Here is a 144,179-nt window from a genome sequence, read left to right as displayed (position 1 = left end):
AATTCCCAGTTAAATCATCCCAGCCAGGGCTTTGTCAAGCCTGACCTTAAAAACCTCTAAGGAAGGAGATTCTACCACCTCCCTAGGTAACGCATTCCAGTGTTTCACCACCCTCTTAGTGAAAAAGTTTTTCCTAATATCCAATCTAAACCTCCCCCACTGCAACTTGAGACCATTACTCCTCGTTCTGTCATCTGCTACCATTGAGAACAGTCTAGAGCCATCCTCTTTGGAACCCCCTTTCAGGTAGTTGAAAGCAGCTATCAAATCCCCCCTCATTCTTCTCTTCTGCAGGCTAAACAATCCCAGCTCCCTCAGCCTCTCCTCATAACTCATGTGTTCCAGTCCCCTAATCATTTTTGTTGCCCTTCGCTGGACTCTCTCAAATTTATTCACATCCTTCTTGAAGTGTGGGGCCCAAAACTGGACACAGTACTCCAGATGAGGCCTCACCAATGTCGAATAGAGGGGAACGATCACGTCCCTCGATCTGCTCGCTATGCCCCTACTTATACATCCCAAAATGCCATTGGCCTTCTTGGCAACAAGGGCACACTGCTGACTCATATCCAGCTTCTCGTCCACTGTCACCCCTAGGTCCTTTTCCGCAGAACTGCTGCCTAGCCATTCGGTCCCTAGTCTGTAGCTGTGCATTGGGTTCTTCCGTCCTAAGTGCAGGACCCTGCACTTATCCTTATTGAACCTCATCAGATTTCTTTTGGCCCAATCCTCTAATTTGTTTAGGGCCCTCTGTATCCTATCCCTCCCCTCCAGCGTATCTACCACTCCTCCCAGTTTAGTATCATCCGCAAATTTGCTGAGAAGATTCAGTCCCAGGCGGACAACAATTTTTTTATCCATAACACTATCATGGCTTTTACGGCTGATATCTCAGGGCCCACAGGGCTAAAGAGAGGAACCATTGGGAAGGAAGATCCTCAGAATCCCAGTGAAAGACACAGCACTCACCAATAGCCATAAAAGGTATTGGGCTTTAAAGCCATGATATTTTTATATATAGAAAAGCTATGTTAGGTCATTCTTGCAGGTGTCTTACATTCATTATTTTTAATTTCTCTCCCACGGAGGCCTTCACAGTTGGGATTCATAGTAAACTAAGACACCTATGAAGGGAGACAACAAATCGTCCCAATAAATGTTACTGAAACTGTGTAACACATTGTTAAAATAGGGTTGTTGGTTTTTTTAACTCCCTCCTGGAACACATATAGCATGTGAAGAATAGATAACATTGTTAGCCAGTGCAAATGGGTTATATTCATAAACACTCCACATTAATAGGGATTTGGACATGGTAGTGTATGTATGTGTGTGTTGGATAATCTTGTTAAATTGTACTATGCTAATTGTTGCTCACTTATGCTAAGTCATATATCCCACAATGCCCTGGGACAAGTATAACTCAGCACTTGGCTTAAGAAAACAAACACTGTCAAAAGCTAGACAGTCAGGTATTATGAAATAAAGATGCAATGTGGCACAAGGAAATGATGTGAGACGTATAAATGCCTTGTATGAGGGACCATCTTCGTGCCCCGCCCCTTAATGTTTTGAATTTACTATTCAAATGAAAGATGAAAAAGTACAAGGTGGCAACCAAGACAAAGCTGCCACAAGTTGGCTAGTTAAACTTCAATTTTAAGTGACATGAACTGTTCTGTAATTTGTGAACAGCCAGTTTAAGGGGTCATTTAAGACAGTTTAAGGGGGCATCTTCTGTATTAGGTGAACTGAATATGCTGCAAGACTTTGCTTCTGGGAAGGATTGATGATGCATTAACTCTTTTCTGTACTATATTGCTGTGTCTTTAGGCAAGAAATTTGGCAGAACTTGGTTATTTGGTTTCTTGAACATTCTTAATATCATGTCATAGTCAATTAATTGATTATATCTTTTAGTCAATAGTGGGGTATAAAGTTTTTAGCTGCTTTTATCTGAAATCACCTCTACGATTCAATCCAAAAGTCAATCACAAATAATGCAACCATTCCCAACTACCTGCAGTCTTTATACCACCCCACCACACATTCCCTATGTACATTATATATTAATTTAAATTTACACATACAATATCTGTATCAATTTCCACATTATATTATACTCTATAGCTATAATATATATTTCTTTCCCATACAAAAAAGTTGGGTTCTTCATGAGAGGTAGAGCCAGTGATCGCTTCATTTACATGCAGACAGGTGATGGACTCAATCCCAGTTAAGACTGGCATTAAACCTCAGGACTTCATCCAGCATTTTCAATATAAGTCAAAATGACCCATTTTCCAAATGTCATTATATAGCAATCCACAGAGAAATATACTGCAGTGCTCTGCTGAGGAAACGTCCTGTAAATATTGGAAGGTTCATATAACTGGTTTGTTGTATAAATCCCTCAGACCAAATTACCCCAAGGGACTTTGCTTAGTCACATGTAATCTGAGACAGGGTACCCAACTTAAAATTACAGTGTACAGTTGGCATTGTAGCTTCGCCAAAGAGACTGGTATTTTCGGTATAAGACAGGAATCAAATCAATACTTCTATTCAGGGCGTAACTTTTCTTCTGATTCTGCTACCCCCATTTGTTGTTGGTTCTTCCAATTTTTTTCCCCCCAGTTTAACACCATTCTTATTACAATTTTTTGGCAATACTTTCTTTACAGCAAGTGCCAAATCTAATCTCTCTCTTTTTTTCTTCATTTTACGAACTTTAATCAAAACATATTCTTTTGATAGTAATGTAAATATATCATGTAATCTGGCACTAATTAATGTCACTTCTCTAAAATGTGAGCAAAACTTAATGCACAAGTGGAAATCACAATTGCAGGGTTTTTGTTTTTAGCTATATGGATCACACTGTTTTCTATTGACTGTGTAGAAAATGCAGATTAAATATGGTTTCCTAACCAGAGGAGGATTTTTGAAGCAATTTTGGGATCAAAAACTGAATCAGTGATTTTACTATTAACTGGATCTGCAGTAAACACACATTCCAAAACTCTCTTTAGGTCGCTACATCTGACATTTGCCAGAAGGCTTTGAACATTCTTCTGTGTGAGTTTCATTGCACTTCCTTATCTGAATCCTTCCAGTGTCTCTACATTTTTCGACAGACCAAATACAATGGGTGCTCTGCGATTGGAACACTTACAGAATCTCCCCATAGCTCCTAGGAGTCTTTTCCAAAGTGTACTTTCATTTGAAGTTCGCTTATCACTGAAAATAACTAAATCTACCAGTGACTGTAGATCCTGATGTAGCTGGGAAGACTTCTGTGTTTGTACAGTGCCTAGCAAAATGGGGCCTCAATCTTAGTTGGGGCTTCTCTAGCTGCTACTGTAATACAAAGAACAGGGTTTTTAAGATCAGGAATTTACCAGACTAGTTTTTATAAGATGAGCACCAGCTCTTCATGGATTTTACTGGGAATGAGAAAGGATTCTTTTGGGATTCTCCCTGTTCATTTCTCATCAATTTCCCCCCTCAATGACCTCTTGTTGAGCAATCCACTTGGGCAAGCCTCACTGGATTGAGATATTTGCTGCCCTAATCAAACCAATATGTACACCCTCCACACACTAACATTTGCTAAATATTTTCCTGGCCTCAGCAACTGCCTGCTCTGCCTGTAGGATAGAACCAGCCCTAGCAGCACACTGCTCCTTTCAGCTCCTGTCAGCCCTGATCCCAAATGAACCAGAAGATATCTTTCAACAGCATTGCAAGGGCCTCTCTCTCCAGAAATTGAATAAATTGGTAAGCCCATCTCCTGCTGAAAACAGAAACTTGGCCTTGAACCTAGAGCCTTTCCAGGGAAAAAGAATCAAAATCAGACTGCTGGTCTAGCCTCAGTGGCGTGGAATTTCAAAGTAGCCTAAGGATTATAGGCCCCCAATGAAATGAAGAAAGATTTGGGTGCCTAACTCCCTCGGGGTCCTTTGAAAAATTCCCGCCTATATTTCTGAACTAGCATGAGCAGCAAAATCCTCGCCATGCGATCTGACTTGACTCACTAATCCTCATGCAATAAAACCGACTGCTTATTTGCATTTTTGTGAAATAGAGCAGGCTCAGTAAGTCTGATTATTCAATATGAAAGTTGGTTAACTTCAAGCATACCTATATTAACCAAGGAGCCCTTGAACAAATGAATTTTTATCATTATGACAAGATAGCAATAAGACATTTCCATTTCTGTAATTCCTCTTAAGCTACTTTTTCTGTCCCTATAAATTAAAAATAAAAGTGAGAACAAATTTTCATACTTAAACTTTCTTTGAAATGACAGTATCTTCAGAAACATGCCAGAATCAACACCTCTTTGAGCTCTGCTAACATCATCTTTAAATAAGAAAGGCTGGGGTTGGAGCTGGCCCATTTGTTTTGCTAGTAATTCATTTAATAGTTAACTAGCCCCATTCACTAGTCCCTGAACATCACATACATTTACACTCCCATTTTGTGCTGCAGTACATCAGTCTGACACTTTCTCTCCAGGGGAATGGTCTATATGCACTCCAAATGGCTTTTTAGATGAAAAATAAGTGCAATAGCCTTTCATCTCAGGAGACTTGGGTTCAGATCCTTGATTAGGTCACAAGTTACGATTAGTTTGGTGGTCTTGTCCTTCTCCGTATGTGTGCACACCACACAACTGCTGCACACTCAGGCTTTGTCAGCTGTGATTGGCAGTCTGTGCTCAAAGGGACCTAGAACTCGAATGAAAAGGGGTATTGCAGGTCAGCCTTCAGGCAGGAAAGTGGGGGAAGCTTGCATTGCTTTTGCTTTCACTAAGTCTGTCTCTATCCAGTTGTGTTTGCAGTGTTATTATTTCCTCCCTACATTTTTTCCGCATATGAAATTAAAAAAAACCCACACACAATGCATATGGAACTTTGGCTGTATTTCTCACGCACAGCAGGTATTTCCTATAAGGAAAGAACTTTCTTTGAAATCTTATTTGGCCCTATCTAGCTATGGACAAAACACATGGGTTGCTTCTTGTTACTGAATAGTCCCAGAAACAAAACAATGGAGGAAACCTGTACTTTTAAACCCTCTCTTGCTCAATCAAGGACAACCTCATTTCAGATATGTATTGTACCCCGTGACATTCTTAACCACTTGACAAATAACTGCCACTTGTCAGAACAAACAAACAAAAAAACAACTGATGACTTGGTAGGAGAATTAGAGTTTTTATAATGGAAACTGGGCTTGGATTATTTACCTTGGGCTCACCTTGATTTTCAGCTTTCAGGATACTCAATCAGCTAGAAGCATGAGCGATCTAGATTCTTGTTATTCCTGTCTGGAATTGTCAATTGACTTCTAACAATGAAAGGCTTCCCATTACTTCATAGAACATAGCAGTAAATCAGTGTCATCTGCATTATAAAGGTCTTCCTGAAGTACCTTATTGCATTATACCACAATATTAATAGGAAATTGTCCAAAATTCTGCTGTGTGGCTAAGCGTGTGCGCTAGTTTTTAGTATATCCTGTTGTTCTGTTGCATGGAAATTTTCCTAGTAGCAAGTACATGTAACCCTTCTGACAGGTGGTTCTGACAACAACAAGAGCCGGGTTCAATACCTAAGGGTTTCTCTTATCATTAAAAAAAAAAAAAAAAGAACCAATTTGACCACCCAAAATCTGGGAAAACCAACCAGCATCCCAGGTGCCTCTAAGAAGCAATACTTCCTCACATGCAAGCACTGAGTGCGTATAACAAAAAAAAAAACTTTTATTGAAAGGAAAAGGGAATTCAGCATTAAGTTGGGAAAACACCATAACAAGGATTTGTTAAGTATGCAAACCCTAAGTAAACACATGCCACACAGAACCTTTGGCAGTAGTCCTTTGCCTCAGTTTCGCACCTTGTGGTTTGAAAGTCTGACAGATGAATGTTGCTTAAATACACCACTCCCCTTTTCCTCCACTGCACCCCATTTACAGTTGGTTGTCCAAAGTCAGCAAAGTCCCAGAACTTACGGTTTGCCTCCCATCCCTGGAGGGGAGGGGGGAGGTTGAGCAATGTCTCTGTTGCTGACCCCTTTTCTTACTGCAGTTTCTGCCACCACTTTCTGCTCGCTGTGGCTCGCCACCGCTGCTGCCTCTAGCTGTGATGCTGTGTTCTGAGGTTCCAAAACACAGCCCAGTTTTAGGTGATTTCACTGGGTAGCAGGGAACCTCAGTGCTACTGCATCATCCTCTGCATTGTCTTTCACTGCACCACTGTCCCCACATCCTTTTGAAGACAGGTAACTGGGGACAGTGACTAAGCAACTTGTCCAAAGTCTCAGAAGTCCGGCAGAGCAGAATTTGAACCCACATCTTCCAAATCTGAGGCTAATGCCCTAACCACTGAACCATCCTTCCTTTCTCATAGCCATTACTGAACTAAACTCCTCTATACAAAACCGTATGTAAAGACAGCATTTTTCCAACTGCTACACAGTGAGAAACAAATACTGAATCACATGGTGCATTTCAACCTCTAAATCAAAAGCCACCCAAAATTCATCTACTGATGAACAGAAGAAAAACAATAATTGCTGCAGAGTTCCAAATCCTTGTGCCTTTATTGGGCATGGTTTTTCCCACTTACACTAGTGGTTGGAAAAGGAAGATGCTAGTTCTTTTTTAAAAAAACAACTGTGTGAATTAGATTTATTCCCAGAACTGCCATGTTCCTCTCGTCATGCATGCATAATATTTCACTTCTTCCTCCTGTAATTAATTGTCTCCATTTCACAGATGAACAATGAAAAGAAATTCCTCTTGCATTTGAGTAATACCATTCCATTCAACTTGTTAAATCTTTATCCTTAGCAATCTGAAAATTATAGCCAATGTGAGATATGCAGCTTAAGACATAAAGAACAGGGCTGAGACAACACTGATTGCAACTGTAGAATTTAAGGACATCAGGATATTTTCAACAAATATTTGCTCTTCAGGAGGATGTAATCGCTCAGTGTTGGCAGTCTGCTGTTCCACTGTATTCGTGCACAATCATATTTATAGCTATGCTTGATGATGTAAGTGCCTTAGGACTGCTCATTAGTTTACTACAGCCAAATGTATACATCTAGGAACAATGAATGTAGGCCATACTTACAGAATGGAGGACTCTATCCTGGGAAGCAGTAACTCTGGAAAAAATTTGGGGCTCATGATGGACAATCAGCTGAACATGAACCCTCAGTGTGGCACTTGGCCCAAAGAGTTAATGTGACCCTGGCATGCGTAGACAGGGGAATCTTCAGTTGGAGTAGAGAGGTAATGTTATTTCTGTATTTGGCATTCATGTGACTGCTGCTGCAATACTGGCTCTAGTTTTGGTGTCCACAGTTTAAGAAACATATTGATTAATTGGAGAGGGTTCAGAGAAGAGTCATGAGAATGATTAGAAAACCTGATTTACAGTGATTGATTCCAGGAGCTCAATCAATCAGTTTAGCTTAACAAAGAGAAGGGTTGATCACAGTCTATCAGCACCTATATGGGGAACAAATAATTGGCTCTTCAATATAGCAGAGAAAGGTATGATATGATTCAATAGCTGGCAGCTGATGCTAGACAAATTCAAACTGGAAATAAAGTGTAAATTGTTGACAGTGAGGGTGTTATACAGGAGGTCAGACTAGATGATCACAATAATCCCTTCTGGCCTTGGAATCTATGAAAAATTACTTAGCCTCTCTGCTACTCAGGTCCCTATCTGTATGGGGATAATAGCACTTCCCTACCTCACAGGAGTGATGCAAGGATAAATACATTACAGATTGTGAAGCACTTTCAGATCTACTGATGAAAAGTGCTATATAAGAGCTAGGTATTATTAATTATTATTTAACTTTTGAAATCACACTTTCAACATAGTTCCTGGCCTGATCTGTGGAAATAACGTGTACTGCTCGCCTAACAGTGTGTTTATCATCCATTTATTCATTATTACCGTTAGCCAATCCCAATAAATCAAGGGATGATTGTGCAATTTACAACACATAAGTGATTAGTCCCATTCACTTCAAGATAGGGCCCGAAGTTTTAAAGGACTGAAAGCCTAGCTCATTTACACTAAGGACCCTTTTGATTGCACTGCCTTAAAGTTAAATATAATTTATGCCCATCTTAAAACCCTATTATATGACCAGAACTGTGTAGAGAGGCCTCAGAGTAAATTGAGAATCAAGCCCTGAACCAGCATTTATCACACCCACTAAACAAGAGGTTCTGTACCTATTGCTTATATGTCACTTATTTGATATCACCTAAAATATAAACAGGCATTTCACAAGTTAATTGATATCTAACTAATTTGATACAGCTACTGTATCTCGCTAACTAATGACTACATGCCTAAATACTCAGTGAGTTTGCAGCATCCCACTAGCAAATTTATTTATTTGAATATGTAATCTGCAGTTAATTACACCAACCTTTTATGCTAATTAAACTTCAATAGGTGCTGCTTTTACAATCCATGGATAGTCAACATACAACAAATGCTTTATTAAATATAAAGTAGGTACTTTGTTCAAGATTCTCGTTAAGATGCTTCAAGCATGTTGTCTATTGTTTGCAGCTTACAACAGAAGCAATGTCCTGTTTTAGTCTTGTGTGGGCCCTGGGCTGTGCTACATGGTCTATTGTCACTTTAACGAAGGACGCTTATATGGACCTGTGATGTGTCCTGTATATCAAGCCTGCCTGTTAATTATAGTGAGCTTGGCATTAAAAACAAAACAACAGGTGGGTGCACTTCAATAGATTAACAGGTTTATGCAGCAACTAATTAAAATTACTGTGTCTCATAGCAAGAGATGTGGCAAATTGCTTCCTGACGGCAGAAGTTTAGGAAACCAACCCAAGGTTTTAAGGCTACCCAACAAGAAATGAGGGCATCATGTCAACAGTCACAGGCAAAAGAAAAATAAGATCAGATTATATTTTTATATTTTCAACCAAATGTTGAAATGATTCCACTTTAACACCACAGAGTCACCCATTTTGACAAACTTATCTTTATAGAATACGTGTAGGGCCAGCTTTTCAAAGCTATTTAGGTGCCTAAACACAAAGACAGGCCCTTAGTGAGATTTTCAAAAGCACCTAATCAGTTTAGGCACCTAAATCCCATTGAAATTAACGGGAGTCAGGCAATTAACATGCTTAGGCACCTTTAAAACTCATCCCAGGTGCCTATCTGTATCTTTAGGAGGCTAAATAGCTTTTAAAATCTGGTCTGTTATTCTCACCGTTCATAGATTTTCCCCTCAGGTGCTCTATTTGCTAACAGACAAGTTGAAAAAAGAAGCTCCATTTAAGGAACACTTGCAGATTTCTCTTCAAGAGTATTTTGTGAAAAATCTATGAATGGAAGAGGTAGAATGGCAATTTTTGCTAGCACAGATTTGGAGGATTTTTAACATAGTAAAAGTCAGTTTGGATCAGCGAACAGTGCAGCATAGATAGCTCTGTGCCAAACCCTGGTTGGGTTACTCAGTAAGACTTTGTGCATGAGTATAGCAAGCTGTGTTTGATCCACAATTAACAGGATTTTGCAAAATGTTGCCAAAATATGCAATACCTGGTGTAGCTGAATGAATGTCCTTTTGTTTATACAGACACACAAAGCACAGAATCAAGATAATTCATCCATTTCTACATGCAGCAGCTAAATATGAGAAACAGCTGATTTATCTATCTGAGTCTTGAACTTTTTTGGACTTTTCCTCTGAGAGTGAGTCAAAAGACCCAATCCAAAGCCCATTGAAGTCACTGGGCATTGGATCAGGTCTTAATGCTGTAATAACAAGGAACATAACTGTGACTACAGCAAAAACTTTTTTTTTTAAAAGGTTACTGGTTTACAGGGTTCTTCAACAAATGAAATACATTTGCCATGAAAAAAATCAAAATTTCAAAGTTGCTAATATTTTACAGGATTTGAAACAGATCATTTTTAATAGAAATTTTTGTTGCAATTTTTATGAAGATGTTATCAAAAATTTTATTTGCCAAAAGTTTTTTAGTAAGCATAAAAATTTCCATAATGACTTCAAAATGTCCACAATGATTTCAATAATGTTTTTCATTAAGTTTGCAACCAAAAATATCCCAATAGTCTCATGAAAAAATGAAATATCTTGAGAAAATCAACAGGTTTTCATGAAAAATTGCTTTAAAAAAAAAGGCAATTTTTCAAATATAAAGTCCTTTACATTTGAAACATTTTGTCCAGCTGTCTTTGTTATTATTGGATGTTTTGTGACTTGGATGAGAATTATTCATTTTTCTAATAGGCATTAATTTGAAAAGGCAACACAAAATCTTAAGCTGCCTTTGTAGATAGATGCAATGCAGTTGATCTCATGCAGTGATCAGGCACACGTTTCACTGTTTCACAGTTTATGTTTATATGAAACAAACAGCATGGTCCATGGATAAGAAGTTATATATTGTAAAATAATAATTCTAATAGGTGGGGCTGAAGATGATTACCGGCTTAGTGCTTGTAGAATAAATGTACTATGCGAAGGCTGGAAGCTAGGAAAGATGCATAGAATATATCAAATTTAATCAGGCAAATGTATCCCTCCAGGCTACTTTTGCCTGACCTAAGCTTTCCACTGGGAAACTGGAGTTCAAAATAGTATTTCTGCAATGTAATTTCAGGTGCAATGAAGTCACATTATAGAAGAGGCATGGAAGCTATTTCTCATGCTGTGATTTGCATGGCTAGAGAAGCAAAGGCTATGCAAGTTTTCCTTCCTGAATCTATAGTGAAATAAAATATTTCAGAATGCTCAAAGGCCTTCAATTCCAGTTGCCCACAGCTATACATTACACTCCCCAAGCCATCTTTAATTGAGCCATATCTCTGACAGAGATGGGAAGAATCAGTTTGAAAAATTGTATTTCCAAGGTTTCCAGTGAAATGTAGGTTTCATCTTTAGTTACCCACGAGTTTAGCTAAGCTACCGATTTTTGCTGGTCCATTACACAAGTTTTTGCACATCCTAAACTATTGGGGATTTTTTGTGTGGGTATGCTTGTTTTTGTTTGTTGTTTTTTAAAAGCTAAATATATGGGACCAGTTTCTCAGCTAGTATAAATCATCATAGTTGAGTTGAAGTCAATAGAGCTAAGCTGATCTACACCAGTTGAGAATCTGTCCCATAACGTGCCCAAATGTGAATAATATGAGATTGACAGAGCCAGAAGAGTACCCAGAAGTTACCTACTACAGGACAGGCCCAAAAAAGAAAATAACAGAACACCACTAGCCATCACCTTCAGCCCCCAACTAAAACCTCTCCAGCATATCATCAAGGATCTACAACCTATCCTGAAGGATGACCCATCATTCTCACAGATCTTGGGAGACAGGCCAGTCCTTGCTTACAGACAGCCCCCCAACCTGAAGCAAATACTCACCAGCAACAAAAACAAACAAAAAACAAAACAAAAACAAAACAAAAACACTAACCCAGGAGCCTATCCTTGCAACAAAGCCTGTTGCCAACTGTGTACACATATCTATTCAGGGGACACCATCATAGGGCCTAATCACATCAGCCACACTATCAGAGGCTCGTTCACCTGCGCATCTACCAATGTGATATATGCCATCATGTGCGAGCAATGCCCCTCTGCCATGTACATTGGCCAAACTGGACAGTCTCTACGTAAAAGAATAAATGGACACAAAACAGACGTCAAGAATTATAACATTCAAAAACCAGTCGGAGAACACTTCAATCTCTTTGGTCATTCGATTACAGATCTAAAAGTGGCAATTCTTCAACAACAAAAACTTCAAAGAGAGACTGCTGAATTGGAATTAATTTGCAAACTGGACACAATTCACTTAGGCTTGAATAAAGACAGGGAGTGGATGTGTCATTACACAAAGTAAAACTATTTCCCCTTGTTTATTTCCCCCCCTACTGTTCCTCACACATTCTTGTCAACTGCTGGATATGGCCCACCTTGATTATCACTACAAAAGGTTCCCCGCCCGCTTCCCCCCACCCCGCTCTCCTGCTGGTAATAGCTCAGCTTTCCTGATCACTCTTGTTACAGTCTGTATGGTAACACCCATTGTTTCATGTTCTCTGTGTATATAAAATCTCCCCACTGTATTTTACACTGTATGCATCCGATGAAGTGAGCTGTAGCTCACGAAAGCTTATGCTCAAATAAATTTGTTAGTCTCTAAGGTACCACAAGTACTCCTTTTCTTTTTGTGGATACAGACTAACACGGCTGCTACTCTGAAACCTGTTAATATGAGTAAGTGACCCATCACTGAACCCTTATGATTTACTTTTTCAGCCACTAATGTAATGCACACCAGTGGTTGCCTAGCAAGGAAGGAAACATCCATAACCCAATGTCCCATTCCTCTGCCCTCCCCTCAAACATATAACCATAATTCTGAACTCAGATTTCTTTAAGTAATAATAAAACACTCTAGACTTTTGTAGTGCAAAAATGTCTGTTCATAAGAATATCATTAGCTCACTGAGGTCAGAGTTAAGGTTATAAATCTGTGATTTAGAGGAGCAGGTGCATGTATTGGGGCAGCTGTATGTTAAAAATGACAGGAAGTTTGTTGTAGAGGTGAGGAATATTTAATAATGTTGGAGTACAATGGGCTAGACTATAACCTTACAAGGCTATTCTAAGAGTCCCAGTTCAGTCTTTCTTGCCCCATGTATTTTATATCAAGTTCACCAGCCCTTTTTCTAGCACAGCTTGCCTCCCCTCCATGCCAGCTCAGCTGTGCTGGCCAGTGCATTAGCACTGAGGGAGAGGGAGAGACAAAGCCAAGGCTCCTCCAACCTGTACATGAGAGAAATTAACAGCCCAATGGCAACTACTTTCCCCCTTCCCCATGCAGAGTAGCAGAAAATATGAGGATCCTTGTATCACCATCCTCCTCACCTGCATGGGTGCTAAGTCCAGACATACTTTTGAAACAAGGGCCAAAAAATGACTTTTTCTGCATGCTAATCTTACCTTAACTGGTGATTTCCTTGATTTTTAGAGAATGTATTGACAGGAAAGGTATTTAAGCATCCTTAGCTCTCAGTTAAAGATTTTTGTGGGGGACTTGATTGAAAAGTTGGCTTTAGCATGGCTGTGGGTTTATAAATGCACCTGAAACCTGCTGCATGGAATGTAAAGAGTAAATCAACCCACGAACTACTTAACAAAAAGTGAAATCACACATCAAGATGCATTTGTGTTCCCTTTTTTCAGTATTTTGTCTGAAGTAACAATGTGCCTTTTTGTACGTAAACCCAGAAAGGTCTGTCACAGTTTCTTAATGTCTGTATTTACATTTACAGTAATCAAGTCAGTCTACACCACCAACTCCCCTAGCAATCTGTGCTTGGCAAACAGCACACATTAACATTTAATACAGGCCATATTATGTTTCCTTTTCTTTTTTTAATTTGCCATTTTACATCTCCGCTTAAGTAGTATCTCAGAGATTATTTACAATGGACAGGGCTAAGGAATCCTAATCTGAACAATTGGGTATTTTTTAGTTTTCGGCCATAAATGAGTTTCAAGTTTGCAGCTGGTTTTAGGAAAGTTGACCACCTTGTTCTTGCAGCCTCACATTCAGCTCCTTGGCATAAATACTTTATCTGCAAGCTGCCTTGGCTGGCTACATTTATATAACTGAAAGCCATCACACATGGTTTATTGTGGAGGGGAGTTTTGGGAGTGGAATGGGGAGGGCAGGAGCCAAGTGGATTCAGCTTGCAGAGTGATCCCCAAGAACCCAACCTTCACAGGTGTTCCTTTAAGAGTCTCTCTATGGAATGATGAGCATCTCCTGAGCCACGCTCAGCAATCACAACCTCCCATGCCGTCAGTGGAAGTTCTGAGCACCTGCTAGGGGGTGCACCGCATCTTGCAGGATTGCACCTTTAATAGGGCTTTTGCCATCAAAGATCTTTTCATTACCCAGAGGATCAGAACTTAAGAGCTTCTTGAAGATGAGTTCAATGTTCTGTGTTTGGACATAAGTTAGCACTCACATCAACATTAACTTCATGCAGCGTGGCACCATTTCCACCGTAATGACATTCTGTTGCATTCCACAGATGTACTATACATTTTAGGCACTTTTGTAGCAACTGAGCCAGAATAGTTTGACAGACTAATTAGTCTTTCATCTACAAAACCCTTATTCTATAGAACAGGGCTGCATGTTTACATTTTAAATGCAATTTTTGCATAGTACTGAAGGCTTCTTTTTTTGTTGTTTAGCATTTACTAATGCTCCTGTACCAGTCACTGGTAACATTGCTCTTTTTAACTTGCTTATATCTATTATTTGGTTTCATTTATAGTGAAGTTTCTATAAAAGTGCCCTCTTCACTGAGTTCTCATTCACTTTGAGGTGGGGGAATGGGCAAAGAGGATAGGGGCAAGGATTATGAGTAGCCATCAACAACCAGCATGGATGATCAAATATATAAAAGAAAAACCAACCAAGAGCTTTGCCAATAGGGTTTTCTTCATTGCTCTCTCCGAAGCAGTGTAAATAATAAGCCAGGCAAAAAACATGGGACTTCAAAGAGCTGCCAACAAGATTTTTGAAAGGGTGCTGTGAACCATGTTCAATCTGAATTTCAAGAGAACCGTGCCCTGGAAGGCAGAGGGTTAGATCAGAGCTGCCAGGCTAAACTACATTCCACTGCGAACAATATGGGGGAGCGACTGTGTCTCTAAGACAGACAAAAGCCTCCAATAATTCAGCACAGAGCAAGGCTAACCCATGGGCTGAATGGATTTGACAAATTTAGATTCCTCCAGACTTAGGGTGCCTTGCCTACCCATCCAACCCAGGGTATAATGAGCAGGGGTGGCTCTGGGTCAGGTGAGGCAGCCTGCCAATGTCTAAACAGTGGTCTTTGCAGCCACTTCAAGATGGTGACAGTAATGCACACTTTACTGTTCTAATGAAGGGGCTTTGGGATTTGCAGAGGAGGTATAGCCTTCTATTTAAAACAGTGGGCTGAAATGGGTGAGGTCTGGGTTCACTTGCTAGATCTGCCAGAGACTTCTTGTCTCATAATATCCCTGTGCTTCAGTTCCCCAACTACAAACAGGGGTAATGATACTTCCCCATCTCACAGGGGTGTTAAAATGATAAATTTGGTGCTATTCATGAGGCACCCAAGTATTGTAATACCTTACACATGCCTAAGCATGGCTCTGACAGCAACGGTTTTGCAATGATGGGTGGTGCTCCCAAGATTCAGAAATTAATTTCATTTAGATTCAGATGCCCATCTGAACCGCTTTCATCTGAGAATCAGCCTCGAAATTTCTGAAGTGTCCCTACAGCCAAATATGTCAAAAATAACACCAAAAAATAGTGGGAGCATAGTGGTATAGGGCAGAGGGAGTGTTTGGTTTTTGATATTTTCACTACTTGTCCTGGCTGAAACCTGGAAGTGTACAGGCAGACAAGCATTTAAAACAAACAACATTTACAAGATTCAGATTTTAATGCATATTTGGGGTGAATAATTAATTTTGCCCTGATATTGTACCATCGATTTGACCAATCCCTAATATTTCATTAACAACCCCTCACCCGCATGTCAAGAAGTGTGAACCTAAAAGAATTTGTCTCTACTGAAGACTGCTATTTCTCTCAGAAAGGAGAGTCTCTCTGAGATGAGTTCTCTCTGACTTTTCAGCACTGCTGCTGGGTAGCCGTTTTTAGCCAAGGATGAGTCAACATATGTTGGCTAATTTCATACCCACTCAAATATAGCAGGTTCTGAAGTCCAACTCTAACATTATTTGCTTTGTGCTCAAATAATGAGAAAATGCAGAAACATTAAAAAGGAATGGAGCAGACAGTAGGCCCAGGAGAGGAGAAAACAATGCAATAATGTAATAATGTTTATGCTGATAGAAGCATGCTCAGTGTGTTTGGATGAAGATTCCACATTCTAGGCCCAGGTCTGCTCTCCTTTACCAGGGTGTAATTCCCACTGACTTCAACAGAAATTAGAGCAGTTTCACTGAGGGCAAAATATAGCTAATGCAATTACAACAGAGTTGTCTTCTTCAAAACATCACTAAATAACATGAACCCTGAACCGCCATGTACACAAATCCTAGCTCATGTTAGCCCAGCCCCCGTTATTACCGATTCTTACAGCAATCCATGGTACCCACATTGATTGACTATTTAAAAACCCATCCAATTTGAACCCAGGAGTAATTTTCTAATTTTAGAAATGGAATTACTGTACATAATATTTCTACAGCTAGAGATGGTAGCTAAGAGAACCCAATAGGAACAGTTTATTGAAAGCCATTTTGGTTGATTTAACGGTCTGTTAGGTTTGGCTTTATAGAGGATGGGGCAGACTCAAGCAGTTTATTAACTGTGCAAATAAACCCAAACAGACATTAAGGGACAGATGTTCTAAAGTGCTCAGCATCCACAAATGGGGCCTGTTTTTCAAGACAGCGTTGTTCCTATTTAAGCCCTCTATGAAGTGGCTAGATTTTCAAAAGATCTCAGTGATTAGTAGCCTCTATTTAGAACAATATCACTACCTTTAAACAACACTCTGACTCTAATCCAGTGACCAATGATGAGCCACAGATTATACCTTCCAATGTCAAAAGCTACCATAGGGCTAAAATAAGGCAGAAAAACCCATGCTTTTCAGGAGGAATCAAATTTGTTCTCTAATCAAATTTGTTCTCACAGGCAGGTTGCAGAAATCTGCAGCTGTTTAGCGATAGTCCAAAGGCTACAGAATATCCCATTTGTTGGGATAGCAGCTGCCACCACTCCACATTCTCTGTAGACCAGGTAACTGAAGCAAAACCTGCTTAATTCTGCTGAAATCCAAGTGTAAACCTTATATGCTAGAAAAATTGGGGGAACTGGAGGTGTCCCTATCCATTTTTCTTCCTTTATACGTTACCTTCCCTGTATCAAGCATCTTTAATTCTTTTTATCCAGACTTCTTCTTTTATAGATTTAATGCTTTTTTATGTCCAATCCGCTTCTAATTGGGAAGAAAGGACTGCCATCCAATATCCAATGGTCTCAGGAAATGGCCTCCGCAGGAACACATGACTGCATTTACATCTAATACAGTTTATTAATATGTAGCTGCTACATCTGGTGTATCTGTGGCTAATGTTATGCAGCCATAGCATGTATGATCCAGTTTGTTTGGCCTTTTCCATCTCTAATTCATGGCTGTCTGGACTGTTAGACTTTTTTGTTCTATAAAATTGTGAAAGATTAAAATACAATTCCTGGATCAAGTCCATTAATATGTTCCTAATTTTAGGGTTTGACAAAGCAGGTCAGTTGGATTGTGATACTACAGGCTCAAAGGGAAGCTTACACGACTCTTCACTTTTATCTTAAAGTAAGTTCTGTTGTCAGGTCTTTCTTCCTATAGATACCAAGGCTAATAGGGGCCATTGTGATCATCTAGTCTGACCTCCTGTAAAATGCAGACCAGAGATCTTCCCAAAAATAATTGCTAGAGCAAATCTTTTACCAAAATATCTAATCTTGATTTAAACACTGTCAGTGGTGGAGAATCCACCACAACCCTTGGTAAATTGTTTAACTACCCTCACTGTCAAAAATTTCCCCCTTATTTCCAAGTCTGAATTTCTCTAGCTTCAACTTCCAGCCATTGGATCATCTCAGACTTTTCTCTGCTAGACGGAGCAGCCCATTATTAAATATTTGTTCCCCATATAGATACTTATGGACTGTGATCAAATCACCCCTGAACCTTCTGTTTGTTAAGCTAAATTAATTGAGCTCCTTGAGTCTATTGCTATAAGGCAGATTTTCTAACCCTTTAATCATTCTCATGGCTCTTCTATGACCCCTTTCCAATTAATCAACATCCCTCTTGTATTGTGGACACGAGACTGGACACAGTATTCCAGCAGTGGTCACACTGGTGCCAAATCCAGAGGTAAAATAATCTCTCTAAACCTGCTTGAGATTCCCCTGTTTATGCACCCAAGGATCGCATTAACTCTTTTGACCACAGCTTCACACTGGGAGCTCACGTTCAGCTGATTCTCTACCATCACCCCCCCAAATCTTTTTTCAGAGTCACTGCTTCCCAGGGTAGAGTCTCCTATTCTGTAAGTATGGCCTTGGTTCATAGATGAATACATACAGTTAGCCATTTTAAGTATTATATCTGCATGCAGTTTGGTTATTCCCAGTTCATTAGCCTGGTCATCCCACCCTTGGAATCTTTGCATTGGTTTCCAATAGCTTTCTGTATTGACTTCAGGATCTTGCTTTTGGCTTTAACCCCATCTTAAGATTTTGTACTGCCGATGTATTTAATGGTTGCCTCAAAACTCCATTTAAATCACAGCATAATGTAAGCATGTGCCTGGTAAAATAAGTCAAGCATTTCATAGGCTAGGTCCATCATACATATATTTTGTAGTTAATTATTCTATATAATCTATTATGTCAAATATGATCTTCCAAGCAAGAGATGTTATCACTTCCCTCACTAAGCTAAAATTCCTTTGGGGATACAGATTCCTCTTTCTGCTATTCCTCATTTGTTGCTCTTTGGTAGCTGAAATTCTGAAATGGTTTCTGTTACTAAGGCTGAATTAAAGACCTCAGGCCTGATTACACAAAGTGCAAAGCAATAGAGAGTCAGTTACACTTGTGAAAAGTGAGCTGCAGACTCCACATAAAACCTTACCATAGTTGTTGGGTAGCATTTGATAGTGACCTAGCACAGGAGCAAGGCAGTTGTGAATCAGGCACGTACACCTCAATTCAGTTGACATCAATGAGCACCACGTCTGTGTAACTGAGGGCAGAATTGGTGGAACTGGGCTCTGGGATTTGGATTTGGATCCTCCCCGGACAAAGTTCAGTGGTGTCTGGAGCCACGGTTTATTAGTTCATCTCTACTGTTGAATCTAGTATTTAGTCAATGTGTCTTAGTTTGTCCTCTATTTGTTTTATTGGAAAAAGACATGGGACACTTATATGTGAATGGCTCTATATATCGTACACACATTTGCACTGAACTGTAATAGTGTTTGGGTTGGTTGGTTAGGTGTTTTCAAGAGATGTATGCCACAGGATTTGTTTATTTCTGCAAAGAGAAACTTTCTATTTGAGCAGCTGACAGTCATCTTTGTTGCAGTTCCAAATGGAAAGCGAATATATTGGTTGGACAAACTACAGTTACATTCCATTTTCCTCCACCAAAGCACTGGATTTAGGGAGAGAAGAGAACACATATATTAAGCTCAGTGCTGAACTGCCATACAAATAAGATGCATCCCCTTGAAACTGCCATTTACTGTAATTGTGTGCCTTGGCACATGAGCAGAAAGCTGGGCAAGGATAAAACTAGAGTTGTGTGGGAGCCTGAAGTCAAGACACTATTGTCTTAGGAAAGACAGAAACAATCATTTTTACAAGCTTCTCTAGCTTCTTATATAGCCCCTGTCACTAGAGTATCCCAGCACCTCACAACCCCCCTTGGAAGCTAGGGAGGCATTATCATCTCCATTTTACAGACAGTGAACTAAGGCACAGAGAGATATGTGCCCCTGATTCAGCAAAGCACTTGTTTATCTTTAAGCAAATGCACTTGTCACAGTGACAACAATGACAGTTAGGCATCTGCTTAAGTACTTTGCTGAACCGAAGCCAAAGCAGCTTGCCCAGGTCACACAGGAAGTCTATGGCATAGCCTGGAATTGGACCTAGATCACTTAAGTCCCAATCTAGTGCCTCAACCACAAGACCATCCTTCGTCACAATGCTTCAGAGCTCCCTTCATTCTCACCTATGCTTTTTTCTCCTGGTTTGTAACACAACTTTAAAAGGACATGTATACCTTGGTGGGTAGTAAAATTTGTTTGTATTGATAAAAACTGAAATCAAGGCTTATGTCTGTTTTACTTGCATGTTAGAAAATATGCTTCAAAAATAAGAGGGAGGAGTTGGACATGCAGAGCCTGAGTCTGAAATGTCCTCAACACTTGCAACACTCAGTTACTTCCAAGGGAGATGCAGACAGACGTACACCACCACTTAGGATCAGATGCAAAGTGAGAGAGTCTGACTTTGGCTGTGTTCCACACTCATATTTCCAGCATCTGTGACCTAATTGTGCCATTGATCATTTCCCTATGGTCAGGAGATGTGAATTAAAACCGGCAAGTTCACACCTTGGCATCAAAAGGAAAAAACCTGTGCCTTGATTGGTGGGAGGAAGTAAAATCCCTTCACATTCTCAAGACATTTCACACTTAACCTTCTAGTCATCAGAAGTGTCAGGTTAGATCAGAAAAACTGTATTAGAACAGACTGGCAGGACTTTTCTTGATGGGGCTTTTTAGCAACGACAACACTTGAAGAAGAGAGAAAAGAAGAACAAGCAACCTAGGCTCCAACCCTTCCATGCCTTATTCATTGTAAAGTCTTTATGCACAAGCCCAGTTATTTGGCTTCAAAGGGGCTAAGGGCTAATCCTATGAGTAAAGAGTTTGCCTAACTCCCACAGTGCCCATTTTCCAGATAGGGAAACTGAAGCATCAAACAGGCATAATGACTAGCTCAAGGTCACACAGCAAGTCTTCAGGAAAGCCAGGAATAGAACCTGCCTATCCATAGTGCTAGTCCAACGCCCTATTCACGGGACTCCATTGCCTCCCCCCACATGGGAGAATATCAAGTGAGATGCCTCAGTTCTCTCCACAGCAGCTGGAGCCATAAGCTTTGCCAGGAAGTAATGAGTGTGTGGCCTAATATGGGCTGTGACAAGGTAGCCTCACTTCCCCATTGATAAAGTGGGGATGATGATAATTCCTTTTTCCTGTCCTTTTCCGGGTGTATCTATTTAGATTTTAAACTCTTTGACTTTAACACCAAGAGTAAAAATTTCAAATGCACCAATTTTTCAAAAGTGATTTAGACCATTGGTACCTATGTCACTTTTGAAAATGAGATTGAAGCACATTTGAAAATTTCATTCCAGGTCTGAACTGGGCAAAGTGGGTCTAATTAAGAGATGAAGATGCAAGAAGGGTGTAAATGTTCATGCATGAAAGCTAAGTAGGAGTCAGTGATCCAGAATATGCAAAACCAAATAGGTGTAAATCCCAGGCACAGAGATGAGGGCTGAACCAGTAACCTCAAAGTTTTGCATATGGGGAGGCAGGGAGTGACAGCTGCATCTATCCTAGCTTTGAATAGCAGCTATGCAGGGATATAATGCAGCCTCAGAGTCTGCTTGTGTGTTGCAGGATGGAGTCCTTCCCCCATACCCCACAGAATTCCATGCACAAAGCCTGATTACTTCTGCCGTGTACAGAGAAATATGAATTTCTCCCTGTACATGTAATAGTCATGGGCTTGCTTTCCTGCCTCCTTAAACTTCCAAGAGTGCTTTGATACAAACTTCTGCTTATTTTTCCCCTCTTTTGCTAAATTAGAGCTTAGTGGAATTTTTGAAAGCTAGAATCAGGAGTTGAAGTCAAGGTAACATTTTAAAAGCTTATACAGCTGTAGCTATGAGATCACATAGTAAACTAGCAGGAACTGAAGTCATGCAGTGGGGAAATGTCAACCCTAGCAGAAAATTTATTTAAAAGAATAATGATCATAAAGAAGAAAGAAAAAAGGAAAAGAAAGTGTAAAATGTATTTTGGCATTTTCATAAATGTTGATGTTTTAAAGCCAGCATCTTGAAAGGCTCAGATGAGATGCTGCCACTCTAAACACATTACTAGTTTCTTCAAAGGGAAAATACATCTTGCCTTTGCTTTCATTCTTCCTCCCCTTTTATGTCAAAAGGGCCTGATCTGATTGACAATTAGCCACAATTTTAACAGCAGCTGACAGTGTATAATCTGTGTGGATGAACCGCTCACTGAAATCAAATTGGATGTAGGACAGAACCTGGGGAGAAAATGATTGGTTCTGCAGAGTTCCATTAAGAAACATTTTCATGTTTTCCGTTATTTTGTGAAATGGTGTTACAATATATACTTCAGTCATCTGGAGCACTCAATCAATTGTCAGTGACAAAGGGCTCTACCGTCCCCCGTCTATGCCGGCAGACATGGCTGGAATTCATCAGATCCCAAATTCAGGGCAGTGAAAGGAAATGGTGGCGTTTCCATAGCATTGTTCGCCTTTACTCTAAACCACTGGCTTTCAACCTTTTCCATACCATGACTCCATGCTACGTCCAAAAAAGGCAAGACTCCCCTCCCATCTAGCCATAAAGAGAGGCACAGTGGTCATGACCCCCAACCTAAGACCCAGGCTCTACACCCATGGAAGCTCCTCCATAAGCATTTTGCATATGAATCATTCATCTAACTTCAGTAATAGTCTTACAAGTAAGGAATAGATCATATCAGCCACCATGCATAGGTGGTCGTTCTCAATGTGAATTATACAGAATGTCTGATACAGATTGTGTGTGTGTGTGTGTGTGTATCTCTCTGTCTATATGGGGCTTAAATTTTCCTCAAACACAAAATTGTAATGCTCAGATATTTTAGTAGTTGAAGTGCTTCCTTTAACAAGAACATGTGGTGCCAGAAGCTCTGCTATAAATAGCCAATTACAGCTTCACTCATTCAAATTAGTGATTCTGCTTGCCCCAAGTACACTAACTATTTGGCATTATACCAGATTGGGTTTAATTAACAGCTTTACTGTAGTAAACACTATGAAATATATTTATTTTTTTAAAATAAAAGTTTATTAGTAGATTAAAACATTGAGTAAACAAAGGTTTATATTTTACATAAAAATATTTGACATTAAAACACTGATGCAAGAACAGACCGTTAAAAAAAAACTCAACAGACATCCAATTTTTTTTAAATGATGTGTTTTTCAATCTTACTTGATAAAATTAACCATATCGGAAAATGAAGACATCACCAACTGGCTGTAAATGGGAAGTCTGTCCTCTTACGAGTTTCAATATTATTATTTGCCATCGAGGGAATACATATTGTCCCCTCAGTACAATTACATAGGTTTCTACCAACTCACAGTTTTACTCTCTTCCTAGTCTATGAGGTCATGATTTATGGCTTTTTAGAAAGCCCTTTGTTTTTTTATTGCCTGTTTCTCTTCAACGGGTTCATGCTTACCTAAACTCCTAATAGGGAGAAAGTTATTATAAAAATACCAGAATCCTCTGCTTGCCCAAGCAAGTGAACCTGATATAAATTCCTATTACTAATTATTTGTATTGAGGTAGCACCCTATCATAGACCAGGACCTAATCATGGTAGGCACTGTACAAACCCATAACAAAAAGACAGTCCCTGCCCAAAGAGTTTGCAATCTAGGACACATGACAGTAGACAGATACAATAAACAAATGGAGGAGCACAATGAAACAATGCCAGTCAGAGTGAAAAGCGGAAGTGCCATCACATCATCTGCCCAATCTTGTTGAGTTTGTCATGAGCATCACAGAAAAGGAGAGAGTCTTAAGGAGGGATTTGAAGGAGGACAAAGAGGTAGCTTTGCCGATGTTTACAGGAATGTAGCATTGAAAAGCATTCAGTCTGCACTAGAACATGGAGAAAGAATGTGGCAGAATGGACAAGAAAGTTGATTCTGCCAACATACATGCTTTCCTGTGAAGTTGCTAGAAATTCTGCTGTTGCAATAATGGTTATTAGCTAGCTTTGCAAAGGAGTTCTCTGCAGCAGTGATGCAAGTAAGGACAAGGAAACATTCAGCTCAGTTAAAAGAGGGTAGGCGTTTATTATATTGATCCTGAAGCTAAACAGGAACTTCTCCCCATACAGCTCCAGTCAAATGGTGCATCAGATGCAATAAGAAGACAGACTGAGAGATGTCCCTATTTCATCATTGTTTGGGGATCTCTTGTTCCTTTGCCCAACCTTCTTCTAACCTGATTCTGATAATGAAATATGTGGTCCTGGGTGGGAAAGGAATAGAAGAAACACTTCCTGGGATCTGCTGTCAACATATGTCCTTCACGTCTTCCTCCTTTACAGCACTTGGCTGACTGTAGTTAAGGTGTATTTAGGAGGGAGATTTTTTTTATCAGTGCCTCCTCCCATGAATGCCTGTAAAGAGAAACCACAGAGAACACGCCTGAGCTCCCTCTGGGCTTTGGAATTGGGAGTAGCTGAACTGACCATTTTCGCACACAGGAAACTAGTAGCAAATGAAGTGCCACCTCGCTTGTGGGGAGGGGGTAAGTTACTTCTCCTGTTCCATGGAGTAGCTTGTATCCCCATGTGTGCCGAGGAAGCTACTCTAGCCAGCCAGTGAGGGGAGGTGATCCAGGGTTCCTCCTTCCCGCCATGCCTCTCCTGCCTACTTCCACACATGGGAGAATGTCAGGTGGGTAACAAGCTTTGCTGGGCTGTGAAGGGTGTGGCCCAATATGGGCTGTGACAACATAGCCCTCTGAGCTTGCCTTCCCAATCAGTAAAATGGGGAATAACAGTACTTTCTCCAATCCTGTATATGTCACTGCTATTTCGATTTGCACTCGTGGGGGCAGGGACTCTGACTGTGTGTGTATAGGGCATAGCAGGATAGGGATCCGATCTCAATTGGGATCTCTAGGCACTGTCATAATGCAAATAAATAATAATGATTGGGCTAAGTATGATGCTTCTACAACATGCTGTTAAGCTCCAAGCAGTGCCCTTTGCACTGTGCTAACCTACTCTGAGCTTTCTCTTCACTTTCTCTCTTGTCCAGGCCTGACAGTAAGGGTTATCTGCCCAGAACATCAAGAAATTTAAAAGGGATGAAGCAGCCATGTGGTACCATACATACACAGCAAAAAAACCCTCCAAAGTGGAGCTGCACCCACACTGCTGAGCAAACGGAAAGTTCAAGCCTGGATTGTCAAACTCAAAGTATAACAAGGTCAGAAAAGATTCAGCATCTGTGGCTCTTAGAGAAAAATGCAAATTAAATTTAAACCAAAGGTGGTCTTGCTGGAAGCAGCCTCAAAACCCTAGACTATAAGTTCTGCCCAGCATCAGTGGAATGTTACAAAGGGATGGATACTGCTTTGCTTACAACTGTCTTTTAATTCATTTTCAGAACAGCTACTAAACAGAAGAGTGTAGGTATAAAAGTTACAGTTCTTACTTCTCTGGGTGCTAACAAGACTGTATTGGTGAAGAGACATTTTCCAAAGATCACTGTATGCACTACCAACAGGGAAAAACAACACAGGCATATGAAAACCCATTACATTTCCTCAGAATATTGCTAACCTATAGCACATTACACTGTGTGCGTGTGAGCATGTGCGTGAAGTGGTGGGGAGGGAAGGAATAGCTCATATTTCACTGCCAGTTTTTCACAGGCAGCATTTCTTCACCCATACGAAACTGTGACGCAACTGATTCCATTCTGCAAGGGAAACCATCACAAACCTTGGAGGAAAAATGGACTAATACCTGCCCTACCTTGTAAACCCCCATCTACCCACCCATCTCCTCTTCTGGCCCATGCTACCAATATGATTCACTTTTCCCTGCTGCTGGTTCCCAGCCCCACCTCTGGAGTGGGAACCAGCAGAGGGGGAGGCAGAGAACCTGAGAAATGTCAGTGCTGGGGAGGGAAGGAACCAGAATGGAAGCTGGCAATGGACAAAGAACAGAGAGGTAGGCCAACAACAGGGAGAGCTCAGACAGAGCATGTGAGGCTGTATGAAAAAAGGAAAACTTCTGGTGGCTGGAATATGAAGTGAAAGGCCCTTCATAGATTCATCGATATTAAGGTCAGAAGGGACCATTATGATCATCTAGTCTGACTTCCTGCACAACGCAAGCCACAGAATTTCACCCACCCACTCCTGCAATAAACCTCTCACCTATGTCTGAGCTACTGAAGTCCTCAAATCGTGGTTTAAAGACTTCAAGGAGCAGAGAATCCTCCAGCAAGTGACCCATGCCCCGTGCTACAGAGGAAGGCGAAAAACCTCCAGGGCCTCTTCCCATCTGCCCTGGAGGAAAATTCCTTACCGACCCCAAATATGGCGATAAACCCTGAGCATATGGGCAAGATTCACCAGCCAGATACTACAGAAAATTCTTTCCTGGGTAACTCAGATCCCACCCTATCTAACATCCCATCACAGGCCATTAGGCCTATTTACCATGAATATTTAATTACCAAAACCATGTTATCCCATCATACCATCTCCTCCATAAACTTATCGAGTTTAATCTTAAAGCCAGATAGATCTTTTGCCCCCACTGCTTCCCTTGGAAGGCTATTCCAAAACTTCACTCCTCTGATGGTTAGAAACCTTCATCTAATTTCAAGTTTAAACTTCCTGGTGGCCAGTTTATATCCATTTGTTCTTGTGTCCACATTGGTACTGAGTGTAAATAATTCCTCTCCCTCTCCGGTATTTATCCCTCTGATATATTTATAGAGAGCAATCATATCTCCCCTCAATCTTCTTTTAGTTAGGCTAAACAAGCCAAGCTCCTCCAGTCTCCTTTCATAAGACACGTTTTCCATTCCCCGGATCATCCTAGTAGCCCTTCTCTGTACCTGTTCCAGTTTGAATTCATCCTTCTTAAGCATGGGAGACTAGAACTGAACAGTATTCCAGGTGAGGTCTCACCAGTGCCTTGTATAACGATACTAAAACCTCCTTATCCCTACTGGAAATACCTCTCCTGATGTATCCCAAGACCGCATTAGCTTTTTTCACGGCCATATCACATTGGCGGCTCATAGTCATCCTATGATCAACCAATATTCCAAGGTCCTTCTCCTCCTCCGTTACTTCTAATTGATGCGTCCCCAGCTTATAACTAAAATTCTTGTTATTAATCCCTAAATGCATGACCTTACACTTCTCACTATTAAATTTCATTCTATTACTATTACTCCAGTTTACAAGGTCATCCAGATCCTCCTGTATGATATCCCTGTCCTTCTCTAAATTGGCAATACCTCCCATCTTTGTATCATCCGCAAACTTTATTAGCACACTCCCACTTTTTGTGCTGAGGCCAGTAATAAAAAGATTAAATAAGATTGGTCCCCAAACCGATCCTTGAGGAACTCCACTGGTAACCTCCCTCCAGCCTGACAGTTCACCTTTCAGTAGGACCTGTTGTAGTCTCCCCTTTAACCAATTCCTTATCCACCTTTCAATTTTCATATTGATCCCCATCTTTTCCAATTTAACTAATAATTCCCTATGTGGCACAGTATCAAACGCCTTACTGAAATCTAGGTAAATTAGATCCACTGCGTTTCCTTTGTCTAAAAAAACTGTTACTTTCTCAAAGAAGGAGATTAGGTTGGTTTGGCACGATCTACCTGTTGTACAACCATGTTGTATTTTGTCCCATTTACCATTGACTTCAATGTCCTTAACTACTTTCTCCTTCAAAATTTTTTCCAAGACCTTGCATACTACAGATGTCAAACTAACAGGCCTATAGTTACCCGGATCACCTTTTTTTCCCTTTCTTAAAAATAGGAACTATGTTAGCAATTCTCCATTCATGTTCAGGGGCTGGAGCAAGGGGAAGCAGGGGTGGGGAAGGAAGAGAAGCTGGAGACAAGTTGACTTGTTTAAGAGTTCAAAGGGCATTTCCTGACCTTTTAGGTGAGAGCCTCAGCTCTGCAATGGGGGTGGTCTTGCACCCTTTGACCTTTTATTTATGCCACACACAAACACAGTCACTGTCACCACTTTAGTTTCGGTCCATTCTCTCTCTTATCCTCTCCCACCATCCTCTTCTGTCTTTGTTCTCTATTTTCTTGCTACCCATGTTTCCCCAGGCACACAACCACCACAGAGGCACTTCGAACCATGTATTTTCTCTCTCCTTTCCCTCCCCCTTGATGTTTTAGTCATAGAGATTTTTTTATCTATTACTGGCTCCCCACCCTATTTTCCCACTCACCAGATAAAGCAGTGCTGCTCAGAGTGCAGGGCTGTAAAATTATTGAGATTCACCAGACAGCGCTATTACAACAGTCTTAACCAGCAGAACTGGTCAAAAAATGGGAGGATATTTTCACAAAAATTTCTGTCAAAAATTCTAACCCTTGTTTTTGGTCAAAAATCCAACAAAAATGTCATTGAAGAGGGATTTGAAAATTTTTAATCAACTCTTTGCATGAATACTGTTTATCTGAATGTGAAGACAGTAAGGTCATAGGAGATATTCTGGAGAGTTAATTGTGGTGCAGTTCTTTTGAAACTAATAAAAGATGTTAACATTTACAGTTCATGCTTCAGCACAGTTAACTTCCTGACTCAGTATCTCTGACTGAGCCACTTCAAGGGCAGAGCTTCTGCCTGCATGTTACAGAAACATTACAGGGGACCTTTCAAAGAGCCTCATTGCCATAGGACATTGCTGAGGCCAAGAATTTAGCAAGAATGAGGATAACAAGAATATCCACTCATAATTAATTATTGCAAAACTTTTGGGAGAGATATTAAACCTCATGTTTCAGGGTGCAAGATCTCCAGCTATTAGAGATCAAGTTAGAATCTAATTCCTGGGTCAAATTATCCCTCACCTGCCTACTGCAGGGTTCTTACACCTTCCTCTGAAGCATCTGGCACTAGCCATTGTCAGAGACAAGGTCCTGGACTCGATAGACCTGGGTCAGATCTACTATGGCAATTTCCTGTGTTCCCTCCGACCTCTTTACTCACAGCCATGGCAGCCCATTTGCAATGGAGGCAGTCTATATACACCCCTCTCTTCCAGCCAATTGGGAGGAGCTCTCTGGAGGAGAGCACTATTTATAGACTGCCTTCTTTCTCTGAACCGAGGAGACAAGAAGGAAGCCAGAAGGCTAAACTCCCAGGAGAGACAGCTATGAAAGGTAATGCTGCGCAAAGCAGGCTATGACAGAGGAAGAGCTCCTTGTAGATGGTACGTGTGAACTTTTGGATTGCAGTGATGGACTTTATTGCTGGGACTGTTTGAGGCCATTGACACAGCCTTAAGCGGAGGGCGAAAGGACTTATAAGAAAGGCTGGGCTGGGGGGAGGGAACTGTAAGGGGCCCTGAGGAGGGAGACTTCTGCAAAAGGGACTCCTCAATAAACGGCAGTCCTGCTACATACTGCCAACACACCCCAAAATTCCTTCAAAATATCCTTCTCTGTAGCAATCTCCCTGCTGCACATTAATTCTTTCCAGTACACAAACCTTGCACATAGGCTCATGTTGCTAAGCATGGGCCCAGTGTCATAGGTCACAACTCCACTGAAGACTACAGAATTACACCTGCTAACACGAAGAGTGAATATGGCCCTGACTCTCCACCAGACGGCAGCTTTGAAATCCTGCATATTTGATCAAGGAAAATTCTATTTCCTTCATTCTACAAGACGATAGAAGTTGCAGGTATTCTCCACCCACTCTGCCTATGTTTATTTAAGCAGTTTCCCATCACACGTGGGATTTTCAGGGCTTAGTTTATCAGGTGCTTCCATTAGGTATTTGTTTAAATAAGCTTTATGGTGCCTGATCTGGTCTTATACGGCTAGAGAAGTAAGTGTCTAGGTTTACTGTGGCCCTAAAGGTGCCTCAGGGTGACTCTACCCACACCACTGGTAAACTGTTTGACCAGACTTGGTTGTTGCTCTGCAAGATTGATTTCCTTAATGTGAAAATAATAGTAAGTGTGAACAATGGTTTTCTTATCTCACTTCCTGTACCATGGAGAAATGATTATGATAGTCATACCCTCTGAACTTATCAGGAAGAGTTCACATTCAGGTGTATGCCTAACAGTGGTCTGTAGCGCATTTTATTATTTGGAATTGTTTCTTGCTCCTGACGAGAAATCTCCCTTACAAATAGCATAATATTATTTACCAGTGTAATAATTAACATTTTAATCAAATGCCAAATCTGTATTTTATTCACGACTTTCTTATTTTGTACTTTTCTCCAATAGGCAAGGTAACTGGCAGTAGAAATTTACAGCTAGCAAAGGATCTTATCAAAAATTAGGTTACTTTAAAAGTAATCTTACATTACACCATGTGACAATTCAGTCATCGTGACTTGGTATTTCACTGCAAAATTTATTCCACGCAACATCATTTCCAGCACATGACAGGGTTTCCAGTTAGGATCAGTACTGAATGTTCTAGACAATTAGAAAATGTTTGCGTAAACAGGTCAGGGGAGACATTGCATAAGACATTGACTTCAAGGGGACACAGAAGGACTATTCATAAGAGTAAGGGTTGAAGCCTTTATGCTGAAAGTGTATAGGCCAGCAGCCCCTGGTGCAGACACAATTTGCACATGCAAAATGGGCAGTTGACACAATCTGGAACATTAATGCCCACAATCAGGAGATTAAAGTTATGCAGAACATGAATGGATCAGTGGCCCCAAATAGTCAACTCCACATGGAAATCTCTTCAAAGTCAGTTCAGCTTTCAGATTATTGGTCTCAGACATGCCCTGCATAATGCCCCACTCAGCAAATGGCACATAGAGGTCAATTCCCAGCCATCAGATGGTAGGAACATTCAGTCACTACTGGCCTAGGTTGGATTGCCAATATTTTAACCTCTGAATGCAAAGGAAAAAAATCACATTACTCCTTGGATCATCAGCAAGGTTATTGTTTGCATTCATATATAATGAGATCTAGCTGTCCTAGTACATATTTTAAAAAACCTGTACAAATAATTAGTCATATGTTTTGTAGCTGTTAAACCCTGACTAAGCAATGAAGTGAAAGAACTTGAGTTCAAGTTCAACAGCACTACATGCAAACATATGAGCACCCATAACTGATTCCCCTCAAGTGCCTGTCTCTTGCGGAATAAACATTCCCTAATCACCTGCAACACAGCCGCTGCTGCTTCAGGATATGGAGTGGGAACGTAGTGACTCAGAGGCCTGAATTCCCAATAAGTTCCTCTGCAAGGGGAAAAAACAGCTACTCAAAAGCAGGAATTCATTCGAGTTCTTTCACAGGCCACTTCAAAACCAGAGGCCTTTGTGTGATTTGCCTCTTTAAAAAAAATTTATGTTCTGTTAAGATGTAAGTTGATATTTAGTAGAAGCAAAAATTGAAAATGTGCAAATTCCCAAGCCAATTTTCACATGTGCAAGCCATAAACTCCAACTGCAAGCAGAGGCCTGCAGACTGGTGAACTTTATTTGTTTTATTCCATGGAGAGGTGCTTGGGATAGATTTATCTTTATTTGAAACTTTACATAGATAATGCAAATTTCTCACTTACAGCAAATACTAACCCAACAGAGCCTGCCAAAAGCATGATTGGATTTTCAGGTTAGGTTATATTTGTTTTACATCACTGGGAGTTTTCAAAGATGTCTCATTAAACAAAGACTTTCTCATGTTAAATTATGGCCTAATTTGTGACTAAAATATTGCAGTACAAATATGCTCCAGCCTCTACCTAAACAGATTGGTTTACATTTGGTAGGAGAAAAAAAAAAGGTTTCGGAAATCATGAAAACAAGTTCTCAGCCTCAGACAGCCCCCTTGGGGCTGGCTGGATTCCTCAAGATCACATTATTCAACAATGCACTTTGGTTTAAATTTCTTTCTGTCCATCAAGAACTGTATGTGCTCACTCTTTCATTGTCTACACTACGAGTGAAGGCGTGATTGTAGCATGCTAGGCAAACACTACTAGCTTTAATCTAGCAAGCACAGGTAACAATACAACTCATGTAGACGTGGTGCCATGGGCTTCGGCAGACTAGTAACCACAGAACAAGCCAGCCGGGAGCCTGGGTATGTACTCCGGTTGCTAGCCTGTGCCACCTTTTACCGGTGCTAGCTAAATTAAAAAGCTTTGCATGGGTATGCTTACCCTTGCTAAAATGGCACCTTTCCTTGCAGTGTAGAAATATCCTTGGTCTAGTCACTTCTGCCAGGGCCTTTTTTCTACCTGATACCTATCTCCACTTACTCAAAGGGAGGAGACGATCATCTCCCCTCCATTGTGCTGGGTTGCCAGGTTATGAGCATTTAACTTAACTCGGCTCATTCTGCTTGGTCTCATCTCAGATGGGGCCAAGCAAGCTGTGTCTTAATCACCTACTCAATAGAGGCTCTGACTGGGAGGGAGGTGTCTCTGTGCAGTGTGACTGGGCAGCACCTGCTCAGGAAGAGGAGAAGACCAAGAAGTGTACTGCGATGACAGCTGCAATAGAAAGAAGGTCTGGTTATTTTTCCTGCCTGTTGTGCTTATTTCTCCTCCTTCCTGCCACCACTGGCAACTTCATCTACTACTTGTAGCACTGGCTATGAATAGACTATTGCCTCTGAGTTTAAACTCAGTATCTCTTTTGAGGACAAGGATCATGGGCAAGATGAGTCTCCAAATATATGATTAGCTAACAGCCCCTGAATCTATCACTAACAGGTTCCCTTGCACATAAGAGCAGAAGTTATTTTAAATCAAATTTGCTCAGGGGCAAGTAATTTTTATTTTTTCTTTAAAACAGGCAAGTAAAACACATTAAACAGCATCATCATCATCATGGCCATGGTAAAAGCAGGTCTATTTTTTTGCCAAGTCTGGTAAATTTCTATGACGGGATCCAAAACTATTGTAAATAAAAGATAATTACCAAAAAATGAAAACCCCACCTGAGACCCAGTTCTGAGATGTAGCCATGCATTTGCAGTCATTTGCTCCCAAAAACATCCATGTGAGTTGCACATGCATGGAACCCCTGTGGCGGGAATCAGACCAGTGCATCTCTTGTCCAAAGGCCAGACCATGCTACTTAACAGAAATCATGTGTAGCAGCCGTCACAGCAGGTTCTCCTTTCCATTGCTAAGGAGGAGTCCCAGGAAGCTATGGGGAAAAGGTCTCTAAAGTTACAATGGCCAACCACAGTATTAACATGCCAGGGAGAAAGCTGAGGATGTCATCTATTTCCCTATTCGCCCTAACACTGAAGCCCACTTCCATTTAGCATGGAACATGGAGCTGGGATTTTTAGACACATTACAGCAGCAGATGCAAGTGAAAGTTTAGCAGCAATATAGAATTCTAAACTTCTTAACCATTAATGCACAGTCCAGAAGAAATTTATTGAAGAGGTCGGATGAAGAAGCAAAACTGATACCTTTTTATTCCCTCCAAGTACAGCCTGGTGGAAAAGATGAAATTTCTCTGATTGCCCTAGTGCACCCTCTACTTACACAGTAAGAGAGAAACATGTAGAAATAGGTCGCGGGTACTCTTGATGGGGTAGTGCAAATGTTAGGAAGTGGACCCACAGCATGGGGGTATTTATTACTAGGGGTTGGCAGTGACTACCTCCCTCTTCAACAAACAGACTTCAGGCGTGTCTGTTGGTCAATAGGGCAGTTCATTTCATTAGCAGTGATTTTAAAAAGGCTGAAATACAAACCACTTATATTTTAGTGCTGAACACATTGTTCCTAGGCAAACTTTAAAAAAAAAAAAAAAAAAGCAGGTTCACTTATCTTTACATACTCTCTTTAAACAACATTGTCAGTCGTAGTGTGAAAAAAAAATCTTGGTAAAGTTTGCCCTTGTATCAAGAAGAAAAAAAGTAGATAAAAAGAAAACCATTCGTTTCTGTCCCTGAAGTTTGGTTCATCAGAAATTCTGTCTTTTCCCTTATTTCCTATGGAAGCCATGTCAGGGGTCCCTGGAGAGATGTAAAGAGAGCTTCTTGAACAAAAATGTTGGTTAAATCACTAAACATATGACACCATTTACATTTTCTATTATCTCATGATGTGAGTGCTCACAGACCCTCGACCTGGGTGTCCTGGAACTAACCACAGTATTTAATAACCGTAATGATAGTTATTACAGAGGCCAATAAACTAGCTTCTGTATAGAATGATCCGCCTGGGGAATGTCTGATTTATAGACAAGACTTCAAGTTCACTGGTACTTCAGAGGGTTAATTAAAGCCAGTAATTTGAAGCTTTGTCTTATTCAGTTTAAAGGCTTTTGAGAACTTCTTTAGAGGGACTCATAGACCAGCATTATTCTGTCTCAGAGAGAAGTTCAGAGATGAGTCTAAGTTAATGTATCTTGCACCTTTTTCAAGCCTCAAAGTGTTTTCAGCTACATAAACAGTCTCCCTTAGCCCCATCTACTGACATGTAATTTACACATCACCTCTGAATAGATCCCTCTGAATCTACGTTCACTGATCTCCTGGAGAGCTCAGCTGCAGGCAGGATGTTTCTAAGCACCATAAGACCAGGGCTATTTATGATGCACAGTTTAATTTAATTTATATTTTTCTGATTGGAATTTAAATTTTATACGAAACTCCTTTAAAAGTTCCCGGTTAGGGTCCTGGTGAGAGCTAATGCTTTACAGTGAACACGTGCATTCATAGTCTGCAAGCATTTATCAAGTAAAACAAATTTACAAGTCGACGAGTTTATCTTCTTACAGAGTATTTACAATTTGAAAGCTGTAACAGAAATAAAATTTCTAGATTGTAAAGCCAAACATCTTAGTCTTGGTTCTTACATTTGCCTTTTGGTAATCATGTTAGAATTATAGTCAAGGTGATTTCCTCTGAAGGGTATTCTGTATGAGGTAGCATAGACCCCTGTTAGGAGCTTCAGTGGATATTTGCTGGCTGCATTATTGCTTTTCTGGATCAACAGGTTGGCCTAGTGCTGCGTCATCATCTTTTGTTAGTTTTCAGGAAAGATTTTCCCTTTTGTTAATCATTCAGATTCTGTGTCCTTATATTCCTTATTATTTTTGACTCTTCTGATCAAAAGCACTCATACAGCTTGTGCAGTCATCTTCACTGCAGCCTTTCCATACGTGTTGGTAACCTCTCTGGTGTGTCTTAGGTGCAGATGGCTGATAGAAGCAGAAGTGCCCCTTGTTTCCTCTGCTAAGAACAGAAAAGAGGGCTGCAACAAGGGTTTAGAGTAGAACAGACCTACAGGACAGAGGCCTCCATAAAGAATAAACAAGACACCAACAGCAGCCCATTCCTGAAGAGGAATTAGGAGATAAGGCCATCTGACAACCCCCTAAAAACGCAGTGAGAATGGGTGATCAGCAGCAAGGATCAGACTTGGGAACTTGGAATCTATAAGTGTGAGCCTTTACTGCCTGATCTAGAAGAACCACTTCTATTAGCCAAGGCTTTAGCAAACTCATGCACCTCTCCAGGTGGCTCAGCCACAATGAGAGCAGGGCCAAGCCCCCACACTGAGTGGATGTGGGTTCCAGAGACTGCAGCTACACAAGCATAGCAGGCTGTCAGGTCTTAAACCCAAGAAGACCAATGAGTCAAGAAAGAGCTGGGTTCCAGTAAGCAGTAAAGATGTATGGAGAGAGAGGAGAGAAGGTAACGTAGTTGGAGACTAGAGAGCAGGACTCCAAAAAGTTTGAATAAGCGTCCCAACCTTTGAACACTTATCCAAGATAAGCCCTAACCTGGAAACCTTCTGAAGTCTGCCGCTTCCTAATTTTGAGGTACTTTCTCTAGTTACTGACCTGTGACAGCTTTTCCAGTATGAAATTCATTGTATTGATTTTTGAAGTCTGACCTCTCATGAATTTCTGCAATCTCAGCATGAGTTTTCCATCTGGGTGACTTTTTAAATGGCCCAGTCAATAGAAAATTTGTTTTTTTAAAGTTATATTTAAAGACTTCTTTGCTGCTTGATGCTTCCAGATGGCTTTGTCCAGCCCCAGATGTCACTCAGAAAATCCACTTCGGAGTAAAATATATATATATATATATATATATATATATATATATATATATATATATGGAAATAACCCTTCAATCCAGACTATTTCATTCCCTGGGGGCACGTCTACACTGCACACTCCTTACTGCAGCGTGTAGAGTATATACACTGAACACTCCCCTGGCAGGGAAATAAATAGCAGTGTAGATGGGGGGCACTGCCACAGGAAAAGGGTATAAAGACAAGCCACAACCTTAGGGTATATACCCTACATGGCTCTATACACACCTAAGCAGTGCTTCATATGTCTACACTGCTATTTTTAGCAGTGTAGTGTCCCACTGCCTTACCCTTGCCCTGCCACAGGGAAAGGCTCCAGCAGCAGGGAAAGACTCTGGCCGGGGGTAGGCCGTGGAGAAAGGCTCCAGCAGCTCCTGGCTACACACTACAGTGTGGACCCAGCCTGCTTTTCATCATGGTGCGTAGCTACACAAACCTTACATGCTGCCACCAGGAGTATGCAGTGTAGACAGCCTGAGACACATTGTGAAACTAACCACATGTGTGACACAAATCAGAAATATCTTCATTTTATGTCACTACTTTGCATCATTCGTTACAGAAAAGAAACAAACAGTCTGCCTCTAGTTTGTGGTTACCTTGTCTTTTCTTTTATACTGTAGCACCCTGAGCAAGTACTCCGAGACCTCTGTATAAAGTGTGATCACTTGCTCAGTTTACTACTACCTGGTCCTTCCTTTCATCACCATCTCTGCCTTTTGGTCTCATTCACCTGAGCCTGAACTGTGAGCTCTAGGGAACATGGGCTGTCTTTTTCCTGTCTGCCGGTCCTTGACTAGTGCCCCTGCATACTCCTACAGCCAGTGTGGAGAAGAAATAACACTCTCCCTGCTCCTGTGGCCTGTTCCTTCATTGTTCTGTCCCAAACAACAAAAAGTAAAGCTAGCTTGGCAATATTTTAGATTCAATCAAAAGAAACAAGACATACATGTGGCACTAAAGTGCTAGAACCCAGACCTGCAAATATTTCAACGTGTGAGTAACTTTACTCCTGCGTAGTCCCATTTTACAGCGATGAGAGTCAACTCAATCCTGCGCTGAAATGCTTGTGGATTGGGCCCCTAGAAGTCTTATTTCTCTGCTTTCACTTTCGTTATAAATGGCATTATATATACACATAAGCTTAGCATGGCCGTTACTGGAAAGCTTTTATTTGCCTCACAGTGACGTACCAAACATGCATACAAATATTCATTAAAAGGCATTTGCTTACTGTGCGGCAACTTAACAACATATTTTTAATCACCGTCACTGTTAATATATACACACTTCTTCCTCTTTTTTTTCAGATTTTTCTTTGTGCTCTGTGATTCTTGCAACCAACGTCAAGTCATGTTATGTCATGAATATTGATGGCATTTTTCACGGAGATTGAACTGTCAGTAACCCAGGATCAAATTCTTCTCTCGGTTTACATGCACTGAAGTAAACAGGGTAACTGAGGGCAGAGTGTAGACCTAAAACAAACTAATGGTCATAACTCAAGGCTGATCATGACATTGAAGCAATTTTGTCCTGTGATATTATGTTTAATAAACATTAGCATAACAAAAAGAAACAAATATAATCCATTGCAAGAGGACAAGAAAAAATAGGGAAATAAGAATTTCTGTTAACTCTGGATTGTTTTAGAATAGAAATTTGAGGGATAGAGGGGCTGTGAACATATGTTTGGGCAGAGAATATTTGACATGGAATCTTGAGCATGTGGAGACAACCCTAAAAAGTAATTATGTTTCAATAATGGACACGATTATTCTATTTGTTACTCCTGTGCTTAGACTTCAATGGAGCTAGCTATGCCACTTTACACCTGCTGTGGACCTAGCCTTATAGCTGTAGACATGATTATATGAGAGGTTCTGAATACAAGTATAAGTGCTTTAGTATACAAAAGCCAAGAAATAAAATAAACTAGATCAGGAACCTAAGAGTCAGATACTGGTCTTCACCTTGTGCAGTTACTTAACCAGTGCAAATGGAGTACACAGTGAATTTAAACACTACCCAGTCAGAATGGTTGTGGTTTTGTACCTACTTTGCTTAGGCGTAAATGACTAGGTGCAGGGCAATGGAAAATCAGGCTCAAAATCTCCAGGGATTGAGAATACCCTCTATTTTCCTCAATAGTAATTAAACACCCTGAAAAGCAAGGGGTGGGGACTTCTAATATGATCATAACAAGATGGCCTTTTCATCCTTGGAGATGTCATCCCTTTCTTGGTTTAAGTTTGTCCTGAAGACTTTTTTTTTTAAACCTACTTTACTCTGAAATGAAGATGAATGATATGCTATACTTTGGACCACATCCTGCCAGCAAACAATGGGGCAACTAACAGAAGAAGGAGCTACTCTATATAAGTTGGGGCTGACAGAATCTGGCCCTGAATAAATATGGAAGCACCCTCTCCTGCCAAAAACTGTAGTTGTTCAAGAAAACCTTTGGGCTTGTTTGTTTTTCCAATTTACATGCTGCCTAAAGCTCTTGTGTTGCAGTAGGTGGAGAGACTTCAGAGAAAAATGAGTTTTTCTTTATTGTTTGTGCCCTTCTAGCTAACCATTTGCTGCTGGATTTTAAACTAAAAGTAGTGCATTTCAGAAACCCTTTATAGGAAAAGTCTATGTGTTTTCTCCCTCTTTCATTTTGCTAAAGACAAAAAGAAAACTCCCTACATGCAGCTTGTGGCCACCTTTACCATTTTACTTCTGAAGCTGCACTAGGCAGAAATACAGTCAAGAAACCCTTTGAAGTTTAACTCTCTCTCACATTTAGGTTTTTAAGTTCAAATGCCAGTGAAATGCTATAAAAATCAAAAGTTTGGGTGTCTTTGATTCCAATGGACACCAAAGCATGACATCACTGAGCATAAACAATAACTAAAGTGTAAATTTAAACGAAGTCCAAAAAAATCAAAACCAGCTATAGGATCTTTGCATAGCACAGAGAAATAGAAAAAACAGATGTTACACCAGACAGCATATCCTGGTTTTAGGAAATGAGACACAGCAGGGATCACAACATTTTGAATCAGTCACTAGTTCTTTCCTAGTTATTCCTTTTAAATGATGTGCTCCAATATTTGCAGCCAGCCTCCCTCCCTCCTTCTCCCTGCTGTACACACATTTGTGTCATAATTTTCTCCTCTTAATTAGTTGTTCAAATGCATTTGTACAGGAGAATTACACTGGGATCCAACATCCCGCTTACTGGCACCAGAGAGCGCAAAGTAATCAGGAGAGCGCAGGAGCGGAGCCCAGACCTCGTTATTTATTCATTTTTGCTAGCAGGAGCCTAGCACCGGCAGTCACCTTGATTAAGGAGAAGTTGTTCTTGTTCACCTGAGGGGAAAAGAAAGAAAGAAAGCAAGCAAGCCAGATGGCGCGACTGGAACTATTCCGCAGTGTTCATGCCTATTTTACCATAGACCTCTCCGTTCAATCCTGTGCTGCAGCATTACAGCATTTCCCTCCACTTCTGACTTTGCACACAGCTGGCACCTCCTGTAATCAATTTAATAAGACATGACCTATGAGTTAATATTCCATAATGACAAGGCCACCTTCAGTCCATTAATGGAGATGTATCATCAGCCTCTTCTTCCAGAAGTAAAAGCACTAATGACTATGAAATCAGTACACAGAGGCTGAAAGCAACTGGTAGACCCTGGTGGAAAAGGAAGCTACAATCCACCTGCAGAATGAGAACCCAATTAGCAGAGGTAGTTTTGTCTGATTAAACTAAGGAGAGGCAATTTGGGATAAAAATAAATCTTACAAAGGTTACAGGGATATCTATGTATAAAAGAAACATTTAATTCTGGTGGCAGCAGAAAGTGTGGCCAATTACATTAAACCAAGAAGACAAAAGTTGTGCATATAACCTGTAACTCCTTTAAAGAACAATACATTATCTGTTTTGGAGGCTACTGGTCCTTCTACATATTTAGCAGTCAAGTATCTTTCCTGCCATCTAACTCAAGTAGCCCAAATAAATTGGATCCCTTCACTCTTAAAAAACAAAACAAAAAACCACTACACATTTTGTCTCCCCTTGTAATCTTTTAATCGAACACCGTCTGCACGCTGTTCTCTTTTGAGCATCTGGAACTCATCATGCAAAGTTCCGGATATTAAAATGTACAGAGAAGTTCTCTGCAGGCTTAATGAATTACAAGAGGAGGTCACACTGACCACTGCACAAATCTCATGTGAGTAGCTCCATGCAACTAAAAATGGGACACACACATCTATAAATATTTCTCCAAGTATAGCTTCTAAGTTTGACCATTTCTTTACCCTCCCTGTAGCTGAAATCACAGAAGGGCAATGTGGTGGGCTTCCCTTCTCTCTGAGCCTGCACTGCTATCCACTGTGAACCGTTAAGGATAGCTTATCTTATGAAACATTATTTTTTTAAAAAGGATATAATCTGAAGTGTAATTAAATGTGATCTGAGATATGTAATACTCTCTTTCTGAGCACATGGAAAGGGGCCAAACTGTTTCCAAGTTACATTCTTGTGACCTGAGGTTAAGAAAAGAGGATTTCATAAACCTGACTATAAACACTCCACTACTCTTGAAGTCTTTTTTCTTCTCTACTGCACATTAGAGAAAGTGGCAAAAGCAGCAGTGAAATGATGACCTTACCTCTTTACTCCAGGAAGAGGAAGAAAACATTACATTCAGATACCTATAGGGAACTTTTTACTTGTGGATACAAGCTAGCTTACGTCTATGGCAGAAAGACAAACTGAGTGGGTGTAGATTTGGGATCATTCCTGCCAAAACCATTTATAAATTGGTTTGTAGTGATAGGTTGGGCTACGAGGCCCAGATTCCAAGGATTGTTAGGTTTGGGGGGTTTTGTAATCCACACATACTTTATATGCTAAATCATTGCTTCTTCTGGATATTTTGCTACTTAGGTACATCTGGCTTTGTTTAATGTCAGCACTTTAACTGTGCCACATTTTCATTGCAATAATCTATGATACTCTAGTGAAAAGCATGAAGGAAAGAGGCTAAATTTATTTGATCAATTTCTGTCAGATGCATATTGCCACCACATTCAGTGATCGTTCAGACAATTAATATGGTCACTTATCTGCTTTCCTGGAAACTGAGAAGCCTGAAATGTGAAACAATAAAATAAAAATCTTACCTTTACAAACTCTACCCCTAGCTGTTTTGTAGCAAACGGATATATTTTAGGCATCTAAAGAATTCCTCTGCATTCTCAATTATAATATATTTTATTATTATGCATAACCTCTACTGGAAAACAGCCAACACAAATTGTTCTCAAACCCTCTTCTCCATCCCTGGACATATTCACAGTTTCAAGTCCTTGCTATAAACTCTTAATCCTCCTGCCACTACGAAGTGAACACTAGAGAGGAATCTGAAGCCATGACAACAAATTGCTTCCTGAAGATTGTGACCTAAGTCATTCTCAAGGCACCCCGCACACCCAGGTCAAACAGTTGTACATGTTCAGTAACTCAACTTCTTATTTCTACTGGGGACTGCTTAATTTGTTTTAATTTCAGGGCTTTTCTTTATGGAAGAGAAAGGTAACAACACTTTGTTTGGGGATGTGGTTAATGAGGGAACCTCCAAGTGGTTTGACGCTAAACACTCCGAAGTTCAAAGTATTCTTTGAACCTTGCCTTTGCTTCTGCAAAATTTGGATTTCCATGTGAGCAAGAAAAATCTCTTGAGATTTCTTGCATTTCCAATTTTTGATGGAAATACAATGAAAACAGCACATCTAAAAGGCATTTGGAGTGTTCTACTACCATCCCCACCTAGAACCCAGAAATAAGAAGATGTGGGAATAACAGAAAAAGTCATCTGAATGTTTCAGAACCTCGAAGGTTGCATTTGGTTTTGAGAATGGATAAAGATTATTAGTGGAATTAGGATGCTTATTTCATACCACCCATCTCTACAGGTGATTAAGGATGGTTAGACCACTTTATATTTAGATCCAGACACATACCCACCCCCCTTGTCCTTTCACCTCTTTTTGCCCGAAAAGATAAAGGGAAGTATCCATTGATTTCGGAAATATATATATAGCAGTTTGATGTATTCAGATTTCTGTGCTATTTTGATTTAGCATGGTCTCATTTTATAAACATTATTTCTTTTTAATGCACCAAATAATGGTAACTAAATAAGTCTTCACTAAGGACTAAAGTTCCTCCTTCTAAAGAAGAAATATTAAGAGCCCATTCCCCATATGCCTTATACACCCCAACTCCTAAGGTCAAAGTTTTAAGTGTGCGAAGAGTAAATTCATATGCAAGCCTACAAAGTACTTTATAGACATATAAAAATGTTTCCCATAAAACCCATGGAAGAAAAAAGAAAATTCACCAACAGGAAGAATATTAATTTAATGAAAACTTATTCCTCAAGAAACTTCTGAAAACCCTTCTATTCTGCCAAACTTTCCAGCTTAAGCAATTGTGCACCACTCAGTGTTCGCCTCCAGAATTAAGAGTGTTTGTATTGTATTATTCTTCTTATACGTTTAGGGCGAAATCCTGGCTCCACTGAAGTCAATAGCAAGACTCTCAATGACTTCAGTGGAGCCAGGATATCACCATTTATTTGTGAACTCCTCAGTCCAGAGATTCTATTCTTTGCACAGTAGTTTGACTGACTCAGGGCTGCTGCTGTAGCGCGTCTAATGAAGAAGCTCTCTGCTGACATGAGAACGCTCTCCTGTCGGCACAATAAAACCATCTCCCTGAGAGGCTGTAGGTATGCCATCAGCAGAAGCTCTCCCACTGACACAGTGTTGTCCATACTGTCACTTAGGTCGGTGGTAACTCATGTCGCTCACGGGGGTGCTTATTCATACTCCTGAGTGACATAAGTTATACTGACAACCTGTAGTGTAGACAAGCTAGACTCAGCTCTAAATAATGTAGTGATCAGAGTCTAATACCCTTAATCAAGTTGAGTCTGCTTAATTTAAGGATATCAAAATCTGAGCTAAGTGAAGAACAATAATGAGGATGGTTGTGAAAAAGTATTCTTGCTCTATGGCTACTTGAACTCCAGACAGTAAAAAATAAACACAATTGGGTTTTTTCGTGGAAACGTTTGAAATTTTTCTTGATAAAACTGAAATTTTGAATTTTCAAAAAATTTCTCCGCTCTGTAAACTGGTAACGAACATAGCAATAATTCATTTGCAAAACCAAACAAAAACAAAACAAAAAAACCCCTCATGTAATTGAAAATTCAACCAGCTCAAATTCTAAATATTCTTCAGTCAAAAATCTCATTGGACAATAGGAGCAATGATATCAGTATAGGAGAACTCAGAGACAAAAAAAGGACTGCAAAAAAGAAGAAATGGTTTTTGATGGCTGCGCACATACATAAAAACGTAACAGCCATACTGGGTCAGACCAATCATCCATCTATTCCAGTATCTTGTCTTCTGACAGTGGCCAATGCCAGATGCTTAAGAGGGAATGAACAGAACAGGGCAATCAAGCGATCCATCCCATTGTCCAATCTCATCTTCTGGCACTCAGAGGATTAGGAACACCCAGAGCATGTAGTTGCATCCCTGACCATCTTGGCTAACAGCCACTGATGTACCTATCCTCCATGAAATTATCTAATTCTTTTTTGTAGCTCATTTAGCTGAAAGCAATGGGTGACATAAAGATGAAATGCTAGAAGAGTAGCAAATACTCTCATATGTATGAAGGTTGAAGATGTCAAATGAAATTCTTCCAAGATGAATAAGACAACAGTCCCCTTATTAAGGAAAGTCTGTGATGCAGAAAGAGTCACCAGTTAAATACTTTTATTTATTCTTCCTCATAATAGAATAACAAAGAGAGACTGTTTCTTACTGTCTATGTACAGCACCAAGTACAATGGGTCCTGATTTCAGCTGAGGGCTCTAGGAACTACCATAATTCAAATAAATAGAAAGACACTTAATTACATTAAAAGGCTGCACATTTAAAATGGATACAAAAACTGTTTTAGACACAATGTATAAGCAACCTGTGGAATTTACTGCTGCATGGTATCATTAAGTCATAGGAGTATACGTACAGTTAAACCAGATGGGAAAAAATTTATAAAAAAGAGTGATCAATTTTTATGCTTCTAGGCATAAGTGCATCATGAACTAGGAGTTTTTTGTTTTTTTGGTTTTTTTTAAGAAAGGTCTCCTTTCAGTTCAAGAGTACAGCATTGCATATTATGACTTCCTCTCTGCCACTTCCCAGAATACTGGGCTAAATGGACTAAGGACTGTTTCAGTAGGGCAGTTTTTATGTTCTTAAAACAATAGAAGTCTGCAGAGTGACAGATTATTGAGCTTAAATTGCAAATATGGGGCCAGATTCTTATCTAAAGACAATGGAACTACACTGACGTACACTAGCTGAAGATTGGTCTCATGATGGAGGAAGATTGCTTAGTTGCACCAATCCACAGCATATATGCTGGACATTCCAGTTTAGATGGTCAGAAATTATTTTCATATTAGCTCAGGTAGTACGTCTTTAGTTGCACTGTCTCTGCATTTAATCACAGGACAGTGAGCAGAGTGCATGAAAGAACAGTTTTGCTGTCTTGACAGCACAGCTGCTGGTAGAACACCTCTGGGAAACAATTGGAAGTTCTTGCATGCATTTATTGTGTCAGGATTGCACAGTGAGCAAGACAATATAGAGAGACCCCAATTAGTTAACCAGAACACACCTTTCGACATTCATGAAAAAAACAAACATTCCCTCAGCTACGTGGGGTCTGGGAACTTTTTGGTTTCCAAGAGCGGATGATTCGCTATTTAAAATGAAAAGTGGAAGGGCAGTTCCCTTGGTCACAGCCTGCCTCTTGGCAGCATAGAAGTTAGGGGTGTACAGTCTGTTCTGCAAACTCCACCTGCTGATTGAATTGCTTATTCATGTGTGCAGCACTGAAACTAGTACGCAGGAAATAATGAATAAGGAGTTGATCAGGGAGAGTAAAATCAAGATATGTAAACAAACCAATGACCGGTGTAAACAGCAATAGTGCACACTGTTATGTGGAACATGTAGGTCATTTTGTACATTCAGCCATTTTTCCTCAAATCATCAGCCTCTTTCTCCTTCCAGATATTCCTTGCTCCTTATCACTAGGATCATATGAACCAATATGGATAAAGAAAACTCTCCTATAAAGGGAAATGGGAAAAAGTCTGTCACTGAAAAGTTATCAAAGTACTCTGCAAAATGTCTAATATTCAGTATATAGCAATCAGAATTGACACACTTTTAAGGACGGGAGGGCCTCATCCGTCTTGAAATTTAAAAGTTAACTGCCCTCCAAGGGAAGGTCCTCAATTGTTTGGACTTCCCGGAAAATCCAAGAAGATTGGAGGCGGGAAGAGCTTTTCCTGGCCAACCATGTAGCCATAGTACACACTGCTGTGTTAAGCCTGAAAGGATGTGTGGACTAGCAGCTGTACTTTAGACACAATGGACTTTAGTGCCTCTTGGTGTTCTTGAGGAAACCTGACCACACAGACTTGAAGCAGTTTGTTCTAATTCAAATAATCATAGATCCACAGTGTTTGGTAATTAACCGGGCTCATCTGAAGGCTGGCAGATGGGCAGACTTTACATCTGAACAGGTCTAGCCTCTTCAGGTCTTTCTCCCTAGGTGAAGATTTGGGAGGTCCCTGCTGCTTTGATCTTTTGGACTCCAAACCCCCGATACTGACTGGGAATAAAATACACAGATCCCTTGGAAGGGATTTGGTACTTCCTGACAGCATGAGCCACTGTTCTTTTGCAGTTTCCAAGAGTCCCTGATTTTAGGCATGGCGAGCCTGCTGGGCATGGAAAGATAGCAAAGTGTGCAGGAGTTTGTGAGGTTTCTCCTGCACCACTTCCAGAGGTACATCTAGAGTCCCTGCCATGTGCTTAATGAGGTCCTGGAGTGCCGTGAAGTCATTGACTGAATAGATTTACTGTGTCATTGGGAGAGGACAAGAAAATCACAGTGGCGACAAGCTGTACTTTTTGTACATGCTGTTCCTCATCACTTTCCTCCTGCTGCCTTGTCAGGATCTTAGGCTGTGTCTACAGTGCCACTTTCAGTGCTAAAACTTTAGTTATTCAGGGGTGTGAACCCCCCACCCTGAGCGACAAAACTTTTAGCGCTGAAAAGCGACAGTATAGATGGCGCTTTATCGCCGGGAGCGCTCTCCTCTGGCGATAAAGGATGATTACACTGCCCACGTCACAGCTCTGTTAAATTCAAAGTAAAGTTTTTCTCTCCACGTGCTCTCCACAGTCTTACTGGACTCACTTCTTAGGCCAGGACGCCTTCTTCCGATTAATGGATGCTTCCTTTGTTCCTTCTGGTGTAGTCAGACAATAGACAGAGAGAGCAAAGAGGAGGAAGTTCCTGGGGGTGTCTCTCTTCTCTTTTTATAGTCCTCTCCCTCCTTTGAGAAGCATCTCCAGTTGGAAGCATGGGGACAGGCAGACTGTGCGGACAGGAACCCCATACTGTTTCTTTGCTAAGATGTAGATTTATCTCTCAGGCCCATTTTTCTGCCGATGAATAGCCACTTAGCAGGTAATGGCCCATTGACCTTGTTTACACCTGGCTGAGGCATCAGCTTGCCCTGTGTCTCTGAGGAACTGGTTTTGCCACTCCCCAGATTTGGCGCATGTCTTAGTAACACCATACATTGCAATTGTATAACTTTACATATATTGTTGCCACACATTTTACCAGGACAATAATGACCAACAAATTATGAGTTTTCAAATGATACCTCACAAGGCATACTTTGTATAAAGACTGCAACAATAGTGTGGAAGGGGTGAATATAGGGGTATAGTTTGTTACTGGGCCATCTTGTCTGGAGTGACCTGACTCTACTGTGCTCTACCTAAATGGGTGAAGTCTAAACCCAAGATATCCCCTTTACCTGCCATACTGATGCCTTGTTAGCTGGTAGCTTAGTTATCACCGCCCTCAACGTCTCAAGGAGATAAGGAGACTCTGGTGCTAGGCCCACTTGGTACTTGGTAAAGCACTTGGTACTGTACATGCCCTAGACATGGACACATTAGGTACCAAAGGCACTGGGCACCAAAGAACATGGTTCTGAGGTTGCCGGTACGTAAGTGCTGAGAGCTAAGCTGCTGAAAACCGAGGCCCCACATGCCAACAGACTGGTACCAAGAGAGATTTGGTCTGCAGGCTTAGTGGCTCGCTTAATAGAGAGAATAACAGGAGGGCCCTTCTCAGGCCAAGCCCAGTGAGCCATACAGAAAGGGGTGTTCTGACTACAACAAGCAATTACTTTTCACCCACAGGCAACAAGACTAACCACTGAGTAAACTAGCATGTGGTGCAGAGAAGCAGGCAGACACTTCCGGTGTTCCATCTCACTGCCACATGCAGTCAAAGGGAACTGCGGGATAGCTAGGCCCACTCTGCCCTTGGCTTGGGAGAGTGGAGAATGAAGACTTCTAGTATGCAGGAGTGACCCCAACAAGTACTGTAGGCCAAAAGAATCCAATCTCACATACATGGGGCCCAGGCACACCAAGAGTGGAATCCATGTGGACAGTCTCTTGAAGCACCCTTTCGTTCTGACTGTATGCGGAATATAAACACGTTTGATAACGGGAAGATCATTTTCATGGATATATTTTTACTTCTCTCTCTCTTCTGGTAACTTGGCTGGTCAGTATGCAGTCTTCTGGTTAGGAATTTAGTAGGGTGTATTGGTTGGTGATTTAAAGGGTTTAATCATCTAAGTTCTGGATGCATCAGGCTTCCTCATGAAAAGAGCTGTGTCTGCATTTCTTCTTTTTATATGTGTAAAAATAAAACAAAAAACCCAAAAACTTGGCTGTGCTGTCAAATTCATGAAGCCCAAACTTATTTACATACACTTATTTACATTTGCTTCATAGAAGAGGGAGTTTATAATAGCTGAACGCAGGCAGCTCTGTGAAGCAAGCCTACCATTCCTGCTAGTCTTACATATAATCAATGAGCCTGCCGTGCATACACTGATGAATTGGACAATGTGACCGAGGGACTGAGTCACATTCAATCAACTCTATTTCCAGCAATGTGTCAGCAATGACGCCTGCCTTGTTTTGTAGTGCTATACACACATGACTATCTAGAAAAAGTATAATTGAACAGTCTTCTTTAAGAGCTTTTTTAAAATGTCTGGATATACGTTTGGCATTTTCTCAGTAATAACTATAGTATTAGCCAAGAGATTTTTCTGCCAGCATGAGACTTCCAAACATAGACCAAGCACATCCACAAAGCTGTAGTCACTCGGTCTGAAAGATAAAACATAACAAGGACTTGCTGGTAATGTTCATTTAGCCCTAGAGTGCAGCAGGGTGAGATCTTTAATCTGTCCAGTAGAATAGGAGGAGATGGTAAATCTAATAATTCACCGCAAAAAGGAGACATGCTCTTCAGTGACTGTCTGCAGCCATTATTCCACCTCAGGCTGTGAACTCAAGCAGGAAGGAGAGCCAGACCTTGGTACTATTCGATTATTCCATAGGTAGTTGCCCTCCAATGCCCCAACATGATATTAGGAAGCACTGTTAGCTGGATATGCTGTCTTTCAAATGACTGAACAAAAGGTACTAAGGTGGGAGATCAATTCAGGAACCATGGCTGATGGAAACAGAGAGGACTAGCACCCCCCTGCCCAGGGAAATATTATTGGGGGGGGTCCACCCTCATGTACAATGCACATGCCGGGGTGTGTGTGGGGGGAAGTGTGGAGATGAGAGTGGGAACCAGAGGGGCTGGAGCAGCCATGGCAGCACCAAGGATAGGGCCAGGGAGAGGGACTTGCAGGGGCTGGAGTAGGCAGGAACCCCCAGGACCCTCCTCTGAGCCTGAAGCCAGCAGCCCTCCCTCCCAACAAGTCTCAGTATTTCCCCTCACTCCCCCTCCTATCCCATGCGTGTACACACACACACACACACTTACTTCACAGTTTTACTTCAAGTTTTGCCACCCCTAAAATGACCTATTCACAATAGTCCATTTTTTAGTCCAGGTGTCCTAACCAAATTCCAATTTGGGCAGCTTCATTCTGTCTATCTAAATGCCCACTACAGTATCACTTGGAAAAGATATTGGTTTAATTAGTAGTAAGTGATGCAGGCAGAATAGCAAGAAAGAGCACTTTATTAAACATGGTGAGAAGTCAATGGTACATCCTGAGGCTGGCATTCCTAATGCTCTGGATGCTCAGAAAACCTGATCTTCTTTCTCCAGCTCTGCTTATCACATGACACGATTTGGGCCAGGGTCTAATTTCACACTGCTGCAGATCAGGATGAAGTCAAGAGTTACACTAGTTTTATGCCAAAATAAGTGAAAGGATATCATCTTTGCTTCCTGTCTTAAACATGTTGAATGTTGCTTTGTGAGGATCATAAACAGAGAACATATTCTACCTTAGATGTCCCTGTCTTTCAGTGATGGGTAAAATGAGTCCAGTATAAACTTTGCAATGCCTGTTGAGGTCTTCTGAGATGGGCTAAACAAATGCAGAAAGCAGGGAGAATGGTGATCACCAAATAGAAGAGCAAACCAAAGGCAAGTCATGTTCCTGTTTGAGGTTCCCTGTTCCTCAGGACACTCAGAGGGCAATAATTACAACAAAACAAATTGCTATTAACAATAAACAGGAAAGTTGTGACCAGACGAGGAATACTCTGTGTTAAAGCCATTGTCCCAACCTTCTCTCTGCTCTGAAGGTATCTCCAGCCTTCCTGCTATGCAGTCTGACTGATTATTTTGCAGTTTACAATCCTGCCTCATTCTCTTTCCCTAAGCAGCTGTGCAGGAAGAGGAAGAATCCCAGCTGGTAGGAAACTCTTGTTTGGAGGTTATAAGGTAGGAACAATGCACAGTACAGCAATATTCCACAGTGATAATCCAAGCCACCACAATAGCTATTGTGAGATGGATTCTTTCGGACTGTTGCTGCAGTATAGAAATAACCAAATGGTAGTAGCCTTGGACAAAAATGAGAGTTTCCTCACTAACTTCTACTAATGTTATGTAACCTCAAGTTAATTTGCAATCAATTACTTTGGAGATAACCTAGAGGAGACCACGCACTGGTAGTCTTTACCTTGATGTAGCTAGTCTAGGTAAACCCTAGCTTGGAGGTATAGGACAAGGTAGATGTACTTGTGCTTTGTGTCCATCAGTGTTAAAAGCATGCCTTTTCTGTTGCTGTGAATCAGCCATCAGGAAGTGTAACTGCAGCACATGTAGACATACCCCAGCTAGCTTCCACCTAGCGATCTCAAACAACAAGAGGATTGAAGCCACAGCAGCGCGAGCAGTGGCACAGACTAGCTGCCTGAGGACATATCTCAGGTCCCAAGTGAGCTTGTACATTATGTCTGCATGTGCTGCAGTCACCCCTCTGACTGCAGCGTAGACATACTCTAAGTCTGGGGAAACCCAGAAGCAATAACTCTCACAGGGGTGAACTATCCCAGTCACTGCAATGGAGTGTTAACAATAAAACCTAAAGATGGTCATTTCACTATCAATATCATTAGTCATTTCATGGCTGAGCACTGAAACACCCAGCTAATTAGCTTAACCACAGTCCCAAAATAAAATATTGGACTGACTTTACCATTCATTTTTATATTTAATTCAAGTTAAATCCTCAGGTTTTAATTTTTTTCTGAAACCAGCTCATATTTACTAGCATTTCCACCAGAGCATTTCCAAATCCAGATGCCATGTCACAGAGTTTAAAGTTCCATTTGCTAGAGAGTACATGAGGCAGTGATAGGACTTTTTATATGGGAACATAAGCATTTGGGCCCCATTGACTTCAGTGGGCCAGAATTTCACCAGTGGAATCAAGCCAATAGTAGTATATTGTATAAATATACTTCACATTTCTTTAACACCTTCTATTAGAAGTGATCTCAAATACAGCATATTATGTTTTCTTTCTGAGAAACCTACAAGGGAGCCCTTGAATGCACAAACAATTTTTGCTCCTTCCTTGGAGGGACAGTGCAACAATATAGTGTTGAATCCCACAGTGTTCTTGCCAGCAAGTTAAAGAAGTATGGGCTGGATGAATGGACTACAACGTGGATAGAAAGCTGGCTAGACTATCGGGCTCAACGGGTAGTGATCAATGGCTCCATGTCTAGTTGGCAGCCGGTACCAAGTGGAGTGCCCCAAGGGTTGGTCCTGGGGCCGGTTTTGTTCAATATCTTCATTAATGATCTGGAGGATGGTGTGGATTGCACCCTCAGCAAGTTTGCAGATGACACTAAACTGGGAGGAGAGGTAGATACGGTGGAGGGTAGGGATAGGACAGAGGGACCTAGACAAATTAGAGGATTGGGCCAAAAGATATCTGATGAGGTCCAACAAAGACCAGTGCAGAGTCCTGCACTTAGGATAGAAGAATCCCATGCACCACTACAGACTAGGGACCATTCGGCAAGGCAGCAGTTCTGCAGAAAAGGACCTAGGGGTTACAGTGGATGAGAAGCTGGATATGGGTCAACAGTGTGCCCATGTTGCCAAGAAGGCCAATGGCATTTTGGGATGTTTAAGTAGGGGCATTGCCAGCAGATCGAGGGACGTGATCGTTCCCCTCTATACGACATTGGTGAGGCCCCATCTGGAGTATTGTGTCCAGTTTTGGGCCCCACACTACAAGAAGGATGTGGAAAAATTGGAAAGCGTCCAGCGGAGGTCAACAAAATGATTAGGGGACTGGAACACGTGACTTATGAGGAGAGGCTGAGGGAACTGGGATTGTTTAGTCTGCGGAAGAGAAGAATGAGGGGGGATTTGATAGCTGCTTTCAACTGCCTGGGGCTGGGCGGGGTTCCAAAGAGGATGGATCTAGACTGTTCTCAGTGGTAGCTGATGACAGAACGAGGAGTAATGGTCTCAAGTTGCAGTGGGGGTGGTTTAGGTTGGATATTAGGAAAAACTTTTTCACTAGGAGGGTGGTGAAACACTGGAATGCATTACCTAGGGAGGTGGTGGAATCTCCTCCCTTTGAATTTTTTAAGGTCAGGCTTCGCAAAGCCCTGGCTGGGATGATTTAGTTGGGGATTGGTCCTACTTTGAGCAGGGAGTTGGACTAGATGACCTCCCGAGGTCCCTTCCAACCCTGATATTCTATGATAGTGAATTTCAACTTTCTGGGAGATGTCAGCTGGGTGTGGGAGAGAATGCATTGTATTCCTGATGTATCAAAGCGACTGTCCTTTGGTGGCTCCTGCTTCAATGAAATAAGTAGGTGGCTAACACATATTTCTGGTGGAGCCACACACAAAAAGGAGTTCACTGACCTGTCGTGTATAAAGGAGGAGACAAGGATTGTGTGTCTGGCTCTGTTTAGAAGTTACTTGATGCAATGAATAGAGTATCCATTTGAGCTTGAAAGGTTTATCTTCAAACAAAACTTTAGGAACAGGGCAATAAGCACAAGGATCGAGTGCTGAAATCTATTCGAAGGGCGTTTGAAATTGTCTGATGTTCACATTTCAATTGCAAGCAGCCCTTTGAAACTTTTGATCCTGCACTTTTATCTTTATCTGTTCTTCCTGGATGTTTTAAGAGCACTCATTTTGCCAGTATACATTTCCCTGCCTTTTTCTTTCTTTTTTTCACGGGACAGCTGACACTTGCCCTAAGATTGGATGATTTTCTATTATCATCTGAATGGGTTTTTTTTGCACAAAGCGCCAGTACGTGTTCATTGATATGCATATCGTAAGACTGTGGTGCAGCAGTTTGGATCCAGAGTGGCAGTTGTATGTATATTCTTTTCTGGTTCAGATTGTGTGAAGTGAACATTGCAAATTTGCTTCAAAATCATTAGCAAATGCATTAAGCCAAATTCATCCCTGGTGTAACTTCACAGAAGCTGATATACTAATCATTGAGAGTGTATATAACTAGTCCTGGCCCTCCAATGTTCAGAAATATGTGATAGTGTTTAGTCTTTTGTTAATCTACACCTCCAATTATACATTCTAGTAACTACGCCAATGGCTTGTTATAGAGTCACCATTTGCACTGCTAAAGTTAAAGATCTGCCAGCATTCCCATTACATTTAGATGGGATTTATAATTCCATTCTTTATACTCAGGTTTTTATAATTAGGTGATAGGAATTCACTGTGAGCGGAGTTTGGTTTATGAACTTTCAGTTCAGAGCCTTTTCTTTTTATTTCTAAAACTGCAGATTTTATATTTAGAAATATCAAAAAAACTACAACTGTCCAAATACTGTTTGAAAGTATTCAGAAGAATTCCAAAGTGCTGTTTGGTTTGTAGACCACATTATCTATAATGCACAAATTAGTGTTCATTCACTTATGTTTGGGGAAAGGCCATATTAGCATTAAATCAAGGTTATTTTCACACAAATGGGAGTATTTGTTGTTCAGAATTCTAGTTATTTTCTATTCATTCTACTCATTATTCTCTTCATCCAATCAAGGGGCAGAAAATTTACCATGTAATTTAAGTAACCAATCACATGCCAACAATAATGAATAGCAAGTAGTCAAAGTATACAGTTCATGTGCAACCTCATAGGCTGAAATGTGTTCGAATGGCTCAGCAAATACCAAATACAGACATCAGTTTTGATTTGTGAAGGATTCACAAACTGAAAGAGCCTAAATTTATCAGAGATCATAGTCACAAAATATAATTCAACCAGCTGTACATAAAAAAAAAAGATTGAAGCTACTGGCAATTCACGTTCAGTGCTTATCTCACACAATGAAATCTTTGACAGAAACATGACAGTTGTTGTTTAAAAAATGATTTTATATAAACAAAAATCGAAGACTGCTGTTTTAAATCTGGCTACTATGCAGTTGTGGAGTTATGCTGTAAAATAATTTCTTTATGTGGGGTAATATAACCTAACCAGGCAATTACAAATTTCTTTTTGACAAATATTGGCAAACTTATGCACTGAAAGGAGAACTCCCCAGAGCTGGCTCCCTCTTCCTCCCACTGCTGCTAACCTCACCCCATATGCCTCTCTACCCTGCTCTCCATCCGTACCAACCTGGGACCTCTTCTCTTCATGCTTCAGATATCGTTGGATAGGACCACTGGCAAGCCCTCTTGCCCCCCAGTGTGCTCTTTCATCAGGAGACCTAGGTGGCTCCCTTCTCTGCTTTCAATGTGTCTTTGGCGGCACCTCTTTTCATCAAGGTCTTTATGGGGCCTCTGCCTTCACAAGTCTTAAATTGTTTCTTTTGGCAAGGCATGAGCTGGAAAATCCCACCATTCCCTTTGCCAGCTATTTCTACTGCAACAAGGCTGAGAGAAGTCTCATATTCACTAGCAACGAACACTGGCAACAGAAGAGAGGCTAATAAACCCTAACATGCAATTGCTGCCCAGAAATGTCTTAGCTGCCCACACACACCAAAATATATTGACCTTGTCTCACTGAAAGCTCTGGAGAGGTTGGCAACAGTGGGAGAGGTCAGGCCTGCTACTTCTGTACAATTGGTGGCATATCCAACCGCTACCAGAAGGCCCTTTAAGAATTGTGGATGCAGTGGCCTATATATATTGCCGAAGCGAAGACCCTCTTTGGAAAGAGGAGGTCATACCATGGAAGTACTGGAGGAGCCCAGCACCCCAGATCCTGGAAGCTTAGGAAGTATATATCAGGAGAAAAGAAATGGGCTTTGCACTTATGCTAACCACCTATGGCCAAGCTTGTGAATTTCAGCAGACATGGGTTCAGTTTTAGAAATGAAGTTCTAAAAGTCTGTGTTTCAGGCTACGTCTACACTTCTGTGGTAAGTCAACCAAAATTACACAACTCCAGCTACATGAATAACGTAGTTGGAGTCGACGTAGCTTAGGTCAACTTACTGTGATGTCTATACCGTGCTGGGTTGACAGGAGACACTCTCCCACTGACTTACTTTACTCTTCTCATTCTGGGTGGAGTACCAGGGTCAACAGGAAAGTGCTCTGCCATTGATTTAGACCTGCTCAATCAACCCAGGTGCATCGATCACTGAAGCATCCATCTGGCGGTAGTGTAGACATAGCCTCGGTTTAAGTTTATGAGGTTAATGGGAATATCTGCAGAGTTCTAGCTTCTGAATCATAGAATATCAGGGTTCGAAGGGACCTCAGGAGGTCATCTAGTCCAACCCCCTGCTCAAAGCAGGACCAATCCCCAATTTTTGCCCCAGATCCCAAATGGCCCCCTCAAGGATTGAACTCACAACCCTGGGTTTAGCAGGCCAATGCTCAAACCACTGAGCTATCCCTCCCCCCACTTCTGCTTGAGAGCCTGCTCCACATTAATCTAATGACAAGACTCTACTAGGATGTTTCCCATAGTATGCATCACATCACTCCTAGCTATACAATATGAGCCACCTAGAAAATCAACCCTCCTGTGTCCCCTAGTGGAAGGGTAAAGCCTATACTATTTCATAAACACGAGACAAAATAAACAGCCTAAAATATGGTCTTCCCTTGAAGAATGGCCTCACTTTCTTTATTACACAGCAGCATCAGGGTCACTGTTGAATGCACTTTTATATCTTCTCCTGTTGAGAAGAATAAGTTCCTAAAAAGGTATGAAGGGAAAATGAACAGAAACTTGTGCAGATAAATCTCTGATGTCCAAAAGGCAGAAAATGAAACTCTTTGTTTCAGATGATGGGTAAGAAACCATCCTATTTGTCACTATAGGAAATGCAGCTAGCATTCCCTACAAGCAATGACGAGGTGGCTGTCGTGGTCCTGTGAAGACAGAGGTGAGGGTTTAATGGCACCTAGAAACTATGGAGATTGTCAGATTAGAAACTGATCGGCTAGTTAGATGATAGAGAGACAGATGACTTAACTACTCCATCTACTGGCAAATAACTAAGCAAACTGTGTGCAGATATCGGAGTGCTGTTTATGGCTAAAGAAAAATAAAGATGCTCTCAGAATGGTATCTTTCAACTCCAGTTTGAAAAAAATGCAATGTTTATTAGTTTTTCTTCCTCCCCTGCTCCCAAACACTGATGGTTCATGTTCTGACATGTGCCATTTAAGCTGCATAAATTAAGCTGAGTTGTGTATAAAAGATGGGTTGCGTTACCCAAGGGAATAGAATATTTTCCCAGTAACTTATATAAAAAGCTGACCTCTGTTTGACTTATTCTCCTAGCTACTTTACTTTTACTTCCACTTTGTCCCTTCAATTTTTACTTTGTTTGACTTCTTAGGGACCTTACATAAGGCCCATGATGGTGAGAGTTCCACCCACAATGTCCTCACCCTCCCCGGAGGCCTACAGGCTGCGAACACAGTTACCAAAGCAGGCAAGGATGTAGTCATGGTGATCATGCATAGTGCTGCTGCAGCACCACAGAGCTCCTACAATGTACCTACTAAAGATTAAAGTTGCCCTCTGGGATAGAAACGCCAAGGGAGGGTAAGTGGAAGTACCACTGACTGCTCTCGGTCTGATTAACATCCTCAGGGACATAAAGGGCCAAAAGATGCAGTGTGTACATTCCTGAGCCAGCAAGAGTTCCTATTGTGGCCTCTCTTTTTCCCTAGCTCCCTTTCCAGTCTCCTCAGTGTTCTTTCCATCTCTTGTAGTGAGCAAGACCTCCCAGGGTTTTCTCCCTGGAGGTCTAGTTCCCACCCCTTTTGTTAGTGATCGTGACAGGAACTTGTTCAACTTCTGAGTCTTTCCAGTGTCTCTCCTGGCTATTTCCAGAGTCCTCTTCTCAGCAGAAGGCCCCAAGACCTACTCTATGTCTGGGCTTCCTGCCTCAAGCAAACTCTTTGCCACCCTCCCAGGCTCTGCAAAGTTCTTTCCTGCTTTGCTACAGGAAGCCCAGTTCCTCCTAAGCCCTTGACCCTCAAGTCTTCTTCCCTGGACTCCTTATCTCAGGACTGCCTCAGGAGTCTATTTCATATCTGCTGTGCTTCTCCCTTCAGGACCAGGACCAGGGTACCAGTTCTCTCTGACAGCTCCTCCACTTAAATCAGCCTCGCAGCTCCTCTCCATCTGGGTGATACACTGAATTAAATCTGACATACCCTCCAGGTGCCATCAGGTGCCTCTCTAGCTCCCTTTAACTTTTACACTGCAAGTGTGGGGTGCATACACCCCAATGACAGACCCTTCAAAGCTGTTGTAATGGTAAGACCCTGCTATACAATTAGCGTCGGGGGGAAAAAAGATCCCCAAATCCTTAAAATATGAATGAAGCTTAAGATTTTTAGAGGGGTGCTCTGGAGAGAGAGGCAACTTTGAGTCAGTACATCAGATTATTCTAGCATTATGACCACCTATTTCTTCTTGAACAATTGTTTAGGACTACAGTAGTTTCCATTTGCACTACTTTTGTGTAACCATGCTGGTGGATTTAGTTTGCCAGTCTTCCCAAGTCCACAGTTTTAGCTTGAATCTGAAGTTTGTATGAATGAAGCACAGAAGCCAGTCTTCCTGATTGCACTGAAGTCAACGGCAAAACTCTCATTGGACTTTAATTGGGCCAGGATTTCATTCCACAACTCCACTGACATCAGTGGAACTGTGCCTTCTTATTCCAACAGTCAGTGACTTTCTTTGGATATGATATTGCTCCCACTGAAGTCAATGAGAGTCTTGCCATTGGGTCTGTTCCCTTAGAAGTCAATCCTCTGAATAGATTGGGTACAAATGGGACTTCGGTACCTAGGTTGCTCTATCACGTCTGAAAATGTTATCCGTTCTCTTTACCTGTATTGCTGTGCTCCAAGGCCACCTTGCTCTTTGATAAATATTACCAGATCCTTTTTCATGAAGGCATCTCTGCTCTGATATAGCTGGATGCTGAAATTGCGGTATCTCCTCTGGTTCCAAAGCACTGGCATTTTTAAAATGTGTCACAACAGAATCCTTGAGTCCACATTTATTTTGAAGACATTCAAGCAAAATCTATAAACCCTGATGTCTGAGTCAGATGTGTTGGGTTTGAACATATGGTGCATTGTTCATTAAAACCAAATTATCTCAAAAGTTTCCTCTGCTAGTATCATAAAATAAAGGAAAGGGTAACCACCTTTCTGTATACAGAGCTATAAAATCCCTCCTGGCCAGAGGCAAAACCCTTTCACCTGTAAAGGGTTAAGAAGCTAAGATAACCTCGCTGGCACCTCACCAAAAGGACCAATGAGAACACAAGATACTTTCAAATCGGGAGGTGGGGGGAAACAAAGGGTCTGTCTGTCTGTGTGATGCTTTTGCCAGGAACAGATCAGGAATGCAGACTCAGAACTTCTGTAAAGTTAGTAAGTAATCTAGCTAGAAATGTGTTAGATTTCCTTTTGTTTTATGGCTAGTAAAATATGCTGTGCTGAATGGAATGTATATTCCTGTTTTTGTGTCTTTTTGTAACTTAAGGTTTTGCCTAGAGGGATTCTCTATGTTTTGAATCTGATTACCCTGGAAGGTATTTACCATCCTGATTTTACAAAGGTGATTCTCTTACCTTGTCTTTAATTAAAATTCTTCTTTTAAGAACCTGATTGATTTTTCATTGTTCTTAAGATCCAAGGGTGTTCACCGGTACAAATTGGTGAGGATTTTTTAATCTAGCCTTCCCCAGGAAAGGGGGTGTAGAACTTGGGGGGATATTCTGGGGGAAGATCTTTGTTTAACACGCTTGGTGGTGCAGCATAGGGTTCAAGGACAAGGCAAAGTTTGTACCGTGGGGAAGTTTTTAACCTAAGCTGGTAAGAATAAGCTTAGGGGGTCTTTCATGCAGGTGCTCACATCTGTACCCTAGAGTTCAGAGTGGGGAAGGAAACTTGACGGCTAGTAAGAGCCCAAAGCATCTACTTAGAGTCTAAAACTGGACACAATCTATCCAGCTCTTCCTCTGAGATTTCATAGGTTTTACTCTCACGCTGATTCTTCAAAGAATTTCAACAAAATTTGCTAAACTACTTTTTCTAATAACAGTCTCCAAAGATGCAAATTCTTAAAGCTACACAGTTTCCAAGAACAATTCACCAGATACATCCAAACCGTGGAAGAATTTGCGGTCAAATAGCCTTGTTAGTTGAGTATGGTTTTGTTTTTTTAAAAAAGCAGCTCTATGAGATTTCTATCAGACCCAGGAGTACTCCTGCTTCTCAACCTTTGTTCGTTTTTGCCAATATATCAGTGTCTGAATTTTGTAACTCTAGGTCGCAGCTAGAAAAATCCTCTGTGATGGGGTACCATTTGAAAACAAGATATTATTAATTCTTTTCAGTTGGGCCTTTTATCAGCATAGTTATTATGGATTATTTATTCATGATAGTCCCCTCCATTTTTGCATTCTTAATCAGCCCATTGAACATGTGGAGTTGTTTAGTCTCAACAAGGAGCTTTATAAAAGCCCCTGACAAGCTTTGTTTACATTTCAATGTGCCGTCCACATTTCAGCAAACCTTTTTTGTGATTTAATTTACAAAGCAAAATAGTGTTAAAATCAACAGTTAAGCCTTAACTGCTTGGCAGGTTGATATAATATGGCATGTGTCTTTCCATAAAGCAACAGAAATCAAAACTGGCAGAGAACAATTAGCTCATCAAGGCTCTCATTCAAACCCCACTGCAGTCAGTGGGAAGACTCCCTCTGAAGTCAGTCTGTGCGCATATGGCTAGAATGCTAGCTGCAATGGCAGCATCTCTGCAAATTAATAAAGAGACAGTTTTACAAGCATGGAGTCCTCACATTCTTACCCAGCACGGGGTACATAAAACACCACTTTATGTAAGGGACTGTTTCTCAGACTAGTAGACCTTTTTTTTCCCTGACAGTCAGTTAAAACTCTCAGACAGCTGTCTAAAGTATCAATTTGGCGGCAAATCTAAAAACCACCAGTATTCTAAGGAAAAATTCCTGAAAATAAACCTCTTATCTAAGAGCTTGAGCTGCCAGGCTAACACTTTTCACCTTGACAAGCTTTTGCTGCAAACACCGATCTGTGTGAAATATTGAGATTTTAAACTAATGCATAACCCCTTGCTTTAAAGCTAGATAGAACCATTACAATCATCTAATCTGACCTTCTGCACAACACAGGCCGTAGATTTCACCTAGTGGTTTCTGAATCTTGCCCAACTATTTGTAGTTGAAAGCTTCCTCACACAACTCTGTCTTGCCCTATACTACCTTACTCATATTTCAGTCCTAAGGCCACTCTTGAGCAAGGATTCCCAGTCAGGACAGATTGTGTGGCGGTTTGGCTAGCAACAACATTTATTTTCACTTGAGCCAGATTTTAACTCTCATTTCCAGAGCTAAAAAAAAAAAAAAAAAAAAATCTATATTTTAACCCTGCTGTACTGCTCAATTCCGCTATCAGGTGTAATGATTTTCATCTCACCTGTCACTGTGGCCCCAACAAAGTGGGAGGTTACAAGTTTCAGTAGAAATGTTTGTGTTTTATTTTAAATCTCAGCCGTCTATTGCAGTCTATTTATTTTTAGGTCAGATCATCTTAACGGGAGGAGGTGTAGAAGGGGGGAACATTTCCAAACTGTCAGCTGAAACGAAAAGGAATATGTATGAAAAGAGGCCGCTTAGCTATTGGTTTTGAAGTGATGGCATTTGTCTACGAGTGCATAGCCTACAAAAGGCGACAGGTTCTAAAATAATGGTCCTATGGCAGGCGCTGAAATGTAAAACATATGTCACACTTTTCCCAGCTCACAGTAAGATTTAAAATATTTATACTGCTGCACCTTTGCCTGAAAGCTTTCTGCAGCTTCCATGGGTTCATGTGCAGGTGAATCATCTCACTACAACTGAGCAGCGGTGCTTACACAGATTCATTGTTCTGCATGCAAAGGAGGCAATGGAAGCGGGGGGCAGAGGCCGACCAGTGCGGCAACCCCCCAAAGAGCAGTTTTGTGAGGATGTATTCACCCTGAAGAGTAAAATATTTATTTTCATGCAGCTTTTTTTTTCTTTTTAATAAAATATTATTTAATTTACCACAAAGACGAGAGAGTGAAGCTATTCCCTTCCTTGCATGAAGAGCACAAATTTGCCAGGAAAAAGTGTAATCTAGTGCTCTGAAATGGCTAGAATGAATACAGAGTTCAGTTTGTTCTCCCCCCGCCCACACAACACACACACACACACACACACACACACACTTGACTGCACATGTTTCTTTCAGCTTTGCTTTGGAAAAAAAAATCCACATCCTTATGCCAATCTTAGTTTTCCATCTTCCTCAACAAGCAGAGGCTCTTAGGCACAGCCGCAGTGATCTGTTCATCAGAGATTTGAACTGTAACAAACAAGACCTCCACCCCTCAGGCTTCCATTCACCAATGTCAGGCGTGCAAACAGGCCTAGATTCACAACAACAAAACTACTCTGTAGCTGAACAGCTCAGTAGCTAGCACAAGAGGGGTCCTCTGGGGTCAGCTTTTGACCCTCCCACAAAACCAAGACAAACGTGTATGTATATTTCTGCACACATGCGCTCGAGCCCGTGAAAAAAAGTTTACTCGCACAGCTAGGCAAAACGAATCAAACAGCCCTGATCCTGCAAAGAGCTCCATACAAACATTGTGCTTCATATAAACACCCTGTGCTCACACAGAACCCCAGTGAAATTAGTGGGGTTTCATGCAGGCAGAGTTCCACCCATGTGGATCTCATTGCACGCTGGGGCCGCATTCATACTAGCTCACCTAGACTGTATTTTCTCTGCGGCTATGAAGGCGAGAAACCCAATTTTTAAAAAAATTATTATTAATTTGTTTGTTTTAAATGAAAGCAGAGATCCTCACATATTCACCTGTACCTAGGAAGTGGGGCTTTAAGAAAAATACCAAACAACACAAGATTCGCAATAAACCTGTGAACTGGAAACACTGCCTAGATTAACAAAAAAATTTTATTGTTGTTTTAACTTCTCTCTCTCTCTCTCTCTCTCTGTGCTTGTGTTTTACGTCAAAAGAATTTTCCTGAATGAAATTTTGTATACTAAATTGTTGAGATGAAAATATTCAGCCAGATTCAAAAGTATGCTCTAACTAACTTGTGCCATACATAAACAGTGATATATCCAATTTAGCGTCATTGCTTTGCAGCACTAGAGCAACCCAAAGCGGTTGGATCATAGCAGTGAATATGGTCCTTTTTTAATATTTAATTCCTTTTCTGATATTACAAATAACACCACATTAGATTATTAAAACAAGAGTTTTGAGGTTTCATAACACCATTTTCACTCTGGGGTAACTACAGATGGTGAAGAACCAGATTTTCTGTTCCATGGGAAAGTCTCACATTTTGGTTTTTAAAAAATGTGTTCCAAACTGGAATGAAAGCCAAAATTTTGAAGTTTCCTGTGAAACCGAGACTCTAAAAAACTTCAGTTCAAGACTAGCAATGAATTTAATTTTGATAATGTCATTTTGATTCATTTCACTTTGACTATTATATTTATACAATATTGAATATACAACATAGTGTTAAAATTAATATTTTAAATATAAAAGTTAAAACAAAATACTTAAAAATTTTCCCATTGAATTGTTTGATTGGAATCAACACATTCTCATTAAACATTCTGGTTTCGACTACACTGTATTTTTTGACCAAAAAACCACGTTCCATTGAAATTTTTTTTAGCCACATAATAACCTTTTTGGCTCCATTTAGAGTTACATCTAAATCAAATGACAGGAAAAACAGTTCTCTAAATTGTTTTGTGAAATTGGTTTATATTTCTGCTTGGACATTGAAAGAGTTTTTGGTTTTCTACTCAATTTCTCATCAAATTTCATCTTCTGGTTCTCATGCATATAGCTATTGCAGTACCTAGAATGCAGGGTTCCCTGCAGGGGAATGTTAGTTTTTAAAAACACATTATTCATTGTAAACAAGCTTTATAAAATAATTCAGAGGATGTTCAGACTACAGCAGATTCTCTTTTTACACAAACCCTAAATTTTAAGCTAAACAAAGTTAATGTGTTCCTTAAAGGTCCATTGTGAAGAAAAACATGCACACCCCATTCTGCATAATAAAGCCGTTTTGTTTTGTTTTTAATTTGAGCCACTCTTTAATTAGCCATCTCCAAAGTGCCACCACATTCACCTCCGCAGTCCTGCTGCTGCTTTCTGGCTTTACCCCATTACTTGCTTAGTGGGCAGCGGTACTTAGATTTGCAGGCAGCACTTACAAAAGGGTAGATATGATCGATAGTTTGGACACCCCCAGGAACAAGGTAATGAAGTGAAATATTAAGCCTTGACCTTGATCAGTGATTTGAGTGCATGTCCCACAAGCAAGAACAAAGCACAAGGCAATGCTGTACTGCCCCTGCTTCCACTTCTCCTTTCAAGGGGGAAAGGGGATATTAAAGCTTATCAGGCTGATTTGCAGAGGTGCTGAGCAACTGCAATTCCACAGTTGTATTTAGCTGGAATTGTGGGCAGCCCTAAATCCTGCTATCCTTACGTAGGTAAAATTCTCATTGAACTGAATGGAAGTTTTACCCTAGTAAAAAGCCTATAGGATTGGTACTAATTTAAAGCTAGATTGTAATTTTACCATATGCCCACAGTAAGGGGTGGTGCATAGAGAGAACACATGTTACTCAGGAGTCAGAATCCCTTCCTCTGTTCACCTCTCGTTCTCTACTCTCACCCCCCTTTTCTTAGGGCCTCTTACCGCCACTTGTGCACCTGACTAACTAATCTAGATGGCAGGTAAGAGGGCAGAACTAAAGCTCCTCCATTCCCATCTCCTCTTTGCCCACTTGTCAGTCAAGTAGTGCTTTCTCCCCACCAGTGCCAGGGTCAGACTGAGCAAGGCCATAAGAGGACCTTCACTCACCCCACTATGTGGCAGAGTAAGAGGAAGGGCGGTAAGAATCTAGCCCTTTGTGCATTGCACATAGTAGCCATGTTGTTTATATTCACTGTCATTTTTTAATGATTCAAGCTATTTGGCCTTTATCCCTCACTTGGGAGGATGTTTAATATTAAGGGACGGGACGGGGGGGGGGGGAGGAGTGTGGAACAAAGAGAACCATGTGTTTTTGTAAACTTAATGGGGGCATCTGCAGTTCTTGTTTAAACGATGAGCATAAAGATAAGGCTGTGTGCTGAATGATCCACATAGCAAAGGCAAGAGGGGCCTGGAATAACAGTCCACAAGTATCTGAAGAATGTAAACACCAAGAGCAGAGAGGAATTGTTTAGGATTGTCCAGTGGGATGTAACTTAGAGTCTAAGAACAACTGAAAAAAACAGATCAAAGAAACGTTTAGACCGAATGTCAGGGGAAAAGTCTCTAGCAGCAAGCTAAGTCATCACACCTAGGACATGTATGGATAGACCTTTCCATGTGTAGGTCTCTTCTCTTCTCTGTGGAAAAGGAGTCCAGACACCTCCAAGGCACCAGCCACTCTGTGCCTCCCCCCGGAGGCCCAACAGGCATGGGAAAGGGGCGAGGCAGAGAAGGGAAGAGAAAGACAGGGATGGGGCATTACACAAAGCTGCCCAACATTTTTGCTTCTGGGTAGGAACAGGACATCACCTTTGTCCAGGTGCCTTGGGGGACGGTGTATGTTCCAGGAGTAGCAGTTAGTGGGGAAAAGGACAAGCAACGCAGTTCCACTGATGCTCCACTGTGAAGGAGCTGGGGGGGGGGGGGGAGCTGCAGCCAGCTTAAAGGCACAGAATCTCCAATGTCCACCAGTGCAAAGCTGCTGGAGGTGCTGGTGAAGGAGAGGGCATGAACTGAAGTCTGTGAGATCAAATCGACTCTGGAACAGTCGCCTAATGGAAGTGGTGAAAACCCCATTAGAAGTGCCATGTACCATTTAGATGGAACAAAACTCTACAGCATTGGGAGTGATCCTGCCGAAGCCAGATATGAACCCCCACTATCTCACCAGTCCACTCCAATCCGGAGTGCGTCACACTGCCCCTGTGATACAGATCTGCAGGAAAGGAGGTGGATCTGGCCAGCAAGGGAGTTTCCTTTCATTGGGGAATCCTTAGGTGGTAATCACCTAGTGCTACACCAGGCTCCTTTCCGTCTCTCATATCCTTCAGCCCCCTTGCAATGGTGGAATGTCAGCTTTGTAGTGCGGAAGGGGGAGTCTTGCTGAGCTATGATGCTCTTGGGGGCTGCTGCAGCTAGGTGCAGGTTATAGAAACCTACCCAGGCTGTATGAGCAAATGCACAGTTTTGCACATGCATGTAATGGCAGTGTTGCTCAGGCCTTAACACTAAAAAGATTTACGGGTAGAATAGTACCAGCAAACCCTCCTAGTGTAGTTGCTGTTTGTACCAGGAAAAAGAAAAAAAGTATTTTTACTGGTATAGCTTATGCCAGTGGTTCTCAAACTTTAGCAACCCAAGGACCCCCATTTTGATTTTAAAATTTTTTGCAGAACCCCAAACCCCCTGATCAGCCCCAGGCCCCCACCCCACCTCTTCCTGCCCCTCTCCTTCTCCCCCTCCCCTGAGCATGCCCCATCCCTGCTCCTCTCCCTCCCTCCCAGCACCTCCCGCACACCAGGGAACATCTGTTCCGCAGCATGCAGGAGACACTGGGATGGAGAGGGAGAAGTTGATCAGCAGCATCGGCTTCCCTGGACATGATTCTGCACCCTCCCCCAAGCATGCCTGGTTCCCACTCCTCCCCCCTCCCTCCCAGGGCCTCCTGCATACTGCTGAACAGCTGTTCCTCGGTGTGCAGGAGGCGCTGGGAGGGAGGGAAAGGAGTTAAGGGAGGGAGGAGGAGGAGGAGGAGATGATCAGTGGGGCTGGCAGGCCACCCCCACAGGGGGTCTGCAGACCCCAGTTTGAGAAACACTGGCTTATACCACTTTTTTTGCCAGTATAAATGACTACTACACACGGGCTTTAGCTGGCACATGTATGTCAGACAAAAATCACACCCCTAATTGGCACAGCTATGCCAACAAAACTTAAGTGTAGGCCAGGCCTTAGCTGTGACTGGTCTCTTAAGTCACACAGTACTTTCTCTTTTCAGTTAGGCCAAGCATAATTAATCATCACTATTTTGGTGCAAAAGCTCCAGGCAAGAAAATTTAAAATTCGTCTTCCTACTCATATCTGAGCATGTGAGCTCAAATTTTGCCTTCTGAGAGTCTTCATACTAATCAAATTTGACTGCATAAATGTTCATGGAAAATGAATAGGAAGAGGGTATGAAAATGGCTGAAGCAAATTTATTTAAATGTTGAAAAATATTCACCGACGACTTCTTTTTTTTTTTTTTTGGCAGTACTCTCCCAACTCTACAAACTTCAAACCATTCCTGAATTTAAATATTGGTGTTTAGATACAGTTTGTGGCAGGAAAGCCCTTTGAAGTCAATGAAAAGATTCCCACAGACTTCAGAGGATAATGACTCAGATCTATACTCTCCACACCAACTTTAATTGTTGACTTCTTTCACGTTTTCCTATATCGCTAGACTCTGGCCAGAAATGAATTCATCTACACACAGCAAGAAAGGCTGTGTTCTCACGGGGTGTCTGAATTGACCGGAATCAGGTTATGAAATCTCACAATCGAGATTTCGCACAGTTTCCAGCCCAGCTGTACATTTACACAGTTTGGATCAAGTTCAGACAAGCAAGCCAAGTTCAGCGTAGTAAAACAAACCCCTTGGAATTTTGCCCATCACTATAAAATACGAGCTGTGCTTGTAAAGCAACAGGTAACCCCCATAGTCGGAATTATGTTATCTATTTTAAAACATAATTTGCTGCTGTGCTTGCCTCACATCCTTCTCACCCTATTTTTATGTTCTTCCATGGACGTAACTTGCATACACATGGATTTGCTTGGTTCATGTCATCTTCTCATTCAGCTAAGGATCACGTACCTGAAGACCTTTTTAAGTATCTGACTCTAATAATGTTTTCCAAGTCATTTCCTGCTTACTACTGAGAATTACCTTCTGGTGCACGGTAACAATTTGGACAGCAGGCGACCCATCCAAATTTTTGTGGTAATTAGCAGATTGGATATGCAGCAGAAGTGGGTCAGACTGTACTTGTTATTCACAGATGGTTCAATATAATGGATTTCAGTGCTTGCACAGCTTTAAATGCGCAACATTTTTTAGAGAAAGAGTAATAAAAGAACCAAGAAAAATCATTTCAAAGGATTATGGAGGTTGACAGTATATATATGTGTCAATAATAGCATTTATTTTGTGTGTGTGTACGTACACACACACACACACACACTGTAGGTAAACATAACATACACACCAATGTGTTTCATGTATACAATAAAACCACACCACATAAGGAGGCAAAACTCTGTGCGGGTATACATGAATAAAAAATACACATGAAGTAGGAGCCAGATTTTGAGTTCATTTATACCAGGGTAAATCCAACTCTACTATGTTCAATGCAGTTACTATAAACAGAAGATCAGAATCCAACCAATACTTTCTGTGTGACTATTATATAAATAAAATTATACACACACACACACACACACACACACACAGTAAATCAGCACATAGCAACTACTTCTGCGCAATGCACATGATAAGCTGCAGAGCCATGTAATGAATATAGTAGGATATTCAATCCCAGTTAGGCAATGTGGTGATCCCCCATTCATTTTAATAGGAACTGGACAGCCAAATCTTATGTCTACATTTATTTTGCATCTTTGACCACTTCAGCTGCTTACTGCTCATCAATCAATCACTTTTCCTAGGACTTATTTTAACCATTTGTTGCCTCAATGCTAAGATGTAGTGCATGTGGGGGCCCTGCAATTCAGTTTCCTGCTGAGAAGAAATCAGTGACGTAGAGTTAAGATATATTCTTAGTGCAACTTATTTTAATTACACCCGTCCTAGAACAAAGATGGTTACCAACAGTACACAGGAAATCCCATCTTTCAGGATTCCCAGCCAGAACACCATTGCTAAGCTCCCTAGGAGCAACTCTGCCCTAGAATTGACCTTAGTTAGTCAGACCAAGGCAGAGAGCAAACTCCTTTGCTGCTTGCCACAGAACCCCCAAAGAAAAGACATCACAAATGAATACCATGGTATTTTCTGCCAAGACTAAAAACTTGCTTGCACATTAGGAAAAAGAACTTTAAGACTGTACATAGCAGGGCCACATGGTGATGCTTGCCATAACAATTACAAAACGCTGAGCAACTTCATGCAACAGCTATTATTTTTAGATGGACGTTCCAGATAAATGTTTCTTCCTTTTCCCCCTGGAATGTAGAATTTTACCACAAAATTATCCCAACCCAGAGCCCAGGAAGGACAACATACATCTCTGAAAATCAGCCAATGAGCTTTATGCCACCGGAGAAGGGGGTAGTCCCCCATTCCAATGGGACATAGCACTCCCTCTAAATCCACTCAGGCCTGTGACTGCAGATTTCAAATGTGTGACTTTAGGTATGCGCTTGAACAGCACCTAGCACAATGGAGTCATGGTTAGAGTGCAAGCCCAGGCTTGGGTGACTAACTAGAGAAACTGGCCATGCTGCAACACCCACACTGCTATTTTTAGCACCCTAGCTCAAGCAGAGTTAGCGCAAGTCTGTCCACCCAGGCTAGGTGGCCTGCTCCCAGTTGCAGTGCAGACATACTCTCAAGCTGGGTAGCAGCTCATTGTGGGTTCGTATACACATTAAATAACCCCACAGTAGCAAATCTCAGAGCCCAGGTCAACTGACTCAGGCTCACGGGGCTCGTGCTGCGGGGCTAACACTAGTAGTGTAGACCTTCAGGCTCGGGTTGGTTCCCGGCCTCCAAGACCTGCCCCCTCTTGCCATGTCTCAGAGGCCAGGCCCCAACCCAACTGAGATCAGTTACACTGCTAATTTTAGCCCCACAGCTTGAGCCTAGCAAGCCTGAGGCAGGTGACCCAGGCTCTGAGACTCACTGCTGCGGGTTTTCCCCTCCTTTGTGGAGACATGCCCCATGACTCTCCATGAGCAAGAAACTAGAGTGCTGTCTTTTCAATTGTAATGAAGTCCGTGGAGTTACTAGTATTTGTTGTAGCAACCTCAGCTCCAATAATCCCACTGCCCTTCTAATGGCGTTGAACATTTGACATTACAAAATTAGCATACAATGACTCATATTCAGACGTTAGAAAGACTCCTTATGAATGCCAGCATGCTGCCTGTCCCCATGGAGTCATATAATGGTCACTGGCCATCCTTCTGTGCTTTTGTTGCCTTGAAGTTCCATTTGTTTTGAAAACTGCTTCAGTGGCAGAGGCCAGATAAGGTAATTAAAGATGCAGTCAGTTTGCTTTCTTTATTAGCACTGGCAAATTCATGTAATGAAGCAGTGTAAAGAGAGTTTAGGAAGAAGATGGAACTGGCCACATTAAAAATTATTGCAAATGAACTGTGCCACTTTTTTACCCCCTTGAGACCCCCTACAATAGTAGATTGTACCAACAAGAGTACCTGGTTATGAAAAAGTGTGTTCAATGAGTGTTCATCCATGGGAGAAGTTGTGCCTTTTGGCACAGACCTGGGCACAGGGCAGGGAGACATATAAACTGCACAAGCCCAGAAGTTGCCTCAGGAGGCATTGTGTCTCAGAGACATCCCTTTGAGGCACAATTCCCTCCCTGCATCCTTGTCACTCTTGAGGGAAATGGACTCCTGGCCTGTACCAACAAATCAAGACTCCATTCCTTCTCCACCTCTCCCTGCCCATTCTCCTGTCCACCTATTCTGAGGTGGGGGTGTGTGGAATCAGGCATGAAGCACCTACTTGGGTCCTACGTGCCCAGGCCTAAGGTCTGGGTAGCCAGTAGAGGGGCATAAGAGGAGTTCTTACTCCCCTTTTCTCCATTGTGTAAGGTGTAAGGTCCAAGTCTCAGTCTACCCCACTAATTTTCTATTATTCTCCTGTTTAAAATGTTCTGGTTGTGCAGTTAGGGAACAGAAACAGTATCATGTGACTTCAGTTACTAATCCCACATCAAGAGTAGTGAATAGTCAAAGTGTGCAGTTTTTGGAGAACCCACAGGTTGAACATCCCATGTCCAAATTGTAATATGAACAGGTAGAGGCAATGAGTAAGTTCACAGAATTCAGTCTAGTTTTCAAACAATTCATGAACAGAAAAGATGACTCAATCTGTCACATCATTTATTTGCAGCAAACAGCTCTAGCAATGGCCATATAGATAATTTGATTTCTAGGTCACTTGTTCAAAACCAGCCTAGGTCTCTAATGACTGAAAGCCATTACCATCTGACAGCTATTTTGGTGTCCATATCATTAGCAAAGAGTGAAGTTGAATGAAGGTTAAGTGAAACAAGTGTATCTTTATTAAACCCTGTGCACTGCCCTTTCCAAGTCGCTGAGTTGCTTCTAGTCTAACTCCACCCATTCCTTGTTCCCCTGCGTCTCCTCAGTAACAGCCCCTCCAGAGAACTTGGGACCTTTGACTCCAGCTTCACTGATCATGGTACAGCACCCCGTGAGAAATTAGTTGATAGGGTCCCAGTTCAGATGATAATTTACTAATTGAACTCTCTGCAGCTGGGCAATGAATTGTTGATTACTAAAACTGTGTCTCTCTAAACATGGCCTTCTGGGACTCAGTACTCCCACATCTTCACATGGGACCCTTCAAACCCTCTGAATTTCAGGGCTCTTTGTTGTGATATAACCATCTAATGCTTCTCCTTTAGTGTCTTTATTACACTGAAATAGGAATGCTGCTCATAAATTTATGCTCCCCTTTCCCCAAATAACCTTTACAAAGCAAAGGTTAAAACATGCAATAAAATAGCATGCCTTCCAGATCATCAATTTCAATTCCAGGACAATAAGACTGAGACTTGGAGATGCACAGAGATGGAGAGAAACATTTAAAAATCTATAAACCAGTGATTTAACAAACCGCTAACTAAAAGGAGGCATCTGATTATATAAAATTGCCAAGCAGATGCCAAGAATGCTATTATGGCTTCCAATCATTTACTGCCTACACTTCACTCCAAAAGCTATTTCTTCTCTTTTTATGTATTTAGCAGCTCCAAGGTCTAGCCAGCATGGAGCTAGGGGGCAAATGGGGTAGGGTGATCATCATCTTTTTCCAATATTCTCGATTTTTATGGCATATGTTGCAGGATATTTCAGCAGACAAAAGAACCAATAACTAGACCAGTAAAGGTTGGTTCAAGAGGGCAAGAACTGCTAAACTAAACCAACATATGCAATGAAGTTTGCAGACACCGTGACAACGAGATGGCACACAATGCACTCAAGTACTTAACTATTCCAAATAAAAATAATGATCAAAAATAACCTTGTGACTATCTTGTGTCTACATATAACTTTTTTGTCCCAAATGAGAGCAAAGTGCTTTGCAAAATTTGGTAAAGACTCCTCATTGACTTTCATTGAGACTTGTGCTCCTAAGTCACTTTCGTGCTTTCAAAAATTCAGAGTCATTTTACCCACCACTGAAATTCAGCCACCTCTAGGGTGGAGCATGGCAGTCATCAAGATGATCTTGTATAGAGCCTTGAAGAAGGCACAGATAAAGTATCATTTTTGTTTTCAAATTAATATTATTGGTGCGCTGGTATACTCCAATCCATTATATATACTATGCACCATTGCACTTAAATAATAAGAAATAAAAGCAATGCTACATATATTCTTTGAGTAACAAGGTAATTGCTCTCTGAAGGGTGCTAGTAGCCAGATATCACTTTAAACTCAAATTGCAGATGAGTTGTTTATTCATTTTCATGAGCTTTGGTAAGAAAGCCCAGGTTGTGGATTCAGGCTGGTTTGGTTTCTGAAGCAGCTGGAATTTGATTTCCAGTATTGCCCTTCATTAACCTCCTCCACTGGTCCACACTTGCTCTGCCCTGTTAAGCAGCTGCTATGTTCCATCAGTTATGGGCAGCACAGTATGGGGAGGAGGTGAGCAGCCCTCAGTGGTGAAAGAACAGGTTAAGGACTATTTAGAAAAGCTGGACATGTACAAGTCCATGGGTCCGGATCTAATGCATCCGAGGTTGCCGAGGGCGTTGGCTGATGTGATTGCCGAGCTATTGGCCATTATCTTTGAAAACTCATGGCGACTGGGGGAGGTCCCGAACGATTGGAAAGAGGCAAATATAGTGCTCATCTTTTTAAAAGGGAAGAAAGAAATCTGGAGAACTACAGCCTCACCTCAGTCCCTGGAAAAGTAATGGAGCAGGTCCTCAAGGAATCTATTCTGAAGCACTTGGAGGAGAGGAAGGTGATCTCAAGTTGCAGTGGGGGAGGTCTAGGTTGGATATAAGGAAACACTATTTCACTAGGAGGGTGGTGAAGCACTGGAATGGGTTACCTAGGGAGATGGTGGAATTTCCATCCTTTGAGGTTTTTAGGGCCAGACTTGACAAAGCCCGGCTGGGATGATTTAGCTGGGGTTGGTCCTGCTTTGAGCAGGGAGCGGACTAGATGACCTCCTGAGGTCTCTTCCAACCCTACTCTTCTATGATTGTATGTGGCATTTAGGGGCATGGACTGTAGACCCCTCTGAGGGCTATTAATTCTTCCCCCTCCTGCCTGTGCAGTTGAACAATATCAGATCCATTGTATCCGGGGATCTCCTTGGTAGCAAAACAGAGGCAAATTTGCCCCTAGTACATAAACTAAAGTACAGTACCTTCCTTTCCTCATTCTGGAAATGTACACTCAGCCCATACATAAAATGGGGTGAGAAATGTTACAGATCTCAGGAAATTAATGGTCATCTTCTTGCTGTTTGTTTTTTTTCCTCTGAAGAAAGTATGTGCTTACATCCTTCACGGAACCCTCCTCTATTCAGCAGTCACTTTGGCCCAGACTTTCAAGTAGGTGAGTTGGGTGCCTAACTTCTTTAGGCTCTGTTGCAAATCCAAGCCAAAATTTGCCCACACCTGAATTACATACACCAACCCCATGGTGTATGTGTACACCGCTAACAAGAACACCTGCCAAAGGGCATGCACAGGTGCATACCTATTTGGGGGGGAAAAAAAGCTCTTGTTTCCTAATAGGGTCACAGGACAATTATGTCCTGAATTTAGTCTCCTATTGGACATATTAGCAATTAATGGAAGTGAGATATTTTCAATTTACTTCTGACTCACCACACATCAGGATGTATCTGTCACATTCCTTTACTCCCAGGGTTACCAGTTATGCTCATGTAACTAATAGAAGCCACTGTGATGTGCCAATTGGTACATTAAAAAGCCCACATTTGTAAAGCTGCTTTTAAGGTTTAAAATTAAAAGCCTTAGTATATGCAAAAAACATGAAGGGAATAGTGGAAACTGAACAGTGTCTTCCTTTTAACTCTGTCCCATTATCTAAGACCAATGGGACATGCCATTAAATTAAAGGGCAATAAATTTAGAGCCAATAAAAGGAAATTTTGCCTGACACAGTGCAGAGAATCAACCAGCTGAATTCTCTTACACTAGTAGTGGCTGGATTTTACAGAGGGATGGGTAATTTTAATGAAGAGTAATAACACGTATCGACTAAAGAGTCAGTCTTAGATACCAAGGATTATTCACTGCTTAGGCAATCAGCTGCAAGGGTCAGAGAGTAATGCTTTGGGCACACTGGCTCTCTGCCATTGCTGCTGCTGAGTGAGATGCCACTCCAGGTGCACAATTTTGAATATACTTTCTTATTTAAACACTGCCTGGTTCTTTCAGTTCTGCTCCTAGGCTTGCTGCTGATCTTCAGTCTATCTGGTATGAATTCCACTGTACATATCTCACGTTTCCTGTTGCTTAGTGCAACCCCCTGCCCCCAACCTCTCCAAAAAAAAAAAGGGGGGGAGGGGGCTGGCACTTGATTTACTGCTTTTCTCATTTGTTCACCTGGGAGTTATGCGGGTAACACAGCTCACCCAGATCAGTAGCCAGATTTTATGAAGCTCCATGGATCAGCTTTAAGAAAGGAATAGTGGATAGGGAGATGGCAGATAGCAGCATTCTACATTTCATAGCCTTTCAGAGATTTCAAGGCTAGAAGGGACTATTAGATCATCTAGCCTGACCTGCTAGTTAATAGGCCATTCACCCAGTTACCCCTTTATTGAGCCCAATAACTTGTTTTGACTAAAGCATACCTTCCAGAAAGGCACCCAGTTCTGGATTTGAGGACATCGAAAGATGGAGACTCCACCACTTCTCTCTGTAGTTTGTCACATCTCTCTCTCCCCTCTTCCTTTATTTTCCACCCTCTCAACTTGCTATACACACACACACACACACACACACACACACACACACGTGCGCGCGCGCAAAATGGCTTCTATACCACAGCCACTCAACGTTTACCCAGCCTGATGTTCCTAGTGAAGTGGGGAGAAAGGGGAGGGGAGAAGGAGAGCGTGTCACACAATCAAGTATCAAAGCCAAAAAATAACCAATGCCTCAAAATTCATGGAAAAGTGAAATTTCAAGATTTCAAAAAAAGAAATGGGGACTATTTTCTAGTGAAATTCCATAAATAAATTGTTACCACTGTTGTGTGGTTCTAGCCTTATGGTTCCTTGGCATCTAAACTGAAGCGGTTTGTTACACTCCCAAATGGTTGTATCGTAAATGTTTAAATCAAGTAAATGAATTTTTAACATTGCTCCTGACAATGATCTCTTTAAGAATAGCTAGTGCAGGGGGCCTGTAATTAAAATTGCCGGGCATAGCCTTTCAGACATGGGAGAACAGCCAACAGGCAAAGCTAGCACAATAAAGTGCCTTAGAAGAGAAGACAATCTTTAATATGAATGAGATTGGCTGCACAAAGCTTGCTTTCCCATATAATGATGCTTCACACATGGAAATAGGTGTAAATGAATCCATTAACATACAGTTAGAGAGCAAATCAATTCATCTCCTTAGTTTAAGAGCGCAGCAAGGGGCTTTTATCTCAAAGTAGTAGGGATGCTGCAGTGCTCTTAAGTACACCACTTCCCTGATGCAGAGTTTCTGAATGGAACCATATATGGCTAATTACACAGAAGAGTTACCAGTCATGGTTTTCATAGAATGCTGAGAATGCTACAGGTTTCACTCTGCAGTTTTCTCTAGCTTCCTTGATGTCCAGCCTAAAGATGCCAAAATGTACCTCAGAATAATAGTAAGAATGGAGTGTTAAATAAAAAACCAATTTAATATAGCTTGGGACTTTAACCTACAAGGGGCCATGCACGCAGGCCCTGATCGAGCAAAGCTCTTAAGAACATGCTTAATTTTAATAATACCTAGCTCTTAGGCTGCACTTTTCATCACTAGATTTCAAAGCGCTTCACAGTCTTTAAGGTATTTAGCCTCAACACACCCCTGGGAGGTAAGACATTGCTGTTATCCCCGTTGTAAAGATGGGGAATGGAAAAGCAGAGAGGCTTGCCCAAGGTCATACAGGAAGTCTGTGGCAGAGCAGGGATCTGCACCCAGATCACCAGTTAGCAACCTGACCACTGGACCAGCCATCCTCTAAGAGTGTGAGTAGTCCAGCTTGTTGCTTGAGTGCTTTGCTGTATCCAGGGACAAGTACACAGTAATTTTCAGGCTCAAGCCTTTTGGCATACACTCCTGAAACACTGGTGTGCAACAAAGAAACAAACAAGTTCAAGATATTAACCGTTAACATCTGTGAGCCAGTTCCTTATCTGATTTACAGCATAGTAAATTTGGAGTCATTTCACTGATGTGAAGTAACTCTGAATTTACATCAGTAAATTCAGGTCAGAATCTTACTGTGTCACTCTATAACTACTCTCAGCTTTCAAAAGGAAAAACCAGCCACAACAATGTGTGATTTTTTTAAATGCAGGAAGTTGAGGGGATGGAGTTCATTACAGCCAGGATAAGGCAAAACACAGGATCTGTGATTATGGGAAAACAACTACACATGTCTGCTTGAACCTTGGTCTCTGCTTATTTTGAATGAGCAAAGGCACAAGTTAAAAACAGCTATTAACCCAGAGGCCTTGATGCTTTAAAATATAACCTTGGTAATCTGTTTGTGGCTAAGGATACAAGCTAAAAAAGCTTTTCTTTGTCAATCAGCTAGCTTCTCTGTGTAAAAAGTAGCTTCAGCCCAAGTCAAAAATACATAGATTCTGAACAGATTTTTTTAAAACAATTATGCTTTACATCAATCATTTTTTATGAATAGAATCACACATATTATGTACACTCACACCCACACAAACACAATTCTTATGTTAATTCTACTTCCAGATACTCAGAGTTAAAATTCTAGCACCAACAGACATGGGATTCAAGCTGAAAAGGGGCTTCAGAAATGGAGTTTGGGGGCGGGGTGTGTGTCAGTCACAATAAAATAGCACCATGGGAACGTCCCAGTCACAGTAAAATTGCCCCCCTCTGGGGTCCCCTGGGTAAGCACCAGCATTGTATATCACTGACGCCTATATAGGCATATGCATGGGAAAGGATTTTGGGAGGGGTTGAAGGTGTGAGTGTGGAGTGAAAGATTCCTTTGCAGGTTGCAAGAGGCCAAAAAGGGAGGAAAGGAGAAAGGAACGGGTTAACTCGATGATACAGCTTGGTCTGAAGATCAGAAGCTGACTCCAGCCGCCCAAGGCCAACACACCCAAGCAGACTCTCTGATGCCAAGAAAGACGGGGCCTGGATTCCAACCCTGATCAGCCACGAGAACAGATCAGTAAACTGAACAAGACTGCAGGGGATTGCAAAAACTAGTGAGAATGCGAAGGTCGGCAAATGGGAACATAACAACCCTGAAGCTGATGTGTTTTGGGGAAGCCAAGGAAGCCTCGGAAGGCCGGTTTGGACTGGTACAAAGAGCAAGGGGGACAAAGGTCCCTGGACAAAACGCCCCCAGAAGAACCCAGGACTTAAAACCCGCCCAAGAGCTGAAGCAAGTCGGAGATCAGACCCTGGACAACCTGTTCACAGGACAGAACTCTCATCCACCTCTCCCACTCTTCTTCTTATGTTACACCCAGGCTTGGCCAGCCTCGGGTCGTGCGTGTGAGTATGAAAGTGAGTTAGGGCTTGAGGCACTAACACTTTTCTCCTTCCTCTGAGTGACGTGGGGAACCCCCAACCCTCCACTGTTATTTTACTTTATTTTATTAATAAAGCTTTGAACTCAGTCACTTGGTGTGCTCCGTCATCTCCTCCCCTAACGATCCTGCGGCCTCAGCCTGATAACCTGACGCCTCAGGCAGGTTGGTACCATAAATCTGTCACAGGTGGACAGGATAAATCAAACTTGCTCTGTTAGTGTAGCAAGTACAAGGTAACACTGGACACTGCAATGCTTCCAGCAGGAATCCAGGAATTGAAGTGATTTCACATGTTTACAGCAGCTCATTTTTTCATTCAAATTCAGTTACTGGAATTATTTATTTCTGTGGCATGTTACAGTGGTCAGTGCTGGTATCATGACCTGCACAGAGTGAAGAATTTCACTACCATGCCTGTGAAATGTTTGCGAGCAAACTGTGAAAAAGTCTCATATTTATTCTAAATCATCTTTCAAATATTTCTTTGCAAAATATTCTTTCCGCACCGTATGGTAAATCTGCCCCTTCCTCCCTGGCCACACAGATCCCTTGGTCAGCGAGACAGATTCGACTGAGCTGTTCATGTGATAGGGCACTCAGATGAGGCTCAGATCACCATCATGCACAGGAGCAGATGGGGGATGAGACATGGAAGGACTAAATGAGGGTCATGAGGGAAAACAGACTCCATGGCTGTGCAGGTGCAGCTGCTGTAGAGGGGCTGCACAATATCCCATGAAGGCTACTTCATACACTGAGCTGAAGAACCCTATATAGAGCAGCTCCATGGTTTGAGATTAAGGGTTTCTCTGCTCCCAGCCTCTTCAACATTTGCCCAGTGCCCACTTCAGTAACTCAGGCTGTGCACTGGGCTCTGGATTTGGCCCTATGTGACCATCTTGCAGTCTGTTGTGGCTATTTAAAATGCATCAGTTAACTAAATCATGTACTGCTAGTCAGTCTGATTGTGTGCCTTTGGGTTCAATGCAAAGTCCAGTGAAATCAGTGGGAGTCTGTCCTTTGATTTCAATGGACTTTGGATCATACTTGCAAGTAACCAAGCCGCACAGCATGCATTATCAGTGTTACCTGTTCCATTCAGATACACAGTTTAGAATTCACTAACTCAGATACAAAAAACAAAGTTCTAATCTGTGACTGTTCATTGGAAAGTAAACAGGAAAAGGCTCTGAACACAGAGGAATCAAATTCAAGTTTGTGGATATCATCTCCCTCCCCCTCACCCCCCAACCCCGCAACTATTTCACCTCTAGGTTGTGAAGTATGTAACAAATACTTGAAATATATATTTTATATATGGATATTCCACATATATATTAACATGTACAAAAGCAACATTACTGGAAAATGCTCAAACCCCCATAAAGAATGGCCAAATACATAAAGCCAGAGATATTCCAGTTACACAGAGATTCCCAGATTATCCTGCTTTTCTCCATCATCCCCATCCCCTCTGTTCATTTGAGCCTCACTGTAAGCTTGGCTAGCTAGAAACCAAAGTTCACTTAGTCTTCACATCCTGCAGAGACAGCTTAGGGCAGAATGTGCATGGAACTCCTGATGGCATGACAGCTAAGATGCATAGCTCCCAGACCCAGGAATGCCAGCCAATTCCTTAAGAAGATGAAGTAACAGACCAGAGTACAGCTTCAAAAATCACACGCAATATCCTATTCAGAACCTCAGAACAGGGTTTCAGCTGAGAAGGTAAGCAGCGATTCCAATGTCAGCTTGAGCTGTATGCACGCAAATAGTTACAGTGCACAGCAGACTATGACAGAGATCAATTAATAGTTAACACACAGGAAGTTGGCTGGCCTTGTGCGGGCATTTACAGCTGTATCACAACTTCACTGTTACCAGTAGCAGCAATCTCATTTGGAATCTTCATGCTATCAAAGAATTTCGTAAAATAAATAAATAAGCAAGCCTATAAAATTGCACCCACAATTACTTCTACAGCTAACCTACTTTTTAAAAGAAGCTGCTGTAGTTCAATCTGGAGAAAGCGAAGTGGCAGTGGAAAGGAGAAGGGATTTGTTTCAATCATATGCATTTCTGTGCATGTGCAGAGAACACAGCTACAAGCACCTAGAAGAATGAAAAATGGTGTTGGTAGTTACTGAACAGACTCACAAGCTGCTCAAAGCCAGGGAAGAAGCTACCTTTAAGAGTATGCCTCTCTGTATGTCTCTCACAATTTCATCCCAGGATCTGAGCTAACCAGAATTCATATATATAAGATCTGAGGGGAGTTTTTATTGGATTCAGCCAGATGGCAAAAGATGGAAGGCTAAGACACCTTGGCTGAGTCTGAAACATGTTGGAATCCAGCAAGATTTTCTATTTGACCAGTTAAATCAATACCCCAGTCCTGCAACTGACTGTGTGTGGACCCACTCTAGCACTCATGCATAGCCCCATTGCCTACAATGAGGGTCCCCAAGAGGTGTGCCTGTACAGTCAGTTGTAGGATCAGGGCTTAAGGACAGTGAATCAACTATTAAAAGAGGAGTGAGAGGTGCTAGCTAGAAGGATCTGCAGACTCAGCATGGAAGCAGTGTTTGGATGTGGAGAGAGAGATCTGTGGAGTTTTCATTCCAATTTGGAAGAATTCAACTGAGACACACACACAAAATTGAAAACCCCAAGTGGTCAAAAACCATGAGGCAGGCCCCCAAAAGTTCCTGGCATTGGCTTAAATATTGTAATTTTTTTAAATGGTATTATTTTTATTTACCTGGTGTTTTGAGTGCTTTGGGGACACCTAAGTCACATTTTCAACCTTTTGTCCACAACTAAGAGAGCTAGAATTTTGCCTTTTAAAATGATATATATTACTCCTGGGGGAATTCTGTGTCACTGCGTGTGCACAGAATTCATGTCTCCCGCAGATTTTTTTGCTGCCCCACAGAAAAATTATTTCTGACTGGGAAGCAAAGGGAAGCTGCAAGAGTGTTCATGTGCCCCTCCCTGGCAGCATAGGAAGGTTGGTTTGGGCGCCTGGAGCAGCTGGTAGAAATGTAAGTCACTGCTGGGGAGGAGGGGTGGGCAGTCGTACGTGTGAGAGAGTGACACTTGGTCCTTCTTGCTCGCTGTTGTGGCACGCTTGGCATGGAGGGGCAGGGATCGGGGTGTTTCTGAGGAGGTAGGAGAGGGGCAGGCTCTGTCTTCTCGGACAGAAGAGAATGTATACTCCTGGGGGAATTCTGCACCACCACACAGTGGAGAATTTTGCAGAAATTAACGTTTGCGCAGAATTTCCTTTCCCCCACAGAAATGGACTGCAGTGCTGCTAGCTGCCACTAGGGACCACTGGACCCATCAGAGCTCAGCTTGCATATAGAAGACACTGCCTGGGGGAGGCAGAGGGAGCTAGAGGGTTCCTGGCAGCTGCAGTTCCCAGCATGTCCTGAGGGAAAAAGAACGTGGTGTGCAGGAAACTCCATGCAAGGCTGGGACCAAGCATTCGGTTGTTTCTCCCTCTGGATCCCTGGTCTCTGAGGGGGAGGGGTTGTGGGTGTCTGGCTCCTAGCTGGGCTTGGGGCAGGGAAACAGGAACTGGATTGTCATAGGGGTTTCTTTAACTCTCTACTCCTGCAGGAATGTGTGTGTGTGTGTATTGTTACAGACGTACTTGCTGACAGGTATTTTGAAATAAATTACCAAAATAATTGAAACTGGCGTGATTATGTAGTGTTATTTTGACAAATGAAATTTGCAGAATTTTAAAATATTGTGTGTGCAACATTTTTAATTTTTTGGTGCAGAATGCCCCCAGGAGTAATAATACACACACACACACACACACACACACAAAGGCAAGATGAGCTTTTTACCTAATCACAGAATTCCAAGTGCTGTAAGGAAAAATAAACCCACACCAAATATCATGAGATTCATGATAAAATCGCAAGAATTGGCAACACTGCACACAAGACATTTAGGGCTGGTCTGTAGATTAAGAAATCACCTTTGAATTTCAGAGAAGAAAGAATGTGTGCACAAAAGGAGTGCAAATGTTGTGGTGAACCTCTAAATTTGATGCAAATATTACATATGTACAGTAAGGAGAGTCTTTCTGTGAAAACCCGTATATGAAGGATACGCAGGAAATTTAACCTAATAGATTTTGTTTAAAATATTACTTAAGATATTTCAAGTACTATTCGAAGGTTAGCAGCATTCCAGTTCTGGAAACTAATGTTAAAGGAATGTAAAGGAAACCCCTATGGATCTGTATAGTCAGGCAACACCATTTTAAGCATTACCATAGAATATATGAGATAGCCACAAGACTTGAGAGTTGGACTTCTGCCATCAGATGTACATTCATAATGTAAAGCTTCTGCAGCTACCTTTATATACATAAAGTGAGGGTTTCCAAAGTTTAGAGAGCAACGGAAGGCAGTGAAACTGAGGTTAAGTTTGGTATTAAAGTGGATACCTAGATACAACTCCTAACTTAGCACTTGGCCAAACCAAAATCTCAGAGCCAAACGGTTCTGAACTTTATATGGAGCTAAATATTGTGGTGCAGACCTATGTCCCATTGCTACTATAAGTGACCGTACTCCCCACTATTCCCCTGCACAGCTCTACCAGAGTTAGGAACAGTCTAATCCTAACTAATCACATATGGCTCAAGTCATTCCCTTTATTCCAATGTAAACTGAAGATTCTACAAATTATTATTCTCTACAGCCCCTCCCCCAGCCTTTAAAAAAAAGATATAAATATTAAGTCTTCCAGCTTTAGGATTAGGATATATGAATAAACAATCCATATAACTCTGTAGTCTTGCCATTTGTTTTGTAGGCTTCATGTTAGTTTATCCTTGTCAGCAGCCAGCTCTCTTCCAAATATAACTTCTTCGCTATTCTTTCAAATGGCTATAAATTGTAAAGCCAAGTATCTAGTTGCAACTTTGTGTGTAGCAAATGCAGCTCCATAGCTACACTAATTTAAATAGAGCTATGCTGATTTAGACAAACTGAAATTATCGCTTAGTTAACATTTGTGACTTAATCTTTGGTTTATTTTTCTTATGATCATTATTGTTATTTTGTAAGAAGTGCCATATTAACAATAATTCATGGTGTGCAATGTTGTTGTAGCTGTGTTGGTCTCAGGATATCAGAGAGACAAGGTGGGTGAGGTCATATCTTTTATTGGACCATCTTCTGTCGGTGAGAGAGACAAGCTCTGTGTAAGATTGAAAGCTTGTCTCTCTCACCAACAGAAATTGGTCCAGTAAAAGATATTGCCTCAGTAATGTACGGTGTCATTGAAAGGTGTGCAGCTATAGTTTTGATATTATTTTGGATTAAAATGTACCATTATAATAAACCCCTTGTGTAATATAAGCATAACAGTAAAAACAAAGGGCCTGATTCTGTTGTTCTGCACTTTGTGAAATCATGTATACCCATGTGAAGAGAAAGAAAAGTGGGCGTAGTGATCTAGTAGTGTTTCACACCCACTCGCAATTCACTTTACACTGGTGTGCACAACACCACAAGGTGCAATGCAATGGGGTGCTCAAAAATCTTTACATCTTTTCAGAAACATCCCCTCAGTGCCAATTTCCTCAAGAATAGTCTGATCAGTCACTCCTTACCAACTAAAAGAGGGTTTCATCTGATCCACTCTGGACTATAACTGGGCTTCTTGTAGTTGTCAACATTCCTGAGCTGGGGTAACTTGTTGACATTCAAAAAAAGACTCAGATCTAGAAGAGGGTGTAACCCAGAAAAAAAAATCATTTACCAGCTAACACTAACTTGTTTACCAAAAGAAAATGGCAAGATCGGATACTTCCTGCCCAATCTCGCTCTCTATATATTCAGTCTGAAACACAGTTCCCGTGATATGTGTTGATCTCCTCTTTTCTCTTTGGTTTGCCCCACAAAGCAAATATTTTTGTACAGCACATAGTTGCAGGCTTCTGAAAACAGATGGTAATGTTAAAAGATCCCATACAGGCCATTCAAAAAGCACTCCTTCCCACTTTTCCCCCCACCCATCCACACTCTTCCATTAAAAGATAGAGTTTCTCAGCTTCTCAAAACATATAGGCCCTATCCTGTTTCCACTGAACTGGATGCTCAAACATCCCATCAATTTCAAGGGAGCTGGATCAGACCCACAATGATTTCCTTTGTCTGAAGACATTTAAAACACATCTATGTTTTCAAAAGCAGTTATGGCTTTAGCTGAGACCCTCAGAAAAAAAATGGACGATATTAATTGTGCTTGCTTTGCATGTTGACCATGTGGCCCTGTGAAAATCTGCACTGTGGTGGTGGTGTTGGCTTGCGTACGGTCTCACACTGGATTATATTTTGTATTGGCTTGTTTGGTTTCATTTTTATTAATATTATTATTGTCTTGCTGGAAATCAACTATTCATTTGATTCATGTCTACACCTGAAAGGACTATGATTATGATGCAAACTATCACATACTTTACTTAAACATTAGACAAACGGAGGACGGTATATCTTCACCCTCCTATTGTACATGCCCAATTAATTGCATCATGCACTCCAGTACAACGGGAATACTTCCTATGTGGTTTCTGTTAAATACCTTTGTGACAGTTTCTTGGCAAGAACTGAGGCAGAGAGGTTAACATATGTTAAGAATATGTACAGCAGGCATTCCTCGTTAGAATGTAAGTAAATAGGAAACATCGCAGCAGTAGCATTTCCTGTGCTCTAATCCAGGCAAGTTTGCATTAGAAATTTCTGAGACAGATATCAGGGATATGTTCATTCTGTAACAGAACTACACTCCCAGTTCTACAGTGGGAGATCATCTTTGTACTCTTCACCCATTCCGACCCATATTCTTACCTTTCGGCCCATAAGGCTTACTTCAGGAATGTCTAGGGTGGGAAAATAAAATTAAGGATTGGAATAGCTGAAAAGCAAGCTTCTTAAAATACAAACCTAGGTACAAACAATTTCTACTCCTACTGCTGCAATGGAAGTATAGTTCCACGTGTCGTAAGCATTACTGAAAAAGCTGCTTTTCTCATTAGGCCTCCTACTCTCAGAATCAGGCCATAATAAAATTTTACAATAAATTAAGGATTGAAATATATGAGGAAGTGCATACTGTTCTTTAAATCTGTAGCAGAAAGCCAGTCAGGACAGATCTGAGGCAGACATACTACAGTGACGTATATGACAAAAGGAGACAAAATAGTTTTCATGAAAACACAATTTTCTGATAAAATTCCTTGTTCAGTATTAGAAGACATAAAAGCAGAGAAAAATTTGCTTCTTATTCACCATTGTCAGACACCTAAATGGATGAGCTTGTGTTGATATATCAGGCAAATTTTTCTTCTTTAGAAATACAAAGTTGTGTGCCAAAAAGAAGAAAGAAAAACATGACACACAAGCCTTCACTTCCTAAAGATTGACAACGAGCTTCAACTACTCAGCAAAACAAATGTTTGTTCAACAGTCCCATCTTCTGTTCTTTCAAAGTTTAATTTATATTTCAGTGATATATCTGTATATATAGTCTTCTTACCTATATTTCAATGCTTTTTTCAAGGATTTTTCTCTATATTACATTCTGATATTTTGTCCAGACAAATTTTAAGAAGTCCCCTAGTGATGGAGTTTCAAACACTTCCCTTCACATCCTACAGCCCATACCTAAGGCTCTGCAAGATACAGTACAGTGGGGAAGAAGTGCAGTTGTCTTTGCCTATAGAAGAAACACATATAAGACCTCGAAGGCTGTGCTGGCCTGCACACAATTGCCATGGCACTTGCTATACCCTATTCGCTACTCAGCCCTTCCCAGAGCTGTTCTGCTTCTAAAGATCAGTGCATAGTGGAGATGGAGTTACGGCTAAATCCCAGCTAGCTGGCCCCCTCCTTCCACAACCCATATATATCCAGCCCAATTAGGAATGCTTCCAGAAGTGCCATGCTTCCGTTTGTAGCACATCCAATATGTCACAGTTATTGTCACAGTTCAGGTCAACTGTACCTGTATTTCCTCCTCATGGTCCAGCAAGCACACCCACTCAAGGCTCTCGGCTCATCAGCCATCACCTGTCTTGGGGGGAGATGTGCATTTCTCTCCCTCCTGACCAGGTATTTCCAGGTGGCAGAGTTCTCTGCCTACAGTGCGAGTTCCCCAGCAAGGCAGACTCCCCAAAGGAGGCCTGCTTTGCTTTTCTCTTCAGAGGATATAAATAGTTAAGTTAAGTTATCACCCAGCTTTTCCTAAACAAACACATTTATTCTTACAGAGAAAACATATTTAAAACAATAAAAAACTATATGCACGCGAATAAGCTTACCAGAGATCACCCCCCAGCCCCATCTCTACAAGGGATCCGGTTGGTGTCAGTCCTTCCAACCCTTCTCTAAGGATTGGGACCTTCCTCTAGGTCAGAAGGTCCCATCTGTTTGCAGGATCAGAAGGAAGGCCCTGAATCAGTTTAACCTCAGGCTGTTTATCCACAAGTCCTTTCTTTGTCCGTTGGCCCCTGGAGAATTCACTTTGAACATGTATAGCTGAAACTCCTCAAGAGCTGGTACCTTTGAAGGTGTTACAACCTGAGTGAATTTGCCTAAGCATCCCGTACTGTTCTTAGTTCTTGGAGAGACTATTCTTACCCTACCCCATGGAATTACCTGCAATCCCTGGCTCGTAGTGATACATAAACTTAATTCGGTGAGATCTCCCAAAAGACATTGGAATATCTGTCACAGTTAGTTAATAGATAAGGTGCCAAAAGATGGCAGAAGAATATGTAGCATAGTTCCTGGGTTTGGTAAGACCAATAAAACTTTCTGAGCATTGCAAATGGCTTCCTCTGTGCAGCTCTTGATGGAGATGGAGCTTCTAACAACATGCAATTGTTCACACTACAGTGTCTGTTTAATGCTTGAATGGAAGGATGGAACCTGATCAAAAATATACTCAGGACAAGCATATAATTATTTGTGGGTTTAGATTTTGTGAGGGTCTCTTGAGGGAGAAAAAATATATTTCTACTCAGGGGAAAACCCCACATGGTCTTTTGCAGAAGAGATTAAATACATTTTTCAGCTCTCTTATTATAGGAGTTACTATCCTTGAGCAAAACAACCTCTTCAATAAAACCGATTTCTTGTTCATTCTAGGCTTCATACCAAAAGTGCAATCTAGGCAAATCATATTCACTATGTTTTTGTGTGCCAGAAAAGCATCAAAATTTCCTAGCCCAGGCTGGGGTTGTATGAATCCATTCATAAAACAGCAGGAATATATGACAAACGTATCATAATACTCAGAAAAGAGGGTAGTTTCTTTTCCCATTTGCCAAGATCAATGCATGGTAAAACACTGACATTCCGTGTGGACATTAGTCATTTCCATAGGCTCATTCTATGGAGTAAACATTTGTCTAACTTGTTATTCTGCCTTTCCTTTCCTTTTTGCCATCTGCCTCCCTTTTCCTCATTTTTCTCTCGTTATTTTTGTATCTGTTGCAATGCTCTGGGAAGATCCCTTCCAGATTGCTGACCAGAGTTTTGGAATAGCCTCATAGAATTAATCCCAGGTTTTGAAATAGGTATAATGCATAGTCTGACTGCAATTTGATTTTTTTTTTGTTTAATTTAGTCTAGTGTAAATGCTTGTGCAATGTGGGCAAAGTCAGTAGGGTGCCTGATTTTCAAACACGCTTGTTTACACCAAGTGCCCAAACCCACATACCTGCTTTAGGCACTGGACGTGGCAATTTGAGTGCTCAAACGTGGGATATAAAAAAGTCAAATTTTCAACTTACAGCATTCTTTCAAGAAGCTCTCCCAGTAAACTGAGACACCAGACCAGATCCTCAGCTGATGTTAACTATCACAGCTCTTTAAAAGCCTATGCTGCTTTGCCATTCATTATACACCGGTTGAAGATATGGCCCTCTATGTCTATCACTCTTCATCTCTCTCGCCAGCCATCCTCCACTTTTCTTCACTTCCACATTGTTCCTTTTGTTTCCTTGTTTTTCCTCCTCCTTTTGTCATCTGTATTTAGCTTATTCTTCTGCTCTTTGTTCTTCTTTCTCCTGATGCCTGGATTAATTTGCTTCATTTCCTTGGTTTATGTCTTCCTAGTTTTGTCCCTCTGTATTTCTCTTGCCATTTGCTTTTCTCTTTCTCTCCATTCCATTTTTCCCTTGCTTCCTGCTTTTCCTCTCCATTAATCACCATTTTTCTCTAAAATATTATTTTTTCTTCCCACCTATTTTTTGATGGTCTTCCTATGCAAGGAATCAGTGACCAGATTGCTCCATGGTATTTCACTGGGAATATTTTAAGATATATCATTATTGGGACCTCTTTGCCAAAAACGAATTATTATAGCAGACTGTTCAAAAAGCCATCCACTGGTAAATTCAGGTTTAGACCAAATCCATTACACACAATGGTTCTGATAGCTCCCTTAGCTGACACATCCCTACCCTATACCGTAAATACAGTTTGAACACTTAACAAATTACTCACTGTATGTCGCAAAGCAGTAAAACTCTCCCAGGGACACACTGTCTCTGATGGACAGGGTGTTTTGTTGGTTGGATAATGACAGGATATAAAATAGATCGGTACAAACACAACAGAGGGCTATATTTTAACGTCGTGTCAAAGACTGGATTGTTCAGTCACAACTATTTGGCTGTGATACTGAATGGGATAATTTCTCTTTAATTCTTAATTGACTCCACTAATTGATGTTGTGATTAAATGTTGAAAAATACCATTAACTATGTTTTTTTCTGAAAGGCACTTAATAAATATCTGTTTTCTATTGTACTTCAAAGTACCGTTAAGCAAGTTGTTAACCACACAAAGGCAACTCTACAGTAAACGATATTCCTAGCACAGTTAGCATTATTGGCTTTCTAGTCTCTGGGGCTATACACTAAAGTAGTGAGAGCCTGGGAGAGCCATTTACTCACACAGAATTGCAAAGAGCCAAAAATAACCAAAGAAGGACATTTTGACACTGCTGTGATGTTTGTATCATGGCACTGCAACATGGCCACTCATGTTAATGTCGCACCATTATGCTTGCATTACAAGTATTGTGATTATTTTGTGCCATCCTGAGATTATTCAGCACCATGGTATTTACTCTCTTCTTCTTTCATTCACGGTCATCTGATCTAGTCCATCTTGTCTGCTAAGTGTCAACTGTCTCCATGTTTCTGGGAGATTAGCACCAATCAAGTACACGGACTCCACAAAACACATGAGCAGAGCCCCAGAGAGTTAGGTGGGGGCTTCAGTGTCATGGATTGAGTAGTACTACCACTGAAGTCATTTTCAGAGTCCCCATCTCCATGCAATAACTCCTTGTTTATACTGTGTAATGTTGATAAACATACATTCTACATTGTTTTATAAAGATGCGTGGAAGTCAGTATGTTAGAAATGCCGCTTTCAGCACGCTTTATTTTCAGTGAATAAATATCAGGAGGAAAGATTTGCCTCCAATAGTTCTTAAAAACCCAGTATAAATGTACCTGCCTCTAACTGAGCAGAGGCCGATTTATAGCAGCTACCTATAATGTGGATTCCACATTAGCTGTAATTCCAGCAACCCTTTCTGGGACACTGGAGAAGACCTGAAGTGTCCATCTTGTGTGATTCCAAAGAAATACAATCCAGCAAAATAAGTAGACGGTTAAGGACTGTTGTTCAACAAAATGGTGCAAGGTGGGACACGCTGGTTGTCCTGCAGCCTTGTAACAGGCTTCCTACTCCACTCTTTGGACCGCCACCACCACCAAGTGGACACTTTCAAGTTTATAAACACCCATGTGTTATTTATTGTTCACCAGTACAGCATTGTGCAGCAACATACAACTGGAAGTAAACTTCAGCCTTAGCCCACTTTCTGGGGAAGGAGAAGGCAAGATCTCCCCGTCCTGAGATCCTGTACCCTTGGTCCCTGCCATCTTTCCCCTTTGCACCTCCTTCCTGACCTTTAACTCTTCCCACCTGATGGGCTGGTCAGTGTCCTATCTAATTAAGCCCTTCAGCCCCAATTAAATCCACTCTGGGAGGGAAATACCCAGTATCGTAGTGACCAGAACGCTGAGTCAGCTCTGGGCTCAAGCACTCTGTCATAGGCCTATCCTCCATGCTGCCCATATGAGGAGCGGATTTTACTCCCCACACTATGCAGTAAAGGCTGAGAGCAGCATTATGGAGGTAGTTAGTGTGCAAGAGGGATGGAAGACCTTTCACTGCCCTTCCACATACTTGAAAAAACAGAGGAACAGAGAAAAACTTGGCTTTATTTTGACATCAGATTCAACTTTTACAAACTTGGCTGTCAGAGGAAAAACAACTGATAGTATCCTCACTAGCAAATACTACACAACTTGGCATTGCCTTTCTACAGCTCCTTGCCAGGTTGGTGTAATGCCCCTGTGTTTGCAGTGAAATTTCTGAACATTCCTCTAGAGCTGCAGTGAATCCAGGTACTCCCTTCTCTATCCTGGTATGATCTATGGGCAGGCAAACTGGTGTACCAACGCAATCAAAAACCTTTAGTACCACGTCAGTATGTGCATATGTCCCTTGTTTTGTTTATTTTCCTTTTGTTTTGGAGTGTAAAAGCAGATAATACTTAACATATGACCCAGCCCTTTCAACTGATGCTGCAAGAATGTTATATGGCTCATTCCCAGCTGGAGAGTGTTTGAACTAACCACACAAACTCAGTAATTAATTTCACCATGGTCTAATATATTACCACTGAGTTGAATGAGTTAGGATACCACAAGAAGGAATCCCCATTCCTCTGAGTCCTTAGTAAGGCTCATCATGTAGTAATATGAACAAATCATGTTTTTGAACTGCAGAAAACAACATTTGATAAAGCAGGAAAATAAACAACTCAGTAAGTCTTTCTGACAGGGTGTACAGGCCCCCTTGGGATTCTTTCAGGGAATGCTCTTGGGCTGGAAGAACCCTGTCCCATTTGGTACATCAGAATAAAACCCCATGAGCCATGCAATCAATGTAGTGCTTTTACAAGCCAGCGCACTTGCTGCCCAGGAAGCCAGTTACAGCTACCAGTGTATCTATACTGAACTGTGATCCAGATACTAATTGGTTTTCATAATTCTTTGGAAGCAGAACTCCTGATGAGCAGGAGGGAATTTCTCTCTCTGGTATCTGGCTAAAAAGAAAAGAGCTGAACATTAGGGCTGGTTGAGCTAGAAAAAACAGCTGGCCTCATTACATTTAAACAAGCCGAGAAGGAAGACATATAGGAGGACAAGAGGTCCTCTCTTCAGAAGCTCCTACTCTCTAGAAGCCAGGACACTGAGCTCTGAGAAGCAAGAACTTAAACTGTACATTTTACATTGTCTGATTTAGAGACTTGAAATATTGTTAACTATAGTAGGGATATATAGGCAGTGAATCTGGATGCTGCTACGTTAGATCTGGAAACACTCCCACCAGTAAATAAAACTAGAATGCCAATGAGGTACTTTCAACTTAGATTCCTGGTGAATGTTCTATCAAGCCCTGCTGACCCCAGGGACTTCCACAGTTCATTTTTAAAAATTAATTAATTAAATTATTCTCCCAGATGGTGAGCCCAGCAACTCAAACCATAATCCTCCAGACTCACACCAGCCTATTCACAATACATCAAAGCTGAGATTTCTTTTCCCCTCCCTAAAAGCATTCAAGCAAGCGGAAGACCAAATACACTCTTTTGTCCATCAAGATACAAAACATATTAAAGGAGACATTTGAATTGCAGGGGAAAAAAATCTGCTTCTTATTATATAGCTAACAATTAAGGAGTGGGAAAAACAAATTCTGAAATGACTGCAAATTACTACTGTTGTTTATGCCATTCAAAACACATCCATTGAGTGGTAGGAACTCACATGGCATTTTATACACATACAACTATGCAGTTCCCAATGATCAAACATTTAGTGAACTATTTTTCCCCCGACAACATTCCTAAACTGTCTGATGCTCTGCAACTAAAGGTTAACTAGGCCTGCAAGGAGGCTCAGGGCAGGAAGTACATATTGCAACAGACATGTGGACCAGTAGTCAAACCATCAACAACATGATTGTTACAGTTAACTGGTTTTCATTTAGAAGTGTGTCTTTTGCTTCTGTTCCTCCCTACTGCCCCTAAGCAAGTTTGAAGACAGGCTGCTCTTTTCTTTGCAATGTGTGATAAAGATCACTTAGTAGTTAATGTGACAAAAAATGTGTGGCTTACCTTACCTGACCCTCTTTTAGATCTTTAAGAAAGAGTAATGCTGGAAATATAGCTCTTGCTGCCACTGAGAATGGTGCTTTTGCCCACACACGGCTCTGCTGTGAAATAGAGAGATCAAAGTAAAGAATTACACACACACTTCAACAGAACTCACATAACTGCAAGAGGTAACATACTGAAAGGACTATGGATTCCAATAGCTTCAACCCAACATCTACGCATCTCGTGACTCTGCTACCTACTTAATCCACTCTGCTCACCCACTGAATATTCTGCACATATCAAGTATTGTCATTAAAATATATGTAGCTTGCGTGATGTCTTAACAAGACATAATTGTTATCAGAAAGTTCCTTTACTCAGTTCATTTTTTGGTTACATTGTAGCATCAACATTTATGCAATTCTGTTATAGTCAGCCCCTTACTGCTATTGTGAATTCCCTCCGCCCAGAAGGATGGTGGTCATTTGTACCTTGATAGTTCCATTGGCAGAAAAGTATCTTAAAGATACCTATACCTGATAAGATTTCTACAGCATCTTTGTGAAGGAAAATGCATCTTTTGAGACATTTTACAAAATCGCTCTGGCAGAAAAAGAAAAAAAAAAAGCTGCTCCCTAAGTCCCTGCTAAACACAATGACCAAGGCAAAGTTCAGTGGAGGGGTATATGCATGGGACAGGTGATGCCTTTAGGGATGCCCCATTGACATGTTATGACGTTTTGGCCCCAAAGTATATTTAGAAGAGAGAGAGATTATTCCAGGAGATGGGTCTTTAAGAAAAGCACCAGATTTTACAAGACATGGGATAAAATTGCAAGACTTAGCAACACAAGTTCTAACACAACTGTACTATAAACAATGTCATACTCACAGTCACTAGTCCAATGCCTTGATTTTTTTTTCCAAACCTTTGATTCTGCTCACCTCTACACTTGTCCCTGATTCCATCCTGAGCCTAGATCTAGTCTTGTTATAGTTAGGTCCCAAATTGTCCCCCCGCCTCTCCACATTGCTGTTCATTAAGCCTTTTTCAACACAAAAGCATCCAGAGCTAAAGCCCTAAATCACTATGAATTTCCAGTGTGTATGAAAACATATTGGGCCAGATTCTCTGCCGGTGTAAACTAGCGCTCTCCATTATTTCTTTAGTAACTAAGGCAAGCCACTTTAATTAACAGGGCCACCCTAAAGCATGTGTCTGTTCTCCAAGTCACATGCTGTTTTATTTATTAGACAAATTGTTCATGTTCATGACTATAGATTTTAAACAGATTTCTAGTGATAATTACCACACTTCCATATGTACTTCATCAATTCTGAATTTTATTACTACTAATTTTCTATACAGCACATGCCAGTTCCCTGAGTTACAAATACAGGTGGTTAATACCTGGGTAATTGTATTTACCCAGCTCACGTGTGTGTTTTGAGGATTAGCCACAGTACTTTTAGTCAGGCCAGAAGTGAAGTGCTTCTTCTAGAATTTCCAAGCCAGACATTAAAAATGCACCCAGCAGTAGTGCTGGTACCATATACTCCATGTGACATATTTGTGGGTAGAAACATCTTCCACCAATGTAAACTATGGAGTCAATAGCATTTAGGTGACACATATTCCAAAGCCTTTTCTAGTGAACAGCACTCCTGTTCATGTCATACTCTCCAATGACCTGATCCTGTACAGCTTTTATGTACATGCTTAACTCTAAGCATAAGAGTAGTCCCACTGATTTAAAATTAAGCATGTGCATAAGTACAGGATTCAAAGCCCAGTGAAGGCAGTGGAGTGACTCCCATTGATTTCAATAGGCTTTGGATCAAGCCGTAAGAGAGCTGGAAATAAAAAAATAACAAACCTCTTTATCCTAAAATATTTTGCTAAATCACACTAGAACTGTGTATGCCTTCACCATGCAGATGCTCACCTCTTCCCCCCATACCAGCAACATTAGCACTGCTATAGCAAACCTTTCGCTACTCTGCTCGACCTTTCAAAGGAAGAAAGCTTCCAATAATTGAATGTTTAATTCTCAAGTGATACATTTCAATTATCTGCAGGGATCTGAAAGGAAAACCAAGGGCTTAATGAGTGGACAGCTAGAATTTCAAGGCGCAGGTCATTTTTCAATCATCCGTGTCTTGACATGCTGTCCTAATCAGAAATGTGTGGAATTGATGTAGACATATCTAAAACGTATCTTTACTGTCAGGAGATTGAAAAACAATATTCTATTTCCCTGAAGGGATTTTCCCAACCCTGCTTCTTGTTTTGTACCTGAAATATGGGGCAGAGTCCTGTTTTAAAAATCAGAATGGAGATCCTTGCTAGCAGATATTTCAGCAAAAATCAGAAGGAAATGCTTTGCCAACGTAGGCAGTAGGTCTTCAGGGATTTTTCAAGACTGTGCTGACAAAAGCAAAACATATGCTCATTCAGGACAATTTGTACTTCACAAACATTTAGCAGCTAGTACAGAGGAATACAAATAGAGACAACAGTGTGCGCATATTAAACCAGAGCTCCCTGTTTCACTCTTATTCAATAGATACCTGCGTCTTTGTTCCCATGCTTCAAAAATCTGCACAATCCTAACCTTTGCTGCCATTTATATCACGGTCCAGTTTTGTTTTACTGGTACTTTTATAAGCAGCTATTTTCTTTTTCAGTTACAGGAAAGACAACAATGAAGACAAGAGCAGAAAAGAGAATTCACTGAAGCTACAAGTGAGTAATAAGAGAATAAGAAGATTTATGGATGAAGGATTTCAGTAAAGGAGAATTTACAGAAAAAAAAACAAATCTTCCTACATTGGCTAATAACACCTATAAGAACATAAGAACGGCACTACTGGGTCAGACCAAAGGTCCATCTAGTCCAGTATCCTGTCTTCCGACAGCAGCCAGTGCCAGGTGTCCCAGAGGGAATGAACAGAACAGGTAATCATCAAGTGATCCATCCCCTATTGCTCATTCCCAGGTTCTGGCAAACGGAGGCTAGGAACACCATTCCTGCCCATCCTGCCCAATAGCCATAGATAGACCTATCCTCCATGAATTTATCTAGTTCTTTTTTGAACCCTGTTATGGTCTTGGCCTTCACAACATCCTCTGACAAGGTGTTCCACAGATTGACTGTGCGTCATGTGAAGAAATACTTCCTTTTATTTGTTTTCAACCTGCTGCCTATTAATTTCATTTGGTGACCCTTAGTTCTTGTGTTATGAGAAGTAGTAAACAACACTTCCTTATCTACTTTCTCTACACCAGTCATGATTTTATAGACCTCAATCATACCTCCCCTTAGCCGTCCCTTTTCCAAGCTGAAAAGTCCCAGTCTTATTAATCTCTCCTCATACAGAAATTGTTCCATACGCCTAATCATTTTTGTTGCCCTTTTCTGAACCTTTTCCAATTCCAATATTTATTTTTTGAGATGGGGCGACCACATCTGCACACAGTATTCAAGATGTGGGCGTACCATGGATTTATATAGAGGCAACATGATATTTTCTGTCCTATTATCTATCCCTTTCTTAATGATTCCCAACATTCTGTTCACCTTTTTGACTGCCACTGCACATTGAGTGGATGTTTTCAGAGAACTATCGACAATGACTCCAAGATCTCTTTCTTGCGTGGTAAATCTAATCTTGAGTGGTAACAGCATGAAATCACAGCATGCTGAAAACAACATTTATTGAAATGAAAGAGAAAACAAAAGTAAACTAGAGAAAGATGAATGTATATAATAAGTATAAACAAAAGAAATTAAGTTGTACCTCCTAAGATGGGGCAGAAGACAAACAGCTGTCACCTGGTAATATCTGAGGATTCCTAAAATATACACACCCCTGGGCACCCTGAAATGCTGGGTGGAGTTGCCTCTGGAGACAGATAGTTAGAAGTGACACCACTTATGACGTACCCCCGGCCACCACTGTTGTTCTGGAAGGGACTCTCAGATACATGTTCCTTGTTAACAGAGGATGCCTTTGGGCCCCATGAAAAGGAGTAAACTGAGATTTTCTTTTTTCAAAACTAAGTTTCTAGAATTTTACCTTTCAAAGATAGCCTTGAAAACAAACAGAATGCTAGGTTAGACTGGAACAAGCAGCTGCATTCCTGCAGCAGGAGTCCGAGAAGAATCTACAGTTCCCTCCCCCTCCTTTTATATAAAATTAGAGTTAAGTTTGCTGCGTATCCCAAATGATCATCTTGCAAGTCTTCCCCCTCCTCCCCCCCCACCAAATATCCTCAGGACAGTCCCATGCAAACTGGTGTGATGACAGTAGACAAGATGGAAGTTAACCCATATATGCTGAGGTTAACTTTCATATTCCTAGCCCTCTCAGGGACTAGAATTGAGTGAGCTGGTGCTCACCTCCCGCAGCTCTCACAATAGTGGCACTTGCTGCAAAGGAAACAACCATTTTATGTTCTCACCTGGGAGAGCACCAGGTAGTCCCGGTTGGCCATACCAGCAGTGCATCAGGAGGAGAAGCTGGGCCAACCTGGTGCTGCAACTGAGTGAGAGTCCTGCAACCATTGTAGCCTGACTCTGGCCCAGTGACCAGGCCTACCACAGAGACCTACTCCATCAGCCAGCAATCAGAGGAGATCCACTCTTTTAGTCAACCCACACAAACCCAAGCTGGAGAGACCCATCTACTTCAGGAACCAAAGGGGTCACATTTCCCATCCAGACTGCAGAAAGGACTCTCTTAGCCATATAACCAGCTACAAAAGAGACTAAGTCTGTGAGACAACAGACCTCCCACCCCTTCTGAGGGTGTGATGGGCAGTTCCAGATAACTAAGAAGGGGAGCCACCTAGAGGATCCTCCAGGATGGGCTGAGGGAAGCACGGTGGATGAAGAGGTACTGGGCTGAGGTGGGTGATTTTGGGGAGGAAACAGAATAGAACGTATATAAAGGGGGATATAGAACTGATAATTATTTGGGATCAATACATTTGGTGGCCGGGGATATAGTACCAACTGGGGCACTGGGGGAAAAAAACTATTTTACTCAAGACACGTCATGTGCTTTGCCTAATGATGTAGTCATCATCGTGTTCTCATTACACCTTTGGCGTTTAGGACGGTGATGAAGCTCCTCCACTTCTGTCTGTTTCTGGCAAGTCTTTCAATGGGTCTCCAGTTGTGCCCCAGGTTTTTCAGCTTGGCTTCCACAGCTCTTCACCATGCTGTTTTTGGGCGGCGTCATTTTCACTTGCCTTCAAGTGTCCATCTTATTGCTATTCTGGTGATAGAATCAGTTTCCATCCAAAGCACATGGCCCATCCATCTCCAGCGCCTCCTATCAATGACGGTGCTCAGATCCTCTTGGCTGCATTCTGTCAATAGATCTTGGTTTGAGACTGTTCTGAGCCAAAAGATACGGAGGATTTTTCTGAGGCAGGTTGTATGGAATGAAGACAGTTTGGACAAGTCATACTTTCTAATTCCCCAGCATTCTGCACTGTAAAGTAATGTTGAAAGTACGCAGCTCTGATAAATCTTGAGTTTGGTTTTGGTGGTGTATTTTGATGATTTCCAGACAGTATTTAAGCTCCTGAAGGTGTTCCTGGCTTTATTGATTTTGTTCCAGATGTCCTGGCTTGTTCCACCGTCCGGGCTGATGGTGCTGCCCATGTACGTGAATGTTTCTACATTGGTGAGAACATAATCCTCTATCCGTACTGGTGATGGTGAGGCAATATTAAAGGTCATGATATCTGTGTTATTGCGATTGATTTTCAGTCCAATTTGCTGGTTGAATGTGTTGAGTCAAGTTGTTTTTTCTTGTATATGGTGTTGGGTACGTGATAGGAGTTTGCCATTGACTGGGTAATGCAGTGTACAACAGAAGACATGCCAACAGGCATTAAATGGACACCCTTTCATCCTTGAAGACCTGGACTTCACAGATGATCTCGCTCTCCTATCACATACCCAACACTATATACAAGAAAAAACAACTGATGTGGTGCCTCTTGTTAAATTTTTGGCAGAACATCACTTCTGCCAACTTTTTGATGTCTACTGACTGTGCCCCAAAGAATGTGACTGATCACCTACCCCACCTCTCACAGCTGCAACACCTTTTTTGAGAAGCACTGCTTTCATTGGCAGTACATTTCAGGAGAAGCAAAATTCTAGCGACACCCACAGTTCTGAAGGACAGGAGTGCAACAAAATAGCTGCCCCACCCAAATTGTTCTGAGCCTTTGGTCCCATCAGGACTAGCTGATGTACCTTGATTTCCCTGCTTTTATTCTTTTCTGGTTTGTTATGAACTTCTAAAGTTACAGCCATAGTAAAAAAAGAAAAGAAAAAGGCAGACAAAAGTGAACAGCACACCCTCTCATTAAATAACTGCTGGGTGAAACAGGATGGGATCTGATTTTTTAGAATACCAGAACAGACACAGACTGTGATATATTCAGGGACAGTCTTCAAGAGCTTAATGTTACTGATGCCGTGCTTCCCAGAAAAAGCAATTATCCAAATGTTAAAAAACATAAAAACCCGTGAACAGTTATTAAACAAGGAAGTACAAAGGGCTTACCCATATGAGTAACCATGCACATAAAGTACACAGGGGATTGTTAATTGGATACACAGCCTTTCACTGTGAGGTCGCTGGTGGGAATCCAGCTTGGGTCGGCCATTGCCAAAAGCCATTACCAGCGATGGAGCCATTTGATGGCTGCTTGGTGGAGTATGTGGAATGAGTAGATGATTCCATCCTGACCCACATCATAATTCACACACACATACACACACACTCTAACTGGCACCTGTCAGTCTCAATGGAGAAACCAAGGATGGAATGGACATAGAGACTTAATTTCCCTCAGCTCTAAAATGGATCCCTCCAGCTCAGTGGTGAAAAGATCATTGGTGAAGTAGCAGGAAAAAGATGGTAGCACTTAAAATACCAGTGCTGAACTATGCTGAGAGTGATAGCATCAGACCCCAGGGCTGCCACCCAGTCACCTATCACTAGCATTATATTCACTAAAAGGGAGGAAGAGCAACTAGAAATATTAACAGTCTATGCAGTGAGGAGAGACCAAAGGCAAACTGTTTTAGGCTACAGTTACAAGCCAGGGCTGAAAGCTTCCTTCAAAAGAGTGGGAGGTGGGGTGGGGAATTTACGTAAATGAATGGAGAGCAGTGATTTTTCCATCTGCCCCTTAGCAAGGGTTTGCAACAGTGAGACAGTTTTGCAATTAACCCACAGAAGGGAAATATTGTCTCACTCCCTTTATTTTTGAGTAAATATTAATAACTTTAGCGTTGACAAAGTCAGGTGAAACTAAAAACTGCCTCAGAGGCAAAGCATGCCAAATGGAAATGCTCAGTTATTTAATAATCTCCCCACTGATTTTGTCCTAAAATAGGCTATGACTCTGGAAGTGCAGGGATTTTGCAACGCCAGACTGGGGAGTTGGAGGTGGAACCCACTGTGCGTTCTATTTAACACTTTTTTAAAAAGGGAGTGGGGATAGAATCGGTTTGTTGTTTTTGCATGTGGAAATATCAGCCAAGTGTCTCAGGTAGCAGAAGTCAAATGCAGAGCCAACACGGTAGGTTTCCAAGCTTTACAGGAACACTCAGACAGAGGAGGAAGATGGCTTAGAAACCAGTCAAAATCGGTACATTGACTAAGGGAGGAGGGCTAAGAAAACATAGGCAGTGATGCTTTAAGATCTCTCATTCTCCTGGCAGACCCAACAGTCAGCCCACTGGGCAGAGTCGCTCTTCAGACTGAGTGCTCAACTATTTCTCGTATTAGTTCAAAGAACAACAGCTGTGCAAATCTTCTCCAACCAAAAACCAAAAGGTGCAAAATTAGACTTTTAGCCATTTTTATTACCAGGTGGGGGGAAACGAGTGGCCATAAGCCTAAGGACAGCTCACCACCAACATCCATGAAGACTGGAGGAAAGAAGCAGGTTTCCCAAGGGAATCTATAGGCATAGCCATTGATGATCCTCAGTGCATTCATCCCACCATCCTCAGCATATTATGGCTTCTCCTCCATTGAGCCTAAAAGTTTGGCTACCTATCCACACAATCACCCCCTCCAAACAGGACTGGTTTTCTCCTACTACTTCTTGTCTTCGTGAAGTAAGACAGTATACATCTTCTGGAGCCAGATTTATTCAGGCTGTAACCAATGCTGGACAGAGGGAGGTGGTCTGCGCATCTCCCGTTCAGGGGCTGCAAGGGGCTGTTTTAGCTACTGGCATAGGCCAGGGCAACCCTAAGATTTGCCTCTGTCAGTGGCTCCTCTGGACCTTTGCAGGGACAGTGATTCCCTGGAATGTTCCCTGCTTCCCCAGCTCCACCCTCTGCTTCTTCTGGCCTGCCCTCAGGCCCACTCCATATCAGACCCACCTCAGAACACTTCTTTCACTGGGGACCCCTGCAGAGGTTGTGCAGAGCCAGCTCTGTGCCAGGCATAAAGGGCCCCTGAGCCAGCCAGTGCTATTGCTATTCACTGGGATGGAGGCTAATTCCTGTCCTGTGCCCATTTTCAACTAGTCTAGCTGGCAGGGCACCAATGAACAGAGCCCCTCTCTGGTGTCTCTGCAGAGTAGCCTGTAGGCCTTTGTGCCCACTAATAACAAGATATTATACTGCTGAGCCCAGACACCATGTTTCAAGTCTTTGGGGGCTATATTAGGCCGCACTAATACCCTATTATGTATTAGATAATTAAATTAAGTTAAATTCATATGTAACAAGTAGTGAAAGTTATATGTAACCTGCACCAACACACTGTACCTCTCCATCCCCCTCTAGTGGCTGGCTCTTACAGAGGTTTGAGTCTATATAGCCTTTGAGCTAACAGGCGATTCTTTTTGCCCAGTGTTTAGATCAAGAAATCCCAGGTTTGATCCCCACTGCCAACAACCCAGCCAGGAGCATCATGATATATATAAAATCACACCACAATACCAATGAAATCCATTATTCATGACTGACATATTCCAATCATTCATTTCCCATTAGTTGAGGAATATACTTGTGCTCAAATCAGTCAGAAGTCAATTCCCCTTGAGTGGCACAAGACATTATATCAATGATTTAATGAGACATTTTCTATACACACTAGCTTTGCATCTAATGAGCATCTCTGCTTAAAGAAACAATTGGAGCACTATCAAGATGTCAGTGTATATACATACTCTTTCTAAAGCCAGTTTAGGGATTGTAAAAGATACAGAACGGACGATATTGAAAAATATTGCCCATACAGTGATAATGTAGTACCTGGGATGATCGTGCAAGCTTCTCCCCACAAACCATACCATGTTGGTTCTGTTCTGACCAGGTGGGAGAATTATGTTCAGCTACCACAGCTTTTCATTTCTTAGCTTCAGTGTTAAGAATGCCACTGAAGATGCCAGATGTAGCGGTTTCATGTGATTTCTCTTGATGTTTGAATTTGAAATGATTCAGCTTTCTTCACAGAGGCTGCTGGAAGAGCCATCAGATAATATCAGCCAAGCAGATGGCTGAACCAGTGATCAGGAGATGAAAGGCTCTATATTACACAACCAATTCCTGAGCCACACAGGCCCCCACATACGTTTGTTTTAAACATCCATTCATTTTGTTAGAATTCCACCCCTTACTAGGACTATTTCTGCCTATATGGTATTATAGCATCATGATGTGTGGGATATGATTAGGGAACACATCACCCTGTAATCTAGAGCACTCCAGGAACCAATGTAACAGATACATTTAAGAACTGACTTGGTTAAAGTGAGATAATTTGTTTTAACAAGTTCCTCTTATGATGTGCATAATTTAGTGGATCTTACTATGCTGATTTCATGCATGCATAACAAAATCCTGGAACTCACTCAACTGTACTTCAAATCATACCAAAATTTAAGCCACACTGGTGCACAATGCTCTGAGTGTTCTATTGCAAGTGTGATTCTACTCTCAAGATTTGAGAGTATGAAAATGGCACCTTTCTGCTCAGTAGATCTACTTCCCAGATCGACTCAGTTTCAATAGCTTAATTTAAGGACAACAATTCATTATTACTACCTTACACTGCAGCACCAACACCACTAAGAAAGTGATCCAGAGTCTATTCTTTGTTGTGCATTAACTAATTGTTTACTACTGTAAGTTCCAGTTGGTTGCATGTGTGCCAACTCATTAAGGCAATGGATTCAGACTAGTGTCACTGCGGGAAGAAGTGGGAAAACTCTGGGGTTCAAATATCCCACAAGACCTAATTTGGCCCACAGAGTCTTTATTAGAAGTGTTGAGGAAGGAGATGGAAAGGACTCAATTTCACCTTCAGATCTCATCCTGAGTTCCATGGGCTGGCAGTTAAAAAAAATAATTAACATTTGTAAACATGTAAACTAAGTTCATTTGGTGCATGAGCTCATACAATCAACAGGACATTGAATGTCATTTTTAGGGAGTAATTCTTCAGCATACAAATTAAAATATTTCTTAATTTAACATTTTTATGAATAGAACATTATGACTCTTCCATTTTTCAGAGATGGCCTGTGTAAGCTGGTATGCAGAGAGACCCATTAGATCTTCCCCGAGTCTCTTCTGTCTAAGAGATGGGAAGTGTATCTGGTTTGCTGCTCCTGGTCACATGTCCTGCAAGTAGTTACTAGTTTTGAAGGGCACTACCAGGTACACAAAGACACTCATATGTGTTCCAAGGCTCAGTGCCCAGTTACAGCTTCCCTCCAGTTTCAGTATCCTATATGGCCATACTCCACGAAATATCTTCACTCTTTGGAACAAGTGCATTTCTTAGTGGTAACATGCCTCAGTACATAAGAGGAAAGTGCTTCGTATAAAATAATTTTCCTGCCAGAAGCATTATCCGGTGCTCTTAGATCACATGAAAACTAAAAATTGTCAATGCCTTGTTTATTCTTTCAATATACAAATTGTGAATGGCAAGCCTCCAAAATGACAGAGGTTCCGTTCCATTAAGCACACAGAACTATACAGCTTTGGGACCAAGGTTGGGAAACTTCTGAGAAAAAGCTTGAGAAACGTGTGGCATTTCTAACTCAACTGGAAATACCAGAAATCTTCCCTTTGGCTTATAAACCAGACAATGAAAATATGTAAGAATCAAACCAAAGAGTTATTCACATTTTTTGAACCTCAAGTTCATTTTGGGTCTGAGGTGACGGTTCGGGACAGTTCTAACTTATCTGACTCACTTTGCCCAGCCACATATAGAACACAAACGCTTCATGTTACCAGAGAAAATTCTTTCAGTAGCTAACTCTGAGCAATACTGCAAGGGACAGAACTATCCAACTTTTCCCTTAGAAAAATATGACAGTATTTCACAACGGTAGTACAAAATCACTACTGTGTCATTATTGTAACCTGTCATTTTTAGGACCACTCCTGCAAAATACCAAAATTAAGCCTAAAACCCTAAGTACTGCATGAGGCAAAAACAAACCCAAATTTAGTAGAATCAATTAGGGTGCAACGTACCATTATCCAGCAGAGCCGAACTGGTGCAGGGGGAGTGCTTGCTCCTGAAGGACGTTGCAGCTTGCATATCTGCTCTCTGAGATGCCTGTGGTATTCTGGCTGGGTCATCCACAAATGCCTCCATGAAATCTAAACACACAATGTTAGCTGTGGCTTTAAGCCACAGTACAACCCCGTGGCTTAGTGCTCATGGAAGTATCATACAATCACAGAATACTAACAATCTTCAACCAGAGTCAATGCACTGGAAACGTTGCTGATGGATTTGACTTCAGAACATTTTGGTTTGTCTCACTACTTGACAATAAACCCTCGTATGGAATGATTTAGGAAAATTAAATAGCTATGCCCTTCAATTTCACAGTCAAGGAGCCATAGCAAGAATTCTTTTCTAGTGGGAGGAAAAGAAATCCAGTTTATAATGAATCTAGCACTATCACAAGGATTCCTTTTTCCATTTAATGTGCAGAAACTACGCTATACAATCCACAGCAGTGCAGTGAAGCGTAGGCTTCCTTCAATCGACTGTGCTAATACACTTGGAATGAAGAGGAGAGTGACTGGAAATTGACAGATGTCTACCTAAATAAAAGTCGGCATCTCCATGGCACCTTTAACCTGAAGATCTCAAAGCCAGAGGGCAGATATTTATTAATCAAGTTCACAACATCTATGAGGTAGATAAATATGACCCTGATGCATCTCAGGGAACATAGGCCGGTGAGTCACCTTGTTACATCTGCTTTCAGTGAAAGGGAGCCTTGCCTGTGCCAGCTGGGTGTTAGTTGACTTAACTTTGTAGTGTAGACATGGTGTGATGGGGTGTGCATGTCCTGCACGGGTACTGCAGAGGTTAATTCCTCTCTTTGGCCCAAGGAGACCACACACCCCTGACCCTGCTGGGCATGCTCTGGCTGTAGGCCAGGTATAAAAGGGAGCAGCCCAGTTCATTTGGGACTGACCGCTGGAGAGGAAGGTGTAGTGCAGACTCCTGCTGAAGAACTGCCAGCACTTCATGACTCAGAGGCTAGCCAGCCAGCAGCTATGAACACCACCCAGGCTCTGGACACCACAAAGGGAGGAGAGATCGGGGCAACCAGGAGACCATAAGCTGTGGAGAAGCGGGTCGGAAGTAACCCAGTGAGTCTTTGTGAGGAGATGGTTGGAGAACTGGAGACTAGCTCAGTAAGTTTTGGCCTGAACTCTGTAGAGCTGGTGGTGGGCAACCCTGGGTTGGGACCTGGTGGAGAGGGAGGGGCCGGGTCCCCTATCCTGGCCGCTGCCCACCCTGGGGTGGCAACCCGCCTCACCAGCTCTACTGACTCTGGCCGCTAGGCCACAGAGCTCTGATTGTGAAGGCTGCTCTACTGACTCTGGCCAGTAGGCCGCACAGCCCTGAGAGAGGGTGGCAATTGGGACTCTGACTGTTAGACCACCACGTCCTGATAGAGAGGGTGAGTAGACTGACTTTGACTGTTAGGCCACATTACTTTGAGACCCAGAGGGGTCGCGCAGACTTGACCTCAGCCTACAATGACCCATGCCCCATCCCAAAAGGGGACAGGGAATGCATGACCCACAACAATCATTCTGTTAGCCACTCAAGCACTCTCTTTTGGGCTACACCAGCCCTGTCTTTGCCTCTGCAGGTTGACAACAGATGCATCCCAGATGCCAAGTCCCTTTAAAATGTCCCCTGGTGGTATCCAGTCCCTGATCACTGGATACCCACAGAGATCCCAGATCCTCCATTCACAAATGAATAGTGTACCTCAGTGTACCAGCTTTATCTTAAACCATTACCACTATGTTATGCACAGCACTTGACTTCAATTATCAAGCTAAAGGGAACTTGTTTAAGAAACTATAGAGATTAAAATAAAAACCAGTGAGAGCAATGGAAACAAATAAAACAGCATCATAACACACATTCTAAAGCCTAAACTTCACTGCCCAGTTATCCTTCTGTCTAAAGAAGCTTATCTCACCCAGAACTGTTCCCAGAATTTTCAATCAAGCCTAAGAACCCCTTTTCATTAAGCAAATCTACTGTCAGGTTACTGCTCTCTGAGGGATACCAGGTTATTTGAGCATAAGCTTTCGTGAGCTACAGCTCATTTAATCAGATGCATACAATGGAAAATACAGTGGGGAGATTTTATATACACAGAGAACATGAAAAAATGGGTGTTACCATACAGACTGTAACAAGAGTGATCAGGAAAGGTGGGCTATTACCAGCAGCAGAGCGGGGTGGGAGGAAGCGGGTGGTGGGGGGGGAACCTTTTGTAGTGATAATCAAGGAGGGCCATATCCAGCAGTTGACAAGAACATCTGAGGAACAGTAGGGGGGGGAAATAAAAAAGGGGAAATAGTTTTACTTTGTGTAATGACACATCCACTCCCAGTCTTTATTCAAGCCTAAATTAATTGTATCCAGTTTGCAAATTAATTCCAATTCAGCAGTCTCTCGTTGGAGTCTGTTTTTGAAGTTTTTTTGTTGAAGAATTGCCACTTTTAGGTCTGTAATCGAGTGACCAAAGAGATTGAAGTGTTCTCCGACTGGTTTTTGAATGTTATAATTCTTGACGTCTGATTTGTATCCATTTATTCTTTTATGTAGAGACTGTCCAGTTTGACCAATGTACATGGCAGGGGGCATTGCTGGCACATGATGGCATATATCACATTGGCAGATGTGCAGGTTAATGAGCCTCTGATAGTGTGGCTGATGTGATTAGGCCTTATGATGGTGTCCTCTGAATAGATATGTGGACACAGTTGGCAATGGGCTTTATTGCAAGGAAAGGTTTTTGGGTTAGTGTTTTTGTTGTGTGGTGTGTGGTTGCTGGTGAGTATTTGCTTCAGGTTGGGGGGCTGTCTGTAAGCAAGGACTGGCCTGTCTCCCAAGATCTGTGAGAGTGATGGGTCATCGTTCAGGTTAGGTTTCAGAGTAGCAGCCGTGTTAGTCTGTATTCACAAAAAGAAAACGAGTACTTGTGGCACCTTAGAGACTAACCAATTTATTTGAGCATTACCCTCTGGTCCCACTGAGGGTTACCAAAAGAAACTACAGCATTTGCTCAAGAAACTCCCTGAAAAAGCACAAGAACAAATACGCACAGACACACCCCTGGAACCCCGACTTGGAATATTCTATCTGCTACCCAAGATCCATAAACCTGGAAATCCTGGATACCCCATCATCTCAGGCATTTGCACCCTGACAGCAGGATTGTCTGGCTATGTAGACTCCCTCCTCAAGCCCTACGCTACCAGCACTCCCAGCTATCTTCGAGACACCGCTGACTTCCTGAGGAAACTACAATCCATCGGTGATCTTCCTGAAAACACCATCCTGGCCACTATGGATGTAGAAGCCCTCTACACCAACATTCCACACAAAGATGGACTACAAGCAGTCAGGAACACTATCCCCAATAACGTTACGGCAAACCTGGTGGCTGAACTTTGTGACTTTGTCCTTACCCATAACTATTTCACATTTGGGGACAATGTATACCTTCAAATCAGCGGCACTGCTATGGGTACCCACATGGCCCCACAGTATGCCAACATTTTTATGGCTGACTTAGAACAACGCTTCCTCAGCTCTCGTCCCCTAATGCCCCTACTCTACTTGCGCTATATTGATGACATCATCATCATCTGGACCCATGGAAAAGAAGCCCTTGAGGAACTCCACCATGATTTCAACAATTTCCATCCTACCATCAACCTCAGCCTGGACCAGTCCACACAAGAGATCCACTTCCTGGACACTACGGTGCTAATAAGCGATGGTCACATAAACACCACCCTATACTGGAAACCTACTGACCGCTATTCCTATGTACATGCCTCCAGCTTTCACCCAGAGCACACCACACGATCCATTGTCTACAGCCAAGCTCTACGATACAACCGCATTTGCTCCAACCCCTCAGACAGAGACAAACGCCTACAAGATCTCTATCAAGCATTCTTACAACTACAATACCTACCTGCTGAAGTGAAGAAACAGATTGACAGAGCCAGAAGAGTACCCAGCAGTCACCTACTACAGGACAGGCCCAACAAAGAAAATAACAGAACGCCACTAATCGTCACCTTCGGCCCCCAACTAAAACCTCTCTAACGCATCATCAAGGATCTACAACCTATCCTGAAGGAAGACCCATCGCTCTCACAAATCTTGGGAGACAGGCCAGTCCTTGCTTACAGACAGCCCCCCAACCTGAAGCAAATACTCACCAGCAACCACACAACAGAACCACTAACCCAGGAACCTATCCTTGCAACAAAGCCCGTTGCCAACTGTGTCCACATATCTATTCAGGGGACACCATCACAGGGCCTAATAACATCAGCCACACTATCAGAGGCTCGTTCACCTGCACATCTACCAATGTGATATATGCCATCATGTGCCAGGAATGCCCCTCTGCCATGTACATTGGTCAAACTGGACAGTCTCTACGTAGAAGAATAAATGGACACAAATCAGATGTCAAGAATTATAACATTCATAAACCAGTCAGTGAACACTTCAATCTCTCTGGTCACTCGATTTCTGACCTAAAAGGGGCTATTCTTCAACAAAAAAACCCTCAAAAACAGACTCCAACGAGAGACTGCTGAATTGGAATTAATTTGCAAATTGGATACAATTCACTTAGGCTTGAATAGAGACTGGGAGTGGTTGAGTCATTACACAAAGTAAAACTATTCCCCCCCCCCCCCACTGTTCCTCAGATGTTCTTGTTAACTGCTGGAAATGGCCCATCTTGATTATCACTACAAAAGGTTTTCTTCCACCCCCCCCCCTCCTGCTGGTAATAGCTCATCTTAAGTGATCACTCTCCTTACAGTGTGCATGATAAACACCCATTTTTTCATGTTCTGTGTGTATATAAATCTCCTCACTGTATTTTCCACTGAGTGCATCCGATGAAGCGAGCTTACTCACGAAAGCTTATGCTCAAATAAATTGGTTAGTCTCTAAGGTGCCACAAATACTCCTTCAGGATAGGTTGTAGATCCTTGATGATGTGTTGGAGAGGTTTTAGTTGGGGGCTGAAGGTGATGGCTAGTGCCGTTCTGTTATTTTATTTTTTGGGCCTATCCTGTAGTAGGTAACTTCTGGGTACTCTTCTGGCTCTGCATCCCTACATATACCAGAACAGACCACTGATGTTTACGTCAATACAGGATGTTCCCCCTCCCCCCTGTTTACCTCTTCATGTTAATTTCCTTCTGAAGTCCCTGCTAACTCTTTATTAGCTTTCAACTTATAATGCTAATAGAATTCTACAGTATGACATACAACACCCAATACAATTATATCCATGATGGCATATCTCACCCTCTGTCTGGAGAAGTTTGTCTCAAGATATGCTACCTTCGAGTGACCGCCTTTTAACTACAGACCTAGAGAACATAATTTTAATATATACTCATAATTCCTCTTCTATTTTTCATGTATACATCTCACAATGATTATGATGACCAGTACGACACTAGCTTTCAGTAGAGACTTTACAAGACATTCTTTTGCTGAACACAGAGAATCCCTGCACCCCTCTATACTCATGTGCCCTCTGCTAGTTGGCATCCAAAGGTTTTTAGGTCACATTTATAACCCCATTTGTTACATATGAGGAAACTAAGGCACTAAGAGACCACATGGAGTGGTCCATGGTCATACAGTAAATCAGTGACCGGGAATATAATCCCAATCACTTGACTCCCCAGTCCTGTGCTATAACCATTAGACTATACTTCCTCTACATGGCTCCTACCATACACCTTATTCAAGCAGAATAATTCTAATCAATTCAGAACAAATGGATTTGGGGCTTCTTTTTTTCTATTGCTCAAGTTACAATAAGAAAAACTAAATTCCTTTCAATAGCCATTCTCTGAATCTACTGGGAGAGGTCTGTTTTCCTTCAGTTTTTATTCCTCGCATTTAATCAGAACCAGTTCTCTAAAATTTTCATATAAGGGCTCATAAATCCAAAGTTATAAAGAAAATAGGAAGTCTTCAGAATTAGGTTCATACCTTATCCTATTTTCTTTTCTATAGATAATACATCTATTTTTCCCTCAAGCTGCTGTCTTGTTTTTCAGTGTTTTCTTCTACCTTCAGACTACTAAGCCTGCAAAGAACAGTTGAGATGCCTCCATAAGCCTCAAGATGGTCTAATACTCCCCAGGACTGATCCAATGCCTTTTGAAGTCAACGAAAGACTCAAATTATCATCCTTCCTCTGACACCGACTCTGTTGGTGACCTTGGGCAAGTCACTTAAGGAGTCTGATTTTCAGAGGAACTCAGCACCTTCAAGTCCCATTGCCTTCAAATAGAGTAATGGGCAATGTTCCCTGTAAGCTGTGTGCATGCATGGCCATGCTTCAAACTTGTATCCACTGCACATATCACATAGCTAGGAATGAGGCTGGCACCCAGGTCACACTCCATGTGCCAAGCTTTCAACCTGCTGGAACATACAGCAGCTCCTCTCGCCACCAGGGAGCAGGACACAGAACAGATCTGAGGCAGCAGGGAGGGGTATAGAACAGAATGGGGGAGGGAGGAGCTTCTGGGAGTGGATCCGAAGGAGGCTCCCTTGTGGGCTGTTGTATTAATTTAGATGGAATATATGGGCCCAAAGAGTTAGAGGTGTTAACAAAAGCCTTGCACCGTCCAACATGCAACAGTTTTAACTTAGTTTGGAACCTCAACCTGCTTAGTACCATGGCAAACACACCATTAAAAATCTTTTCAGCCTTTCATTATAGATACAGAAAAAATTAAGAAAAAACTGTTAAAGCATCTGAAATGTGAAGTATTAAATATGGCTTTCATTTTAACAACATCCCTTGTTCCCTTTAACCACAAGGAGGTTTTAGAAGGAAAATACCCCATTTGACAGTCTCTTAGATGGTATTAAAGATGGTGATAACTATCCTTTTGGGGAAAAGATAAGTTAGTGGAGATGGGCTGTACCTGTCATCGTTAAAGTCCAATCCCATTTCCTAAACAAAAGAAGACGAAACAAAACACACACAAAAGAGGGGGGAGAAAGGAAGAGCGAAGATAGAAAACGCAGCTCCTGTCAGTCATGTGTAACTCCCATATTTGGAAAAAAAGTGTCACAGCACGTTGTCTTATTAGTCACTCTGAGACCTGGCAAACTTGTACCAGCATCAGGCTGTTTGGGGCATTGCTTTTAGTTGCCTTGCTGGCCACAGGCTTACAGCAGTGTTGCAAAATATACTGTACTGGCTGGCTAAAGCAACTTCTTATTATACAGAAGGCAAACAGAGAGATAGGAAAGACAAGAAAGGTGTGGATGGGAAATGACAAGTGTCTCACATCCCAAGTGGTGTTTCGGATTTAGCCAGAGCTGGTGGAGGTGGTGGTGTCATCTGGCTCCCTCTCTCTGGTGTGGTCAGCTCAGAACATCACTCAGGATTAGGATGAAGACAATGTGGGTTCCCAGGAGATGGTAGTGAGGCAGCCATGATGGTGAAGCTCACTCCTGCCCCTACAGTCGGGACAGCATCACAGTTTGCTTTGCCTTCACTACTTTTCCTCTTCTTGAAGACCCCAAAAATGAATGGTGTGTGGCCTAATTTGGCCTAATTTCCAACACACCGGTTTTAGTTCATTGATTCCTGGTCCCACACTTCTCTTATTTACCAGACATAAACTTAGCACAGCCCTTGAGTTATCTCTGCTGTACTAATACACTTGGAATGAAGAGGAGACTGACTGCGAATAGACTTATGTGCCTACCTAAATAAAACTGCATATCCATGGCACCTTTTACCTGAGGATCTCAAAACCAGGTGGCATTTATAACAATCTGGTTAAGCAGGTACTGAGTCCAGTGAGACCAGATAGACTGTGTGTGTTTTGGGAACGTTTAGCCTAGTAATTTTTACAATGTATGTAGTTTGCGACAGTTCATTTAAAAAAATGTATCTCATTTTTATTCCCTGTCACATTTAATCACGAAGAAGCAAATTCTACTCTCAGTGAGAAACCACCAGCCATTTGTGTACTACCCAAGCACATTACAGCCAGGAAAACACTCTTATCTATTTATCTCCAATCAACAGCGTTCCTGAGAAAGAGGAAGCCTTTCCCCCTACGTCAGTTTTGTCCCTTTTCAGCCAACTGATTAAAAGCTAATTCACCCTGACACCACTGCACGATGTGTGAGAGATGTGTCTGCTTACTGGCATAGGCAGTATGTTTATTGATATCAGTAGCACTGGTACTATGGTAGTACCATACCGCCACTTGCATGAGGGTGTTGGTGTGTCAGTGTCAATGGTGCACCAGAATAGGTATAGGACAGGCGGTGGTTGAACCATTAGCCTGTCAGGGTATGCCTACAGTGCACACTAAGCCGAGGCTCGGTCTCAGGTTTGAGCCCAAGCTCCCCTTCTTTCCACACACAAATCAGTCAGCAAGCACTCAAGATCTGCATGCTAGACTCGGGTGTGTCTGAACTAGAGTCCCATTGTGGCTTGAGTCTAAGCCCTGTCTTTTTGCAGCGTCGATGCAGATGAAGCCACAGACCTGAGTCAGGAGGTTTGTGTAGTGCAGTATGGTCTTGTTAGCATGGCTGAAAATCCCTGGTCCAGTCATTGTAACCCCAGGTTTACATATGTAGTGTGAATGCTCAAGCACGGTTTTGGAAACCTATACCCACCTAGTCCACAAGCTCGGGTCCCACAAACCTGGGCTTAGTGTGCAGTGTAGACATACCGACAGTGATTTTGCCAGAGAGGAACCACTTTAAATTCTGGTCAGGGCTCCAAGAAGGCTGCAGGGAACATACACTGAACCAGCACATCTCACTAATTATTACTGAAGATTTATACCGTAACTCTTTTTAGCCAAATAAATATCTCATCTTATTTCCTACTTGGCCTCAATGGTCTCCTGGAGCAATGAATTTCATCAGCTTACTATGGACTGTATGAAGTACTAATTACTTTTGTCTATCTTAGGCCTGGTCTACACTAGGAAATTAGGTCGGTATAACAAAGTCGCTCGGGGTGCGAAAAAATCCACATCCCTGAGGGACACAGTTAACCCAACCTAACCCCCAGTGTATACAGTGCTAGGTCAATGGGAGAATTCTTCTATTGACCTAGCTACTGACTCTAGGGGAAGTGGATTACCTACACCAACAATTATATGAACATTCAGATTACGTGCAAGAGGCTTTTAGGTAGGTCTTTTAATGTACTAGTCAAATGGTAAGATATGAAAGGCTCAAAGAACCTTAGATCCACCAGTAGGAAGCCTTGGGGAATTAACAAAAATAAGTAGACAGAAGTTGGGAGTTCTGAAGAATTGTGAAGAAGGTTCAGCTGAGCATGGACTAATCTCAAACAGAAGGGTTTTCACTCTGGAGGTTGCAGGTCCAAACAAACTAGAAGACCTCTGGGCCAATTTACATGGATCCATCTTTTATTGTGTGGGGCATTATAAAGGAGTTGTTTTTCATTTGGTCCCTGGGGGCTAGGGAGCACTTATTGCTTATATGTGGAGGGGTGGAAGGTCACATCAAGTTGACTTCTCCTTGTCTCCAGCTGCTTCTGCAGATATCCAAGATAGGCAGTACAAACTGCAGAGGGCAGCCAGCCACAGACTCAAGCTGCAGGAGCAGTCAAAGCAGGGACCTCTGGACAGTCCAGTCAAACTTTTAAAATGTTCAAACTGTCTTTGCCCTGAGCTGATTGGCTGTTTGCTCCAACCACCCCACTACCTCCTTTAGCCTCTTCACCTCAGCTTCCCCTGCCCTGTCCTCCTTACCTTTCTTTCCATATAGCTGATCCCCTCTTAATTAAACCCACTCCAAAAAAACAAAACAACCCACCCACACACACACTGTGGAACTATCAGGACATTGGCATCCACCATATTGTTCACTCTGCTGGTGTGTTCTACTCCTTTCCCCACCCTCTCTTGTCCATTTAGATTGTAAATTCTTCAGGGCAGGGACCATCTACTATTCTGTGTTTGTCCAAGCATCCTAGGTCCCGACTCTTGGTTGTCTCTAAGGCACTACCATAATAAACAATAAGGAGCAATCTGTCTTGGTTGTTCATAGGACTGGAGCTATCAATTACTACTAGGAAAAGCATCTAGGGGACAGGAGAGAGGGCAACTGCTGTTTCAAAAAGGACAAAATACTCTCAATATTTTTCATATAAGCAGTTGCTGTAGGATACTGAGAGACTACAAATAAGCTTGTGACTAAGAGATTGAGAGGCGAAGTCTTCAAGAGATGACCTCTTGCTCTCAAAATATAGTCCATACTCCAAGATCTCCTGCTACAAAGGAGTTATGCAGACTCTTTCAAGTGTTTGGTTCCCTGGACATCAGCCTTGGGCTCACTCAGTGCCAACACTTCAAAGCATGCCCAGGAATGCCTTGGCTTGCTACTTGAACACAATCTTCTCTCCCCACTCCCCCAAAATGGAATCTCTTAAATATTTGTATTTAATTAAATAAGTAAGCAACATCTGTGCTTCAGTGTTATTTGTTATTCATAGAGGTGGACATGTATGCAGCACCATCTAACTAGGACAAAATACACTCACTTTGGTCTCAAACTATCTAGAAAATCCCTGCATTCCCCTGTAGCTATCTTCTTTTATCTCAAAGCAAAACTTTTTTAAAAAACAGAGTCAGCATCCCTAATAAATGATCTTTTCCCCCTCTTTTTTCATTAACCAGCCAATCTAACTGGTGTTTTGACTAAGAAAGATGACTTCTCTAAAATATGTCAGCGTGATGGCTAGCATCCATCAGTAAGAGCTCTAAGTACCTTCCTTACCGTCCAACACTTAGGATAATGATACTTTACATTTATAGAACATGGTGCCTTTTGTTCAAGAATTTCAAAGTCCTTTACTAACATTGATTGATGAAGCTTCACCAGATCCTGAGAGGTAATTTTATTACGCCCATTTCAAATAGGCCTGAGTAAACTGAAGCACACAGGTTTTGCAAGGCACTCTAGCAAATGGAGAGTCAGCAGCGAACGTTGGCCTCTATGTTTTGTGGTCAAAGACAAAGCTGCAAAACCTCGGATCAGGTCCACCCACAACTCCAATATCTTTGAATAATGAAGCTGTCAAAGTCTCCAGCTTTTGCTATTTGAGTTCTATACTCACCAGTTCCTCCAACTCTCACTTGGAGGTTCTCCACTGGATTGGATCACAGTGTCTGCCATGGGTCATTTACAACGAATATGGAATCAACATCATCTCAGTACAACCACCAAGTTCAGGATCTATTCAAGCTGAATCCTGTCCATACTGCTGTACGGTTGCAAAACATGGACATTGTACCACTCAGACTGGGCAAAGATGGAAGCTTTCCACACAAAATACCAATGTCATATATTGGGTACAAAGTGGAAAGACTTCATTTATAACACAGATGTTTATGGCCGCTCCGGTCCACAGACTACTGGGGCCATCATCCATAGACAACGTCTTACACTTTTCAGACACATTGTGAGAATGCCACAAGATGTTCTGGTGAATGCTGTTCTCCAGGTGCCTTGTAACATACAGAATAAAATTCCACCATCCAATGGATGGTGACAGCCTAGAAGCAGACCCCCTATTACAGGGGTGCATCAAGTGTGTTCCAGCATTGGACTCTCAGCCCGTCAAGCCCTTGCAGACACACAGGAATGGACCAAATGGAGAACAATCCCTGTGGACAACCATTTGGCTAAGCGTTGAAGAAGAAACAGCTGAGGCTCAGAGATTAGGCTGATTTGTCCAAGGTCCTACTAATGCCAAATTAAGGACAGAATCCAGGCATTTTGACTCCCAATCCCAACTCTAACTACTAGAACACACTCTAACACACAGTTTGCACTGAATGTCAACATATGATAATGCCTACAACTACTGCATCAGAGTAAGAGTTTAACACACACAATTCCTTCTCCTCCCCATCCCCCAACATTAGATACCAACCTAAAGGCTGCTTAAGAAGAGATAGATTAACTGATTTGTACAGAGAGATTGGGAGAAATTTAAGACTTGGCATGTATTTATAAAAAGGAATAAACTTTTGCAAAAGTGGCAGTTCTGTCCCCCATGCGACATTTGCCAAAATAATGGTGATTAGTTTAGAAGCAGGTTTCAAGATACCATTCAATAGTTAAAACAAATGGTTTCAAAGGGACGCTTAATGTTGGATAGTTTATATCACAAATTTTAGTCTCAATTATGCAAAGATGTATGCATCTGCTTATCTTCACACTCTGTGAGTAGTCGCATGGAAGTCAAATAGGAGACAGTGTGGCCCAGTGGATAGAGCACTAGATTGGACTCAGGGAGCTGCCTATATTTCAGCCTCAGCCACTGTCCTTCTGGGTGATGATGGGCAAGTCACTTCACCTCTGTCTCAGTTTCCCCATCTGTAAAATGGGGATAATGATACTGATCCCCTTTGTAAAGTGCTTTGCAATCCACCAATGAAAAAGCATTACATAAGAGCCAGTTATTATTTCTATTCATAGTGTGTATATTTAAGCTTTGAGTCTTTGCAGGATTCGAGCCTTAAGCTTTGAAATAAATCAAATTTGCAAACCTAATACTGATGAACCAGGAAGGCTTTATTTTTAAAATGTAATAAAAGTTTCTTTTCTCTCTCTCTCTCTCTTTGGGGGAACAGTGGGGGGTGGAATATAGACTACACTTGAAGGATTGTGCTAGTTCATGAGAACCAAGAGGTGAAACTAACTGGAAACTGATCACCGTAGCTTTACAGTCCAGTTAAATGCAAAAATGAAATAAGTGAAGGGAAAAAAGGGGACTAGTGTAAATGATGAAAAGTAAACAGTAGTTAATGCTTTCAGTTTTATCATCATCAGACATTGGGAATATTTACATTATTTGGTCAAGCAAATTTTTCCAAAAGAGAAATCTCTCCTAATAACTAAAATTGTAGGTGTGTCTGGCAAGAACTATTGAAGTTGAAGATCTATCAGCCCTTCATTATAAACACTTATTTTTAGAAGTTTCCTTAAAATTCACATTAAGATTAAGCTGGGCATGTAAATTCTCTGCTCCAGAGCAGATTTCTCCTGAAAGGTTTTGTTGAAAAATAGGTTGGAACTTTCCCCCCCACCCCTCCCAATTTATATACATTACCCTCAATCCCTGTATTTAACACAGGTAGAATGTATCCATGAATTAAGCCAAATATTTTATGGAGGAATCTGGTTTTACAGGCAGAAGGATAGGAAAAAAAATATCATACAATTTATTTCAGAACTTTCCAAAGCAATTTTGCATATGTAGGGCCAGAATTAGCCTGTACACTGAACAGGACATTAGTGGGACACAGCTGCACAGTCCTAGAAGAGAAGGAACTCAGGCTCCAAGAGTCAGACTTTCTTCCTTGGGTCTCTGTTTTCCCCGGGGTGGGGAAGAGTTATGTCTGCCATCAGATTACCAAGCACTGATTACTTGTCCATCTCCTGCTCTGCCCTCACACTGGGTAATGTGGAGCTAGGGCTCTGTCCACTCCGCACTCTCCTGTGTTTCAAGGTGGCGGTGGGAGAAGAGATTGTCCCCTTAATCCCATGTGCAGGTGCATAGGGCAAATCCAACTCTAACTTTTAAAGAATGTATGGGAATGAGCTATCTTGGTTTCGGCCTTTTGGTTGTGATCAAGTGTAATATCAGTTTGATAGGTGATATGAGGACTATATATCTTGCATTGGCAGGGAAAAGGATTAAAACAAATGTGACTGTCTCAAATTTCTGTAATCCTTAAAAGCAATTAATTTACTTTCCTGATGCCCTAACACCAAAGTCCCATGGCGTGGGATTTTCATAAGCACTTGGCAGTGGCATAGCTCTGCTCCTGTTAAAGTCAATGTGTGAGATTTACTTTTTACTTAAATAGGAACAGACTCAGTGTGGTAAATGCTGCACGCTTCTGGAAATCTCACCTATTCTGGGTGCAGAATGCCAGGAAATGGAAGAGACATGGGGCAGATTGTAAGCCCTGTACTCTCAATGCTGAGCAGCCATTTGAATGACTGGTCCTCACTGAAGACAATGGGAGTGCTCATGTGAGTAACTGCTCACCAGTGGAATTAAGGGGTTCATAGTTTGGCCCAGGGAGAGTGTCCTGGCCCAGTAGTAGTGTGCTGTAATATGCAAAAGTCTAGGATCACCTTCATCTTCTCTGGTCCTATTACCTATGACTGTTTAGCAATGGCTCTGTATTATACAGTTGCTGAGTATTCTACAGAGCAGATTCAGCTAAGCTTACTCACCCTGAATAACACCTTACTCTACAAGTGGCTTGTTGAAATCAATGGGATCACTCGAAAAGCAAGGTGCTACTCTATGTGAGCAAGAGGGGGCTGAATGTGGCCTTCAGGATATATTATCTACATCGTGGGGGTGATTTAGTGAGTCACTGTGCAGCAGAAAGGCTCCAGAATGCCTACTTTACACTAGCCATTTTAAAGGTTCCAAAAAACAGTCATAGTCTTGTGTGGGTGTGGTCTGACACGCTGTGATCAACTGCATAGTATGGTCAACTGTGGAACAGAGTGGGAAAATTTCCTTGCATCTGTCCTTTGTGCTCTTTTAATATGGCAGTGGATGGGAGAAAAAACACTGTATGATCCAGACACTCAAGGTAGTCATTTAACTACCTTTCCGGTTACAGGTCATGGAGCTGGAATGCTTGCCACATATAGATCTGTGCTGCAAGTATTCCCCTCTTCCCCCCGCCCCCTCCAGCTTATAGCAATCCAACAGTTATCACACAACTGTCACATCAGAAATTTAAGAAGCCTGCCTAGCTGAAGGGCAGATGTATTGAACAGTGCTGTGTACACTTAAAAGCCTGTTCCATTTGGTCATATTTTATTGTCAGCCTAGCATGGCTTTTGACAGAAATAATTATCTTTTGTTCCCAACACTGAAAAGTTTTTTTTTTAAAAAAACACTTTGGAATTGATGGCCCATTGTTAGACAATGGCTAAGGGTTCTATTGACTTGGGATAGTTTACCTATTGTTTTGTACAGGTGTTTACAAACAAAATAAGCTGGAGGTCACATCTCTTCTCTATGCCCCATATCTTCCAAGCCTCTTGCCTCTGGGAGATGAGGCTCCCACTCCATGAATCTGCAGTTAGAGTTGAGGGCCAAAAAGATAAATCAGACCTGAAGGCTGCACTCCCCTCTGGTCTGAAAACCCCCAAATCAGATATATCTAAACCTCAGTCTTGTCAGCATGTGCAATGGGACCAGCAGTTAGTTAATCAGTCAGTAGTGCCAAGAGATTACAGAGTTGATAAACTGCATTGTAATTATAGTTGTTGCCACTTATTTCCCTTACGAATAACCGCACAGCATCTGCAAAGCCTTAGGATGGAGTCTGGGCTAGTGGTTAGAATAGGGGATTGAGTGTCCAGGTAGCTGGTTTCCATTCCCTTCTGTGCCATCTCTACACTCTAGTTCTTTGGTGCCACAACTTCATAACAGAGCTTGCAGTGCCACTGTTAGCACAACAGCAGCAACTAGGAAGTGATTCACACCACCTTTTCCCTGCCTCAGAATAGAAGAGCGGGATACAGTTTTTACAAAGACCCTGGACTCTGTTCTTAGACATCTATCCACTGCTGTTGCCACTTCTGATTTCCCTAAACAAAAAGAGATTACCACTACAAAATAAGTAACAATGGAGAAACGCACAGGAATTAATACCAGTTGAGCCTTAAACTCGCCATATTCCTATGAAGTGTATTTTCTGAGCTATCCCTTTGATAAGTGATAGACAAAAAGAAATAGCCATAAGATGCTTGAAAAGCCTAGCTGCATTTTACTCCTGTACATTCCAGTGGTACTTCTGATCCTACAGTATGTGATGCTTCTTGGAAAACTAGTCTACTGTCAGGAAGCCTAAGGCAAATAGGGATCTAATACTCTTTGAAGGTTTGAAAGGACAGCTCCTTTTTTCCTGATACTGTGGCTAAGACTTTCAAAAGCAACTAGTAATTTTGGATGCCTACATTATTGTGAAACCAGGACCTAATCCGATGCACATTGACGCCATGGAATGACTCTCATTGACTTCAATAGGTCTTGAATCTATCTTGGAAAAATTAACTTTGGGGCCTGATCCATTTTATCCAGAAGGTGGATGTCATAAATATAAAGGGAAGGGTAAACCCCTTTGAAATCCCTCCTGGCCAGGGGAAAGCTCCTCTCACCTGTAAAGGGTTAAGAAGCTAAAGGTAACCTCGCTGGCACCTGACCAAAATGATCAATGAGGAGACAAGATACTTTCAAAAGCTGGGAGGAGGGAGAGAAACAAAGGGTCTGGGTCTGTCTGTATGCTGGGTCTTTGCTGGGGATAGACCAGGAATGGAGTCTTAGAACTTTTAGTAAGTAATCTAGCTAGGTATGTGTTAGATTATGATTTCTTTAAATGGCTGAGAAAAGAATTGTGCTGAATAGAATAACTATTTCTGTCTGTGTATCTTTTTTGTAACTTAAGGTTTTGCCTAGAGGGGTTCTCTATGTTTTTGAATCTAATTACCCTGTAAGATATCTACCATCCTGATTTTTCAGGGGGGATTTCTTTATTTCTATTTACTTCTATTTTTATTAAAAGTCTTCTTGTAAGAAACTGAATGTTTTTTCATTGTTCTCAGATCCAAGGGTTTGGGTCTGTGGTCACCTATGCAAATTGGTGAGGCTTTTTATCCAACATTTCCCAGGAAAGGGGGGGTGCAAGTGTTGGGAGGATTGTTCATTGTTCTTAAGATCCAAGGGTCTGGGTCTGTAGTCACCTAGGCAAATTGGTGAGGCTTTTTACCAAACCTTGTCCAGGAAGTGGGGTGCAAGGTTTTGGGAAGTATTTTGGGGGGAAGGACGCGTCCAAACAGCTCTTCCCCAGTAACCAGTATTAGTTTGGTGGTGGTAGCGGCCAATCCAAGGACAACGGGTGGAATATTTTGTACCTTGGGGAAGTTTTGACCTAAGCTGGTAAAGATAAGCTTAGGAGGTTTTTCATGCAGGTCCCCACATCTGTACCCTAGAGTTCAGAGTGGGGGAGGAACCTTGACAGTGGAACATCCCTGTTTCCACCAAGAAAACTTGGTGGACATAGTGAAGGTATCACCTGTTATATGAAAACATTCATAAAGCAATAATTGATGTTGTCAATCAGTTCTGGTCTTTTTAGGGAAGGCAATTCAGTTGGGAGGGAGGCGGGTAGGGCTCCAGGCCTCTGATGTGTTTCAGAGTTTATCACTAGTTTTCCCAGCCTAGCCTCCAGCACTGCTTTGCAATGGATGTACTTACTGTAGTAAGGGCCTGATGTGCCATCATGAGACTAAGATTTGCTGCAACTTTCTTTTCTGCAACATCTGTCTTCCCAATTCAGTTTCACTTCCTGTAATCCCTCATTGTTTTACTCGACTAAAGTGTGTTGTGAGGATTGAAAGATAACCTAAGGCTATCACCAGAGCTGCTGCATGTGTGCATGTTCTTTCCAATCTATTCGCTAAAGAAATAAGTAGCTTTGGTCTTTAGTTGTTCATATGGTTGAGGGGAAAGCGGAAAGAAGAATGGGTCTGCTTAATTGTGATGTAGTATGCAAATAAAAAGGGAACAGTGTTCCCAGTGCATCAGCAGCATTAACAGCAGTCTAGCTACCACTATCATTGTAAACTGAATGCAAGTTTTATTTAGGGCTTTAGAGCTAGATTCTACAGTCAGGGTAAATTTCTGCCCTGACTTATATCTTTAGTAGTCTCTGTGACATCAGAGTTTGGCCAGAATTTGGCCCTTAACATAGTGTTACAACAGAAATAAACATTGTAATTGATCAAGCCTTTCTTTAAAAATAGGGCTTTGGAGCTGTGCTCCGGGTCCGCTCTAGCTCCAGGCAAAAACCTGCAGCCCCACTGCTTCAGAGCTGCTCCGCGCTCCAGCTCCGGGCTCCACTCCAAAGCCCTGTTTAAAAGTGTAATACAGAAACCTAACACGGATGAATGGGACTATTCCCTATGGTAAATACAACCCTACTAAGTGTCAGTTTTTGAACATACTGTGCTGATTGACATCAGCTTGTTCTCCTGAGAGCAGCATGACTTTACGTTCACAACTGTGCATTACCTTTAGCTAGCTGCTTCTCAAAAGTGACGACTGAAAAACCAAATATGGGCTGTGCAGAACTGCATTGTGCAGTAACCAATATTGTCAGTGTTTTACTCAGTATATTAACAGCAGAACTCCCATTGACTTTAACAGAAGCTATGTGGCTAAAACCCTCCCAACATCACTTTGAAAACTTAAGGGCAAAGCATCTGCAGCTAAACTCTCTTTCCCACTAAAGTATTTTATGAACACCCATGCAAACACAGGCAGGCCAGATGCTCGACCTGTGCAAGCAGGCATGGTTCCAAATGTTTGAGTAACTATTTGAGACTTTTGGCAGGCAGTTCCCTGAAAGGTTCCTAGCATGGACCACACCTCAGTAGATATGTTGGCCTGTGGACCACTTCTTCTATTTATGACTTCATGGACCACCTCTCTTCCAGCTGATGAGCAAGTAATATTTTGGTGGCACTTACAGCAATTGCTGCCATGGAAAGTTAGTATTTGTAACTTAATTGGTCGAAATAAGGAGAAGCAGCCAGCACCGTGTGTCCAGTCAGCTCTCTACAGTCAACCAGCAGATATTCCCAGACCACTGGTAACCCATGGACCACAGTTGGGGAACTGCTGTTTCAGGGGATGGTGGTTTCCAGTTGGTTCTCAGTGAACAATTTTTCATGTAACAGAAACCTGTCCCACAATGGGCACAACATGGCAAGGTTGTTTATAGTAAAGCACTGAGGCCGAAAGTTGTATATTCATGGATAGTAAGTTGTCATCTTCCCATACAGGTGGCATCTCCAGATCAAAAATAAGGAGCTCTGGTGGTGGGGAAGCTTCTACAAATGGTGCCCAGCTAGTACCTGCTCTGTGGATAAACAGGACCCCAGTCATCTCAGTGTCAGGGAGAGAGTCCTTAATTATTTATTTCCCCCCTCACCCTTCAGCTGTTTCAATCCTTTAATTCTATACATTTAAAAAACAATGACAGCAGCTAGGTAATAACAAACCAGGGAGCAGACTGAGAGGGGAGAAAGCATAGAGAGGAAACCATTGTCAGTTTCAAGGGGTTCTTCTAAGCCAATGCATGTTTAAAAAAAAACATTTAAAAAATTATGAGAAATAATGACTGCCCTACTTTCTGTGGGGTTTTCCTTATAAAGTAGCAAGAGAACTAGCCAAGTAGAATTGTACAACATATTCTTCCTGATAATTCACTGGCCTTTTGCATAGGATAATAATTGATGAGACAGGTGCAGACAATGCATACAAGTAGATTGCAGAGCCACTCATCATTGATTCTAGTCAGTGATGTGAAACATAACGCTTTATCTGCCGTTGTCATTAAAAGCTAGTGACTCTACCACCATTGCCTTGGTGAATGCTATTCTATGCATTTTTGCCAGGAGGGAGCATTAAGATGATGTACCCCTACTGAGAGCTACATATTGTTTTAAGTGCTAATTTTGGTGGCTGAAATGAAAACATTGTAATATCTCTCAACTTAGTGGCATACTTCTGCTACGGAATGTGTTAGTGGATAATCAAGAGTGTATTTAGAAAATTCATGCCAGAATTAACTAAATCTTGTCCTGTAGGAAGCAATGTGTTCTACTGGGTAGGGCATCAAACCGGGAGTCTGGAAATCTTAGTTTCTATAACTGCCTCTGCCACTGGCATGCTGAATGACCTTAGGCTAGTCACTTTATCGCTTCATCAGTTTGCCCATGTATAAAATAGGGATAGTGATATTTCTCTTATTTGTAGTGTGCACTGACTTGTATGAAGGAAACATTCTATACAAAAGAGCTACTGAATGTTTTTGAAATTAGCAAAAACAGTCTAAGAGCCTGATCCGAAACCCACTGAAGTCAGAGTCTTTCCATTGATTTTGAGAGGATCAGACCATAAGTGGTACTGTACCTTAGCATAAAGCTTGGACAACACATAAGAAAGCATGGTAAACATTTTTGGAAAAATATAGTGTTAGTGTGCTTAACAGGAATGATCTAATTTAGCATCAAAGGGACACAGCTCTTCATTTTAAATGCAATTTAGAGCCTATTTACATTTCACAGAAAATGGTATGTTGCTTTGATTAGGGGAAAATAAGCATTCATGTTTACCTTCTGTTTCTCTCAATATATTTGCATTACAAAGTCTTCAGAGTTCTAATTTGGATCCATTCACATGATAAGATTCTGAGAATGTCACTCTGAAGCCTAAAATATCTGTTGAGTCAGTGTGAAATGACAGAAAAAGATACAACCCTGGTTGAGAGCTCTTTTTGTACAGAGTATCTCCAGGTTGAATCATCACTATGTTTCATGGTCTGTTACCACCCAATCTTTAAGTCCTGGGCCATTTTGACTTTATGAATTACACCCATGCAGTATTCAGCTACAGTTAGACATATCTATGTTATGCTGAGGGTCCTAGACCATTTTGATATCAGAGGTACCTCAACCAATCACCATCCTTATTCTTCAGCTAATTTGGATGCAATAATTTCCCTAGTTGCATGAGGGAGACTGCACAGATGGTGTGTTACTTGACCCAATGGCCATTTGTTCAAATTAATACAAATCTCCTAGCACAAACCCTTTAGAAGCAAATCAATACAACCACCCACACAGCAACACAACCATCACAAAACAATAACCCCAAACTTCACTTTAGAGCCTAGAATGTCTGAGTCAGTGTAAAGCAACAGAAACAGCTACAAGCATGGCTGAGAGCTCTTTTTGTTTTGAATATCACCTGGTTCAATCATCACTGGGATTCATAGTCTGTTACCAACCCATTTCGGCTTTTTTTAAAACACATGACTTTATGACTTACAGCCATGCAACAGCATGGACTTTAAAATGTGGCATCTGGGTATCTCCCTGATGAACAAAAAATACAATGGGACTTCACATTGCATGGAAACACTAACGGAAAAGGAGACAACTGTCCTTTTAAGCTCCGCTGTACCCAAGTGAAAATGCTACAGCCAAGATCACCAATCGAAGCTATTTATCGGTGAAGAAAGGTTAGTGGTGTGGGGGATAGGACACAAACATTTGCTTCAATTTCTTTTGTAATTGTAATTATTTTCTTTCCCTCCATTTTCCCCTCTCAGTCCTTGGCTTCCTGTCTTCAGATTAGACTCCTTTGTGTTATGTGATGGGAATGTCCACCCCACACAAGGCCTGAACTCATTAAGCTGGCCAGGTGAGCCAATTAACTGTCTCAGCTGCACCTGGAGTAGGAGCCAGGAAGTAATGAGGGTTAATTAAAGGAAGCTCAGCTGGACAGGAACAGGAGGGGCCTATATAAAGCCTAGTAGCTGGGTGTAAAAGTGGGCTGCAGAGAGTGAGGTATGGAAGGTAGGAAGCAGCCCAGGGACCCAGCAATGAGGTTTAGGACTGTGAAGACCTTGACTGCTTGTTGTTGGGTCACTGGGCTAGAACCTAATGTAGAGGGTGGGCCTGGGTTCCCCTACCAGCCATTGGAGAAGTGGCATAGAACACCCAGTTGAAAAGGGACCCTCCCCAGCATGGTGAAAATGAGTGAGTAACGGTGGGGGAGAGCAAGCAATGGAGAGAGGGGGGATGGAGCGAGCAGGGTGGGGCCTTGGAGAAGGGGTGGGGAAAATTGTGTTTGGTTAGTAAGCTGGCAACCCTAAGCTGCAGTGAAAGAGAAGAATTCCTGGGACAGCAGAGACTGAGAAAACACACACACAGAGGGAAACTACAGTGACCTGGCTGGACGGCTAAGCCATGAAGCAGGAGCAGCTGAGATCAAGACAGAGAGAGCGATGTAGTGCAACTGCAGAAAGGCGCATAGGCCTGGCAGAGCTAATCCCCAGACTCAGCCAGAAGGTGGAGCTCCAGCTCCCTGTCACTCTAGTTCTCACAGTGACACGTGCTAGTGGATATAGTGGACCATAAGCATGTTAGCACAGAACTCTCCTCAGGATTCTGCAAGGCTAAGTCTCGTCCAAATGTCTAGACAAGGAGTTCTGGCAACTGCTTCTTGTGCACTAAGAAAAAAAGACAGTTCTAGATTTCTTCCCCTCAACGTTATGCTTTTTCTGTAATATTTTCAAACAAGTATCTTCATGTTTCTCCCACGCTTTCCCCTCACACTTGGGAGGTGTTCTCGGTCCACAAAACTACTGCATCATCCCCTTCAAACTCTCCTTTTCCATGACATCTTCAAAAACTTAACAAGACCCTGGTGTGGTGATACCACTGCCTATCATGCTGAACAATATTATCTTATCGCTCCCTTGTACTCCACCATCTCTGTGTATCCCTCTGTTGTCTCTTGCCTTATACTTGGTGTGACGGGTTACGCCCCACTCCAGGATGCCACCTGATATACTAGGGTACCACTGAGCCCACCTGTTCTACCAGCCTGGGCTCCCTTACACTGTTCTGCTGAGCCAGACCCTCAAGCCTTCTCCAGCACACACACAGGTAGGGACACACCCAACTGCAAAAACACACAGACACTGAAATCAGTACTGCCTGGGAAGGCTTCAGCTAACAAATTGCCCAAAACTCAAATGCACACCTGTCATAAAAATTAAGGGAAGGATAACCACCTTTCTGTATACAGTGCTAAAAAATCCCTCCTGGCCAGAGGCAGAACCCTTTCACCTGTAAAGAATTAAGAAGCTAACATAACCTTGCTAGCACCTCACCAAAATGACCAATGAGGAGACAAGATACTTTAAAAGCGGTGGGGGGGGGGGACAAAGGGTCTGTCTGTGTGTTGCTTTCGCTGGGAACAGATCAGGAATGCAGTCTCAGAAACTCTGTTAAGTTAGTAAGTAATCTAGCTAGAAATGTGTTAGATTTCCTTTTGTTAAATGGCTGGTAAAATAAGCTGTGCTGAATGGAATGTATATTCCTGTTTTTGTGTCTTTTTGTAACTTAAGGTTTTGCCTAGAGGGATTCTCGATGTTTTGAATCTCATTACCCTGGAAGGTATTTACCATCCTGATTTTACAGAGGTGATTCTCTTACCTTTTCTTTAATTAAAATTCTTCTTTTAAGAACTTGATTGCTTTTTCATTGTTCTTAAGATCCAAAGGTTTGGGTCTGTGTTCACCTGTACAAATTGGTGAGGATTTTTATCAAGCCTTCCCCAGGAAAGGGGGTGTAGGGCTTGGGGGATATTTTGGGGCAAGACGTGTCCAAGTGGGCTCTTTCCCTGTTCTTTAACACACTTGGTGGTGGCAGCATAGGGTTCAAGGACAAGGCAAAGTTTGTACCTTGGGGAAGTTTTTAACCTAAGCTGGTAAGAAAAAGCTTAGGGGGTCTTTCATGCAGGTCCCCACATCTGTACCCTGGATTTCAGAGTGGGGAAGGAACCTTGACAACACCCTACTCTGTGGTGCAAAACCAGAATTATACCATTTTGCAATGCACAGAGAACTGTACAACGTAAGCTCAGGAAATTTGCTCCCTCCCTCAATGTGGAGGAACATATATAGCTTTCCCACACACCCCGGTTTAAATTCCACAAATTGGTTTTAGAGAAAACCAGGTTTGACTACAAAAGATAGATTTAAGAGATTGCAAACAGATCAAAGCAGAATACTCAGCAAATAAAACAAACACAATATACGCTTAAGATACTAAAAAACTGGTTACAAGTAGTAGTTTCTCACCCTAAATGTTGTTTTAGGCAGAGTGCAGAGGTTCTTGCGGGCAAACTGCTCTTGCTTGCAGTTTAATACTCCAGGTATTTCTTTCACAGGCCAGACACCTTCCCAGGCTGGGCTTACTCCTCCCCGCCCCCTTTGTCTTTGTTTCTTAAATGTTCACAGCAGTCATTCTGGGATTCAGTGAAGAATGACCACTGAGTATGTCCTTCCCCTGCCTTAAATAGGTTTTACATATGGCAGGAACTCTGTTTTCCAGGGTGGTTCCCCAACCCCCTCAGTGGAAAAATACTGGTATTCTATCATGGAGTCCAGTACCAGGTGACTGGATCCCATGACCCTGCAGTGTCAAAGCAGCCATGAGCCAAAGGCCATTTGTAGCATCCTAGGAAGTTGGGAAATTAGCATCTTCAAAGACCTGTTGTTCTCCCTGGTGGTCTATTGACTTGTCCCCAGTTAGCCAGCCAGACTGATTGCATTCTGTCTGGTGGGTGCTCCCCAGGTGCAAACACTTTTGTAGTACAGATTTATAGTCAATATTTCCTAACTTTAGATACAAAAATGATACATGCATACAATTAGGATAATCATATTCAGCAAATCCTAACCTTTCCAATGATACCTCACATGCCTTGCACAAAACATCAGTTATGCTATCATTATATTATAACAATATTTCTATGAAGAATATGGGGTGTAGTGTCACATTTGGATTGTAAGCGCCTCAGGACAGGGACATCTTTTTGTTCTGTGTTTGTATAGTGCCAAGCACAGCGGGGTCCTGGACCACAGCTGGTGCTCTATATGCTACAGAACACAAATAATAAATAAGTATTCACAGTGATTTAGAATCACATTCGGAACTTAACCCTGCAAACCCCATAGCTCCACTGATGAAGTCTCCAAACCTGCAAACTGATCTGTAATACAGGTGGATCCTTGATTTCCAAGGGGCTCCACACAGGCATCCCCTTGTGCCTGCATGAGGCCCCATCAAAGTCAAGAGTCCACCTACATAGATCAGACTGCAGGATGGGAATGCTATTTCTTTCCTACATTCCTTAGTGCTCATTGGGGATTACTAATTTAAATAAGAATGATTCCCCAAATAAATGTTTGCAGGCTCTTTCCCTTGCTTTGTCTTTCATACATGGTGTATTCAAAAACTTTTACAGAGCTAAAAATGCAGCTTTGTTTTCCTTTCTCGATATGGCTAAATGTGAGAGAGTTCTCTTATTTAATACAAATAAATTGGATAAATACAGTGTGACCTCAGCTGGGAACCACTGCTAAAATTAAACTATGAAGAGTTAAAGTGGGCGTGACCCTCATGTGATATCAATATGCCACATGTACACTGGTAACCATACAATGCTGGACTGAGGAATGAATGGAGACTATAAATATAGATATCGGACATAATCTTGAAACCCTTAGTCACATAGGAAGTCTTTACTTATAAGAGGAGTTCAATTGACCAGAGAGATTTTCTTCTTCCTCTTATGAATATCAGGGTTGGAATGAACCTCGGGAGATCATCTAGTCCAACCCCCTGCTCAAAGCAGGACCAATCCCCAATTTTTGCCCCAGATCCCTAAATGGCCCCCTCAAGGATTGAACTCACAACCCTGGGTTTAACAGGCCAATGCTCAAACCACTGAGCTATCCCTCCCCTCTTTCCTTTATTTTAGTGTTTTCTTTCTCCTTTATTTAGTAGCCTGTTGAAATCATATACTGTAACGATTCACCAAACTTCCACTTTTGGGCCCAGATACTCAGCTGATGTAAACTGGCATCATGCTGTTGAGGTCAATGGAGCTACAAAAATGTATACTGTCTGAGGATCTGGCTCCCTAATTCAGCATTTGTAAGACTGTGTTCACTTTCACTTGTGTGTACACTTCATAGACATTACATGTGCTTTTATTGTTTCACTATAGTCTTTAAATGTGTCCTTCTCTGGGTACACGTATACAACTTAAAATACAAAAAATAATTGACTAGTGTTACCTAAAGAGGCTTAATCCAGAAATAAGCAGTGTAACAAATATTAAAGAACTTATTTTTGCTGTATATTAATATAGTTATCTTCAATTGTGTGTGTATTTTACGTATCTATAAGTGTAAATTATATGTACATATATTTTGGTGCAGATCCTCAGCTGGTTTAAGTCTCCACAGTTCTTGTCTGAAATGGAAGTACACGGATTTGCCTGAGCTAAGGATCTGGCCTCACACACACACACACACGCCCCCCTATTTATTTTCACTCCATCTTCAAATGCCACTTCAGGTGCAAATTCTGTCATTTGTGATAATGCTCTCACAATTTTGAAGAAAACCAGGGGCCTGATCCTGCAAACAGACCCACATGGTCTGTAATCAACGGGTATGTCTACACTGCAATTAAACACTGCTGGCCCATGCCAACTGATTTGGGCTTGCAGGGCTCAGGCTGAAGGACTGCTTAATCACAACTTAGATTTGCAGGCTCAGGCTGCAGCCCAAGTTCTGGGACTCTCCCACCTCGCAGGATCCTACAGCCTGGGCTCCAACCCGAGCCCAAATATCTACACTGCAATTAAAGAGCCCCTTAGCCCAAGTCACCTAGCATGGGCCAGCTGTAGGTTTTTAACTGCAGTGTAGACATACCTAAATCTGATTTCACTATCAGAGTCCAGGTTTGAAAATGTGGTCCTGTATTCAGTGGCACCAATTAGTAGGGCTGCGGGGAGGGACGGACGGAGGGAGGGGCAGGGAGTAAGATTTTTGCATTTGCACAAAGTTCCATAGGCGATGGAGGGCCATGGCTCAACCACGGTCAAGCAATGATCCAATATTAATCAGTATGGCAGCTGCTGCTGGAGTGGTCTGGAACATCGCTCCAGCTGTGTGGCCGCAGCACCACTGAAGTTTGACCTGGCCACCCCTCCGTACAGATGGAAGGGTGAAATTGTGACCTGGCACACGTCTAGTCTGGACACAGGGGAGGCCAGGCCAAATAGTGCTATCAGCTAGCATGTTGGGAGCCTGTTCCTGTTCCACAGAGCTCTGGGGAGTCCACTGGTAGCACCACCTCATGCACTGTGGGGGTCAGACAGGGAGTCCTGGCAAGAGAAGGAAGGGGATGAGCAAGAACCAGAACCAGAATTTGAAGTCCCTCCCTGCAAAAAAATCTGAATTGATGCCACGGCCTGCATTTACTTTGACACTGTATGTTGTTGTTTTTATAGGCAACTGTTTTATTAGCAGATAATTTACTAACGTTAAGACTTTGAAGTGTATGTGAAAGTATGTGTCATTGTATTTATAGGTAGTTTTACTTGAAAACAAACAAAGATCAGAGTGTAACAGTGTTTTGTGATGTCTTGTTCATGTAAAAATAAAACAAATGTTAAAGTACAGCGGGGATTCTCAACTTCTTCTGAACCACGCCCCACATTGGCTTTTTATTTAAACTTTGAGCCCCCTGCCCCTTTACGATAGCAAGAAGGATATGGCTACTTTGTGTTGCTAAGGCATTTGTTCAAGTCAATTTAATCAACCTGGCAATTTAATCAAAATGCAAGTCAAGTGGGGTGGGTGCAAATCCGAGTGAGTGGCATTGCAACCTGGCGCTTGTACCCCCTACTATCATTAATGAATAATTAGAAGGTGTACTGTACCCCTCCCAGAATGTTTGATGGGTGGGTGTGCACCTCCCCGGTTGAGAACTGCTGTAGTGCAATAACTGATCAAGAGAAATAAAGTTATGGATTTTAAGGCCAGAAGGGACTGTTATGATCATCCAGTGTCACCTCCTGTACAATACAAGCCATAGAACTTCAGCCAGTAATTCCTTCATCAAGCCCATAACTTCCATTTGAGTTTCAGCCTATCTTTTGGAAAGAGATCCAATCTTGACTTAAAAATTGTAAGTGATGGTGAAGCCACCTCATCCCTAGTTAAGTTGTTCCAATCATTAATTATCCACACTGGTTAAAAATTTGCAACTTAGTTCTAGTCTGAATTTGTCTCGCTTTATCTTCCAGCCACTGGTTCTCTTTATGGCTTTTTGTGTTAGAGTAAAGAGCAAGTTAGTAGGAAAAGAGGAGCTGTAGGCAAATCTCAGGACAGTTGGCAGTGTAAGAAATAGGCATGCTATTTCTTTCACTAGCAGCCCTGGCCTCAGGGTTTTCCTTAAGACTATCATCCCCTACAAAAGCTACTCTCATAAAGGGAAAAGGAAATTTCATGAGCTTTCACTTAGCTTCCATTTCCTTTGCACACCTGTGGAAGTAGCAGGGAGTTTTGACTACCAAAACCAAAGGACCCCCAAGCTCCATGTACGGATCTGCACAGGCCTTGCATCTCTACTCTGTCTTCCAAAGGCCACTTGCCAGCACAGCTCCTTATGTTCATTTCCCTGTCAGCTGCTTGCCCAGGAGAAACGTACCTTTTTCCCATCCCCCAGAAGGGGAAGTCCAGACTGCAGGAAGGAAAGTGGATAAACTAATGCAGACAGGATCAATGGAGTTACACTGACTATACAAGAGTGTTACTTGAGAGAATTTAGTCCTGTATGTTGGCTATTGTTAGGGAGGTGAACAGAGAGAAACAAACATACAAGTTTATATTTGAGGCACAGCAGGTGGGACATCCCCACGGCATAACTAGCCATCTGAAATGTGTACACTTATAAGCTGATCTATCTCCCCGCCCCTGTACTCCCACAATCTCTAAAGGCAAATTTTCCAAAAAGATTCCGCCAGATGCAGCTACTCAGCATGTCCCATGAAGTTCAGCAAAGTTATAAGCAATTGAAAAGAAGGTCTTATGATGGAACGTGTAGTCAAACTTAGTAATAGATAGTGCTACTAGCCCTGCCTATAAAAAGGAAAACACAAAGCAACAGAATGTAAACAAAAATAACCATAGTCTGGAAACCTCAGAAAACTGTCATGTTATAATAAAGCAGGTTTTCTTTTACTAAACAGTAGAGGATTTTTACATGACATTAAGAAGTATATTTCTTTGTGGAGCTGGTCTGTATCTCAGAGGTATCATAAGTACAGAACCATGTAATGTGGCAGTTACTATGGTAACAACTCATTTTCTCAGGGAAATCAGAATGGATAAGTCAAGTAAAACCCCAAATAATTTCTTGTGACACAGGTTGGATATCGTGTTGAAATGGCACCCTTAACTTGTCCAATCCTATATATCAATTCTTTTCTTAGCTGCACATGTTCCATATATGAACTGGCAGTACCGATTTTTCCTCTTGCCATCATTAAATTAGTACACCCTGAATACATAACCCAGATTTCTGATCACAGTAGTATATGCTGAAGTGGGAAGGATGGAATCATAGGATATTTCTACTAAATGAGATGCCTGCTTCATAGGAGAGTCCATGCAGCTCCCTGAAAACTGAGGGAAAACAACAGCAGGTTGTCTTGGGTACACTTCATTTTAATTTTCATGTAACCAAAGAATCCTAAAGGTGGCATCTGCCAGGCAAATGTTACCATTTAAGCAACCCTGTACTGACCAACATCCTCCAAATAAGAGGAGATTTAAACAGTTCTCCCATCCGTCCAATTTAATATTTGCACTCCTCTTGCATCATCCAGCTCCTCTCCTGGTCCCTCATATCAGAAGGGGGCCATCAGGATACTATGTCCTGAATTGTTCCTGCTTCATACATACACCATGGAATTCCACTAACAAGCCCCACATGTCTGAGATTAAAGAAACACACACCCCTGTCAGAAAAGCCTCCTTCCATAGGGCCCTTCACTTTGAAAGAAGTTTTCTTCTGAACTGAGACCATTAACCCACAATCCACTTTACTCCTTGGTTTCCATGGGGTAGAACATTGAATGGCCAAGCTCCTTTCCTTGTGTGGGGCAGGAGGGGTGACTCGAGAGACACATTTGCTAGAGTAGTTGCTACCAACTCTATGCCACCACCCTTCGGGACAGCCTCTGAGCCCTCTCCAATGTCACCATCCATCTAGAGAGACAGACCCCATCGCCCAAAGCTCTCCAACAAACTGACCTCAAATGGCTGTCACATCCATCTTCTCTTCCCCTACTCCAGCATCAACTACCAAACCTGCTTCCTGGATCACCCGCTATTCTTACTGTACTCCAGGCAGCCACTCCCTTACACCATCCTGGAACCCCTCCATTCCCAGACCACACAATTCCTTCTCTACCACCTCCCAAGTCTACTGCCACCTTGGAGGAATAGGCTGTATCAGCCTAGCCACAGCTCCTACTAGGCCTCATGCACAGTAGACCATCTAGACCCAGTAGCTAGCATACGATAGTTGCCTACAGCACACGTGCCAGAACTTAGATCAAATCGACTTCAGTGAGAGGCAGAAAAAGAAAAGTCATGCCCACTTGCCCTCATGGCATCATCCCAACCCCCAAACACAGAGAAGGGGAGGATCAGCCAGAGAAAATTTGCCCTCCTAGGCTGCCTTGGGCCCTTAATTACCTTGGCCAGTCCGGGGCCGGCCTGGACTTTCTTCCCAGGATCTTCCTTTTCTTCCTCTGTCGCATTCCCTCTCTCCACTGTCACCTCCTTCTGCACTGCAGCCCCAGTCAGCAGAGTCCAAGAGAGAGAACAAGAGCCCATCACTCGAGCCAATCCTAGCACCAATAGCTTCCCTGACACACTTCTAGGGGCTCTTCAGTCACAGCAGCCTGAGGTTTGGGTGGTGAATCCAGCCCTCCAAATCCCACTTCAAATCACTGCACCTTTGTCTCATGTGACCTTGAAGTCAGAAGTGTTCACATGCCACAGAGGTGGTAGAGGCGAAAGCCCTGCTAGTAAATACAAATCAAGAACCCAGTAAGTTTGATGGGTTCACTATCCATATTTAGTCACACAGACTACTGGGGGACAAAGCAGTGGAAGGCAGGAATTTGCATAGGAGAAGGAAGACAAACGCTGGAGAGAATGGGCTGATGAGCGGGTAGAAAAGTTTAAAAGATGTGTGCTTTGCTTTGGTGCCACAGTGCCCCAATGTGTTATGTTTGTCTTTCTTCCACAGGACAGAAGAGACTTTGTCTGTACAAACTGCAAGCTGGTCTCCATATTGGAAGAAAAGGTTCAAGGTCTGGAGAAACAAATATCGACCCTGCGTTGCATAAGAGAAACTGAAGATTTCCTGGACAGACATCAGGATATGCTTCTATGGGCACAACATTCTGAAGATTCAAAGCAGGCTGCGCAGCGGGGACAAAAGGACGGTGAAGAAATTTGTCAGCATGTGACCTCCAGAAGAAGAAAGGGGAGTGTCCATGTACCAGCAATGCAGATACAGGTAAGAAACCGTTTTCATGTTCTCTCCACAGGTACTAATGCCAAGAGTGGAATAGATGATACATCTGAGGGAAGGGAGCAGAAGGAGACTCTGCCGATTGGAAGGCATGAGATGGACTGTCTTAGGGAAGGGAGTTCCACAACCACCGCTCCCAAGAGGAGGCGGGTGGTGGTGGTCGGGGACTCCCCCCTCAGGGGGATTGAGTCATCCATCTGCCGTCCTGACTGGGAAAACCGAGAAGTCTGCTGCTTGCCAGGAGCTAGGATTCACGATGTGACGGAGAGACTGCCGAGACTCATCAAGCCCTCGGATCGCTACCCCTTCCTGCTTCTCCATGTGGGCACCAATGATACTGCCAAGAATGACCTTGAGCGGATCACTGCAGACTACGTGGCCTGGGAAGAAGGATAAAGGAGTTTGAGGTGCAAGTGGTGTTCTCGTCTATCCTCCCTGTGGAGGGAAAAGGCCCAGGTAGAGACCGTCGAATGGCTACGCAGGTGGTGTCGGAGAGAAGGCTTTGGATTCTTTGGCCATGGGATGGTGTTCCAAGAAGGAGGAGTGCTTGGCAGAGATGGGCTCCACCTAACGAAGAGAGGGAAGAGTATCTTCGCAAGCAGGCTGACTAACCTAGTGAGGAGGGCTTTAAACTAGGTTCTCTGGGGGAAGGAGACCAAAGCCCTGAGGTAAGTGGGGAATTGGGATACCAGGAGGAAGCATGAGCAGGAGAGCGCAAAAGGGGAGGGCTCCTGCCTCATATTGAGAAAGCAGGACGATCAGCGTGTTATCTTAAGTGCCTATACACAAATGCAAGAAGCCTGGGAAACAAGCAGGGAGAACTGGAAGTCCTGGCACAGTCAAGGAATTATGATGTGATTGGAATAACAGAGACTTGGTGGGATAACTCACATGACTGGAGTACTGTAATGGACATAAACTGTTCAGGAAGGACATGCAGGGCAGAAAAGGTAGGGGAGTTGCACTGTATGTAAGAGAGCAGTATGACTGCTCAGAGCTCAAGTATGAAACTGCAGAAAAACCTGAGTGTCTCTGGATTAAGTTTAGAAGTGCAAGCAACAAGGGTGATGTCGTGGTGGGAGTCTGCTGCAGACCACCAGACCGGGCGGATGAGGTGGACGAGGCTTTCTTCTGTCAACTCACGGAAGTTACTAGATCGCAGGCCCTGGTTCTCATGGGAGACTTCAATCACCCTGACTGAGAGCAATACAGCAGTGCACAGACAATCCAGGAAGTTTTTGGGAAGTGTAGGGGACAATTTCCTGGTGCAAGTGCTGGAGGAACCAGCTAGGTGCAGAGCTCTTCTTGACCTGCTGCTCACAAACCGGGACAAATTAATAGGGGAAGCAAAAGTGGATGGGAACCTGGGAGGCAGTGACCATGAGGTGGTCGAGTTCAGGATCCTGACACAAGGAAGAAAGGAGAGCAGCAGAATACGGACCCTGGACATCAGAAAAGCAGACTTTGACAACCACAGGGAACTGATGGGCAGGATCTCCTGGGAGAATAAACATGAGGGGGAAAGGAGTCCAGGAGAGCGGGCTGTATTTTTAAGAATCCTTATTGAGCTTACAGGAACAAACCATCCTGATATGCAGAAAGAATAGTAAATATGGCAGGCAACCAGCTTGGCTTAACAGTGAAATCCTTGCTGATCTTAAACACAAAAAAGAAGCTTACAAGAAGTGAAAGATTGGACAAATGACCAGGGAGGAGTATAAAAATATTGCTCAGGCATGCAGGAGTGAAATCAGGAAGGCCAAAAAAAAATCACACTTGGAGTTGCAGCTAGCAAGAGATGTTAAGAGTAACAAGAAGGGTTTCTTCAGGTATGTTAGCAACAAGAAGAAAGTCAAGGAAACTGAATGAGGGAAGCAACCTAGTGACAGATGATATGGAAAAAGCTAATGTACTCAGTGCTTTTTTTGCCTCTGTCTTCATGAACAAGGTCAGCTCCTAGACTACTGCACTGAGCAGCACAGCATGGGAAGGAGGCGACCAGCCCTCTGTGGAGAAAAGTAGCTCAGGACTATTTCGAAAAGCTGGACGAGCACAAGTCCATGAGGCCGGATGTGCTGAAGGAGTTGGCAGATGTGATTGCAGAGCCATTGGCCATTATCTCTGAAAACTCATGGTGATTGGGGAAGGTCCCAGACCACTGGAAAAAGGCTAATGTAGTGCCCATCTTTAAAAAAGGGAAGGAGGAGGATCCGGGGAACTACAGGCTGGTCAGCCTCACCTCAATCCCTGGAAAAAATCATGGAGCAGGTTCTCAAGGAATCAATTCTGAAGCACTTAGAGGAGAGGAAAGTGATCAGGAACAGTCAGCATGGATTCACCAAGGGCAAGTCATGCCTGACTAATCTAATTGCCTTCTATGATGAGATAACTAGCTCTATGAGATGAGAGGAAAGTAGTGGATGTGTTATTCCTTGACTGGAGCAAAGCTTTTGACACGGTCTCCCACAGTATTCTTGCCAGCAAATTAAAAAAAGTATGGACTATAAGGTGGATAGAAAGCTGGCTAGATTGTCGGGCTCAACGGGTAGCGATCAATGGCTCCATGTCTAGTTGGCAGCCAGTATCAAGCGGAGTGCCCCAAGAGTTGGTCCTGGGGCTGGTTTTGTTCCATATCTTCATTAATGATCTGGAGGATGGTGTGAATTGCACCCTCAGCAAGTTTGCAGATGACACTAAACTGGGAGGAGTGGTAGATATGCTGGAGGGTAGAGATAGGATACAGAGGGACCTAGACAAATTAGAGGATTGGGCCAAAAGAAATCTGATGAGGTCCAGCAAAGACAAGTGCAGAGTCCTGCACTTAGGATGGAAGAATCCCATGCACCGCTACAGACTAGGGACCGAATGGCTAGGCAGCAGTTCGGCAGGAAAGGACCCAGGGGTTACAGTGGATGAGAAGCTGGATATGAGTCAACAGTGTGCCCTTGTTGCCAAGAAGGGTAACGGCATTTTGGGCTGTCTAAGTAGGGGCATTGCCAGCAGATTGAGGGATGTTGTTCCCTTCTATTCGACATTTGTGAGGCCTCATCTGGAGTATTGTGTCCAGTTTTGGGCCCCACACTACAAGAAGGATGTGGAAAAATTGGAAAGCATCCAGCGGAGGGCAACAAAAATGATTAGGGGACTGGAACACATGACTTATGAGGAGAGGCTGAGGGAACTAGGATTGTTTAGTCTGCAGAAGAGAAGAAGGAGGGGGATTTGATAGCTGCTTTCAACTACCTGAAAGGAGGTTCCAAAGAGGATGGATCTAGACTGTTCTCAGTGGTAACAGATGACAGAACAAGGAGTAATAGTCTCAAGTGGCAGTGGGGGAGTTTAGGTTGGATATTAGGAAAAACTTTTTCACTAGGAGGGTGGTGAAGCACTGGAATGCATTACCTAGGGAGGTGGTGGAATCTCCTTCCTTAGAGGATTTTAAGGTCAGGCTTGACAAAGCCCTGGCTGGGATGATTTAGTTGGGGATTGGTCCTGCTTTGAGCAGGGGGTTGGACTAGATGACCTCCTGGGTCCCTTCCAACCCTGATATTCTATGATTCTAATGCCCTCTACAGATGAGCTGCCACTCCTCTACAGTCCCAGTATGAAAACGATTAAATGCACCAGAGACGGCTCTGACTGCACCCTTCGCTACAAAGGCTGTGAATGCACAGGCAATTACTCTGTTTGAATGAGACAGGAGAAATTTAAATCTGCACTCTCCATGCAGGCAATAAATCTTACATTAGCCTTTTATTAATAAGAATGACATCTCACACAATGTCTGCACAACGCTGAAAGGAAAAGGTTTGAAATTCTCTATAATTCCCTAATCAATTGCTTCCTCTCCATGTGACATTCAAAGTCTGAGTGTCACCTTCATTTTCAAGCCCTCTTCCTCACTATCAGGACTATACTCCTTGAGTCAGGGAACAGAAACAATCCCATGTGACTTCAGTGACCAATCTCAAGTACCATCAGCCCAGCACCATTTTCAAATATTTGTGACTATTCAATGGTAGAAAGTTATTTACAACACTGTGAAAAGACTCACCAAAAATTGGCTAAGTACATTTGAATAGTGCATACGTTGAATGAAATTGTTATCTTCTTGGAGACTTTCCATATGAACAGGAAAAGGGGCTTCAGTAATTCATCAAATAAACTATTCGCTATGAATTATTCACTCAGTTCTAACACTAAGTTTTTTATGTACTTGGGGTCATGCAACTCTGACAGGAAGACAGACTTGGGAATCTGTTGGGAGGGACTTGTCTGCTTCTGTATTTTCTAAAGGAGGAAGAGGAGTTGGAAATAATTATATTTCTCTTTTCAATTGTGAGGAGTCTCTTGGTAGAGTTACTGAGGAACTTTGCTTTGTCCCTTCAAAGGGCCATTCCCCTTGGGAAGTTGCTGAGGGGAATTTCCCTTTTTGGCTGTAATTTTTCCCTTAAAGAATACAGAATCTGATTCCTTAAGGTGTCTTAGGGTTGGGGGGATTCATAGAGGTGGGCTGGGGAGCTGTGATTAGCAGAGTTGTTTTCAGGCTTGTACCCATATTCAGGGTGAAGGGACTAAGCCAAGAAAGCCTGTTTTGAGACAGGCTAGATGATGAGACAGGGCAGGAAGGAGAATAGAAGTGGGGCTCTAGGCACAAACAGGGCCAGATTAGGGCTTAGACACTATAGGCCCGTGGGTTTTGGGCCCCAGCTCCTGGAGTCATGGGGTTACAGAAGAATCTCAATTTTTCAGCTAAAAGAAGGTCTCTAGCCTTCATGGTGGCAGAGAAAAAGCTAAAAAACATGGCCCAAGTGTAACTAATGCAGCAGTGCCTACCTGTGTCTGTAAATAGCCTGAAACAATAGCTCTGAGGGGGATGAAGAGCCCTATGCCTCTCAATGGACTGTTAACACCAAGCTCTCAGGTTCCCTGCAGACATCACCCCGGTAGAGGAGTGTGTGTGTGTGTGTGTGGTAGGAGTAGAAGAGTGCTGTGGCCCTGAGCTGCACACCCTCGCAGGCAGATATACCCCAAATGTTGGGTAAGAATAGAGGGCTACCCTGCTGCTTTGGGGCGGGGTGAAAGATGCCCTTCTGGGATGGGAGGGGGCCTCTCACTACTCCAAGTGATGGGCCGGTCTACAGGGCAGGGGTAGGGTCACGAGGTACAGCCTCAGAGTGCTCCCAGGTCATTGTGTGCTTAGCACTCTGGTTTATCTTCAGTCTAGCCCTAAGAGCACAAATATACCCCAGTTGCTCTCTTAGGAGCAAGTAGAGACAACTTGGACCTCCAACTCTGGGGGAGAGCTGATGGAGGAGGGGTGCACATTGCCTACCCCTACTTTGGCATGTCCTTTTTTGTGAGGAAATGTTCACTGAGGTGGCAACCTGCTGGATAGTGGTGAGAATCCATTAGCTTGGCTCAGCGGGGGCTTCATCTACATGTTGGCTGATGGGAAGGAGCTCCTTGTGGATTTGACACAGACATATATAGGCCTCATTCTGCTTAAGAGATCAATGCAGCAGCTTTTCGGCAAACCTGGAATAGAACAAAAACTGAAACAAGGAGAGTTGCGTCTCATAAAGAAAGGTTTGTGTAGCTTTGTAGAAAGTCCAAGCAAGGGGAAGCCAAGACTAACAAACAAAACAAGTGACCCCTTTAAGGCAGTCTCAGGGAAGAAGTCTTAACATTCACAAGGCCCTTACCTCAGAACTCTGACCCAGAGCTCCCGAACTTGGCATTAGCAAAGTCTCTGGGCTCTGCAAGCTAGCCCCCCGGAGCCTAACAAATCACAGCCTGCCTACATGACTCTTAAACCCCTCTCCCCATCTCAGCTTCCTTTTCCTGTTCAATGCCCAGCACCAAAGTGGTGGAGCCAGCCTCCTTGATTACACCCGTCCTGGTTTGCTGTGTCTTAAAGGGACAGTACACTCCTTCAGTAGCTCCTACAAAACAAGATATGTATTTGGGCTCAAACAACAAACTGACATTCAGAATGTGTTAATATGGAAGTTGTGATCTTGTGGTTTGAGCACGAAATTGAGAGCCAGGACACCAGGGTTCTGTTACTGCCTCACTGTGTGACACTGGGTAGGTCATTTAAACTCTATATCACTTACACCACCTGTAAAATGGAGAAATAATGTTTACTCAGCTTGGTTAAACGCAGAGCTCTATAGATGCAAAAAGCATCAGATATGGGCCAAGACTCACATAATCATGGGGTGATGCTGTAAACCAAGGAATAATAAAAGAAAAGAAAAAAAATCACAAAAAACAGGAACAAAAGAAGAATGGGCAAGAATCACTCCAGGGATTAGTAATGGGAAAAAGTCACCATGACAGCTGGTCCTATTTGGCTTACTGGATGGAAGTCTCAGCAGTGAACCAAAAAGGAATGGAACTTCTCCATAAAGGGGGTCCCAGATGGTTACCACTGAAGTACTTGGGTGAGGTGATTTGGGGAAGTTTGCACTGCAGTTGCCACTCTGGTGTTTATTCTACAGATAGAGGACTCAATTTCCAGGGCTCTCAGTCCAGAGCCTTTCAAAATACTAAAATTGGGATAAAAGTTAAACAGTAGGGCCTTGCTCCTGTAAGCCCCTTCTCAGTGTGCAGCAAGCTCTGACAGTGCTGCTCTCCAGGGCAAGGGTGAGCAGATACAGTGGAAAGGCTTCCACTGACTTCAATGGGCCTTGGATTAAGCTTTAACTCATGAACCCTTGGGAAGTAGCTCCCAAGGGCAACAAAAATGATTAGGGGTCTGGAACACATGAGTTATGAGGAGAGGCTGAGGGAGCTGGGATTGTTTAGCCTGCAGAAGAGAAGAATGAGGGGGGATTTGATAGCTGTTTTCAACTACCTGAAAGGGGGTTCCAAAGAGGATGGCTCTAGACTGTTCTCAATGGTATCAGATGACAGAACGAGGAGTAATGGTCTCAAGCTGCAGTGGGGGAGGTTTAGATTGGATATTAGGAAAAACTTTTTCACTATGAGGGTGGTGAAACACTGGAATGCGTTACCTAGGGAGGTGGTAGAATCTCCTTCCTTAGAGGTTTTTAAGGTCAGGCTTGACAAAGCCCTGGCTGGGATGATTTAACTGGGAATTGGTCCTGCTTTGAGCAGGGGGTTGGACTAGATGACCTTCTGGGGTCCCTTCCAACCCTTATATTCTATGATTCTATGATTCCCTTGCTTTCAAGTGCACAGGATAAAACAGAGGTGGTTTGTGGTTGAAGAACTGGAATGATGAAGGAGACACAAGCTTAAGTGGAACCATCATCTCATTAATGAGGTGCTGTGTTATGTGTTCCCCTCATAAAAGTTATCCCCGCTATGAATCAGGAATAATTGGGTGGCCCTGAATCAGCACAAGGCAGGATTAGGTTCCCCCAGTGCTAGCTGTCCTGCTGATCACTTTGTACCTTGTGCTTGAACATGCAACATTCCACACATGGGTGGCTAAGGCGAGATGGGGGTTGGCCCCTCTAAATCTACCTCTGCCTCAGGAGCGTCGTGCTGCCAGAGCATCAATCCAGCACCTGTAATCCAGGCTTGAGCTACACACCAGCTCTTGAGAAACCGTCAGCTCCCCACAACCTGTGCATGAACAGCTGAGCCCAGAGATGATTTTCCCTCCCCCTCACGCTAACTTGCCAGCAAAGTAAACAGCAGGGCTAGAGGAACAACTTAAAAGATTGAACATCACTCTTCCTTCCCCTCCATATTCCCTGGAGCGACTGAGCGGGGCCAATAGGCTCCCAATGTGTGTGGGCAGGGCAATCTTCTTCCTGATTACTCTATGGGGTGGGGCAGGGGGTTCCCCTTCCTGACTCCTCTGTGGAGAGGAGGGGACAGCTCTATGTGGAGGCTCCCCTTCAGAAGAAGTGGCACATTAATAGATGCTATGAGAAATGATGCCCCACTATCCCCTTCACTTCCTCCTGCCCCATCAGTCCCCCTGCTCCATTGCCCTCCTCATCCCATCAGTCCCTTGCACCCCCTTATTAGCTCCTGTGCCCCATAAGCTCCTGGCCAGGAGGGGGGAAGGGTATCATGGGGGGAGGCCCTGCTTGTGCAAAACACACATCAAGTGACACTGTGGCAGGTTTCTCCAAATCTGTGAGTGGTGAGAGCCAGTAAGGTATAATGGGGAGTCAGGCCCAGCTCCACAGGACAGGAGCTGTCCCTGTGGGGTGTGACAGGGTGGGATCATCCCATCCCCTCCCACCAAGAATATTTTCATCAGCAACCCATGATTCCACACCTATACTGCACAAGGACAAGCCCTAAAAGGAAGGAAAGAGAAAAGCGGCTGTGGAAGAGGAGCAGACTATGTGGCCTAAAATGGAGTCTGTCTACATAACAGATCCTGTGTTTACCAAGCTCCACCAGCATATTCTTTCATGACTTTAGTAATGAACTGGGAGGCCTCCATGAACTTTGGCTCTCTTTGTTAAGTAACTTGATATACCCCTTGACATATTTAAGGGAACCTAGATAGACATGAGGTGATGGGTGCCTTAGAAATGTGCACAATAATATCCATTCAAAATTAGCTCAAAGGGCTTGATCAAATGGCCACTGAAGTCAATGGAGGAATTTTGACTCTAATGGGCATAGGATTGGGCCCTGAATCTGAATATATTCTCTCCACTGATGCTATTGATTGATCAAAGTCTTCTCCTAAAGGACAGTGTTGGGTAGCTCTCTTGACCATCCCAGACAGGAGTGTGGGAATTTGCCCTTCCTAGGTCTCAAAAGACATCTTACCATAGCTGCTGGAACGACAGGTGCTGCTGCACCTCCTGGCTTGAAGTGTTTTCCATCATATACGCGGTTTACAGTTTGGTTCAATGACTCTCAGCTCCCCCACTATACAAATTGTTCCAGTACCCCTGCATCTTACTGTCATCTTCCTTTTAATTTCTAGGAAGGTAGTCAGAGTAAATTGAATGCTTTCTTCTACTAGTGGATTTAAAGTAAAACATCAATTAGCCTGATCTTCCCATTTAGTGATCAGTATCTGGCCCTTAACTCCAACAGAGCTCCTAATATTACAAAGCTCCTAAATCCATTATGTTCTCCTACATATAAAGTAAAGCAATTGTGAGTCTAGTCTTCAAAGGTATCTCTCTTCATGCTGTAATTTCTCTTCGGTAATACATCAGTATAATATTCAGCTAATAAATATGTATGCAGGATTTTTATTACTTAATAGTTGTAAGGTTAATAGTCATGGTGAATGCCCATATTTAATATGTCAATGAGGCTGCAAAATGCCAAGCTGAATAGCTTTAACACACATTAGTTCTACTTGTGAATCTACAAATAAGAACCTTGTCAGAAAAGTATTCAAACCAAGATCAGTATTGATTTTGGTCCTCGGAAAAAGCACTGGACTGTGACACTTTAAAATGATAAATGTCTAGAGAATTATTTGCCAGTATTGATGAAAAGAGGGTAGCTGTAAATCTGACATCATGTGATGAACCGATCCCAAACACTAAGAGCAAATAGAACATTGTAAGTGTCTCTGGTTAATCTCTTTTTACAGCTATATACACTAATCAACAAAGCAGTTCTGCATTCTGTATATTATAGAGATATTTAATAGGGGAAGCAGTGCTTGAATTAGGTGAGCGTGCACCATGATAGCAGACCAGCACTTATTTATATATCCCCACTTGTTTTGCCACCCGCTCTTCCACTTGCAGCCAGTGCTCTCTGGAGTCTTTACGATTTACAGTTCATGCCTTTTTCTAGTCAGACACAATCTTGTATGCTTTGCATATTCCACTGGTATGGTGCTTTCACTGTTTCAACTGAGGTTTATCTTCGTATCACTTTGTCATGTCACATCTACATAGACCAAAAGCTCTTAAAAGCCCACTGAAGTCAATGGAAAGACACCCATTTCCTCAGGAGCCTCTTGGACTAGGCTCTGGTTCTCTAAACAAGGATGGAGAAAAAACTATGAATAGGGGAAAGTGAAATGCATGGGACTAATATGCATTACACTGAATTAGGAGGCAAATTAAACCCATCTCCTAAGGACGGGCAGCAGTAATTTTAAAAAAACTGCAGATTTAGGA

General features: G+C 42.1%; 1 long non-coding RNA gene across 2 annotated transcripts; it reads left to right on the top strand.

Moving 5' to 3' along the window:
* The first annotated feature begins 78,506 nt into the window (after positions 1-78,506).
* On the top strand, positions 78,507-134,058 carry LOC125640516 (uncharacterized). Of its 2 annotated transcripts, none has more exons than XR_012669488.1 (4): positions 78,507-78,801; positions 94,045-94,315; positions 96,988-97,053; positions 133,798-134,058. It is a non-coding gene; the product is annotated as an uncharacterized LOC125640516 (long non-coding RNA). The 2 variants fall into 2 exon arrangements; XR_012669487.1 differs by lacking the exon at positions 133,798-134,058 and adding an exon at positions 109,035-109,746.
* Positions 134,059-144,179: the final 10,121 nt, after the last annotated feature.

The sequence above is a fragment of the Caretta caretta genome, chromosome 7 (genome assembly GCF_965140235.1).
Source record: "Caretta caretta isolate rCarCar2 chromosome 7, rCarCar1.hap1, whole genome shotgun sequence".
In the NCBI taxonomy this organism is placed as follows: Eukaryota; Metazoa; Chordata; order Testudines; family Cheloniidae; genus Caretta; species Caretta caretta.
Note: the sequence above shows the minus strand (reverse complement) of the source record. Positions and strands in the feature narration are given on the sequence as shown.